This window comes from Mytilus californianus, unplaced genomic scaffold, assembly GCF_021869535.1.
Source record: "Mytilus californianus isolate M0D057914Y unplaced genomic scaffold, xbMytCali1.0.p SCAF_6, whole genome shotgun sequence".
Classification (NCBI taxonomy): Eukaryota; Metazoa; Mollusca; class Bivalvia; order Mytilida; family Mytilidae; genus Mytilus; species Mytilus californianus.
In genome coordinates, this window is record NW_026262712.1 from 15,241,229 (window position 1) to 15,385,407 (window position 144,179).

At 31.8% G+C, this 144,179-nt stretch overlaps 5 protein-coding genes across 5 annotated transcripts; 2 read left to right on the top strand and 3 right to left on the bottom strand.

The window, feature by feature from the left end:
- Positions 1 to 4,380: 4,380 nt before the first annotated feature.
- On the bottom strand, positions 4,381 to 78,285 carry LOC127706893 (lipoxygenase homology domain-containing protein 1-like). Its single transcript, XM_052211618.1, has 51 exons — positions 78,101 to 78,285; positions 76,175 to 76,319; positions 71,969 to 72,106; positions 69,805 to 69,962; positions 69,180 to 69,335; positions 66,488 to 66,661; positions 64,476 to 64,641; positions 62,864 to 63,108; positions 61,873 to 62,008; positions 60,741 to 60,876; positions 58,923 to 59,025; positions 46,920 to 47,052; positions 46,148 to 46,540; positions 45,292 to 45,539; positions 44,067 to 44,202; positions 41,958 to 42,115; positions 38,583 to 38,740; positions 37,375 to 37,448; positions 36,615 to 36,808; positions 35,824 to 36,016; positions 34,538 to 34,552; positions 31,938 to 32,098; positions 31,483 to 31,569; positions 30,405 to 30,756; positions 30,011 to 30,165; positions 27,338 to 27,471; positions 26,459 to 26,607; positions 25,770 to 25,874; positions 25,460 to 25,568; positions 24,462 to 24,649; positions 23,877 to 24,052; positions 23,424 to 23,540; positions 22,490 to 22,504; positions 21,718 to 21,753; positions 20,188 to 20,350; positions 18,734 to 18,888; positions 17,795 to 18,007; positions 17,266 to 17,428; positions 16,888 to 16,920; positions 14,305 to 14,501; positions 13,185 to 13,374; positions 12,329 to 12,489; positions 11,759 to 11,845; positions 10,977 to 11,100; positions 9,330 to 9,560; positions 8,366 to 8,545; positions 8,010 to 8,145; positions 6,907 to 7,074; positions 5,887 to 6,002; positions 5,412 to 5,603; positions 4,381 to 4,849 (listed from the first exon to the last, which is right to left on the bottom strand). Exons 2-51 carry the CDS (start codon positions 76,311 to 76,313, stop codon positions 4,668 to 4,670), a joined length of 7,728 nt encoding a protein of 2,575 aa, XP_052067578.1. The 5' UTR covers positions 76,314 to 76,319; positions 78,101 to 78,285; the 3' UTR covers positions 4,381 to 4,667.
- On the top strand, positions 49,464 to 56,536 carry LOC127706894 (paramyosin-like). Its single transcript, XM_052211619.1, has 2 exons — positions 49,464 to 52,043; positions 55,398 to 56,536. Exons 1-2 carry the CDS (start codon positions 49,904 to 49,906, stop codon positions 55,496 to 55,498), a joined length of 2,241 nt encoding a protein of 746 aa, XP_052067579.1. The 5' UTR covers positions 49,464 to 49,903; the 3' UTR covers positions 55,499 to 56,536.
- Positions 78,286 to 85,013: 6,728 nt separating the features above from the next.
- Positions 85,014 to 105,755, bottom strand: LOC127704520 (uncharacterized). Its single transcript, XM_052208612.1, has 8 exons — positions 105,713 to 105,755; positions 101,292 to 102,685; positions 100,242 to 100,393; positions 99,516 to 99,683; positions 95,903 to 96,038; positions 94,074 to 94,190; positions 91,683 to 91,835; positions 85,014 to 89,496 (listed from the first exon to the last, which is right to left on the bottom strand). Exons 2-8 carry the CDS (start codon positions 102,655 to 102,657, stop codon positions 88,694 to 88,696), a joined length of 2,895 nt encoding a protein of 964 aa, XP_052064572.1. The 5' UTR covers positions 102,658 to 102,685; positions 105,713 to 105,755; the 3' UTR covers positions 85,014 to 88,693.
- Positions 105,756 to 105,907: 152 nt separating this feature from the next.
- On the top strand, positions 105,908 to 112,771 carry LOC127705040 (uncharacterized). The gene is made up of 3 exons (XM_052209289.1): positions 105,908 to 105,966; positions 108,835 to 109,038; positions 111,080 to 112,771. The coding sequence occupies exons 2-3, from the start codon at positions 108,886 to 108,888 to the stop codon at positions 111,884 to 111,886; spliced, it is 960 nt and encodes a 319-aa protein (XP_052065249.1). The 5' UTR covers positions 105,908 to 105,966; positions 108,835 to 108,885; the 3' UTR covers positions 111,887 to 112,771.
- Positions 112,772 to 115,886: 3,115 nt separating this feature from the next.
- LOC127705322 (uncharacterized) lies at positions 115,887 to 118,992 on the bottom strand. The gene is made up of 2 exons (XM_052209638.1): positions 118,904 to 118,992; positions 115,887 to 117,587 (listed from the first exon to the last, which is right to left on the bottom strand). Exons 1-2 carry the CDS (start codon positions 118,955 to 118,957, stop codon positions 115,902 to 115,904), a joined length of 1,740 nt encoding a protein of 579 aa, XP_052065598.1. The 5' UTR covers positions 118,958 to 118,992; the 3' UTR covers positions 115,887 to 115,901.
- Positions 118,993 to 144,179: the final 25,187 nt, after the last annotated feature.

The window sequence follows — 144,179 nt, forward strand, 5'->3', positions numbered from 1 at the left end:
AAATGCAGTACCTTCTCAACTAAAACATTGAATTTCAATTATTGTGTCATGAGTTTTCCATTTTATGAAAATTAAAAAAAAAAAAATTGCTATGCAAAAAGCACAATAATTTTAAAATCAAGCACTTATTTGATAATTATTACTGGATGATCTTTTAACATGACGTGTCAATGAAACAATGAGTTGACTTAGGTCATAAAAAAGCTAATAGGTTGTTCTTCAGACTTTTTTACAAAACAACTCAGATTTCCCACTTTTTTTTTTAAATATGTATCAAAATTTGGAACTTTCATGCAAAAAAACTAAATGCCCACTGCATAAAAAGCTCCAAAAATTAGTAAAAACTATATCTCCTCAATGTTGTGAATCATTTGTTTTGTAGGAAAGTATCTGAAGAACAATAAATTGATTTGGTAGGCCTTTTTTCTTGTATATACCACTTCAGTCATTTCTATAATCCAGACTCCAGAGAAATAAGATTAATTATTACCTATGACTAGATTAATATATATGATTTTTTTAAATTATTCTCCTCTGTCTGAAAATGTACAATAAATACAAAAAATATAAATAATATATTACAGAGATTAAAATTATATACAATTGTTATATACAAGTATTTAAAAACTGGACAAATAACATTTTTGCTGCCCTAATTTTCTTCTGTTTGAAATCTTGCTCATTATTAATTTTCAATTTACATTTTTCTAATCAGCCATGGTAATATACAAAGCATGCACTAAGATATTCTACTAAAACTATTTTCCTTCTGGGCAATCTTGCTAAAGCAATAAAATTTGTGTCCGCTATGTGTCATGGCTTTTATATAGCTACTGACTCAAAACAGTAGCCTCGTTCAAGATTGATTATAGTTAAAGTAGTGAAAAAATTGATCTTTGACTTCTCAAAATAAGTTGTCAAGTCTAAAACTTGTGCACAAATTGTGTTTGAAGAAGAAACAGATAAAATACTGTCCAACGGAAGTCACTTTCTGAACAGTATCATAAATTTAAACCAACTAATTTTTACCAACGCTGTATTTTTGCGAGTAGAAAAAATGTTAATATAAATCGTAAAAAATTCTAAACTTTACGTCTTCTTCACGTAAATACAAGAAGAAAGTTTCAAAATCGTGAAATAAATTGCTGATATAAATACATGAAGAATGTTAAAATAACAGAAAATAAATTGCTGCAAAGTCATCTGGAAAGGGCCAAGCGTGAAATAAAGTATCCCCCAAAATAAATTGGTTTACAGTTTAAAGATATTGTAACAAATACAGACCAATACAAAACCATCTTCTAGGCAAAATCTTTTTGTTTGGGTAATTTACAGGGCATTCCATTAGTTATACATAGCGGTAAGTACATTAAGTTAGGATTTTCCAAGCATATACAGAAAACCGGATGATTGAAAGGCAATAAATAAACAATATAATACATATATAATCTTTACCGTTCTACACCATAAAGCAACATTAACAAAGTGATTGTACATATATTTAAGATATCACAATTTCTTGTAGATTAAAATCATTAGTAAAAATGTAAATATAAAGTGTCAAAAAGATAAAATCCCTCAAAATAGAAAGGCTTTGATAAAACTTGAGACAGGCACAATAAAACTGAAATATTACAATACACCGAAGTGTTTGCTTTTATGAATAAAAGAATGAGTTCAGATCACAAACTAAAACATTCTTTGTTTAGATATCATGCAAAATAAAAAAAAATTTTTTTAAATCTAAACATTTGAGTTTAGATGTACTGTAGGAAATTTATTCATGTCAAATATACAATGAGCATTTTAACTGTAATAAAATGCTCCGCAGGGCGCAGCTTGATACGACCGCAGAGGTCGAACCCTGAACAGTTGGGGGAAGTATGGACACAACATTCAAGCTTGATACAGCTTTGGATTTGGATTGTGATTAAATATTTGACACAGCATAGGTTTCTAACACAGATTGAATGTGGTCTAAGAACTTAAAAATTTTAAATTGGACATTCACCTATTATGGTCCAATATCCAAAATCTAAATACATGGTTAGATTCAGCATATCAAAGAACCCCAAGAATTCAATTTTTGATGAAATCAAACAAAGTTTAATTTTGGACCCTTTTGACCTCAATGTGGACAAAGTTGATAACAGGGCCCAAAAATCAAAAATCTAAATACATGGTTAGATTCAGCATATCAAAGAACCCCATATATTCAATTTTTGTTGAAATCAAACAAAGTTTAATTTTGGACCCCGATTTGGACCAACTTGAAAACTGGGCCCATAATCAAAAATCTAAATACATGTTTAGATTCAGCATATCAAAGAACCCTAAGAATTCAATTTTTGTTAAAATCAAACTAAGTTTAATTTTGGACCCTTTGGACCTTAATGTAGACCAATTTGAAAACAGAACCAAAAATTAAGAATCTAAATACATGGTTAGACTGGCATATCAAAGAACCCCAATAATTCAATTTTTGATGAAATCAAACAAAGTTTAATTTTGGACCCTTTTGACCTCAATGTGGACAAAGTTGATAACGGGGCCCAAAAATCAAAAATCTAAATACATGGTTAGATTCAGCATATCAAAGAACCCCATATATTCAATTTTTGTTGAAATCAAACAAAGTTTAATTTTGGACCCCGATTTGGACCAACTTGAAAACTGGGCCCATAATCAAAACTCTAAATACATGTTTAGATTCAGCATATCAAAGAACCCTAAGAATTCAATTTTTGTTAAAATCAAACTAAGTTTAATTTTGGACCCTTTGGACCTTAATGTAGACCAATTTGAAAACGGAACCAAAATTTAAGGATCTAAATACACAGTTAGATTCGGCATATCAAAGAACCCCAATAATTCAATTTTTGATGAAATCAAACAAAGTTTAATTTTGGACCCTTTGGACCTCAATGTGGACCAATTTAAAAACGGGACCCAAAATCCAAAAACTAAATACACGGTTAGATTCAGCATATTAAAGAACCCCATGAAATCAAGAATAAAACCCCATTGAAATTGGTCAAGAAATAAGCAATTTATAGGAAGTATCTTCTTTTGCACAATCCTGTGCTATTAAATATTTCTTGCTATTGCGCAATACTGTACAATTGACAATTTCTTGCTATTGCGCAATATTGTGCTATTGGATATTTCTTGCTATTGCGCAATACTGTGCAATTGAAGATTTCTTGCTATTGCGCAATACTGTGCAATTGAAGATTTCTTGCTATTGTGCAATACTGTGCAATTGAAAATTTCTTGCTATTGCACAATACTTATTATATAATAATTTACACATCCTGTTTGGTGTGTATCTCCTACCATATCATTATTATTTGATTTTAAATATAAATCAGAAATAACCAACTTAAAATGGAAAATTTTAAAAGAAACAAAAAAGTAAAAATAGAAAAAAAATGAAAAAAAAATAAATCCCCCCCCAAAATTTTTTGAACCCCCATTATGATTCATCACCCCCAAACTCAATCCCAGCCTTCCCTTTGTGGTATGGTACCTTGCAGTACAATTTCAGAGAGATCCATACACTTGAACACAAGTTATTGTCTGGAAACTAGAAAAAAATGTGTTTTTTGGCCCCTTTTTGGCCCCAAATTCCTAAACGTTTAGGGCATTTACCCCCAAACTCAAACCCAGCTTTCCCTTTATGATATGGAACCTTGTAGTACAATTTCAGAAAGATCCATACACTTACACACAAGTTATTGTCATGAAACTAGAAAAATGCTTGTTTTTTGCCCCTTTTTTGGCCCCTAATTCCTAAAATTTGGAGGCAATTACCCCCAAAATCAATCCCAGCATTCCTTTAGTGATATGGAACCTTGTGGTACAATGTCAGAGAGATCCATACACTAACACACAAGTTATGTCTGGAAGTTACAAAAATGCTTATTTTTGGCCCCTAATTCTTTTACTTTTTATTACCATAACCCCCAAAATCAATCCCAACCTTCCTTTTGTGGTATTGAACCTTGTGGTAAAATTTCATAAAGATCCATTCACTTAAACTAAAGTTAGAGTGCGAAAACCAATGTGTCTTCGGACGACGACGACGACGCCGGACGACGATGACGCCAACGTCATACCAATATACGACCGTATAATAAAAATGTGTAAATTCACGTCACCTTTCACGTAAACAGCAATGTAAATCATTTTTGTTTGTATGTTTGTTATTATTCATAAAAGCAAAACTTTACTGCAGACCATTGGAACAACAATATATATATGTCAATAAGTGACAACTTTTATCGAATAAAATCATTATCACATTATTAATAGTACAAAACTGGACAACATTGTCGACAATATTCGTCTTTATCGCAAGAGCAACAAAAATTGAATTCTCAAATTTGTCCCTGAGTAAAAAGCTAAAATCATGTTGTTATGTCAATTGTAAATTATTTCTAAGTTTTAAAGCTTTAAAAATGGTCCACACACAAAATTTGAATAACAGTCATAAAGAAACTCATTTCAAGAATAAATGTACATTTATTTTTCATCTGTGAAATGCCAATGTAAATTTGTTTATAAACTAAATCTGTATGAATTAAGTCAACTAAATATAAGTAGAGATGTTTTTCCAAAAACTGCATTTAGGAAATTCAATAAAAAATTAGTTCTAAATAAATCTATCAACTAGCCACTAATATATCTCTAACAATTTGTCCATCGTCTTTGTCTTTGTCAAACCATCGATGACATTGGAATTCAGACATAGCACTTGTGCCCTGGTTAACTACTTCTACCTTCTCAAGGAACCAGCCAGGACGGAAACCAGAATTATCATGCTCAACTCTTACTTTTATTAATTCACCTGTAAAAACAAATGTAAAGAATAGAGTTAGCAGCATATATCATGTATATTATTGTTGTCAGAGCCTATTTAGTTTCTGGGGTATTTTTGGGTGAATTTGTTTATATAGCATATAATGTTGTGCCAATAATTACTCTTAACTTTGCTGAATATTTTTATCCAGAATAAACAAGCGATTTCTTTGGGCTATATTTTAGCTGAATTCAATTTTCCTATTTTGATGTTTTATGGTCTTCCAAGTAACAAGGGAAACAAGAAGTAGATTATTGAAGAAACTGAAAATATATCATATGAGATAAAACTTGATGCCATAAACCAAGAAGCTATGACATGTATTTGTCACAAAATCACAACAATAAATATTTATCTGTATTTGCTGAGAAAAATGGTACTTATGTGTAAGAGACAGATAGATGGAGGGACAGAAGTAAACCTTTAAACCCCAGGCCTTTGTATTGGGGGTATAATAATCAATTCACACCTCAAAAAATGTTTCATTTTGTTTAAAAATTCCTAACAAACATTGCAGCTAGAATTAAAAGCAAAAAAATTATTCACTTACCCAGATCTAGACATTCCAATGTGAATTTATCAACCTGGTTTTTCTCAAACAGATTACGGAAGCTTTGTTTGAGGGGACGTTTGCCACTGTCTCCATGCTCTCCAAACAATGTAATAAAGACATTGGCATTAGTTCCAGCTCCTGACACGTCACCAGTGTAAACTATAACTTCATACTTGATAGCAGCCAAGTCTGCAGAAAAATATTATTGAGTTAATAATCTAAATCAAAACTCATTCATCTGGATAATAATAAGCAAATTTCACCATTTCCAAAAATTATGAGAGAACGGAGATTAAAAAATTTTTCCTTTGCTATTTATTTATACAAATTTTGTTTGAAATCTTTTTTTGAAACTGAAGATGACATAATTTTTCTATAAATTTCTGTTTTATTTAGGAAACTCTTTTATATGAATGTAATTAAAATATCCTACATTGAAAGGGAAAAAATATATAAACTATTGTTAACTTACTTCTAACAACAGCTATGTGACCTTTCTCTACATCTTTCACCTTGACCTTCTTTCCATCTGCAAGGTCATAGGCCTCTTCAGATATTGGTAACCATTTATTAACTGAGAAAACATACCTTTAAAATATAATAATAAAACATGCAATACAAGTTAAAGATAGCAAACACAAAAGTTTTCCCTGTCTTCTCCTGTATGAACAACAAAAGGCAATAACTCTACAAAACAATCACAACCCACACAAATTGTATATATACACATGTTATGAAGTACCTCTTTTATACTCATCCCATTACAATGTACACTAACGGAGATTTTGCACTGAAAATTTTCTCAATATGTAAAAAAAATAATTTTTCTAATTTTTGAATTTTACAATTTTACTTCTGAACAGTAACACTTTGAAATGCCACAAATGTAATTTGTCCTGTAAGATCTATTCAATATTGTACCTGAAATAGTTATTCATTCACCATAATATAAACTGTTATTTGGCAGAATGAATGATTTATTTTACAAATAAATTGTTTGATTTTGAATTTCTTGACAAAAATATAAACTCAACATCGAATTTCAAAAACAGTTTCTTCTTCCTGTAATCTATTGAAAAAAAAATGTTGTTTGTCACAAGAAAATATACTCCCAAAAAAAGCTGAATGGAAAGGAGTATCATCTTTAGTTAACTATATCTCCATATACTGTTTCCATGTCTAGACTATGGGTTAACCACATTCTTCCATGTCTAGCCTATGGGTTAACCACATTCTTCCATGTCTAGACTATGGGTTAACCACATTCTTCCATGTCTAGCCTATGGGTTAACCACATTCTTCCATGTCTAGCCTATGGGTTAACCACATTCTTCCATGTCTAGCCTATGGGTTAACCACATTCTTCCATGTCTAGACTATGGGTTAACCACATTCTTACATGTCTAGCCTATGGGTTAAACACATTCTTACATGTACCAAAATAATGTTCTACTACATAGCCAGCCAACAAAAAAATGTACAACCAACTTACTTGTCTCCAGATACTGTATCAGTGATGCTCAATTTCTTACACAGCCACTGAGCTTCTTTGCCATTGGCATTACCTACAGGTATGTCCTCTCTCTCACAGGCACCAACTGTTACAGACTTCAGTTTACCCAGGGGTTTACAAGAGAAGGTGAATGTATTGGTTGTACCTCTGAAATAATACGTCACATTAAATAAATTTTTAATATTGCTTTTTTTACAATGTAATATGAACCAGATATTGTTTAAAATGGAACCTTAGCAGTAAGTGTAATTCTATAGCAAAGTTGCTCATAAAATCAAGATATAAGAACCATGATGGACTGTTAGAAGCACATAATAACATTTAAGTGCCCATATGAAATAATAAGAAAAATTAAAAAAAAACCACTATGGCAGCATTTATGAGAATGTTACATTTTGAATGCATGATCTATAAGAGTTTTCAATATTTTTTGATGGACTATTAAAAGCACCTAATAACTTCAAACATCTAAGCGCCAATATGACATAATAAGAACAATGGTGGCATTCATGAGAATTTTACTTTTTGATAAGCATGATCTATAAGAGTTTTGGATAACTTTTTCTTTACATCCATGATGCTGAATAACCTCTATACGTTCATGAAAGTATATATAAAAAAGAAGATGTGGTATGATTGCCAATGAGACAACTCTCCACAAGAGACCAAATGACACAGAAATTAACAACTATAGGTCACCGTTTGTTTTATTGGTTACAAAAATTTGCAACTATTGAAATTATGTCTATCCAATTTCCTGTATGTTTATACGTGATAATGTCTTGTGTACATCTACCCTATATTACATCTACTGTACATACAATAAGATGGTATGATTGCCAGTGAGACAACTATGATCAACTATCCACCAAAATATTAAAGGGCAAGGAGCTAAACTACTACAGGTCAATGTACAACCTTCAACAAGGGTATGGGAACATAAAAGAATGTACAATAAAAACTGGTTAGGAAAAAATATATATATCTCTGTAACATGTGTATCACAGATAAAAATAAAACAATACTTTAATATGTACTTTATACTGCTAAAGAAGTTGTAGAAAATAATGTCTCAAACTCACCTGCGTAATTTTTTGTCAACTTTGCTGTTGTGCATTTTGTATTTCTTTGTTCCTTTTTCGCCATCAATGACAATCCACCCATGATGCATTGTTCCAGCCTCGTCAACACCAGAGGTCTCCACCTCTAATTCATAATCTGAAAATTGGTAAACAAAAATAATGCCCTGAATTCCTTTGCATAAAGTTCATAAATGATATTTGATATTTTACAGATTTTAAAATTGACCAGTTTTTGAGGATTTTCAAAGATTTCTTTCAAGAATTTACATATTTCTTTCCCATTTTACCTTGTAGCGTTCTTTCTACCTACTCCCAACCCCTTAAAATAGTGAGTTATAAACCATATCATTACTTACTGATGACCTCTTTATTTCCAGGTGAGCGTGGTGTTGATGATGTACCACAGGTTAGCTCCCTTACAATCTGCTTATCATCTTCCTTCGTAGACAGCCATTTATCACAGTGAAATTTATAAACCTTCTTTGTCTTCAGATCTTCTACCTCTATATTGGCTAAATGCCAGGCTGCACCAAGTCCTGGAGTAAATCATTATATATTTCATCAAAACATATAGAAAGTAAAATTATTATTAACAAATAATATATTTTTATGAAAGCTGAGGTACACACACATTTTCTATGGTCAACAAATAATATTATCAAACAAATTGTTCATCATTGATTTAAATACTGTAAACCTACTTATTCGAGGATACTTTATTTCGCTATTAGCCCTTTCTAGCCCATTTTGCAGCAATTTATTTTCGCGATTCTCAAATTTACTTGATGTAGTTAAATATTGAAAAATCCAAGTTTTACATATTCGCCACAATTTATATTCACGTTATTTTTCTACTCGCGAAAGTCGCGAAAATAAGTCACTCGCTAAAATTAGTTGGTTTACAGTATAACAAATTTGGAAAATATGAGATTTTAATCTTTTTTTAATTAGCAAAAATACATTTATAAATGTGCAGCAGATATCCAATGTTTCTAACTATACTTACAAAAATAATGCATTTAGTAAAACATACACAATTGAAGTTTGAAAATGCATCTTTATAGGGCCATTTATTGGGGTTACTGGCTCTACTCCTTTATATCACATTTGAGATATCATATCCTATTTCAAATTGAATGATCTGTGAAAGGTTTTAGTATCACAGTAAATTATTCAAATGTCTTTTTTAGTTGGATATTAAGTTTTAAACTTTTTTATAGTACATTTTTTATTCCCCTTAAATAATGAAGCAGTTAAGTGAAAATAATGCCAAGATGCTGGTTAAATATGTTTGAAAACAACTTGTTCACAATATCTCACCTTTGTTATCATGCCAGACTCTGCACTTTGACATTTCTCCAACACTAAGCATGTCTTTAAAAGTGAACACATCAATCTGGTCATTCTCAAATGGATCTTTATACGTCTCTGATTTGTCCAGATGTAACTGACCAGTATCACCATTTGCCCCAAACAAAATGACATAAACATTGGCATCCGTTCCTGCCCCTCGGACATTGGAAGTCTTCACACTTATCTTATATGAGGTTTCTGAAATTATTAAAATAGTAAATTGTATCAAATTTAACAGTAGGTATTTGACATATGTTTAACACAATAGAAGTATTATTGTAGTAAATAAATGATTTTTCAGATGTTTATTGACTTTACACTACAATAATGTAAAGTATATAAAAAATATGAAGATGTGGTATGATTGCCAATGAGACAACTTTCCACCAGAGACTAAATGACATAAAGGTCACAGTACTACTTTAAACAATGCACAAAACTCATACCACAAAACAAGCTATAAAAGGCCTTAACATGATAAATGTAAAGAATATAAATGAGAAAACCAACAGCCTGATTTGTTTACAAAACAATAAACGAAGAACCAATATGATAAGCTTCCTTTTTGACTTATTTCAGAGTTCTCGAAGTCTTTTTTTCCCTGGTGGTCCTTGAAGAAAATCTGCTGGTCCTGGCTACAATTTCTATTGCAAAATACCAACATTGTGTTGGTCATTTTCAAACTTTTGGTGGACAAAACCTTCTGACCACAACTTTTCCAGAACTCTGTTATTTACACCAAAACAGTACCAGTAAACAGAAACATGGCATTTCCATTGGATAATCAGTCTTTGGGATTTTCAATAGACAAAAAGGAATCAACGAAATTTTTCTTATTTTCAATGAAGTACATGCTGAATAATTAAGCAGGATAACTAGTTTATTTCTTTTTTCTTGGTTTACAAAACTCCTTATTTCATTATAGACCAAACCAAATTAAAAAAAAAGTGCTCATTAGATTTTTCTAAAACAGGTTAAATTCTCAATTTCCCTGGATTCCACACTCAAAATGATAAATTCCATTTGCTGTTTTTCACCTATAATTAATGAATTCATAACTAATTACATCAAAACAGCATCAGTTTTGCACAAATAAGAATCCCAATCATAATTATGTACAACTTATATCAGGAGAAAAATGTATCTGCTCTTTATTTTTGTTTTCCTAATGTGTGAACATGTTTAACCACGCCACATTCTTTGTGTGCCTGTCCCAAGTCAGAGCCTGTAGTTCAGTGGTTGTCGTTGGTTCATATCTGTCATATTTGTTTTTTGTAAACTGTTTTGTTATAAATTAGGCCGTTAGTTTTCTCAATTGAATTGTTTCATATCGGAGCCTTTTATAGCTGACCATACAGTATGGGTTTTTCTCATTGTTGAAGGCCGTGCGGTTGCCTATAATTGCTTAAATCCACTTCATTTGAACTTTGGTGGATAGTAGTCTCATTGGCAATCCTATACCACATCTCCTTATTTCTATAGTTATCCTTGTAACAGAGGATGTTCATATTTATGGCATTAATACAATTGCTGTACTAAGCACTAGTAGTCATGTATTTGCCATAGAAAAAGACATCCTGACCCTCACATTATCTTTATGTCTATTGTACTTACTGTCGAGAGCCTCTTTTCCCCTTATCTTAGCAGGAATATCTTTGGAATAACCCTTCTCTTTATTGAGCCAATCATCATGAATAAAATTTGTCTTTTCTCCAGTTTTCATGTTAAACAATGCAACCTGTTAATAGAAAAGATAGAATTTGATTCAAAGTAAAGCAGTTGTTTTACAAAAAATTACACAAGTTTTGTCCCTGCTGTGTCTGATCTACTCTTGCTTGCTATTACTAAATTCTATATTGTATACTATTTTGATTATAAGGAAAGTTAGTTCAATATTTTCTACGGTGCAACAATTTGAATGACTTTATTTATATTCATGATCCTTATGTCTCTTCCTCACAATATTTGTCTTTGGTGGTTAGGGCTTAACCTTTTACAAAATATAATTTATGAACAATATCTAGCATTTTATGCCAAAACAGATATAATGCATATTTTCATTCAGAATGTATGTAGAAACTAAGGGAACTATGAACTATTCAATATTAATCAGCCATTTAGGTAAGGTATTTAAACATCTCAGCTCCATCAAAATATTACTAAAAATAGTTTTGCTCTTCTTTAACTAGAAATGTCCTTTTTTGAAAAAAAAAAGAGGAATTTTAGTTCTTAAAAAAAGTGATGTTTTGCCTTAGCTTCATTATATTCTCTAGGATAAATAACACTTGGTATAAAAATATTGACAAATATAATGCCTATCCATGTTAAAATGAGCATAGAGCACTGCATGAAAGAATTATTTCTTAATTACTGTTAAAGGTACAAACATTACTGACCTTTTCTAAGTACCAGGATGCTCTACTTCCTTTGCCACTGGTCTCTACTCTCAATTTCTTCAATGGACCAACATCTTCTATATCAAGCTGTAAAACAAAATGTTTTATTTGTATTAATGATCAAATCAGCATGTAACATTGGTGAATCTTTATAAATATGAAAATGATTTACTAGGCACAAGTTTACATCACATAAGGGAGGAGGGGTACAAAGGAAATTTGTTTGTTTGTGTTCACCATAAACCAATCAATTTTATTTCTTTTTGGGGAAATTTTTGTCACAAAAAGAAATGACAATAAAAAGATAAAAGTTGTTCAGTGTTGAAATCTTTTTACTTTGTTACCTTCTTGTGGGACTTAGATAAAGCCCAATAGTCTTTTAGATTATTTACAAGCTTAATAAAATGTTTTGTCTGAACAGTGTGTGGTTTATGTGTGTATGTGTGCAAAGGGTGGAGGGGTGTAATATCCTCCTTACCTGTAGTTCCAGTACCTATTTTTCAGAATTAATCTTTAGCTTGCAACGGAATTTCACATTCCTTAAACTTTCTATAAATGTTAGAAACAAACCTTTATCAAATCCTCACTGCCTCTCTCAAATCTGTTTCCAGTCTTCTCAAGAATTGTGGGAGAGGAAGTTCCACTGGTACCAAATAAAGTTAATGTTATCTGCATGTCAGTACCAGCTTTTTCACGATCACCAGTTATTACTGTACATTCATAAGGTATCACTGCAAGAAGTTCAGCAAAACATTTATAATAAATTTTACAAAGGTCAACAGATAATTATGAATAAATCAATTCCAACATATGATATCTTTTGCTAATTTTAATGTAATAGTCCAATTTTTTTCATATTAATAGTATTTTTCCCCTAAGAATACAAACTTTACAAACAATAAGCCCGAAGTGAACCTCAGCAGTCAATCATGACTATGGAATTTAAACTGCATAAAGTTTAGAAAATGTTTAACTCCAGCTGAAGCAGCATTTTTAGAGCTATTTTACAGTTGCTCGTAGATCAAAACACTGCTTGACTTGACTTGATTGTTATGTTTGTTTGGATGTTTGTTCAAACATTGTAATAAAGATTGACACTTGAAAATAAAAAAATAGACATAGTTTTAGTCTATGTACAGTATACCAAGACTTTTGGCCGACAAGCATTTGTAGAGAAAAGCTTTAAAGGACATGACTTAATTATTTTCGCACAATGTAAAAAAATTAACTGTATGTGTTATAGACATGTATTCTGCATGTATAACATTATGTAAGTTAAACCAGCTGAAGACCAACGACTACATTCAGCAAAATTTAACTAAAAATTGTTCCAAAACTCCAAATTCAGCCTTTTTTTTTTACCTAAGTGGCTAATTTCATTATACCATGTCACAAAGATATACTATCTGTAATGGAGTTGACTTACTTGGCTTATATGAGGTAACTGTACTGACTCCGTCATCCAGAGCAAATGTTCTCTCTGTCTTGCCATCACTCTTGTCTCTAGCTAGCCAGGTTCCACAGTTGAACAGGAAATGTTTGCCTTTGGATGGTATATCTATTACTACTGATTTAACAAACCATCCTGTACCAGGAGCTGTTCCATCATGTCCAACCTGTCAATATCAACAACAATCAGACAGGTAAAATTACTGTAAATTCAGAAATTATTGCGAGGTTTTTATCAATGTGAATAATGCGACTACTTGAGTATCGCAATAATAAGAACTTGCATTCTGATATCAAATACATATATCTGTAATCTGTATGTAGTTTTTCCTAAAATAGCAATTATTAAACTTTCATTTTTGTTTATTCTTCAAAAATCGCAATAATAAATGCACACAATAATTTCTGAATTTACAGTACATCAGAATGACCTGTCAATTCAAGTAACAACCACAATTAAATAGGAAAAATTGCATTATATCTGACCTGTCAATAACAATCACAACGATCACTTTCCACTTAAGTTATTACACAATAATTATATTACATGTATGTTTCACGAGAATCCGTTAGTTTGATTGTCTAACAACAATCGCATGTCATTCACTACTTATAGTGATTAAGATGTTGACTGCTGTGCCCCAATTTTTTACTTTTTTACCTATTATGTCTGTTTGTTTTGCTCACACATTGTTGTCAATATAATGGAATTCTACATGACTGTCATACAAGTGAGAGGTTTAGCTAGCTATAAAACCAGGTTTAATCCACCATTTTCTACATAAGGAAATGCCTGTAGTAAGTCGGAATATGACAGTTGTTTTCCAATTGTTTTATATGTTTGAGCTTTTGATTTTGCCATTTGATAAAGGACTTTCCATTTTGAATTTTCCTTGGAGATCAGTATTTTTGTTTTTTTACTTTTTTCTATAGGCTAGTATGGAGAAATATTGGCAAAACCATGAAACAAATATACATGAAAATACAATTTATCCTCAATCCACGAAAACCTGTTACCCAGGAAAAAAAAGAAATGAATCCACAGTATTCAAATTATATCGGCCCGAATGCCACGTGTGGTGCCCTCCTCCTATTACCTTTATTTTTCTGACATCTTCCACATCTAATGCGTCCACAGTGACAGAATCAGTACAGCCTGGTTCAAACTTCTCCTTGTCCAGGAACAGTTTACCAGTATGTTTATTTTTAGGTCCACAGATGTCAACGTAGACATTGCTGACGGTACCGTTGTCATCTCCATCACCCGTGGCGACACTAATCTTATAGCTAACAGCTGTAATATATAACATGAAAAAGATATTTATATTGATAATTTAAGTGATTTATTAAAATTATTTAGTTGAACCGATAACAATATTAATAAGTAACATTAGTTGCTCCTCTTTAAAGTTTTTTTTTTTATTTTAGCCATATATCTGTTCCTTATTTAATTTATAATTTTGTTAATTCCACATAAAATTGACATATGTATAAAAATATTTGTGATTGCATCGTCATTGAAACATATAAAATGCCATCATGATTTTAATGGCTCACAAGAGTGCACACACTGAAATGTGTCGCCTGTTTTACTGACCATTGATTTTATGTTGAGAGTCTTCTAGATAAAAATTTTACTAAAAGCATTACAGAAACTTAACATTTTAAAAGATCTATGACAATGAGGTCAAGGTCAGATAAATTGTGTCAGACAGACATATACACCTTACAATTTTTTTATACACCAAATATAGTTGACCTATAGCGTAAGCTAATTGAAAAAAAAAAACAGACCAAAACACAAAAACTTAACACTGACCAATGAACCATGAAAGTGAGGTCAAGGTCATATGATACCTGCCAGACAGACTTGTACACCTTACAATCATTCCATACACCAAATATAGTTGACCTTCTGCTTAAAGTATTGGAGAAACAGCCTAATCAGGTTACTTTAACTTTGTTCACTGATCCATGAAATGAGGTCGAGGTCAGGTGAACTCTGTCTAAATTCACATGACAAAAAAACTCAATTTTTTTTTCAAGCAGTCAATGAACCATGAAAATGAGGTCAAGGACAATGGACATATGATTGACGGAAACTTCGTAACATAAGGTATCTGCATACAAGATATGAAGCATCCAGGTCTTCTACCTTCTGAAATATAAAGCTTTATACAAATAGTTTACGCCGCTGCCAGTCGAATAGTAATAGCTATGTCTCGCTTACTGCTACTTTACTGTCGCAGGCAAGACAAAAATGGTATATTTCTCTCACATCTCTAACGTTTCTTTCGATTTTGAAGACAAAATTAAACCAGAAGTTTCACGACAATACTAAAGTTCAAGTGATTCTGGATTCATTTTCGGGATTTGTTCTGTTTATCAAATTGAGGGAAATCACCAGATTTTAATTTTATTACCTTTAAAAGTGTTTGAATATAACAGATAATAGTTGCGCTCGTTAAATTTAGCCTGCAGTCATTTTGCATTTTACGATTAACTGTCTTATCTGATGAAGACAGTTTCATGCATGCATATTACAAAGTAAATGAAGCATACCTTTGACTCGTGAAACATTACTTTTTTCTATATAAATTAAATCAAGTTTTAATTTTAAATCAGAATTGACGATTGTCTTTGCTGAAAAGTAATTAAATAATGAAGAAAGTTGTCATGGAATTTTAATTTCTTTATAATGTTAGTTCTCAGCTTGTGATCACTGTCAGGAGTGAATTAAAAACACAGGTAAAAAGTGATTAGCGATCATTAGCCAAAATTTCCCGGAGGCATTAATATGGTTATTAGGAGGGCCCTTAGGATTATCATACTATACTGGAGTGGCAGTTTTATTACAGGAAAGGGATTACAAAACAAAAACAAGTGCAAAATGTCAATTAAGAAACCGGATCCCGATGAAATGACCGAAATTATTTCTGTTAAAAAAAAAAATTTGTCCTAAAACCCAATCTGCTGTTTAGGACAAATAGCTTTCAGTTTAGGTCATGACTGGCATATATAATATCAGTGAATATCATCCCACATGCAATGTCATATTCAAGTGGGGATGAAATTTATCAAAACTATTGCAATAAATCAATGTTTGAAAGCAGGGAACAAATATACTAACATTGATTTGCTATCAATATACAAGCTTAAGCAGGAAGAATATACCAGCAACATGTATGGATACAGGGGGATAACTACATTCTACTTAGGATTATTTTTCCAAGAATTCTTCCCTATATTTTTGGTTAATGTAGTGATACACAGTAATTAAAAAATTCTCCAAAAATTCAAATTCTAATTTGCCTTGATAGAGCAAAAAAACCCAAACCATTAAATAAACTTTCTTTAAAATGCAACTTCTTGTCAAACAATTTGAACTGGTGGTTTTAAAGCCACAACATAAATAATCTACTAAAGCCAAGACCAAGGGATTCAAGGAAAGATTAAAACTCTCTTTTTTTAGGACAAGAAGGTAGGCCAGCAGGAAAATGTTTTCTGAATTAATACATCCATCATAATATACTTCAAGTATCTAGGTTTTTATTTCGGCTACCAAGATAACATAAAAAATTTAATGAGATCCACACTTTATTCTAAACATTCAAAATAAGAAGTCTTGTGCAAGAATAATGTAAATGTTATATATATAATCCATTGATGTGCCCAATTACCTCCACATTCTTTCAACATTTTTTTCCAACTTCCTACATATAGCATTAACATCAAATAAAGTAATGGTAAAATAAGTTATATTTTCATGCATCTTCACAAAATAAAATAAACAAATTATTTGAAGTAGCTGTGAGATAAAATTCAGTGCTGGTAGCAAAACCATCATAAATGAATTGTTTTAATAACGTTTATAATGAATTGGTGAAGAAATGAAATATAAAAATTTGGCTTGTCAATCTTTAAAACCAGATATTTGGAAAATTAACAACCTACATAAAATTATACACAAATATAATGTGCATGGTGCCAAGAGAGTCCACACTTTTTAAAAAGAATTTTAAAAAAACCAAGGGTATTAAAAATTTAGCGCCACCTACGTTGTTCTCCCTCAGGTATTCCTACTATACTGGAGGCCATTGACATCTGTTTCCTACTCATCCGTGGACTCTTTGAACTCTTCATGGAGTCCAGACTCAAACTGGAACCATACTTCATGGTATTGATAGACCCTGTACTGGACCCCATTTCACCAGTATAACCCTGTGTACAATAATATAGTAAAGATACATGAAACTCATTTTATGTTATACAGGCAGTATATTAAGGTGTCGCATTGTGCCAAAACTGCTATTTCTACTGAAACATCATTTGATAGTCAATAAATTTACAATTTCAGAAAAAATGAATTCTTATCTTAACTTTAAACTTTTGAACTCAACTTGGAGGAAGGTTGAAGTTCATCAACTCTAACAAAATTACCAATGATTTTCCATAACTCAGAATTTAGCTACCATTGACTTATATGACTTCTAACTTTCCTAATCCTGACTTAAAAGTTATCCTCCATTAAACTGAAGCAAAATGACCTAAAACTATTTATTAAAATAACCTCATAACTTTACTCACCTTGACATAAAGTGACCTTTCAATTTTTCCATCATCTTTATTCTTTGCCAGCCATCTCTCACAGTAGAACACATATACCTCATTGTCTGTGGGATCTTTTATTTCTATCTTGCCTAAGTACCAGGCTGATTTGAAGAAACTTGAATTGTCATGGCGAACCTTGACCTTGTATAATTTTCCAAGGTCAACAGCTTCAATTTTGAAAACATCACACTGCAAACAATAAAAAACTGTAACTTGAAACATTGGTATGGTATTCTCTGCTTTTAGCTATAAAACTGTACCTCTGATCCCCATAATATATTTGATAAAAAGAGAAAAGATCCTTAAGAAAAATTTTGTTCACTACTTACATGTGGAATATTCTTTATTCTTATAAAAACCAGATGCGGATCAAGGACTTTGAAAAAAGGCACCCACCAAGGCAATGTTAGTAGTGGATAAGCCATAATTCGCCTCTGTATACTCCATAAAATTCAATAAAGTATACAGAAACCATTCTCTTTTAACATCGATAGGAACCAAAAACACAAGTTGTCAAGTCCTAGACTTATACATATTCTATAAATAACATTGTCAAGTCATAGACTTAAGTTATATTTAACTATGAAAAACAGATACATTTCTATATTTTTAAAAACTATAAATATGCTTTTTGTCAATGTATACAACAACATTATCCAATAATACAGTTTCAAACATAGAAATATGGTGATAGGAACCAAAAACACAAGGTTGGCAAGTCCTTATAACCAGGTAGTTGGTGATAGGAACCAAAAACACAAGTTATCAAGTCCTTATAACCAGGTAGTTGGTGATAGGAACCAAAAACACAAGTTATCAAGTCCTTATAACCAAGAAGTTGATCTTACATCAGATTAAGGACTTTCAATGATATATCTAAACATGGTGTAGTTATAAATGTCTGCAGTATCTTACATGATTTCTCTCAAATTTGTCCATGTGAGTCTCAGATTTGTGAAGTTTTCTCTCTCCAGCATCACCATTTTCACCAACAATATTGAGGAAGACATTGGCATCTGTACCAGCACTGCTCTCATCACCAGTAAATACACTCACTTCATATATCTTCTCTGTAACAATATATTCAACATTTGATTTTAGTGAATTTTCTATGTACAGTGTAAAAGTTTTTTTTCTTTTGAAATGAATATATAAAGGAGACTTTTTAAATTTTAAAGCTAGATTCTTCTTTTGTCTTTATGAAATTATTTACTTGTAATAAAATGGATGTAACGAAAATTAACCCCAGAAATTTTTTATCTTCAAAGCCAAAAAAAAATAATTACAAAATACACTTTATATCCACTGAAGGTAAAGGTATAAATGTTTATATAACATCATTTAATTAATTTTTGGTGTTTTAACGCCACTTTTAAGCACCTCTTTTGGGCTTGTTTATAAAACATGATTTTAAATATGTTTCAAAGCAAGAGCATAACCAAACAAGAGGCTCTCAAGAGCCTGAATCGCTCACCTGTATTTCAGAGGAGAAGATTTTTAAATGTTAGCAAACTTGATGAACAAATTGTGTAAAATTGTCTTTAAAGGGCAATAACTCCTTAAGGGGTCAATTGACAATTATGGTCATATTAACTTTTTTGTAGATCTTACTTTGCTGAACATTATTGCTGCTTACAGTTTATATATATCTATAATAATATTCAAAATGATAACAAAAAACTGCAAAATTTTGTTAAAACTACCAATTCAGTGGCAGCAACCCAACAATGGGTTGTTCGATTCGTCTGAAAATTTCAGAGCTAATAAATCCTGACCAATTGAACAATTTTACCCCATGTTAGATTTGCTCTAAAAGCTTTAGTTTTTGAGATATAAGCCAAAAACTGCATTTGACCCCTATGTTCTATTTTTAGCCATGGCGGCCATGTTTGACGATGGATCAAAACTTCGGATACAATTTATAAACTAGATACCCTAAGGAACATTTGTTTAAAGTTTGAAGGTATTTGGCCCAGTAGTTTCAGAGGAGAAGATTTTTGAAATAGTTTACGACGACAGACGACGGACGCCAAGTGATGGCATAAGCTCACATGGGGCCCGAAGCGGTGAGCTAATAAAGGGAAACAATTTGATCTATTTCTGGTTTTGTCTTTGTAAATTCATATCAACTTTACACAAGTTAATATAAGTGGTGCATTGCAAAAACCTCAGACTACTTGGGAAAATATTTGATTACATGTTGTTAAAATTGTTGCATCTGATATCCCTCCAAATCTACTCATAATATAATACTCATAATTTTCCCTTACATCATTAGAGACACTGTTCAAATTAAAAATTAAACTACCTCTTCAAAGCTTGAAAGCTTCAAAAGAAACATTTACCAAGACAAAAATTATCTGACTTACTTTTGAGTTTGTCCCTAAGTTTGACCTCTTTGACCTTTGACTGTCCTGATGATGTCATAATCTCTTGTAATTTCTGATCAGGAATCAACTCTCTTGAGGTACTGTAGTCATCTTCGTCTCTAGCTAACCATCGACCACATTGGAAGACATAGGTGTCAGATCCCTAAAATCAAATTATTATTTAAAGTTGTATTTCAAAACACATGTAGTCAATCATCTTTTTACATTCTTTCTTCATAAAATGTTTTTTTTTCTTCAAATTTTGGACAAAAAAGTCAAATCACAGAACATATCTAAAACACATGTACGACTATGAATGATTTTATTCAAAATGAACAAAAATGAACTTACTACAGCATTATAAGGGGATTCATATTGTTTGCAATACTATCAGCTGATATTGAAAAACTTTTGAAGTAATTTTCTTTTTTTTGTTTTATGATGTCCGTCTTGGACGTATGGTTTTAAGACATTAACATGACAAGAGCAAAAGCTTAATAAATTATTTATTTTTTTTACTTTCTATTCTTGGTTTAATATTTAGAAAATTTCATTATATATATACATATAGATTCTTCAAAATTTGTAGCTCAACAACACATGTAAAATAATTTTCAAGATTACACATTAAATCCTATGACTATTCTATCATTTAAAGATTGGCAGACACAAAACATATCTTCTACTAAAGACAAAGGTAATGCATCCACTTCTATATTTCTTTCTAAATGGCACACTATCAATTTATACTTATTTGTATAATTTTTTTTTTAGAAATTTGAAACATAAAATTTAATTTCAGGTTGAAATCTGTCAACTCATTAGTTTAAAAATTAATAAAATAATAATTTACAAAAGTAAATGAATTCGCAGTCATATTATTGGGGAAAGGAAAATGGTATAGGACACTGCATACACAAAATCAGCAACACACTGACAACAAAGCAACATTTAAAAGACTAAATAAACAGACTTTTCAGTCACAGAGGTTTTTCAAAACAGGTATGCATATACTCTACTTTGTCTAATACTTAACCACAAAATTCCTTTTTAAAAATAAAAAAATGATAATTGAAAGAAAAAATCCTAAAAAAATCAGCCAGCCTTGGTGGATTTTTGTCTTATTTGGACATTTACATTTTTTTTTATTTATTCAGTATTAAATACAGAGATTTCAGTCTAGCAAATTATTACAAAATTTTTGCTGTTCACCAACAGGAATTATGAAAATGAATGTTTGTGTCTCTTCCCTTGCAAATTATTTGCCTTAAGTTTACTCCAAAACTTTAAAATATCGTGACCCATGCTGCATACAGGAGTACTAATATATTACATTCTTTGAAAACATTTTGAACAATATTTAACAAACAGCAAACAGTAATACAAAATAACTGCATTCACATAGCTAGCAAATAATATATAAAACAACTCTAGTAAGCTGTTTGACAAATGAGCATTCAATTTTAGCTAGCAACCACAACAGTTAAAGATCATTCAAATTAGCTAGCAACTACAAAACCAGAAACCTACGTCCACACTGGGTTTCCTCTGGAATTTTGCATCTAACTGAAGATTAAAATATAAGCATTTAAACTCAATTGCTTCAAATGATTGTGAAATATATAATAAATAATGATACATATGATACAACATTCAGTATTGAAGTAAATATGGAGATTATTATAATTATTAGTTGCAATTAAAAATAAAAGAAAGAAGGCTCATTCAGAAACCATATTTAAAGAGTGTGTTAATCTAATTTTCCAGAAAAACTCTATTACTATATGCAGATTTTTTACATCTTTTCTGAGTTTTATGGGCAAACTGGATCCCTGCATTTATGTACTGACAAGGTCATTGTGACTTCTTGAAATTGTACAAACACCTCTATTTTTTATGTACATTATTGAACCCTACCTAGAGGAATATGTTAATTTCAAATATATCCCATTAATCTTAGAAGAGATATTATATAATTATATAATTATTTAAATGATGAAGTTCATCCTTTTGCTCAACTAACTGTGATAGATTTCATGCCCAACATATGCACTAATGATGTAAAATTGTGTCATCATAACCCGATTGTTTGACGGAATGATAAGGTTTGGAATCAAACAATTATCTTTCAAAATACAAAACCATTAATATATTACTATAAGCTCTTATAAGATAAAACCTGATGAGAAACACAGTCTACAGCTACATATAAGATTTAATGGATTCTGAATCAGCCTTACTTAATTAGAACTAACTGTTACTATGACAACTAATGTTACTATGGTAACAACAATATACAAACCTGATGTGCTGATCCCTGTAAGAGACATAATATATGGAAAAAAGTTGAAGTGAGAAGATTGAATGACAGGAAAAAATCTCCGAGTTAAATCTTAGTATAAGATATAGTACATGTATTGACAGCAAAGTTTGTCTTCAGGGAAACATTAAAAATGTAACGACTGTATTATGGAAAGAACGACTAATGTTAGAAACAGTAGTGTAAGATTTCCCATCTCTTATGACAGGACAGTCCTGTCTATGACAAGAATGTGTAATAGTGCATTAGTATCATAAATACTGTTTCACTACAGAAGTAAACTAGATTCTAGTGAAAATAAGTTTGTTATTGTGAGTTTTATTTAAAGATTTTTGGTTTCCTATTTGTACTTGTTGACTTACCTTTTGTTTCTAAAATAAAACAGGAGGGTATATTATACTATATAGTCATTTGGAATTGGTTTTTCTATTGGATTTTAAGCATAAAATGGGATTTGCATTATAAGCTTAATATTTTGAGTCTAGCATTACAACAAGGGAGATTATTTGGCTTCCTGTAGGTTACAGATAAAATATAAAGCACTGAGGTTAAATTGCCTATTAATTAAGATTAGTTTAAAAGCAGTCAAGTCAAATCTAATTCTGATAAACTTGGAAACAAGCAATGAAAAATTGATGGTAATTTTGAGTGACTGGTAGAAATCTTTTTTTCTATAAAACCATTAAAACGGACTTTTTCCCTTTTAATAAAAAAATAACTTTTAATTTTTTACATTAATCTTTTATATTAATAAAAGAAGACGGATGGACGGAGGGTCAAGGGTTATACTTAATGCCCCCATTGCCTACAGCAGGGGCATAAAAATGGGGACAGAGCTCTTACGGCAGTAGGAGCAGTTGTAAGATTAAATGAGGTAAAATCAATGTCATAAAGCATCCTAACCAATGTTACTTACTTTGTTAGAATCATGAAGTTTTCTGACTTCTATTTTGTCTAACTTCCAGCCTGCAGTCATACCTTCATTGTCATGCCATATACGTAACTTCTCAATTGAATCTCCAACATCCTCCATCTAAATACAAAACATTATTAATTAGTACCAACGTTTTGGAAGCTTTCACAATTTCAATAACCATTAAAAATTCAAAAATTAATAACAAAATTGTTTCACATATTATAATGAGATTCCTAAAGCAAAAAAAATAAAACAGCATGTTCAAATTATTGTAATGCTCAATTTGTCAAATTATTGGAATGCTCAATTTGTCAAATTATTTGAATGCTCAATTTGTCAAATCATTTTCTGCATTTTTTATTATATAGGAATATTTTTGAGTCAATGAACTCCTAAAACTAGTTGTGACAATAAAAATCTTTCTCTACATATCTTTCTCTTTTTTGCACTTACCTCCACCGTAAAGAGATCCATTTTGCCTCTCTTGAATTTACCATCTCTTTCACGCTTAGAACACAATGGTTTCTCCTCAGTGATTACCTCCTTTCCATACAGACATATAAATACATTGGCAGAGGTACCAGCTCCTCGTTCATCTGCTGTAAATGTTTTGATCTCATATGGAACACCTGAAACAGTCATTCAAAATTCAAAAAACAAAGAATATGTTTACATAGGACACCGTCCCCCACTCACACATAACATTTCCATGTTCAGTAAAGTTTGAAATCTGGGTCAAATCACCTGATTGTAAAAAATGTGCCAGTATTGATCTGTACATGAATTAGATATGGCATTTCAGATTTTGAATCAGTATGCAGCATTTCTTTGTAATTGCAGTAATCTATCTGACAATTTTGTCTGTTGATCAACGATAGAAAAAAAAATGCAATTTTAAATTTCAAAAGCCCTTGTTTTTGAAAGTTGTGTGACTTGGATTATGATACCCAGTTTGTAATTAAACTGGGTAATGTTTTCTTTTGGTTTATACTTGACTAGGAATCAACTAATAGATCCTGTGGGAAAATTCTTACTTACAAGGATTATACTCCACAGTTTCCAATTCCTGTGGGAATAGTTCTCTCTCTAACTGACAATCATCTTTATTGTCTGCCAACCATTTGTTACAAGGGAACGTCCAGCTACAGCCAAGAGATGGGGCATCTATGATTACTTTATCTAGGAACCATGCCGCTCCAAGTAAACCAGAGTTGTCATGTCCAATTCTGAAATTGAAGCAATCAAAATTATGGTTTCCAGGATATATTACATAGAAAATATTTATATTATATCTAAACAAGTCAAGTACTCTATATTTGTAGAACAAATATTCCCCCCCCCCCCACCCCCTCAAAAAAAAAAAGGAAAAAAAAAAAAAAAAAACCTTAATATTGGCAAGAATAATGGAAATATATAAATTTCAAACCATTGAAACCTTCTTACAATTATCCAATTAAAATTAAAAAAGGGAAAAAGGTGCAAAGTTTCCTATCATCCCCATGCCATCCTACAATCCTTTAAGCCAAAATAAACCTGCGAGGGACCTCTTCATAAGGAATAAAGTAATTCATATGGACTAAGTTGTTTAATTGGCAATCATACCACATCTCCTTGTTTCTGTATAAGAACCAAAAATTTTTCTTTAAATAAGTTAACAATAGATATCTTTGTCATCAAATTACACTAGTTTTTATCTGTTAAGACCATTGCAACCCACTATCACCATGATAAATTTGTATTCAAATTTAATATCAAAATGATTGATTGATTGATTGATTGGTGTTTAACTCCACTTTCAGCACTATTGTGCGGTCAGTTTTTATTGGTTGAGGAAGCTAGAGTGCTGGCAGATAACCACAACCTTCGACAGGATAACTGACAATCCTAGTCAATTAAGATTGGTGTCCAACACACCTGCCACATGCAGGGTTCAAACTCACAACCTCAGTGTTAACAGGCTAGTGATACAGTAGTTGAACCATTTAGACCACTCGGCAACCAAGCCGCTAAATATAACAATGTGTAAGTGTACTAACTTGATCTTATGTAGTTTACCAATGTTGACAGCTTCCAGTATAAACTCATCAGTGTGACCAGATTCAAATTTATTCTTATAGGTCATGGAGGACTTCAAAAACATTTTATCTGTAAAATATAACATTTGTATTCTCATAAAAGGTATCGCTAAGAATTTTTGCACAGAAAATTACTGAAATAATACCATGTTAACAATTTCTTAAATAGGTGGAAAACGATATATGATATTTATTTCAGTCTTTTTATCCCGTTTGACAATTGCTTAGAAAACAAAGAATAATCTTATTCTTAATAATAAAACAAAAATACCTGTATGATCCTGTTCTCCATACAATATCATATAAACATTAGCATCAGTCCCGGCACCTGATACAGTTCCTGTCACTACCTTGGTGTAGTATGTTGTCATGGCAGCTGAAATGAATAAATAAACCAAATACAGCCACATTTTTTCCATTTGTAAAGATTACTATCACCTAATTATCTTCATCTAATTTTGCAAAATTGTGCAAATCAAGCTGATAATTAAAATCATTTGATGATAAGTGTTCTCCATTGCTACTGCATACCATTTAAAAAATAATTACAAGCTGAAATTGGGAAATCTGTTCAGAATTTCTAGCTGACACTAAGTCTTGGGGAAAAAGATCCCCTTTAATCTAATGAATCTTAACATTTAACTGGAAATATTTTTTCTTCATTTCAACATTAAAAAAATAAAATGTATTCATAAGAGATAAGACCACAGCAAAATCAGAGTCAAATCCCTAATTTGGCATTCATTATAAAGAGTTTACATCACAATGGTTAAAGCACTATGTTTTAAGATTATGGGACTATTACTTATTGGTTAACTATCTTAAACCAAAACTTTAACCTGATAATTTGGGATTAGGTTGAATTTTCTCTCAGATTAATGATATTTTTTTCACATTTTACTTAAAAAGTCCTAGAACTTGGTAAAACTAAAGGAATTTCTAAATTCTGCACATATTTACCTTTAATTTCTAATGCCACATCTTGTCTAGCACCATCTTTCTTTCCTATTGATTTCTCCAGAACAGATTTGTCGACAGGAATTAATTCCCTTGAAATCTGACCATCATCTTTACCAACAGCCAACCACTTCTGGCACAGGAAGTAATACCTATAAAAGGTGGAAAAATATACGATCAGTATTTAAAATTGTTAGCATTCATTAATAGTTTGATCTTGTAATGTTTTCATGTCACTGTGTTTTTGTCTTGAATACCAATGTTATTGTTAAAATGCTTTTTCTAAATTAATTTTTATTGCACACCACTGATGATCATATCTTGACCTCTAAATTTCTAATTTTGGTCAGCTTGTTTTTCTGTTCACTGACCCCAGCATTGACTTAATATAAGATAGTTTTACTGTGTTCGATTTCATTTTATAAACGAAAGTCACATGATAATATCAGAAATCTATTCAGTCTTGGGATCAATATAACGTCCTGTGCATGAAAACATCAACATATGGGTGATGCCACCTTACGATAGGTTTTCGTCATGGTTAGGGGTCAAACTAGAAAAGTGTGGTGTACTTTTTAAAGTGGAAATCAATTTAATTCATTACATTTGCTTAATTCGCTTGTCTAAAACCTAGGCGGCTGCATAGAAAAAAATATCATGTGATGGAACTTTTTCAATCTTCTCATTGAAACTGCAACTATCCAAGAACTCTCCTATTATTTCTGTTAACTGACACATCAAATAAAATATTAGTTTCTGTTATTAAAGACACATGCCACATTTTGTGTTCTTTGTTTCTGAAATTCCTATCATTAAAGCACACTAAAATTTCTGAATTTATAGTATCATTATTTGTTATCTTAATCATTTCAAAGTATTTACGTTTTCTTCCTCCTGTTATCCAGCACCTCAATCTTATCCAGGAACCAAGCTGCTCCTATACCTTTGTTGTCATGACGAACTTTTAGTTTGACAAGTTTTCCTAAGTCAATGGCCATTAGTTTAAAGGTATCTACCTGCAAAAGAGACAAAACATTTTTATTGTAGTAAAATTAATCAAAAGATAATTCCTGACCAACAGAAAACCTTACCAAAGATAGGAAGATGAAGACTGCCCTTAGATAGTTTCAAAACAACTGAAAATTCAGAAATTAATGCGAATCCTTGACCACAGAAAATCACTACTGAATGTGATTTTTTATTATTGAGAACCTGATACTATCACATTTTTCGCATTAATAAAAACATCGCAATAATTTCTGAGTTATTTTTGCTTATTTGGTAATCACCAAAAATTTGAGAAAAAAATCCCCTGCGCAGAGTTTGTTCAAATATACAATATTGCTGTAAAGGGCACACTTATTGATTAATCTGCGAAAAATTTACCCAGTGTGACAAGTTTATGCATTAAAATTGTGAAATTATTTATGTTTCAAACTACTGTGAATTAATTTAAAGAACCTTAGTGAGCGCGCTCACATACCCCACGTCCCCACATTGTCATTGGAGAAATAAAATAAGTGTAAGAAAAAAAAATTGTATCAGAAAAAAAAATTGAATCATAATTTCCTGTCAATATGCACATCTACATAGTATGTCCTTATTATCTACACAGTTTCATGAAATTCTGTTGTGTGGTTTGAGAGGAGTTGCGATGACAAAAGGTTGCAGTAGTATATTGGGCAAATAAGTTCAAAGGGGCATAACTCCTGGAAAAAAAATTGAATCGTAATTTCCTGTTGATATACACATCTACGTAGTATGTCCTTATGATCTGAAAAGGTTTCATGAAATTCTGTTGTGTGGTTTGAGAGGAGTTGCGATGACAAAAGGTTGCAGTAGTATATTTGGCAAATAAGTTCAAAGGGGCGTAACTCCTGGAAAAACAAGAGTGCACACGCTGAAATGTCTCGCCTTCTTTACTAATCATTGATATTATGTTGATAGTCCTAAATATAAAGCTTTATTACAACTGTCACATAAACTTAACATTAACCAAGTAAACTAAACATTGACCAATGAACCATGCTAGGCAGGCATGTACAGCTAACAATTCTTCCATACAACAAATATAGTTGACCTATTGCTTATAGTTTAAGTAAAACAGACCAAAACACAAAAACTTAACACTGAGCAATGAACCTTGAAAATGAGGTCAAGGTCAAATAAAACCTGCGTGACTGACATAGAGATCATAAAATATTTCCATACACCAAATATAGTTGAACTATTGCATATAGTATTAGAAAAAAAGACCAAAACTCAAAAACTTAACTTTGACCACTGAACCATGAAAATGAGGTCAAGGTCAGATGACACCTGCCAGCTAGACATGTTCACCTTTCAATTATTCCATACACCAAATGTAGTAGACCTATTGCATACAGTATAAGAAAAACAGACCAAACCACAAAAACTTAACTATAACCACTGAACCATGAAAATGAGGTCAAGGTCAGATGACACCTGCCAGTTGGACATGTACACCTTACAGTCCTTTCATACACCTAATATACAAGACCTATTGCTTATAGTATCTGAGATATGGACTTGACCACCAAAACTTAACCTTGTTCACTGATCCATGAAATGAGGTCGAGGTCAAGTGAAAACTGTCTGACGGGCATGAGGACCTTGCAAGGTACGCACATACCAAATATACTTATCCTATTACTTATAATAAGAGAGAATTTAACATTACAAAAAATCTTAACTTTTTTTTCAAGTAGTCACTGAACCATGAAAATGAGGTCAAGGACATTGGACATGTGACTGACGGAAACTTCGTAACATGAGGCATCCATATACAAAGTATGAAGCATCCAGATCTTCCACCCTCTAAAATATAAAGCTTTTAAGAAGTTAGCTAACGCCGCCGCCGCCTCACTATCCCTATGTCGAGCTTTCTGCGACAAAAGTCGCAGGCTCGACAAAAATTGAATCATAATTTCCTGTCGATATGAACAGCTACCTTTTATGTCCTTATCATCTGAAAAGGTTTCATGAAATTCTGTTGTGTGGTTTGAGAGGAGTTGCGATGACCAAAGGTTGCAGTAGTATATTTGGCAAATAAGTTCAAAGGGGCGTAACTCCTGGAAAAAAAATTGATTCGTAATTTCCTGTAGATATCCACATCTACGTTGTATGTCCTTATTATCTGAAAAGGTTTCATGAAATTCTGTTGTGTGGTTTGAGAGGAGTTGCGATGACAAAAGGTTGCAGTAGTACATTAAAGTAAATAAGTTCAAAGGGGCGTAACTCCTAGAAAACAAATTGAATCGTAATTTCCTGTCGATATGCACAACTACATAGTATGTCCTTATTATTTAAAAAGGTTTCGTGAAATTCTGTTGTGTGGTTTGAGAGGAGTTGCGATGACAAGAAATAGGACTGACGGACTGATGGACTGACGGACTGACAGACGGACAGACGGGTCAAAAACATTATACCCTCCGCAACTCGTTGCGTGGGGTATAATAAAGAATTTGAATAATAAATACTTTAAGGTTTATTGGGAGAAACAGAAAGAAATAAAGAAGATAAACACAGACTTACTTTTCCTGTTTCAAATTTGTTCATGTTGTCAGCTGATTCTTTGAGGGGTCTTTCTCCAGAATCATGTTTTTCACCATACAAGTTGATAAAAACATTAGCATCAGTTCCTGCCCCACTTGTTTTACCAGTGTAAACTTTAACTGTGTACTCAACCTCTGTAAAGGAGATTAATGATTGATCCTTTACAATAAAACATTAGTTTCTCACCTATATATAAGCTCAGGGCAGTTGAATTTTTATATATACTAATATTTGTCGATAGTCATAATGGGTGGTTAAATTGAGATGTTGATGACACTGAATTTATTTTACTAAAAATTTTATCAGGGGAAGTTTTGTAAGCAAAATAAAAGCTTTTTTAAATTCTTTAACAATTTCTTCAAGCAGAACATACCCTCTAAACCATGAAGGGGTTTTCCCTGCTCATCAGTTGGTAATAACTCTCTCTCGATAGCTTTGTCATCTTCTGACGTATCAAACCATCTGTCAACGAAGAACCAATAATCTTCAGTTTCTTCTCCGTCATAAACATCAACAACATCCTCTTCTTCAATCTTTTTCAAGCTCGGTTTTCTACTTTTTCGTGATGTGCTTCTGCGTCTTCGTGGAGTGCTTGAGGAGCTTGAATCTGATTCTGAATCATCATGAACTTCAGCTAGAATTTCTTTCCGTCTTTCCTGTTCTGTTGGACCCTTCTTTTTTCGTCTTTTCTTAGTTCCAGCTCTTGGTCTTCTTCTTATAAGTACCTGACATAAAAATAAGAAGGTTGGTATGACTTGCTTCAGGAATCTCAGATTATAATAAATACAAACAAGCTTTTGGATTTCAAAACCTGACAATTCTTGTATCAGGATATTATAATAATTGTATGTTTTTTTTACACAAATGCAGATTTTATTCTGTTTTTTTTTTAATTTGATCTTTTTTCTTTTTTGCAATAATTTTATACTTTGTTTACAAAAACACAGATTCTATTTCATTTTATTTGAATATTTTTAATTTAATTCTTTCTTGTTTACATTTGCAATACCTCAGTTATAAACTGCATACATTTGCCTTTTTTGTAATACACATGAACACATGTTACGTCCTATTGCATGAGTTGTTTTAATTTCCACTTGATAATAACTGTGTTTATAATTATTGCTGACCTGTGTTTAATGGAATATTCATATTGTTTGGAAAGGACCTTTGTATATTGTGATAAAATGTGTCCTATTCCTTTTCATTGACCAATACAATATGTTAAATGAAATATAGATTTCATCAGTAAAAAGTGATTGACCTAGTCTGGAGAATATTTCAATCTTCAAGAAAAGGGTACTTCCAAGAGTTGAGGATATTATGTATTGACTTAAACTTTTGAGAACTGCATTTTTCTTTTGTCAAGAACAAATTCAGTACTATCCAAAACAAATATAACAAAATTAATTTAAATGTCTACACTTCTTGTCCTATATAATGACCCTCACCTTATGTAAATGCCAACCAGATGCCAATTTCTTGGCATCATGTCCTATTCTGATCTTTGAAATCTGACCAACATCTAATGCTTCAATCTGTAAAAAACATAAATTTTCAAAAGATTACATTTCTAATACAGTGATACATGGATATATACAGTACAGTGATACATGTATATCAACTAGAGATAATTTAGAGGAGCTCCTAAAATACTGGAGATATATTTATGTTCATTTAGATTTAATTCAAACTGGAACATAAAAATGTCACTCAACGGTGTTGTAATACATACTGTAAACCAACCTAATTTAATGGATATATTTTTCACGCCTAATCCTTTCAATTTGTAACAATTTAGTCACTGTGACCTACATTTTACACTTTAGCAACCTTGGTTAATATCAGCATTTGTTCCATTTCTCAGAAGTCCATTGAGATATGTAACTATGTCAGTAAAACAAACCTTGAATATATCTTTCTGTCCCCTTTCAAAGTTATCACTCCTGTTGCGTAGTTGTGTTTTTTCTGTCTTTCCATCCACACCATACAGCTGAAGGAAGACATTAGCATCTGTTCCTGCTCCACGTTTGTCTGTTGTCCAGATTGTAACCTCGTATGGTATTCCTGCAAAAATTAATATAATGGTATAAAACAGTATTTCAAAACCATATATTTATTAAAGGATGGATTTAAATTGTTGACATTCCATATGCCATAAAATATTCCGACACTTAATTGGATTATCCAGAGCTCATTTAGCAAGGTTCTTTTTTCATAAAAAAAATCCAGATATACAACCATGTTCATAAATTAAAAAAAATTTGATACAGGCCTACACGTTACTTTATGTATTGGAAATTGAATATTTGGTTAAAGATTTTAAATCAGTGTGAAACATACAGAAATATTTTTGCACAAGTTTATATTATCCTTGATTAAAGGACAGATGTTCTGAAACCAATATCTAATTTTTCTGCCATTGAAGGAAATAATACTTTTCAATTAATACATTATGGCTCTACGGGCATCCCACTTCTCTCAACTCAAATTTAACCAAAGGCATTCATGGCTATATCATGACATCCAGTTTTGATTGGTGGAGGAAGCCCTAGTGCCCAGACAAAACCTACAACCTTTGGTAGGAAAACTGGCAATCATATTTAATTAAGTAAGATGGGAGTCAAACGAACCTGCCACGTGTGAGGTTCAACCTGACTACCTCCGTGTTGACAGTCTAGTGATTCTGTAGATGAATTACTCTACAACTAGGCCACCAAGAACCCCCAGAAATTTCATGTCCATCTAGGTACTTTAAAGAAATTTTTTCCGCTTCGTGCCCACTTCCACTATTGACAGGCGGAAATGACAAAATCCACATACTGCAATATATTTGAGCACCTTTCATGACAGGTGCAACATGAGGAGAAGGACCTGCTTACCCTTTCTGTAGCACCTGAGATCATTCCCAGTTTTTGGTGGGGTTTGTGTTGCTGAGACTTTAGTTTTCTATGTTGTGTTTTGTATACTGTTGTTTGTCTCTTTGTCTTTTTTTTCGTTTTTTACCTTGGCTGTGTGTTTGTTTTCGACTTATGAGTTTGATTATTCTAATGGTATCTTTTACCTATCTTTCAGAAAACATGTGATGTCACAGACCAAAAGTGATTATTTTGCAAACATCAGTATGTCAGCCAGCCCAAATTAATGATTGAATATTTGCACAGACAATCCATATAATAACAGCTAACTGCTGAGAATTATAAAGGACAAGGAGGACATCATTAAGTAGCTCCCCTTACTCCCATATCCAAGTTTTACTTTCCTTGACTACCGTTTCAATTCCCCTTACTCCCATATCCAAGTTTTACTTTCCTTGACTACCGTTTCAATTCCCCTTACTCCCATATCCAAGTTTTACTTTCCTTGACTACCGTTTCAATTCCTCTTACTCCCATATCCAAGTTTTACTTTCCTTGACTACCGTTTCAATTCCTATTACTCCCATATCCAAGTTTTACTTTCCTTGACTAATGTTTCAATTCCCCTTACTCCCATATCCAAGTTTTACTTTCCTTGACTAATGTTTCAATTCCCCTTACTCCCATATCCAAGTTTTACTTTCCTTGACTACCGTTTCAATTCCTCTTACTCCCATATCCAAGTTTTACTTTCCTTCACTACCAATCTTTCGCATAAATCATGATTCAGACTTCCAAATGCTCTCATTTCCAAGATTACATCTCCAGTATTTTTTTTTTTACAAAAATCTTTAGAAAAAAATTACTAATGAATCTTGCGTAATCCAATGTAATTTGCAATCAATATTAGATATAAGATTTTTGATAAAAGAGCATAAAGTTCTTGTTTCCAAAACTTCAAATTCAATTACCATAATTCTATCTTTTCCCTTTTTTTTTTATTTCGGATATATTGATATTATACTAAATGACAGCTTATCAAATAGTAAAACTTTTAAATACTAACTTATTATCGTGAATATAAAAACATCACGACAAAGTGAGCTCAAATAATACCACACTGTAATCATTCCAACTTATGTTATTTTCTTGTGAAATTATATTGTAAATAAAACATAAAGGGAAGTAACTCCCTTACAATAGGTTGTTACAAACACAAGGTTAAGCACATATAAAGGGATTAATCAACAACATTGACAATTTCTTACAAAAACTGAACTTATAAAATTTTAAGAATCTTATCATGAATTCACAAATTTGTAATCATAACTTTACAAAAACTGATCAAGATAAAATGATACTTTAAGAAATATTGAAAGTTTTATTCCAAAAAGATTTCAACAATAGACATTTGAAGCTGGTCTTGATATACAACTAGATTATTCTGTTCTTAAACATTTAAAATATTTAACATATACCCGGTAATGTTTATAAGCTTTAAAATGCCAGACTTGATTGAGATTAAAAAATATAAACCAAAAAAGCAAAAATTAACTTTCTATGAAATGAAAAATACAACTTAGCCAGAAATTACAAAAAAATCTGAGCTATTAACACATACAGCACAAAACACAAATTAGTATCTTACCAATTCTGCCTGCTCCTATGGTTAAATACAATATGATATTTTATATTTGTTAGTGTAATACTAACAATATTTCAATTTTGGTCAAAAGTATGTGGTACATATCAACAATCCATTCAGTCCTTGCATGTTTTCATTATTTGTTCATATTATCAGAATGGGACAATTTTCAGAATTTCAGATGTAACTTGTACACCTATTTATAGAACTAATTAGACAGTCAATTTTTCTAACCATTCAGAGGTCATATCCTATATATTTGGATTTTTTTTTGTAAATTCTGAGCTGTTAACAAATATAGCACATAACACAAATTAGTATCTTAGCATTTTTCCCTGCTCCTATTATTAAAAACATTACAAAATTTAAAATGTGTTGATGTTATACTAACAATATATCAATTTTGGTCAAAAGTACAACAACTGGGTTTTATTCTGATCTTTTCTAACTTTTCAGATATCATATCCTACATATTGGGAGACTTTATTGTAACTCTGATCTTTTCTAACTATTCAGATATCATATCCTACATATTGGGAGACTTTATTGTAACTCTGATCTTTCATAACTATTCAGATATCATATCCTACATATTGGGAGACTTTATTGTAACTCTGATTTTTACTAACTATTCTGATATCATATCCTACATATTGGGAGACTTTATTGTAACTCTGATCTTTTTTAACTATTCAGATATCATATCCTACATATTGGGAGACTTTATTGTAACTCTGATCTTTTTTAACTATTCAGATATCATATCCTACATATTGGGAGACTTTATTGTAACTCTGATTTTTACTAACTATTCAGATATCATATCCTACATATTGGGAGACTTTATTGTAACTCTGATTTCATTTTATTTACGTTAGGCATTATTAAAAAATTTACCAACAAAACCATTTCAGCCTCCATTCATATGCATTGTGCAAATCCTGCCAATTATATTTCAATTCATTCAGCTTATGAAAATGTAATTTTTTAAATACTTTCGATATTTCAAATTTTCTTATTCCAAGGATGTGGTTGATTTCTGCAAACTTTGCTATAAGAAAGATAAACTTATCACCTCAAATAAATACATTACAGAGAGTAATACACAAAAAGAAAATTTTCATTTGACAACAAAACATATTTGCCTCTGATGATTTGTATGAATTAGAAAGCAATTGGACAATTGTGCAAGCAATCAGTCATTCAACAAAATTGTGTCACAATATATATCGTGCAAAACCCTCATCACAGTCACACAAATTCGTCTAAACTGTCTAGTTAAAACCTACGTTTTTCTCTATCCTCTTTGAATGATGGTTCAATCTCAATTTCTGATAATTTATCCTCACTGTCTTTTCCGAGCCACCTATGACAAGCAAACAAGTACTGTTCACCTCTTGATGGGATATCTATTCGTACCTCATCCAGTAACCAGCTTGCAAAAGGTTTAGAATCATCATGTCCAATCCTGATTTTCTTTATCTGAAAAAAAGATCGATTGCTGAGGTTAAACTCTAAGTTTGGTAGTGAATTTTATTAATGAAAAAACACTCTGTGTTTTCACAGATGAAAATTTCAATGCTTTTTGATATACAGAGTATCATGAAACAACTCTGTTTCACTTCGCAAATTAATCTATTTATAGTTATTGCTATAACTGATGGCAAAGCATCATAAATAATTTGAAATTCAACAAATCATGCAAGTGAAGAAAAAGAATAGAAAATAATTGAAAACTGTTATATATATTAAAACATGGGTGCCATCAAACTGTTCAGTTCAGAGTTAGGATGCTACCTTTGTTTTATGTTATTTGGTACTTCTAAAATTTGTCTTAGCCACTGTATCTTGTTTTAGTTGGAATGTCCTTTGAAGACACACACAATGGCTAAGCTGTCTTATTAAGTTACCTGTTACAGCCGTACAGTTTTTACAGTAAACCTATGAATCACATTTAAGGTATTGCATTTTATTAGCAATTCATGGATGACCAACAAACTGGTGTCTTTTGTTTGTGTTGTTGGGTTGTTGTGTCATTGACACATTAGCCACATCTCCATTTATTCATTTGATATAGTACCTTGCCAATATCTGAGGCCTCCAGTTTAAAGTGGTCAGTTCTTCCTCTCTCAAACTTATTACTTGTATTTTCAGTAGTGCGGAGTTTAAGCTCTCCAGTGTCGTTTTTAGAACCAAATATTTTGACATGGACGTTAGCATCAGTTCCTGCTCCACTAACGTCTCCTGTCTTCACATAAACATTGTATGTCGTTGCTGTAAATAAAGATATCAACATTGTATGTTGTTGCCGTACACAAACACATAAACATTGTATGTCGTTGCTGTAAATAAAGATATCAACATTGTATGTTGTTGCCGTACACAAACACATAAACATTGTATGTCGTTGCTGTAAATAAAGATAGCAATATTGTATGTTGTTGCCGTACACAAACACATAAACATTGAATGTCGTTGCAGTAAACAAGATATATTTTTATTTACTGTACACTGTAACCAGAATAGGAATCAGAATATTGATCAATTAAAATTCTAATGAAGAATCTATCTTAAGGCTACTGTTGTATGATTTAATATTGTTTTTTTTTTTTTTTTTAATTTATTACTCTAAGCAAAGTTTCATAATCCTGAGAAAATACACGTTGACAAATTAAAGCTATCTGAAGATATCTATAGGCAAAGTATAAAGTTTAAAATATTTAAGGAACACCAGTTTTAATGTTTTCAAAACACCCACTAACAAAACACAAATTCAACAACTGCAGAAAAAAAATATTAGAAATATTGAAATGTTTGTTTTAATATTTGAATTTTCTTACTACTTAACAACTGGACACCAGTTGCTGTTATTTCTCTGACAATTTGACCATCATCTTCATCTGCATCTAACCATCTGAAATATAAAAAACATATCTAAGTTCTATACTTCATACATACTCAAGAATTACTTCATTGAAACGGTTCAATTTTACCCAACTGGAGAAGAGTAAATAAGTTGTAAAATAGAACAAAATAAAATGACTACTCATGTTTTAAATCTATTAATTTGAATGTTATTTGACAGTTGTTTACTTGATTTTTGCAGCTAATATTTCATACATAGTCTGGATGAAACTTAAATAGATAAATAATCTGCAGTCAGACATTAATTAGTTATGATGGTATGATACTAAAGCCCTAACGGGAAGGATTGTGCCTGATATTCATATGATGAAGACATAATCTTTCAATCAGTTTAATTGAAGTCTGGAGCTGGCATGTCAGTTAACTGCTAGTAGTCTGTTGTTATTTATGTATTATTGTCATTTTGTTTATTTTCTTTGGTTACATCTTCTGACATCAGACTCGGACTTCTCTTGAACTGAATTTTAATGTGCGTATTGTTATGCGTTTACTTTTCTACATTGGCTAGAGGTATAGGGGGAGGGTTGAGATCTCATAAACATGTTTAACCCCGCCGCATTTTTGCGCCTGTCCCAAGTCAGGAGCCTCTAGCCTTTGTTAGTCTTGTATTATTTTTAATTTTAGTTTCTTGTGTACAATTTGGAGTTTAGTATGGCATTCATTATCACTGAACTAGTATATATATTTGTTTAGGGGCCAGCTGAAGGACGCCTCCGGGTGCGGGAATTTCTCGCTGCATTGAAGACCTGTTGGTGGCCTTCTGCTGTTGTCTGTTCTGTGGTCGGTTTGTTGTCTCTTTGACACATTCCCCATTTCCATTCTCAATTTTATTAATAATTGTAATCTATTGGGAAGTATTTCCATATCATTTGATTGATGGATTTTTGGTATTTTAAAGCCATTTTCGGCACTGTATTGTATTGGCTATTTCGTGGCCGTCAGTTTTATTGGTATTGCGGAGCAAGCTGGAGTGCTCGCAGAGAATCATGACCTTTGGTAGAAAAACTGACAATCCTTGTCAATCAAGATTGATCAAGTTGAATACACATGCCACATGCAGGGTTTCCACATAAAATTCATGAAAGGAAAATATGCCTTTGTATAAAGATAAAGAATATCTTACCTTTCACATGTAAACGTTGTGTCATATTTGCTATTGCCTTCCTGTTTGACAATGACCTTGTCCAAGAACCAACCAGATCCAGGGTTTTTGGCATCGTGACCAATCACAATTTTCTTTAGGCCCATCAAAGTCACAGCCTCAACTTTAAATACATCTTTCTGCAAAACATAATTTTGATAAATAAATATGCTATGCAAAATAACTTTTTGAGTACGTCAAGAGAAGCTTGAAATCTTGATGGTTTATGTAACAAGCAATATTTGATGAATAAAATTATTATGTTGTTAAAAAAGAAAAAAAAACAACTTTTCTGTCTGTCAATGTTATTACACAATGTATCTATAAACTACCAATCTACAAATTTAAATATTAGTATCACTATAAGAATTGTGATTATTCAACTACTTTCTAACAAATTAAGTTTGAATTCTAATAGAAGGAGACATAATAAGTTTTCAACATTAAGATATTTATAACAAAAACATGTGATCTTTTTCGAGAGTAACAATGGAAGATAACCAAAGAAATTTCATTTATTTAAATATAATTTCAAATGTGATAAAGTTATAAATTCCTGTTTTTAAATTATATTAATCTGACCAATAAAAAACACAGTCTCTTCTGTTGTGAATATATAGACTATACTAGCAAGGGAGAAAATTCATCAATATCTATCAAGAATTATAAAGGTAAATTGTAAATGGCAAAATTGCCAAAAAAAACATGCTTTTTCCTGGAAATAAAGCACATATCAAGGATTAAGAAGTAAGCATTCTAGCAAGTCAAATGACTCAAAAGCAAATCTAACATATAACATTATTTTTTTATCATGAGACTTCAACAATTCAAGAGATACTAAAGCAAATCTAGCATGAACTACTAAATATCTAACCCTAAAAAGTATACAAAAAATGTCTTCATAAAATTTCATTTTTTCCACAATTTAAGTTGATTGTCATACAAATACTGTAAATTCAGAAATATATGCATGCATCTTTTATTGTGATTGCTTGAACACTGGCAAAAATGTAAAATCTAATTTAAATGTGATTGCAAAATTTTAGAAAGGAAAATCACAGATGTTATTGTAAATGTGATTTTTTAATATTGAGAACCTGATACAGTCACATTTTTAGCATTAAGAATCACATTAATTTCTGAATTTACAGCAAGACACCTCAGAATCCCTTCCCTGCACTAAAAATATAACATGGGATTAAGAATGGGAATAAGAATGGCAATTGATTATGTTATTTAAACAATTTAAGTCTTTCTTTGATTTAGTCTTGACCATGCCAAAGTCTAAGGTTAGTTCCTTAGGTCAATCAAAAAAAAAATTAAAAAAAAAAATGGATCATTACAAAAGACTTAAAATGTTTTATTATAGATAGGTAAGCTTAAGTGAATAGGATTCAATATGAATTTATTTACACCTAAACTGACAAAAAATGTTATTGGAAACAGGGTCAATATGATTTTTTTATATTTTTTTAATCAAACAAATAATATCAGAATCAACAGACTGTCATGAGAAAGGATTCAAATCTATAGAATCATGTATCTTTAATCATAAAGTAATCATCATTATAAATAGCAATGCTCTCAAAAAAACATTTTAGCAAAGACCTAGATAAATATAAGATAACAATCTAAAACTAAACATAAATACAATACTGAAAAAAAAAATTTCCAGGTTAATCTCCTAATTTCGACACTTGTGCTCTTCATCATTTTAACATTAGTAATTTCCATGCTATCAAAAATTACTAACTATAGTATTCTTTCAAATATTAAATCACCTAAAAGGCAATCCTGCATAAAAATTTACAAACCTACATTACACATAATCTAACATCTACTATCATGCATATTTTTTATTAATAAATAACAAGGACCTCTACCATGACATTTCAAACAAGCTCTATTGCACACATATATATATATATCTTAGGAGTATTATAAAAAAAAAAGCTTGTCACATACGAGGATTTTATTTATATAATGTGATTTGTGAATCTCAGTTTGAGCTGTAATAATCGAAATGATTTAAACAAAAAATTCAACTTTACCAAATAATTGTTTCATCTTTATAAATTTCAAACTTAAAATTATATGATTTAGTGAACAACATATTTAGGTTACATGCATGCAAGCTTTCTATGAGCCCATTCATCCAAGGGAGACAACCATTCATACAGGGGAGGTAACAATCTACCACCAAATTGAAAAAAAATAATAATGTGATTACACTGGATGTTTCAAAACATGCTCCAACCTTCTCTGGTGGCTGTGTGGGAATGGCAAAATATAAATGTAGCAAAGATTATATCTTTCAGATAATCAATTGTAAGTCTATGTCATATAAAAATTGTATTCATTGCGGCATTTATGCAAAAAAATAAATCAATCCATTTATTTATTTTCCTATATAATTTGTTTTTCCTATACATTATAAAAAAGATCTTATTTTCCCTGGTGAAAGGCCATCTTAGAAATCAAAACTTTATTTGATAAATTCATATCAATGGATGCGAAACTTTGAAAAAAGGCAGTCATTTCATACTATTTAAAATTAAATACAAATGTTCAGTATCTCTTAAAAGCATTCTAATTTTTATAAAATAACTTAATAATGATAAATTATAATATTTTGTTTATATCATAATAAAGAAAAAATATTAATCGAGTATAAGTTTTATGTTATAAAATTCCCGACTAGAAAATGAAAATGCCAACAGGTTTTTTTTTTTTGGCAAAAGTGAGCTTTATATTTCTTTTATTCATATAAATATACCTTTATTAAATTCCTAAGACTGTACAACACTTGAAGCAAATTCCAATATCCTCATTTTTTATTTTTTCTACTACAATATTCAACATCACAGCAAATCTTATAACTTAAAAGTCTTATAACTCTGGAATTCTTTCAACAAATGAAAGATGGAGTCAAATTTTACCTTCTCATTGAATATGAATTTTTTTAAATGATGTCAAACTCAAATTTATGGTACAATATTAGATATATTTCTTTTTTGTCATGAATCAAGTCCCACAAATTTGAAACAATATTGAAAGTAAGAACAAGTGTAAATATGGTAAGGGATTATCCAATGCATTTTTGTTTTAAAGGTGGGTCATTCCATGTTTGAAGCAAGTAGAATTAATAAAATACAATTGAAGTACATATTAATATTTTTGTTAAAAGTAATTTGTTCCCCATTTCTTATGGTCTCTTGTGCAAATGTTGTTTTATAAACATCTACAAAGACACTAATTGTCATTTTATTTTTACTACACTATTCAACACCACAGCAAATCCTAGCCCAATGTAATTTTTCTACCATGTCTAGACAAGAAAATAATTGATTTCCATACCTGTCCTTTTTCAAATTTATTGATATTTGAGGACACTGGATTATGTAGCCATCTTTGTCCTGTATCACCAAGTTCGCCAAATATGTTGATGAAGACATTGGCATCTGTACCAGCATACTTTACACTTCCTGTGTAGATCTCAACCATATAAAACACCACTGAAAACAGAATAACAGTTAAAAAGAAAATGTTCTGGCATCTGTTTTATATAACTAAGTTTATTTTTTGCTGCATTACAGAATGACGGAATTGATGGACAATGGTAAAACTATATGGCCCCAACCATAAGTGGTCAGGGTCGGGGCCATATAAAGAAATATATAATTTAACTCCTCAGAACATGATTTTTTCTTTTGATTTCTTAAGCATTTTGTCATGTTGGTGCCTTTTATAGCTTACTAAACGGTATGGTTTTTGCTCATGGTTGAAGGCCGTATGTTGAACTATAATTGTTTACAGTCTTGCCCTTTGGTCTCTGGTGGATAGTTCTCACATATGGAATTAAACACATCTCCTTATTTATATTATCAATTTGTACAATTTACTGTATTTTTGAATCGGGATCACAGAAATATTCTGACTGAAGTAGAATTTTGAATCAAGCATGTTGGAGACAATGTGAATCAACTGTATTTGATTATCCAAACTTTATGGTCTCAAGTGTGCCTAATAAAGACAATTACTGAATCTTGTGTTATGAAATTGGTGTCATTCGTTTGTGTTGGAATTTAAAATTAATTGATCTTAAACATGTCTAACAGTCAGCCAACAAAAGCTTGTTTTTCAATTATTATACACCAACATTTGAATATTTAAATTCTATGTGAAAAGGGAGATAACTCATGGTTTTTAGTAATTCAGATATAAATCACTCTTGGTGGTATTGATTGACAGTAAAACAGAGTGAGTGCTGGTGATTGAAGGTGATAATGCTCTGATTTACAACCTTTCATAGAATATACCGAATTCAGGCTTGTATGGTCTACGGTTTTATTCTCCAAAATTAAAGCTGCCAGGCAGGGTGTGGATTATAGAGTACCAGAAGCAAGAAAAAAGAGAAAAACTCAATTTCGCGAGGTTTGTTTACGTTCCGCCATCTTTGTTATTGAAATTGTAGAGGGCGCTCTTATCATTTCAAAACAAATATTTTACCTAACACATATTACTTTGCAATTTTAATTCAAAATCCATTATAAAGTGATTAATTTCAAAATTAAATGCTTCTTTACAAACTTCTCGTTTCTTTTCACAGCATTGCATATCATTGTAAACCAGAAACTGCTTGTAATATACGGAACAAAAATGTGTATAAGTCAGCCGGGAACCAGCTTATGCATATCGATGTATAAACTCCAAAATGTAATCGATTATTCGTTCCGTTTTGGTGATTTATACTGATGCATGTGTTTTGTTTTAGCTTGAGATCCTTCGAACATTAATATGATGGATATGTTTAACAATATTTTACTAAAGGATGGTACTGTTTTACTTTCAAAGTCCCATTCTAGTGTTATTTATTAAGTACTGATTTCCTGCACACTATCACCGTATTTGTTTTCAATTTACACATGCTATTCTTACTTCCGGTTACAACTTTCTCAATTGTTTTTTTGTGATTTTGACTTATTTTAACACTCTTGAAGTGTTCTAGAATCATTTACAAGCATCTATAACTTCTTCTTGATGATGGAAAACGGGTTTTTCTCGTTTTCCACTGAATTCTCGTGGCGAGAAGGGGGGTGTGGACTATGTAACAGTGCAAACTATACAAGTCCTATTACGGTACAACTAGATCAGAGGAAATCACTTCAAATCACCAGCATTTCCTGTGAAAAATTTCAGCGTTTTTTTTCCGTCTAGATCACCTTGTGTCTACTTTTAGCATTCAATTGAGAATTCAAAAATAATTGTGATGTTTTTATTATCAACACAGAATGTGTTTTGAAAAAATCAAAAAAATCTTGTTCTTTAAATAGCATTAACTGTTTGCAGCATTTCCTTTTTAATTCGCAACAACTAATCTTTCATTCATGTCCATTGTTAAAAAATTGAAGTAAAATATTCACGCAAAAATTTCTGAATTTACAGTAATCTACATTTTGACCTTACATGGAAGTGGCTTATCTATGTTTGGTCCTGTAGCTGGACATTCTCTCACAACTTCATGGTCATCCTCATCGTCTGCCAACCAACGACCACAATTGTAATTATAACGCTCTTTAGTAAGCATCTCCTCCATCTCAACCTGTAATAGTACAAAGATGACAGTTAATTGAAATCAAGGTCATTTTAATGTGAATCAAGGTCATTTGAATGTGAATCAAGGTCATTTTAATGTGAATCAAGATAATTTTAATGTGAATTAAGGTAATTTTAATATAAATCAATGTCATTTAAATGTAAATTAAGGTCATTTTAATGTGAATCAACTTCTTACAATTTGAGGTCAATGTCAGAAAAATATCAACTATCTTTAAGAGGCTTAGAAACTGTTGAAGAACAAGGTTTACCAAGCTCTTAACTTTTTTGTGCCGAACATTTTTCTGACATTGACCAAATATAGTTTTTATACTATAGCCAAAGATGGCGACAATAATAGTGATAAAAATGTTAACACAAAAATAAAATATATTTTCCATCCCTAAACGAACCCCAAATTATGAGGAAAAGCATTGTGCCAGAAATCGCCATTGTAAGAAACATCATTTTTTTACTATATTTGGCAGATAAAGACAACAGGCAGTGTTCTAGCTGCAGTATAAATCAGCTTCATTTCTCTATAATAATTCATTATTAAAGCATGACATTGTTATCAATAAAACATTTTTTCTTTGTATTGAAAACAATAACTTTAGGATGCAAAAGAGTTGACAAAAGTGAAAAATTAACCTTGGTAAAATAAAATTCTTAATAAAATAAATTGTTCTAAATATCAAATTACACAATGCTTTTGTTTAAATTCCCAATTCAAATTCCTCAGAAATGAAAAACCTTAATTATAATGTCAAGAAAAAGGTCTGGCTGCCTTTCCTTCTTTAGAAACTACTTTAAATATACAACAAGTTACAGTGGTTGTCAGTTGTTCATGTGGTTCATAAGTGTTTCTCGTTTTTTACATAGATTAAACCGTTGGTTTTCCTGTTTGAATTGTTTAACACTAGTCTTTCTGGGGCCCTTTATAGCTCGCTGTTCGCTGTGAGCCAAGGCTCCAAGTTGAAGGCCGTACTTTGACCTATAATTGTTTACTTTTTACACAATGTGACTTGGATGGAGAGTTGTCTCATTGGCGCTCATACCACATCTTCTTATTTATATATAAAACTATATTCTATACCTTATCCAAATGCCATCCAGAGAACATGCCAGATTTATCATGCCAGACTCTTATCTTGTATGGTTTTCCAATGTCTGTAAAGTTCCTTTTGAAGTAATCAACTTTCCCTTGTTCAAAGTTATCTGTTTTGTTTTCCAACAAAATTTCATCAGATTTTCCTTTTTCACCATATACACAGATGTACACATTTGCATCGGTTCCGGCTAATTTCAGGTCACTAGTGTAAATCCAAATATTCCAAGGCATTTCTAAAATAAAAACAATATATTTATTTTTGAAAGGTCTTTAACAATAAACTTTATAACCGAATATGACTTATCATGTTGCTTAGTCTTTAGTTTTCTCTATAGTGTTATATAACTGTTGTTCTGTTGTTTGTCTTTTTGTCAATTTTTTTTTGTGCCAATTATCGTTGGTTTCTGATTTTTGATTTTTCCTTTGTTATCTTATGCCTTTTTTTTCTGCCCATGAGAATAGAAACATCTAGCAGATAATTCAGAACTGCAACTATAACAAACTGCAGTGAGTTGTGAGCTTTACAATGATATATCATTATTGGTAGAATAGTACTAATATGAAAATCCACATACAATTAAAATATCTGACTTACTACCAAATGATTTTTAAAACAAGTGACTATTATAGTTTCCTTCATAAAGTTTCCATTAAAACCCACTTTAAATGTAACCCCCTTCACCCTCCAATAAAAAAAAATCAAAATTATAACTCAAAGATGTATTAGCAAAGCTGACTTAACTTCTATCTTGTGACTTTTTGAAAAAATAAAAAATAATCTTATGAAATGGCCAAATTCTTTTAAGTTTAACAAAAAACCCACAATATTTTTCATACTAACTTTTCTCTCTCTGTTTCCGTACAGCTTTCTGTTCAAAAAGTGTCCTCTGTATCAACCCATCTTCCTGATCTGTAGCCAGCCATTTGTTACAAAGAAACACTTGTTCTAATCCCGTAGCATAACATAACACGACAATTTTGTCCACAAACCAGCCAGCAGCCACTCCCTTATTGTCGTGGCCGATTTCTATTTTTGTCAACGGACTTAACAATGTAGCCACATCAATATCAAATATATCAGTTTTGTTTCTCTCAAAGCTGCCACCATCCAGCCATATTTTACCACTGTTTTTCTCCTTGCTTTCTTTCCCAGCATGCAATATAATGAAAACACGAGCATCAGTTCCTGCATTTCTCTCATCACCAGTAGACACAGTAATTCTATAAGGAATACCTATATAATATACAATTAATATAGTTAACTAGGATCTGAAAAGATGTTTTCTTGCCTTTTTGTGTTGCTGGTTTGCTGTTTCATTGATGTTTAACCCACATTTTCTTTTGTTAGTACCAAATTATAGTGTGGGAAGTTTTATCCCTTTGCAAAAATGCTTTTTATGTGGTACATCCTCTTCAAGTTCTGCAAGTTTGAGACACATCAAAATGAAAGTGACTTAATTTTCGTTGATTCTAACACTTTTAAAAGAATCAGAATTATAAATTTTCAAATTTCTTTCAATAGTAAATACAAAGATAAATTTTCATTCATTTAAAGACAAGACCACAAGTAAACATTGTTTGACAAGGGAAGCAATTCTTTGACAATAACCTACCTGGGGCAGATGTGGTTGCTCCCTTTCCCACCAACAGATCTCTTGATATCTGTCCATCATCTTCATCAGTGGCAAACCAACGGTTACATGGAAACTCATACACAATATTGTTCTGACAGTCATCTACAATCACCTATTAATAGAAAATAAAATTTGTTAATAGTTTTAAGTTCAAGATTACTTTTCGTCTACATGGATAATGAAAAAATATCAAACAATTGTAATCAAGTTCTGGCAAAAATAAAGCCTGATACATCATTGTTTTTTAACAATATTTCAGGCATCTATTTTCCCAAGTTGGAGAGCCATCAAACCATTAATCCAAACCTTTATTTTGTGTTATTATATAATGTGCTAAAATTTTGGACTGGATGCCTAAAACAATTGTTTTACCATATTGTCTACAGGCTAAAGACCCTTCATGTATCCACATAATTTTGTCATCAATTGAAAATGTGACCATACATCATAATGAATGCATCTTACAACAATCTTCCAGGACTGTTCAGATAAAATCAAACCTGAATGCAAATGAATAGGTCATGGTGACCTACTTTTGCCACATGATACTTCTTATACATTTTGTATGTTGAGTGACTCACCAGGTGGGTCAAATGTCTTTTCTTTTTGGGTAAGAATGTAGTATAATTAAGAAATAATTATTTTCATCTTTTTTATATGCTAACTTTCTATGCTTGTTCCTTCAAATCTGGAAGGAGACCCTGTCCAAAAGCCACCCTTTTCTTTAATATCATCCTCCCCAATGAGATAATTATAAGAAACATAAATTAATAAATCATTTGATTTGATTTGATTTTTGGTGTTTTAACGCCACTTTTAAGCACCGCTTTTGGGCTATTTCGTGGCGCCAGTTTTTATTGGTGGAGGAAGCCTGAGTGCCCGGAGAAAACCACTGACCTTCGATAGGAAAACTGACAATCCTAGTCAATTAAGATTGGAGTCAAGTGCACCCGCACAAGCGGGGTTCGAACTCACAACCTCAGTGTTGACTGGCTAGTGATTGCAGTAGTAACTACTTAGACCACTCTGCCAACGAGGCCCCACATGCTCAATGTTATAAATAATATATACGACAGATTACATGTATTGTAGAAAAGATAAGAATGTTAATTTAAAATATTATTTTATTATTATTATATATCAACTATCAAATGATTTATTTTTCTTACATAAAACCAACTACTAATACAAAACTGATGATTTCATTGAAATGAAATTTTGTTTCACATGATTGACATAATTTGCCTTCAATCATGTTAATTTCGTCTTCTTTGTAGTGAATATCATACATATTATCTATCAAATTTTGTATAACAAAGTTATTCATACAAAATTTCCCCGCAGTACAATTAGACTTTGATTATCTCCTTCTCAGAACCTCTTGAAGGTTAACAGGTAGACTTGCTTTTTTCCAATTTAGATTTTTTAAGTATAAATTTAAAATTTTACAAGCTCCATGTAATAAATTGGTATACTGACAGATAATATGTATTGTAGAAAAGATAAGAATGTCTAATCCATTTTCCTCTGAGCAAATAAAACATAACAAGACACAGCTTTTATAAAAACATAAAAACAGAAATATTTGGGTGTCAAATTATTATATTTTCTCATCTGAAAACAGTTTATTTTCACAGCTACAATAAAAGAAATATCACAGAAAACTGACCCTTCCCAAAATAAACAACATGCTTGTCTAATGATCGGGAAGATAAACATTTGAACATATCATTAGTTGATACAATAAGATAAGACTGGTCTAAAGACTTCATTGGACACCCTTGTATTCTGATAAACCCTCCCAGGTTCACTGCCATTCAATTAACTACTAATTAGTGCAGCCCACTCAACAATAATTGTTAATAATTTGAAAAATTACTTCCTATAGTGAAAACTAGATTTTGTAGAAGTTTGGTCAATGTTTCTTGTAACTGACATTCTTATGTTTATAGATTGGTCTTTTGGCATTAAATATTAAAATGTTCTATTTTATAGAATTTCAATTTAATCATAAAATAAATGTACATGTTTAAGAATTTCAATTTAATCATAAAATAAATGTACATGTTTAAGAATTTCACTTAACTTCTTAATGACATAAAGAAAGAACATTTGAAAAAAAGTAAATAATAGAAAACCTTTTCACTGTATTGATGTATTGATGAGACTTTAACGTAAATATATTTCACTATAGGAGATGACTCTAAACAAAATCTTTAAAAACAAATTCCTGCAAAGTCATGGAAATTAAAAAAAAAAAACACATGATAACTAGATGTATTAAATAAAGTATTCAAACCTCTCTAAAAAAATATTTTATTTTTAGAAAGTACATCTGTTTTCATTTAAAAAAAAACTGAAAGTGCCACTTTTTAAGGATTATAAACAATACAATTAAAACACACCATTAACCTCGTATTGTATTCCTTTTTTCCTACTCTTGGAAAGGTGACAAAGCTATTAGCTTGAGAGAAGATCATAGGGAGCACCTCCCCATGTCTTAATAGCTTCTGGCAATAGATTACACACTGTAGACAAAGACTTCCCTCTAATATAAACATGTGTAAACAAGATCTTAACTTGATGAAAACCAAATCATATAGGTATAAGTGATGACAGGATTTCAGTAGAACATTTAAAGATAGCTGATAATCGGAAGTGAAATGAACAAGCAGAAATGAACATTAAGTTGAAATCTACACTCCTGTTTAGATGACAGTGATATGAAACAATTCTCAGAACTTTATTATAAGAGATATGTAGTCTAATCTAATTGAAAGTTGGTTTCTTGATGAATTATGTAATGTTTGTAATTGAGCAATCTTGTGACTGAGGAAGAAATTAATGAAAATTTTCTGGAGATATAAATAGAGATTACAAGTATGACCAGCTATTATTCCTGAAGGATTTTTTACTTAACAGCTACATTTCTAAACTTATACAATTGTTATATTAAGAACAAAATGGAATTAGAAGTTTTTTCATGCAATGGAATTTATAAAATTATTTTCCTGATGTCATGGATTATATTTGTGAATGGAGCACCTCAGTTAGAGACAAATGTCCAGGAGTCGTGTGTTCTAAGTTTAACTATTCCTAAGGACAGCATAAAAAGTAGTTGTAATATGAATGATCAAGTTGTACGAAAGATGCATTCCATGGAATCTCAGTTTAATCATTTTCGGACTAAACTAGGTGCTTTGGAGATTCGACTACCAGAAATTGTGTTAAATTCAAATCGTTATGGAGACAAAGTTGAACAGCTTGAGTTAGTTATTGCTAAAGAGTCAACCTATTATAAACACATGGACGAGAGAATAAAAGCTTTAGAGGAAAGGGTGGTCAAGGACAGGGAAAGCAATTCTGAAAAACACATTACTGAACCAGACACCCTACTTGACCCAATACGACCTTTAGTTATGGCTGAACTTCAACAAATGAAGGAAGACTTGAGGAGAGATCTAACTGAGGAAATAAGAAAAGAAAAAGAAAAAGAAGAACAAATTTCCAAAGAAACACTTATTTCTTCTATCAAACCTATGCTTTTGGCCGAGATGCAGTATGTTAAGGAAGAAATACTTAAAAGTATGAAAAACATGATGTCAATCAAAATTTTGGATCAAACCGAGGAAATTGGTTCCTCAGATGAAATTGAAAATCACATTGTTGAAGATGTAGTACAACCTGAAAATCACCTTAATATGGTGTCTGACCAAAGTGTTACTAAAGATGATGAGCCTTTACTTAAGGATATGGCTCGGACCTTGCACAACCTTGATGAGGGCAATGTTACCATTTTATCTAATAAAAAAGATATCGAACAGTTGGAAAATCTTACCAAAGATATTGAATTTGTTGCTAAAACCAATGATAACTTTTCTGAGAAGTCAGAAATTCTGACAGAAACCTTACAGAAAACTATTGAAATTTTACAAAATGTTGCAAAAAACAATTTGGCAAAAGACCTTGATGAAAAAATTGACAAATTGAGTACTGAAATGGAAATCAAACTGAAATCTATTACCAATAAATGCAATGAAATATGTTTGGCCAAAGAGGTCAGATCAAGTGAGTTGGAGGACAGAATTGATGAAATATCACAAAACTTTACAGTACAAAATGAGAAAGTTGAAGAATATGTCAAAAAGTTGAACTTATCTGATGATTTACGTAAGATAAACACATCACTATCCAATGCTAAACTTGAAATGCAATCAATGGACAGACGAATTGACAGTTATACAAATGATATATACCTGGATACTAAAATTCAAACCAAAGTGGAAACTATTAAATCCAGTTTACAGTTATCTCTCATGGGTATTCAGTCAAACCTTGCTTCATATGAAAACAAACTGTCACATCTAGAAAGACAGAATAACCTATCCTCGACATTACTCAATCACTTCAAGAAAACACTGATACATAATCATAATCAAACTGATGTCAACTTTGAAAACGTCAAATCTGAAATAACAGAAATAGAGAATCGTCTAAAGGAAGAAATGACGCAGAAAATAAACACGGAAAATTTGGAGTCTCGGCTAGAAGGACTTGAGACAGAATTCATGTTCTTTAAAAGCAGAGTGACCACCTTGCAGAAAAATTCAACAATTGGTGACAATAAACTTGATATCAAACTTGCTGAACTTAACTCAAAAACACAGAGCATTGATTGGCAGCTTACTTCACTACATGATCATGCACAGCGAATTCTGGAAATTGAACGAAATCAAACTTTGATGAAAAATAACTATGACCTTATGCGAGAGGTGATGAAACTTATTCACTTGGAGCAAAAACTCAGACACAATCGTTGGATTGAGTTTAATTTCACTCACCATTCATTGAAAAATGCTTGCCACAAAAAACAATATGTGAAACGCAATCCAATATCCAAGAATGGACTTGGAGCTTATGTTGGAGTCCAACTGTGCACACCAACAAGATACAAATTATTTTTGGGAAATTCCCTGGATGAAGAATTTCTGGACATTGGTGACCAATATGGCCATGGACAGGATCATTGCCAATTCATTGGAGGAGAATCTGAGAATGGTGTGACCGTTGATACAGAATTCCCATCAGCTATGGGAATGAAAGGTAAATAAACCATTTTTGTGGTGTTGGTTTGCTGTCTCAATGACATTTACCTCCAACTCTTTTTATTCATATTTTAAGCAATGGAAATAACAGTCATACATTTTCATTAGCTTATTAGTACTGGGTACAACTTAATTTTTAAAGTATTTTCTTAAATATGTATTTATATTTATCATGTCCATATTTTTCATTCATTTCTTTTTTATCATATCTATATCTGTTCTGCTTTGAATGTGTTTCTAAACTCTTTTTCTTGGTCGTTTTGTTTAATGACATTTTCCATGGAAAAAATACTTCCTTTTTTTTTTATTTTCATTTCATTAGAACAATCCATCTCCTTTTCTGGTTTTTAATCATTGCTAGAATTTAGATCAAGCTCTTATAACTGCTAATCTAGACTTGATACATGTCCCTTCCTAGTTCCCTTTTGTCAATTTTACCCCTTTAACAATTTTACTGCTATAACAAAGAGATTGCCATTATCTCCAAGGGCAATCAGTATACTGGGGCATTCAGTATCATGGCAGATTTCAGTAAACATATAAATTAGTAAGAAAGAAATAAAAGAAAGAGAATTGTAGAAAGTCTACTACTAATCCCTTACTTATTAATTTTCAATTCTCCCAAAACCACAACACAGAGATTGATAATTTTTGCACCTAAGAAATAAAGACCTTGACAGAAAACAGAACCAGGTCTTGTTATTAATTTATAATATGTAAAACATAGATAAACATAGATATAACAGTAATTAGGGAACATATTAAATCTCTTCGCCTGCTCTCTGTGGTTGACCTTGGATTGACCTTAATGCATGTAATCAGTGTTGCTATCAAATTCTATAATATGATATTACTTAAGTACCTATCAGCTCCCAATAGGTTCTTCATGGCAGATAAATAGAATCAATTATTAGATATTATCAAGAATTTCTGTGGCATATAACAACCTTGCACATGTTGTCATAATTAAAATACTTAACCTTGGATGTTTTTTTTTAATTTTTCATGCTTTAATATATGTTTTTTTTTCAAAGGAAGATTCACTTAACATGAAGTGTTTGATATTTTAGGTCCATAATAATACATGTTTTCAATATTTAGTTCTTTCTACCTGTACATTTCAATTAATTTACTTTTTTACATAGAATTCAAATCAGGTAAGATTGTTTACCCTTTAAAAAACAAGTTTAGAAAGGTAGTTTATTTTTTTACTTAGACAGTCACATTTTCCCAATGTTTCCCTTTCTTAACCATTTATATTCTTAATGAATTTTTCCACTATTTTGGGTGTGAGGTACTAATATAAATAGTAAGATTTAACAGTAAGAACTCAGGAGTAACATGAGTATCTATAATACAAGATGTTCCAAAGGTAAGGGTTGAAATTACCAATATTGCGTAAAAGTTGTTTTTCATCTGTTTCTTACATTATACTGTATGTTATCAGTAGTCCTGACATACAATTTAACAAAAACATACATAGATCTCAATACATGTATTTCAAAAGAAAAAGAGAGAGATGCTAATACATTTTGCATGGTCCCTTAAATTGCACTTCGTTCAGTCACAAAATTATTTTGCATGAATAAGCACTATTACTTTTAGTCAGAGGAAGATAAAATGAAAACAACTTCTTTTCATGACGCCTTGATATGGATCTAACCAAGTCAACCTCATAAAGGTCAACCTCATAAAGGTTAACCTCATTAAGGTTATGAATTGTGAGAAGAGGTATTATCAGAGTTTTCTACATCGATCCTGGAATTGAAATGTTGGTATAGACACAAGAAGGAGCAACACAACTTATCATTCTACTAAACTAACAAATAATATTGAAACCAGGAAGTAATATACAACTGTTAATCAATGTATTACAAAAGAGATTCTAACCTTATAATATACAATACAGGAATTATGATCTTTATACTGACTTTACAAGATGAACAATCAAATACTTTATACTTCACAAACTTTCTGGTGATGGAAAACAATGATACTACATATAATTATATAATTGATAAATTGTCTCTAAAACTGAAACTTGTCTAAGGTTCTATACTTTTCATCTGCTGTTTGTCCAAGTGTCCTCAAAAAGTGAATTTTTAAAAAAATGTATGCAGTTGTATTTTTGACTGACTGTTTAATGGCTACTTAATAAAAAGTGAATTTTGATAAAAAGTATATTTTCAACATATGAGAACCATGTACCGTTTGTGCTAAGCCATTTAGATAAACAGAAAGCATCATATAATAAAGGATTATTTTCATCACTGGATATTCTTGCTAAGTATTTCAGTGATTGTATTTGAATAAAAACATCTATGGGATACTGGGCTAGTTCTGCTGGCAGCTTAATAAAAAGTATGCTGATGCATTTTTGATTGACTGTTTAATGGCTGCTTAATAAAAAGTGAATTTTCATAAAAAGTATGCCGAGTTTAATGGCTGCTTAATAAAAAGTGTGAATTTTCATAAAAAGTATGCTGAGTTTAATGGCTGCTTAATAAAAAGTGAATTTTCATAAAAAGTATGCAGATGCATTTTTGATTGACAGTTTAATGACTGCTTAATAAAAAGTGAATTTTTATAAAAAGTATGCAGAGTTTAATGGCTGCTTAATAAAAAGTGAATTTTCATAAAAAAGTATGCAGATGCATTTTTGACTGACTGTTTAATGGCTGCTTAATAAAAAGTGAATTTTCATAAAAAGTATGCTGAGTTTAATGGCTGCTTAATAAAAAGTGAATTTTCATAAAAAGTATGCTGAGTTTAATGGCTGCTTAATAAAAAGTGAATTTTCATAAAAAGTATGCTGAGTTTAATGGCTGCTTAATAAAAAGTGAATTTTCATAAAAAGTATGCTGAGTTTAATGGCTGCTTAATAAAAAGTATGCAGATACATTTTTGATTGACTGTTTAATGACTGCTTAATAAAAAAATAATTTTCATAAAAAGTATGCAGATGCATTTTTGATTGTCTGTTTAATGGCTGCTTAATAAAAAAATAATTTTCATAAAAAGTATGCAGATGCATTTTTGATTGTCTGTTTAATGGCTGCTTAATGTATTGCAGCAATTCAGATCCATTTACAATTAAAAATTAGAAATATAAATCAAATAAGCAAACCTGAATTTATTTTTTAATCAAAAGCTTAATAAAACAAAAGTCACCAGCTGAGAAAGAAAATCATTTTTGAAATGTACTGCAGATAGTTTTATGGTATGAAATTGGATAATTATTTAAGACTTTAAAAATTTGTAAGGTACTAGTATATAACAATTTTTGTTCTGATGAAAGATCAGTTTGGTTAACGACAACAAGACATTTACTTTTACAACTATCTTTTTTCAGCATTCATGAGAAGACAATGGGACGAGAAGCCACATTTAGGATTCCTTTCCTTCATGACACCGACACCGAGCTGGTATGAATGTGGTATGTCTTTACCATAGTAGTGTGTATCTGTAGGATTTGGACAAAAATTCCAGAGATCAAAACTTTTGGAAAGTGCTTAAATACAGTGAAACATGTCAAGTGAACAAAGTTTGATGGAATAAAACTATGTGACTTTATGGAATTGTGTAAAACACGATAATTACATTCTGAGTGCTAAAGTTTACGACAAATTATAAAACACTGGCTGTACTTTTATCATTATTTGACTTTGAATGAAATAATATTGAAAATGAGTTAAATGTTGTACTTTATACTTATTGTATCTTTTTGTGAAGAGGGAGGGGCATGAAACTTCAATCTGTTTTATCCTATGGAAAATGTTAATAGCAATATATATTACATTACATATCAAATTTGTCATTTACTGAATATTGGGGTTTTAGAAAATCAAAAAAACTGTTAAAATTTATTCACATAATCACAAGAACAAATGATGACAACTTCTTGGTCACATTAATCCAATTTTTTTATTTCATTATAAGTTTATGTATATATTGCTGCAATTTGGCCCAAACATCTGGGGTCAACCTAGCTCGAATTTCAGTTACACATTATTTAAGGTTTAGTATATATGCAAGGACACCAATGACCGAATTGTTTCATCTGATTTAATAAAATACAATAATCGTTGGGTATGTTTGGTGTGAGGTAGAAGATAACAGAATAAATTGGTCAAACTGTCATGCAATGTTAGGGGTCTACAAATTGCACAATTCAATTAGGAATAATTTTAAGATAAGAAAAATTTAACTGGTAATAAATGTCTGCTTTCAGTGCATTGTAATTTCTTGAAAATATAAATAGTTCAATGCACTTTACTGAAATGTTACATCTGTTTCAATGTTGATGGATAAAGGAAAGATGAATGATGAACTACCAGTGATGATGGATAAAGAAAGGATTATTTGTAAATAAGATTGATAGTCTGACAACACTGCTTGTATGCTACCTGTTTTGTTTTATAAAAGATATAAATTGTTATATTATAATTAGAATTGATGTATATAATTATAAAACAATCTTTTTTAAATTGATATTTTGTTTCACTTCCTGGTGTTGGCATTTAATTCTACTGTCTGTTACAGCCCACACTTTATATATATATCTACACAAAAAAGTGCAAAACAATTAATCTTTAGAATCATCATTCTGAACTGATTGTCACTGAACCATATTTCATCTTCAAAATTTTCAAAGAGCAAACCTAGCTATCAAGAATTTTTATTTAAAATCCTGCATTACATTTTGCAACAAGAAAAAATTGCAATTGAAATCATTTCTTATTACTTCTACTGCAGTATATTCTTTAAATAAATCAATTACTTTCAAAAGCAAATAATTACTTTAACCAGGTTTTTTCCCAACCCAGGATAAAGGGGGGGGGGGGGGGGGGGGGGGGGGGGGGGGGGGTGTTCCAACTATATGTCCCCATTCAAATGCATTGATCGTCAAAAAAAAAGAGGAAAAAAAAGGGGGGTTCCAACCCCCCAGAACCCCTTCCCCTGGATCCGCCACTGAATCTTCAGACATACAAGCAGATGTCATCCACATTATTCAAACTCAGTTTTTTCAGATATCCCAATATTCTCCATCTACTGTGGATTCATTATTATTCATTGGGTACCAATTATCATGAATTTCTTGGATAGGGGCAAACCACAAATTTAAATGTTCAACAAAGTTTGAATTTCATATAGGCTTGAATGGAAACGTTGGCAAAACCATGAAAATACAAATTTCTTCAATCCATGAAAATTGGAAAGAACGAAAATAAATGAATCTACAGTACTATAGAACTGACTATCACTAGGTAGTTAACTTAAATTTAAGGAGAAATGCAATAACTCTAAAAATACAGTGCCTGCTACATATGGTTTCAAAATCATCTTAATATTTCATACAAAAAATTTGTCACAGTAGATTCCTCCTTTGGATCCATCACCTCTATGATGAAAAAGATGCTGTGTAATTATCAACGAGACAGTAAGCTAACTTCTGTCAGTCCAGAGTTATGCCCCTTTAATTTCACCAGTTCATTATAATGAACATCTAGAGGTCCTAATAATGTAATATCAATGGACAAGCACCCATCTCATATGTGGTATTGCCTTGAGTCAGGACAAACTGAATTTATTCCTCAGAACACCAAAATTCTGATCATGCTGATAGCAGTTGAAAAATATTATTAGAAATCATATCAAAACAACAAATCAGACAAAACAAACACAACCTTTAATAGAGTGCACTGAAAAAACATTTTTCAAAACAGATTAGTTCTTTGTTCCTTCTACAAGGAGCAAAACCCATACATACTGTATAGTATAAAATATGATCATGTGGTATGATTTCTAATTTTCCACAAATAATAAAGGTGTTGATGGTTTTTGTGGTAACTCTGTTGCACTAACAAATATTTTTGGTAATTCCTAGTATCCTTGTTATGTATCATGCTTTTAAGCAACTCAAATAGTTCATCCAGATGCAATAATGGGCAATCCTTGAATCATGAAAAGTACTAGTTACTATTTCTTATCATAGCTTAGTACTAACCTTGTCTGAATACCATCCTGCCTTGAATCCAGTATTGTCATGTCCTATAGATAACTGAGTACAAACCTTGTCTAAATACCATCCAGCCTTAAATCCAGTATTGTCATGTCCAACCTATAGATGACTGAGTACAAACCTTGTCTAAATACCATCCAGCCTTAAATCCAGTTGTGTCATGTCCTATAGATGATTGAGTACTAACCTTGTCTAAATACCATCCAGCCTTAAATCCAGTATTGTCATGTCCTATAGATGACTGAGTACAAACCTTGTCTAAATACCATCCAGCCTTAAATCCAGTATTGTCATGTCCTATAGATGATTGAGTACTAACCTTGTCTAATTGTCTAAATACCATCCTGCCTTGAATCTAGTATTGTCATGTCCTATAAATAACTGAGTACAAACCTTGTCTAAATACCATCCTGCCTTAAATCCAGTATTGTCATGTCCTATAGATGATTGAGTACAAAACTTGTCTAAATACCATCCAGCCTTAAATCCAGTATTGTCATGTCCTATAGATGATTGAGTACAAACTTTGTCTAAATACCATCCTGCCTTAAACCCAGTATTGTCATGTCCTATAGATGACTGAGTACATACCTTGTCTAAATACCATCCTGCCTTGAATCTAGTATTGTCATGTCCTATAAATAACTGAGTACAAACCTTGTCTAAATACCATCCTGCCTTAAATCCAGTATTGTCATGTCCTATAGATGATTGAGTACAAAACTTGTCTAAATACCATCCAGCCTTAAATCCAGTATTGTCATGTCCTATAGATGATTGAGTACAAACTTTGTCTAAATACCATCCTGCCTTAAACCCAGTATTGTCATGTCCTATAGATGACTGAGTACATACCTTGTCTAAATACCATCCAGCCTTAAATCCAGTATTGTCATGTCCAATTCGGAGTCTTTCTATTCTTCCTAAACATGGAGTTTTCAAAACAAATTCATTTTTACTGGAAAATAAGAAAACAAATTATAATGATACACAGAACACATAATTGAATCAAAATAAAAAAGGTATTAGAAATAATTAGAGATTTCTCATCCCCTTGAAATTGATTATATTTCATTTAAATATACAGTTAACTCTCGTTGTCTCGAACTCGGTTGACTCGAAATTTCGGATGAGTCGAAGTTTTCCCTTGGCTCTGAACTTTGTTCCATATAAATGTATGTAGTTCGACTCCTGATGATTCGAAATTGGATGAGTCGAAATTTCAGTTGACTCGAACTAAATTTACGGTCCCATGGTTAACAAAAGCATTCAAAATTCATTATTTATCTCAAACTAATACACATATGTCAAAGCATGACCTCGGGGATTAAAATGGATTGAAGAGTTAATCTGATAATACACGTGTAATTACATTTCCGGTCACTGACCACTGTGAAAAGGATTGAAATAAAAGAAAACGAAAAGAAATGTAAATTTTCTAAATTTCTTGTATACGAGAATGAACAATTTTGTCAACTTTAAATAACGCTTATATCGATTTGAAATTACTCTCTCAGCTAAAAAATCACCGGACAAAATTGTAACTGTACATAGAAATAAATAAATAAGATATGAAAAATGTTATAATAAAAGACCATAACATACAGATACATCGATTTGAGACCATAATATCGATCTCCTACCCATATTCATTCAGAATTATTTTAGCTTTACCAAGCTAAGCACGAGTTGTGTCCCTTGGTCTGTCAAACTTCCGGTTTTCGTTTGAGTCGAACTACGGTTATCTCGAAATATTCCTCTGGTCCGGTGGACTTCGAGATAATGAGAGTCACCTGTATTTGTTATCTATTTTTCAAAACAAAAATATGAAAAAATAATTTTCTTCGTTTTTGGAAATATGACTGTTTAGTGGATATCTAAATTATGGTTCTATACTTTGCACAAAACAAATCAATTGATAACTGCATGATTATTCAATTATCCACAAGATCTACAAAAATAAGTACCATACACATACAAATAAATTTACAATAATTTCAAATTGTTTTATCTCTGAATGCCTATTATTAGGTGCTAAAGCACATTTGAGGTACTGTTGATTCATTTATGTACCAATTTTTGTGGATTGCAGAAAAATGGTATTTCAGGGATAATTGATTAGGTGGTTTTGCAAAATAGTTTGTATACAAGCCTAGTCATTTTATAATTTGTTGAACATTTAAATTAGTGGTTTCCCATAAACCACGAAATCAACTAAAAATTGATTCCCCACAAATAATACTGAATCCACAGTATTCAATATCAATAATTTTGGCACACAAATCAAAACTTATGCAGAATGTTATTTTGAACTTTGATTTTGGGAACTTTTATAGCTATATCATAACTGTAATGTTTGAATAATAATACATAAAGCAGCAGATTTTGTGTGTTTAATTCCTAGGATATTATATTGACTTTTTGATTATACAAGGAACATCTGCAAACGTTTTATGATGGCAAGATTTACAGGTTGTAAGTCTGGGAATTTTAAATAAAAGAATAATACTTAACATTTTTTTAACTTACTATCATGATGTTTGGAAGATGTACCACTTGTATATCTTATAATTTAAAGCTAAGAATGTTGAGAAAAATCCACAAATAGAATAGTTTCAACAGTCTTACAGGACACTATAAAAAGGGAGATAACTCTATTTAACATAAACAAACCTATTTCTTTTGAAGGCTTTCTTCAGAAAATTTTCTCCTGAGTCTCCCATTTCGCCAAACAATGTAACATATACATTAGCATCTGTGCCAGCTCCTGGCTTGTCACCAGTAAATAATGTAACATTGTACTTATAATCTGTCAAAAAACAAACAGTGGTAAATATAGTAACAGTATGAATATGATAAACTGGTGACAACAAATTGTGAATTAAATTGTTTTTTTTCAGTCCAAGGCCTTTTTTAAATTTTATGTCAGTTTTTGACATCTGCAAACCTGCCAACTATCCCGATTTATGGAGGATATCCCCCATGAGAGGTGTTGACCTGAATTTTGAAATTCTTTATAACATAAACTGAACACCTCAAAACAGGCATTCAAATGAGCCAAAAGGGTATTTAACCACATATATATTCATTTAAACAATATAGTAGTAGATTAAAAACAATTATGACAACATAAGAGGAGCATTAGGTCCTCTTGCGTTTAAAACCCCCCATGGAGATTTTGAAAAGTTAGCAGGTAACTTTAAATTTTCAGCTCTGATTGTTACTGATATAGCTTAATCAAGAAACAAACCATATACATTCATTTATTCATTAATGCAGACATAGATGATTTGGTCATACTGTGGATTCATTTATTTTTGTGGGTACCAATTTTTGTGGATTGAGAGAAAATTGTATTTTTATGGTTTTGCCAAAGTATGCATACGTTGAACATCTTAATTCATGGTTAATCTTTACCAATAATATCCACAAAAACTGGTATCCCACAAATATTGATGAATCCAGTAGCATTATATATATACCAACAGTTATTTGCATATTCATAGAAGAGCATTAACAGTATAAACATTACAATAAACAATAGAAAAAAATCATGCATACTGTGGATTCATTATTATTCGTGGAATACTAATACTCTTCAATTTCATGGGTATAGGTAAACCACGAATTTAAATGTCTAACTAAGTTCAAATTTCCCATGGGCTTGTATGCGGACCTCAGCAAAACCATGAAATCTAATATCAATGAAATTGCAATTTTTATTTAATCCACAAAAATTGTTACTCACGAAAATAAATGAATCCACAGTATTACAAGAAAAAAATGATCTTAATTCACTACTTACCCTTGCGAAGTGCAAATTCGTCTTTACTACCGACCAAATCTCGACTGATTTTGCCATCCCCTTCTGTTCTTGATAACCATTGACCACATGGGAAAAAATATCTCCAGTGAGGATTCTTTATATCTGTGACAACAACCTACAACATATATTTTAACATTTTCAATCAATACCTATATTTTTCAATAATTCCATCAATAAATGTCTGTTTTTCTGTGTTAACATATATTTCAAAATCAATGAAGAAAAACATTGAAATGAAGTAATGACTTCTGCATCTGGTGCAGAAAAATTGGTACCGTTTAGTTTACTTTTCTTTGGGATCTAAGTGCTATTATAAATTACTACAACACAGTTACAATTCAGCATTCAAGTTTTACCCAGAAATACCAGAAGCTTGTGAAGATTAAAGAGAAATACTCATGAAATTGAGCTAGAACTTAAAACTTTTTACCAGTGCATATTTTTCTATTTGTATTTTTGTATTAACTTTTCATCTGAATAACAAATTAAAATAAATAGGGGTGTGGTTTTGACAATAGCAGTAATCAGAAATAAAATCAATAATAAAAATTTTGGATAAAATCTAAATGAGAAATCACTCCAATAGACGTGTCAAACCCAGAAAAAGTCTTGAGGTTACCATACAGCCTTGACGGATATTAAGTATTCACATATTTTTTGTTTCCTTTATGTCATGTAACTCCATATGGAAATGCAATACAAAAAAATCATACCAAACCTTATATCTATTAGTATTTTTAAAAGCATACATCAGATATGTATGTTTATTGCTACAGATAAACTGGAATTTTAGTTTGTGGATTTAACATGAACATAGATCTATCTTAATCATTTCACAAGAAGAAAACCCATCAACTTTATCCTTCATTTGAATTTTGTTAGTGACCAACCTCTGCAATGAGCAGGCCCTCACAACAGACAGAAGGATCTAAACACCTAAAATACAAATAAATAACTTAGAAGTACTCACCCTTTCAACATACCATCCTGGCATAATTCCAATATTGTCATGTTCCAAACGTATCTTCCTCATAGGTCCAACACAATTTGATTTGACTTTAAAAATTGTACTACTGTTTTGTTTGAATTCACTTTTTCCTCCTTTTTTCAATGAGATTTTCTGTGTGATTCCAGATTTTCCATATATAGTTATAAAACAATTGGCATTTGTTCCTGCTCCTGCTTTGTCCCCAGTAACAATGAGTATTTCATAGGCTGTGAAAATAAAAAAAAAGTTAAATTAAACATCACCAGAATACAAAGTTTTGTAATACATGTCGTTAGTTAGTGTTTTCATTTGTTCCATCATAAGATATGTTTCAGTGTTTTCTTTTGTTCCATCATAAGATATGTCAGTGTTTTCATTTGTTCCATCATAAGATATGTCAGTGTTTTCATTTGTTCCATCATAAGATATGTCAGTGTTTTTATTTGTTCCATCATAAGATATGTTTCAGTGTTTTCATTTGTTCCATCATAAGATGTTTCAGTGGTTTAATTTGTTCCATCATAAGATATGTCAGTGTTTTCATTTGTTCCATCATAAGATATGTTTCAGTGTTTTCATTTGTTCCATCATAAGATATGTTTCAGTGTTTTCATTTGTTCCATCATAAGATGTTTCAGTGGTTTAATTTGTTCCATCATAAGATATGTCAGTGTTTTCATTTGTTCCATCATAAGATATGTCAGTGTTTTCATTTGTTCCATCATAAGATATGTTTCAGTGTTTTCATTTGTTCCATCATAAGATGTTTCAGTGGTTTAATTTGTTCCATCATAAGATATGTCAGTGTTTTCATTTGTTCCATCATAAGATATGTTTCAGTGTTTTCATTTGTTCCATCATAAGATGTTTCAGTGGTTTAATTTGTTCCATCATAAGATATGTCAGTGTTTTCATTTGTTCCATCATAAGATGTGTCAGTGTTTTCTTTTGTTCCATCATAAGATATGTTTCAGTGTTTTCATTTGTTCCATCATAAGATGTTTCAGTGGTTTAATTTGTTCCATCATAAGATATGTCAGTGTTTTCTTTTGTTCCATCATAAGATATGTTTCAGTGGTTTAATTTGTTCCATCATAAGATATGTTTCAGTGTTTTCATTTGTTCCATCATAAGATATGTTTCAGTGTTTTCATTTGTTCCATCATAAGATATGTTTCAGTGTTTTCATTTGTTCCATCATAAGATGTTTCAGTGGTTTAATTTGTTCCATCATAAGATATGTCAGTGTTTTCATTTGTTCCATCATAAGATATGTCAGTGTTTTCATTTGTTCCATCATAAGATATGTTACTTTTTTCAAATTTCTGCCAGTTATTTCAGGACTTAAAATACACATACATATGAAGAGCAAGAGGACCTTTTTGGGGACTACAGGACTGGGTCTGTATCTTTGAGGGAATTCGGGACTCTGAATTAATGAAAACATTTTCAGGATACTGGAAAGAATGCTTTTATTTTCAAGAATTCTGGATTCAGTGTTTATTTTTTTCAAGAATTTGGGATGACACTCCCTCCAACCCCCAATCACGTGCTATTTGCCATTATTCACATATAATGCACCTAAAATACATACTAGTATTAGAAGAAATCATAGGATAGAGTTCTCTGGAAAGTTGCTGGTCTGAGTGGAATAATGAAAACCATTTATTTACAATAAACACCCATCTCTTTTTCTTTTTCACATGTTCTATTTCTAACTCCTGTAGAAACCAAGCTTCCTCTTTCGTTTTGGCATTGGTCTAAAAAATTTACAAATTTGTTGTTATTCTTAAGTTCAGAAAGAAAATACAAATTGTAGTTGTCTGGTAATAATACAAACTAATTTTATTAAATTTATTTGTTCAGTGTGTGTTCACTGGTGTTAATATGTCTTTTGAGTTAAGCCATTTCAATTGATATTTTATAGTGTGTCTTTCTATGTTGTGATGTTACACTATTGTTTCAGATAAGGGTGAAGGTTTGGTACCATTAAAACGTTTAAACCCGCTGCAATTGTTTGCACCTGTCCTAAATCAGAAATCTGATGTTCAGTAGTTGTCGTTTGTTGATGTGGTTCATAAGTGTTTCTCGTTTTTTATATAGATTAGACCGTTGGTTTTCCCGTTTGAATGGTTTTACACTAATAATTTGGATGAGTTGTCTCATTGGCACTCATACCACATCTTCTTATATCTAAGTAAAGAAAGATCAAAGAATTTCCTATGTCTAAAATCTTTTATTTTCTTTTTAAAGCCGTTGCTTATGACATAGTAATTGATTATTACAAAATTTATACAATAGAATTAATATATGGGAGACAACTCATATTTAACCAAATAAACATTCATGATTTTGCTCAATCTAAATTAAAATATGGGAGTCAACTCATATTTTACAAAATAAACATCCATAAATTAGCTCAATCTAAATTAATATATGGGAGACAACTCATATTTTACAAAATAAACATCCATAAATTGGCTCAATCTAAATTAATATATGGGAGACAACTCATATTTTACAAAATTTGGCTCATTTTAAATTAATATATGGGAGACAACTCATATTTTACCATATAAACATCCATAATATGGCTCATTTTAAATCGATATATCGGAGACAAATCATATCTTACAAAATAAACATCCACAATTTGGCTCATTTTAGATTAATGTATGGGAGACAACTCAAGAGTTCCAAATGGTGAAGTTGAAGTCATCCCTTCGTAAATTTTACGGACGCCATCACGAGTTGGTTGACCGTTATGGAATAACTGTTTCACAGATGATATTGGATATGTTCCTTATGTCGCAACTACAATACCCTCCCTTTTCACGAATGTGACTTACCGAATTAAACTATTTACCGGATTTGTAATAACATAAGTAACACGACGGGTGCAACATGTGGAGCAGGATCTGCTTACCCTTCCGGAGCACCTGAGATCACCCCCAGTTTTTGGTGGGGTTCGTGTTGCTTAGTCTTTGGTTTTCTATGTTGTGTCATCTGTACTATTATTTGTCTGTTTGTCTTTTTATTTTTGGCCATGGCGTTGTCAGTTTGTTTTTGATCTATGAGTTTGACTGTCCCTCTGGTATCTTTTATCCCTCTTTTACCAAATAAAAGTCCATAATTTGGCTCACTTAAAATTAATATATGGGAGACAACTCATATGTTACCAAATAAACATCCATGATTTGACTGATTTTAAATTAATATATGGAAGACAACTCATATTTTTACAAGATTAACATCCATGATTTTGGCTCATTCTAAATTATTATATATAGGAGACAACACATATTTTAATAAAAGTCCATGATTTGGTTCATTCTAAACTAATATGGAGAAAACTCATATTTTACCAAATAAATTTCCATGAATTGGTTCATTTTAAACTAACATATGGGTGACAACTCATATTTTACCAACTAAACATCCATGATTTGGTTCATTTAAATGAAATTTAATACTTCTTCCTTACCAAATTAAAGACAATTTACGCTGGGAAACCTAATGTCAATATTTTTATGATGGCAAATGTTTTAAACATATTCAATTACTACCTGATTAGTAAATGAAAAGTGAGTGTAAATATATACAAACCTCAATATTAATGGACTTTAAATCCCCAATTTCTGGTCCTCTAACTTTAAAGATATGAGTACTTCCTTTAGCAAATCTGTAAGCTACATCTTTATTTGACTTGACAGAACCTGCTTTCTTTGTTAATCTGTGTTTCTTCACTTTTCCTTTTGTTCCTTTCAATGTTATAAACACCTTCAAGAAAATAAAATAAAATGCAAAACCAAAAATCCTTGGCTTTTTAAATATGGAAAACAATTAATAATTTTCACTCTCTAATTCATTTGTGAAACAGGAAAAGAACAAGAAAAACTTACTGACATTAAACAGACAGGTGCAATGTCAGTTTCCCTAAACCATTGATAAACTACAGAACCTTAAGAAGTTGAAGAATTTATTGTTTTTTCTCAAGTTTTTTTCATGACCAGATTGCATGGAATTGTCCAAACACAGAATTTCAGATCTGCATACATGCAACTTTAGGCAATATATTCCATAAATTGTACAAATTATTAGGTTTTTATAGATTCAACATTATGTGGTTACCAAGGATCCGGAAATTTTCCCAAGTCATTTCGGTCATTTTTTTTGGTGATGTAATAATATAGTGATGCACAATAATGCATTTTTCTAAGGGTGACAAGTCTTGCACATGGACAAGTAAAGTCCTTTTTTGTGAAGTATTGGGTCAAACAAGTGTAACTGTACCTTGATCTAACAGTAACAGTGATGTCTCTGAGTTAGAAACTACACGAGGAGACGTTTTGTTGTTTTGTATTGCATCACTGAGGTCGTATGCATAACCCTTTAAATTTGCATAAATTAAAAGAGGAATAAAATACGGCATGTTTCATCATTTTGAAATAAAGTTATGTAAACCAATTAATAAACTGTGTTGAGCTTCTTATTGCATGTACAAGATATCGTTTGTATTGTTCAAATTGCTGCTGTTTGGATGAGTGTAAGTGATTACCTAATACACATCAAGATAATGTGTATTCACCTGGTTTACGATATGAGGATCAAAAAGGGGAAACCATGAATTCTGTTGGTCTTTACAGAGAGAATGTATGGCTTCACTTGGGTAAAAATCGGAAGTTTAGCCAGGAAAACAAAAGAAAGGATAACGCCCATTACATTCTGTGAGTAAGATGGTTTCAAAAAATCGGAAGTGCAAAAAAAACAAAAAAAAATCGAGATTGTTCATTCGCTGAGTATATTTCTTAAATAGGCTGTATGGCTTCAAATCTAAATTACGTTATTTAGTTTTAATTCCTTTTTTAAACATTTTTTTTAATTCTGCATTCCTATAAATTATATGCTTTACCACTTTTGCAAATCTATTAATATCTTTATCTGCCATTTCCTACCGAAAAGTTAACAGTAAAATCGATCTTTCAAATAAGATTATCAATTAACCCATGTTGATCCCCATTTTCCATGCGCAAACTCAGTAAACATAAATCTATATTTAACAAACGTTGACCAAATCAGCTGATCGATTATAAATGGATTATATGTTATATTTGGATAAAAATAGACAGATTCTCGGGTCAACAGTGTTATTTGTCTTCTTTAATGAATAAAATAATATCTGTTTGGGAATATCTAGGTCAGAATGGTTAAAACGTTAAATTTGATGCACAGCAAATCGCCATATTGTTTTTATTGCTTAACAGGTGTTTACAGGTGAGATTTGTGTACATGGCCTTTATGGCTTTAATCAAGACAATAACGACACCCAAGCCGAATTCAAACTTCCTGGACATTGATTACTATCCTTACTATGTAAACAAACCTAGTGGCTTGAACCCAGACTTACCCCACGCTGTGACTCGACAGAGTCCTGTACATTGTTTTTACTTACATTATAGAATAAACAACAGACTAATGATAAATATTATTAAATCACTAACACAAATCAATAAAATTTTTATTTTGTCTCAAACAAATCTATTTTTCTTGATGACCTGAAAACAAAAATAAGTTCAAAATGGCGACCGATAAAAACCCTGATCTCAATGAAATGACCGAAATTATTTCTGTAAAAAAAAACAAAAAGACGTAAATCCCAATAAATCATTTCGGTCTTTTCAGTTTCCAAATCGGTCATGTCTGGCATATATGACCGTTTCCGGACCCTTGGTGGTTACTCAAAATTTATCTTTGTAAATCTGGCAACAAACTAACTTTAAAATATTAATAAAATTTTTCCTACTCCTAGCTGCATTGAAAGAAACAAAATCCATAAGCGCAAACCTGAGGTAGTGTATGACACAGAAATATTTGCTGTTTTTTATGATTAAAGTCCCAGAACTCTGGAGTGACAAATTGGAAGATCTTAAACATTATAAAGTGTTTTATTTCTGTACAGTGAGAAAAGCATACTCGAGTTATTGTACCACATGGAAAATCCTAATACCGTAAAAGGATGAACATAATGATAACTATATCTAAAGTAATTAGGCATGTAACACCAATTTCAATTGGATGACGTCTTCCATCAATTCTAGTTGACAGTCGGAGTCATTGGCAAAGACGTTGTGCAATCACAGTCAATGTTTACATGATATTTGAAATGTTTAATTTTGAAAATTTTAAGAGTATGGCATTAGAATAGGAATAACAGTATTGTATTTGAAGAGTTGCTACCATCAATTTGGAATTTGACGGTAGCCAACTATCCTCCATTTCTGTACAGATGATTATCTACCTTTGAGTCAGTACCACATCCCTTTTTATCTCCTGTCGTCACAGCCACTTTATATAGAACAGATTTATCCCCTCCGTCATCTTGTCCTTTTATCCTCCTCCGTGAAGATGATCGTAAACTAGGTGAGGCACTTGATGGTCTGTTCCACATATTTCTCTATAGATTAAACAATAAGTGAATTGAATTAAAAAGATAAGACATATAAACCTGAAATAAATTTTCTCTTATTGGGCCAGTCAATAAGAAAATATATCAGACTTATGAAAAAACAGATGTCTAGCACATAAGATCTGATTCCCACAGAGCATAATTTCTCCGTGGGAATCAGATCCAGATTTTACTTAACCACCATTACAAACTTTTCATTAATTGCACCTTGGGATTTGGATCCCTCTGCGGTTTCAAATTTGGATACCCGATGTGCCTTAGAAAACTCAAAACCAATGTTTATTTTTTATCTATTACAAATCCTAACTCTAGTTATTAATTTGTAGTCTACGTATACATATGATTATAATTCTTTCGTTATAATTATCTTAATATGAAAACTGCTTCGAAATTTTTTCATTGAACAATAAAACAGGCTTAACAATCATCTTGGACAATTAACTGGCAGTGTTCTTACCTCAGATGTTCTTTGAACGCTAACAAATCTTCTTTCAAAGTATTCCAACAGATGTGGATCATTCATGGGATCATAAGATGGAAGTGGGATAGTACAGCGACTGTCTGATGGGGTGTTGTTAAATAATGTAGAATTCATATAGGAGTAATTTCTTCTTGCTGTAAATATAAATGTATACATATTAGGGTACTGTAAATACACACAAGTATAACCATGGACATGAAGTCAAACAAAACAGTAAAAAACAAGATGTACTGTGAGCTTACACTGAGCTATTGTTCACTAATTATACCCCTGCAAGATATGTTTTTGGCAAACAGGAGGTAGAACATAGAAGGTACTAAAAACGTATCACACTGAATGACATAACCAGAAGAAGCTTGGTGGGAAATTGTTCCATTCAGATTAAGGGCTGGACAAACAGAGGTAAACCACTAAACCCCTTTCATTGGAGCAGGGGAATAAATATGTAAATTTTACAATTGTGACTGTTAATGCATTGAAGTCAAATATATAGTTTCACAATCAAATAGGAGAAAGGTCTGCATGTAGGTTTTTTTCCCCATATCCATCATCATAAAATAGTCCCTGCTTCTGGTTAAAATGAAGCTGAAAAGCTTTTCTTTTATCACTTTCATTTCATTGCTAAAAACTGTCAGTATAATAGCCATATTAAGTCTTTTTATTACAAAATATATAAATCTTTCAAGTTTTTATCTGATCAAAACATCATTCTTTGGAAAAAGTAGTTTACTAAGGTAGAAATAAACAGTCAAAATTATAGGTGTGTGGTTTGCAGACACCTTGACAAAATAAATCATGTGAAAATTATTATGCAATCAATTTCATTGTACAATAACTTAAAAATTATATAGCTTTCAATATGGGTTTATACGAAAATTGTTTAATATGTTTTAAGAAAAATTCTGTGTGATACAGACTGTAGTTTCATATACATCCCTAACAAGGGTCAGAAAAAAATGTTAATTTCTGCATATATTAAAATCCAGAACATGTAGTGCAATTCTACAGACAAAAATAGACAAAAGTATCTAAACTTTATTTGATGTTTTTGTAGATGAATGCCAATACTTTCAGAAAGGGTATCACTCAAAAGGATTGAAGTTCTACTTTGGAGCAATTTAATTTCCATTCCAAGAAAAGAAAATGGTTAAGAAATATAAGAGACAATTTCATTTCCTAACTATTTATACTTTTTTGAAGCTACATATATATGTATACTAATATTAAAGATTTAAAAATGAAATTGAGAGAGAGAGAGAGAGAGAGAGAAGGATAAACAGAGGGAGAGGTTGTTATTTTAGCAACCATTCATTTATACATTGAATTAGAATTCATGTCCTGAATTTTCATTTATACACAATGTATCAGTAACAGTACCTTTACTTATGCAATGTTATCTAATTAGAGACCAAGTAAGACATGAAACCATTTTATAATGTCTTGAGACTTTAGATTAAGTAATAAGTACATGTAAATGATGATGATCAAGAAGATACTCAACTAGACGGTCATTATAACATTTGGCTGTTATAGTTTTAGCTGAATTAATCTAGTAACTAGCTACTGCCACCAAATGATATAGTTTTAACGGGATTAATCTAGTAACTAGCTACTGCCACCAAATGTTATAGTTTTAACGGGATTAATCTAGTAACTAGCTACTGCCACCAAATGTTATAGTTTTAACGGGATTAATCTAGTAACTAGCTACTGCCACCAAATGTTATAGTTTTAGCGGGATTAATCTAGTAACTAGCTACTGCCACCAAATGTTATAGTTTTAACGGGATTAATCTAGTAACTAGCTACTGCCACCAAATGTTATAGTTTTAACGGGATTAATCTAGTACCTAGCTACTGCCACCAAATGTTATAGTTTTAACGGGATTAATCTAGTAACTAGCTACTGCCACCAAATGTTATAGTTTTAACGGGATTAATCTAGTAACTAGCTACTGCCACCAAATGTTATAGTTTTAACGGGATTAATCTAGTAACTAGCTACTGCCACCCAATGTTATAGTTTTAATGGGATTAATCTAGTAACTAGCTACTGCCACCAAATGTTATAGTTTTAGCGGGATTAATCTAGTAACTAGCTGCTGCCACCAAATGTTACACTCTCATGTTAGATACCAACCTGCATAAGGAGCATTTGGTGCAGCATTTTCTGCTAGCCTTGTCATGTAGTGCTGAGGTGTTGGGATGTGAGGTTGTTTGTACACTGGTGACCTCCACGGCTCTCCATAATTTCCTGCTGTTACTCTTCTTGATGGTGCTGAAAATATATAAATGTGTATAATAGTAAACAAGTGACATTCCAAGGTATCAATGTTATGTCCTCAATTACTAACACTGTAAAATAGGTCTTATCTGATAAATTGTGAAATTATACAGGCTGAACTTTTTTTTTGTTACAAATGTATTGCTATTTTGATAACGCCACTTTAGATTATATAAAGTTGACTGAGTATTTTTAATTTGTTAACAGTTTTACAAACTTTTGATATGAGCATTCCTGTAAAAAAAAAAACAGAATGCAGAAAGAAACATGTATTGGTCTCATTTTAATTGCCCCTCATGCTGAATGTACTGATAATGCTTAAAAAGCATATACCATACATGTATAAATATATAGGACAAAACAAGAGTATTAGATTTATAGGTTCATTACGGTAGGACATTACCCATATTCAGAGGCTGATGTAAGGGGGGGCATCCTTATGAGCTATATTTATTGTGAATTCAGACTTTTCACATATTCCACTCCAAACTTTGTCTAGAAAATTAGACTTTCCATGTTTAGCTTTCAGATGAAATTAATAGGCCATACAAATATTTGCATTACTCTCTGTCCTTGTGATTATCCTTGTGAGCCCAACTTTTAATGCAGAACATTTGCTATCAATAAAAACTTCTACATGTTCTATTTTATATAATTAATAATTTCAATTCTCAATTCAGATCATCGATATCTGAAAAATTTGTTTCATAAAATGAAATATACATTTTTATTGGACCATTGATAATTCTACTTTGCATATTTTTTCCTGTTGCTAGTCTAAGGAATTCAATAGCAGTTTCCATGAACAGATCCAAACAAATAAACATGTCAAGGAATTGTGGGTTTTTTTTTCCCATTTAAAAGCATAATATCTATTTTAAGATTGTAGGAGTAGTTTATGTTTATAAGCATTAAATTCTTCAATATTACTGATGAGTGACCTTTAAGTATAAATAAGTCAATTCCTTTAAACCAACCAGGTATAATGATTTACTTTCATTGTGTGTCTCTTCATTGAAATTCAGTATTAAACATCAAACATGACATGGACAATAACGAAGTCATTTAAATTTTCTATGCAGCCTGTATTGGTTAATAAAATCAAACAGGTATCAGTAGACTGCTTTAGTTCAATCATCAGTTTTTCAATTATGACATAAAAATGCAGTGTATGCAATAATTGTTACGGATTGATGGCTATCATTATGTATATATACAACCTGCTTAAATATGGCTTTTAATATTATCTCTCTTTAATAAAGTCTGAAGTTATAAATAAAATGCTTTTTACATTCTTGTCAGTTTCATATACAAAGGTTTCTCACTAGGGCGAGTCCATGAGTCCTCAGGGCGAGACTCGTGAAAATCTGTCTGGACTCATTGTTTTCAATACTGGTGGGTCCAAAGATGAATCAAAATTGTAAAATGTTGTGTCTGGGACAACTGAGCACATTATAATATGACATTATATCACAATTTGATATCAAAAGTTTAAAAGTTATCTCAATTTGATGTCATTTCCATGCTCTTTTTTGTCATTGAGACTTGCAGATATAATAAATCATATAGCAATAATATTTCATCTTCACACTGTTGGACTCACCATGGTAAAAACAAAAAACATATCTCTGGACTCGGCTTCAAAAATTCTTATTAAGACCCCAGTTACAACCATTTACTTTTTTTATAATCTCTTCATTTCATCCAGCAAAATTTACATGTGCTATCTCCTATCTTGATAATTTCATACAATTTGTATAGCAGTTTTTGGCATTTGGATTTTTTCTATTAAACCTCTAGAGTTTGTGACATTTAAAATTTTTGTGTTATTTTATTACCTTTTGCTGCATTTTTTCACAGAACATGTGCAAAAGGACTAATTGATTGTTGTTTACAAAATGTCCAGTTGCAAATATTCTATGCATATTCAGGACTAGTACAAATAAACAATAGGTAGATTGTAAGCTCTGTAAATTGGACCAACTATGAAGTGGGCTGACTCTTGGACTGATACTGTTTAAAAAGGGTATGTTTGATTTGGGCATAAATTCTGTTTACAACAAGATATGCTTGGACAAAATATATTTGATACATATACAATACCTAAAATAAACTGGGTTATAAAATCATTAAAATACATGATTTTTCCATAGAAACTTCAAACATCGAAGTCTATAGCTGAATTCCACAAAATCAGGCTGTATTTTTATCTTATCAGCTTTAACAATTTTTGTCATGGTTTCAGAAATAATTTACACCAATCAAAAGTGTTGATGACTGATAATTAATATAAGATAATGACTATTACTAGACTAATGTGACACTACAGCTTGGATGGATTTGACTTTTTCTAAAAGTCTACTGTGGAAGTTGTCTTTCCGCCCCTCCTCCCCCCTGGCCCATACTATGGAGCTGTTTCTTTTGCCTGACTATAAGACTTACAAATACAATCCCATTGGTATAATTAGATAACAAATCTTATTTAACATATCTGCTTCATCATTTGAGTCAATATGAGCGTGAGCATTGACCACCACAGGGCACACATATTGGACAGGGATAAAAAGACAAAATCCACAGTGTACAATGACAAGTTTTACAGCAAGTCAAACACAATGAGCTGAGATAATAGAGATTCTTTCTATCAACTCCATCATAACTATGAACCAATTTTGTTAATTAGTTATGTCACATAGCTTTTGGTAATGTCTAATTACTTTGTATACCATGACAGTATGCTTATCAAGAGATATGTGTATCAGTTAAAAAGATCAAAGGCCAAATGTTCAAGTATCAGATAACAAAAATCAACAATTACAGTTATAACTCAATTTTGAACATGGCCTATTTAACATTACTAGAAATACACTGTTGAAATTACAATACAGAAGCCTTAACAGAACTATTGCAATGCAAAAGCAATTCATCATTAGATTCAGCAACATGAAATTTACATGATCAATTAAATGACATATCCATTTCAGCAAATTAATGTTTTACTGCAATGTCATTATGACAGGTAAAATTACAGGTAAAAAAGAAAGTAACGTCCGTCCTGTCGTGTTACTTAGTGATTTTTCAGACTTTTCTTCATTCTATATACAAATCAATAACTAATGTAGCTTTATAGCACAAAGTATCAACAAATGACATTGATTTTCTGTATTTACATTAGAAACAAGAGGATAAATAATTAAGGAGATTTATTTCCTCGTTAAGCATCTTCTTGGATGTTTTATCACATTTGCCAGTATTATAACAATACTATCTATTTTATAATCAAACTATGTTTATAGAACAGGTTACAATAACCCAAATGTAAGAGTGTAACAGGCTACAGTGACCCAAATGCAAGAGTGCATTAAAGAAAAAAAAATATTACTTTTTTGAGGGTTTTGTTTTATTGTTTAGTAGCTGTCTTAGTGACATGTACATGTACATGAAGTGTAAATTCTGTAATACTTATTTCTTTGATAAATAACGAATGAAGGTAAATCTGAGAATAAAATTTGGGAAAAAGGTACATTGTGTGTGTACCATTAAAAGTATTGATTTTAACCAAAATTCCTATAATAAATTATTGCAAAAGTATGGAAATTTTATGCCATTGAAGAAACTTATTTTTTATTAGGTTAAAAACATTATGTTACATTCATCTTCAACCACGATACATCTTAAATAATGAACAACTGGAACCAAGTTATTAATTGTATTCATGGACACTGCCTTGATAAATTCACATGAATCTATCCATTTGATTTATTAGCAAAGAATAGTCCGAGATTGTTTTTAAATCCTACATCCTTTTTGGGGGCCTTGCTAGGGCAAAAGGCCTGGTCTTACAGCCTAAAAGAAAGCATTACATTTTGGCTTTTAATTGTAAAAGAAGTGAAACAAAGGCTGTACATGAACGTCAGAAGAAATTGCTAAAATGGTTAGAAATGACTTTATATTTAAAGGACCAATTCCCTTTATTGCTTCAAGTATGATCAACATGGCCACTAGTTTTCACTTTTATCAGACTTCAAAATTTCTCATTAGTTCTATGTGTCATACACTTACCTGAATAAGGTCTGCTCCTGAAATTTTTGCTAGTTCCAAATGGAGGTTTAGGTTCATAACTAGGTACACCAGGGATTGGATGATCTGGTATAGTCAGACATCTTTTAACTGCCTCAGAGTTGGTAAATGGCTGTTGCATTTTAAACTGTAATAAAAGAATCTGATATACAGTTTTATATTATAAATATTTAGTATCTTTGTTAAGCAACTGTGCTTTAGGACTAAAAAGTCTGTATTTGAAAATAAATTCCATACCCCTTAATATCTTTACTTACTTTACTAAATATATCTTTACATTTTTACCAACAATTCTAAATTGGCATTGGCTGTGCTCATTGTTGAAGGTCGTATAGTGACCTATAGTTGTTAATTTCTGTGTCATTTGGTCTATTGTGGAGAGTTGTCTCATTGGCAATCATACCACATCTTCTTTTTATATTTATTATGGAAGAATTTCTACAGGAATGCATGTTCACTGTTTTGCAGTTTGATATATTAGGAACACAAACAGTGTGAGGATGGAAGGGACATGTTCATAATCTGTTTGAATTTGGATTTTTTTACATTTTTTGTACCCATATGATATTCAGTTTGGACTAGTATATTGGTCCTATGTGGTTTAAGGTAATGAATGCTCCTATAATGATGTCCTCAGTATAAAATAAGGAAATGTGATATGACTGCCAGTGAGGCAATTAACTGTTCAACAGACAAGGATGTAAGTAACTGAGGTCACCATTGGCCTCAGGTTTATTATTAAGCGTTAGTCTTTGTAAGAATCAGTCAATTTTGAAAAAAATCAAAGCATGGTCGAAAAAACACACCGACCTAACCATACTATTTTGAAGTTACCCTCATTCTGAGTTAGAAATGGTAGATCTTTCATTTCTGCGTGTCTGGTAACTCGAGAAATATCTAGATAATTTTGGTTAGAATGATAGCAAATTACAGAGTTAGCTCCCCTTATTTGTTAATTTCTAGTGCATTTCAACCAAATTATATCTTGAATTACCAGAACTGGAAAAGAAAACGAATGTAACATATTGGTGCACCATTATACATTTCGAACATAAATTAATGTCAACTTGAGTGGGTTTTTGTTTGTCATGTTTTCACTACTGCCTGGTTCTTAGGCAGATAGGCACTTAAGTGTTCAATATTTTTATTTCAACTGTTAATGTTATAATTTTGTTCTTCTTTGTTTGGTCATGAATTAACATTAATTGTTGACTTGAGTCTTAATTTTCCTTAGAAAAAAAATAAATGAATGAATTTTATGTAACAAATTGAATAACCAAAACCAAACCTGCATATTTTTGTGGGTTCGTATAACCATAAATTTTAATAGTTACAATGTATGTCTGTAATTCTATATGTTCAATTGATTTAATAAATATCTTGAATATGGTAACATGAAGAACTTTGAACATGTTGAATAAATCTACATTGAATGAATATAAAGGTAATGACTAACAAATTAACAAAAATATCATAATTTTTTTTTAAATAAAATTTCATATAATGCAAAAATAATTTGAATACATCTAGTACTATCATGGCAGTAATCCATTGATATACATATTAATTTATATGTATTTTAATATGATATCTCTTGTCGATTATTTTGGATATTTTCTTTTTGATGCTAGATTTCTATGTAGGAAATATTATAAGTGACATAAATAAAAATTAATAAAAGTAACAAAATTATAAAGAATTCTGTGGTTCAAATATTCAGGATAATCTTATTTTTTTTTTTTATTTGGTATAAATTATGTATAACATTTATTACAAGTGTTCCTGCTGTGGATATAGTAATTATACATTGTTAGCTCTAGTTTAACAGACTATATATGCAGCTGTCAGCATTCGGAAAAGATGAAAGCTATGCAAAATTTTAGGGTTGACAGTTAAAATAAAACTTACAATTTAGTTGCCCAAGTTTGACTTATTATTTTCTTAATCTCGGTTTATGACTCTCTCGGTATTCTTCCTCTCCATTTATGACAACATTAAAATTGTTCCTTTTTTCACGTGTTTTCCAATAAAATTAACTGAAAATACAGTTGAGTTGATACTTGTTTGTAAGCGTTGCCAAAGATTTTCCACGCATGTGCAGACAACGCGCACCTGCTTCCGGTTAAAACTTAAAGTTTTTTGGAAATAGTTCCCTTTTCCGTGAATGTCAACAAGCAGACACCTAACATTATTGTTTCCTATCTTTACTTTTCCAAAGACGAATGATCTTAAACCAAACTAGTTATCGCTAATGCAAAACTGAATTCCGTACATTCCTGGGATAGTTTTAATCAGAATTACTTCCCTTTACGCGGAAAATTTAAAGAATGTTACATATTTTGGACATACGGAGCCCGCATTAGTTTTTATTAAAAAAAGTGTATGTGTGTTACATGTCGTGTTTTCTTTCCAACTAAAAAATATGTTTCTTTCTCATTTATATTTAAAAATATAAAACTTAATTAATACACATTTTTGATGTTTTCTTTAAACTTTCTAGAAACAAGAGTGCACTCCCTGAAATGTCTCGTCTGCTTTACTGACCATTGATTTTATGTTGAAAGTCTTTTCTTTAAAAGATTTTACAAAAAGTATCACATAAACTTAACATCTTCAAATATCTATGACGATGAGATCAAGGTCAGATAAATCTTGTCAGACAGACATATATACACCTTACAATTTTTTTTAAAAACCAAATATAGTTGGAAACAAGACGTTTCGGTCGTTTCGGCCATGTACCACTTCGGCCATATAATAAAATTAGTTTCAACCATACTTTTATTTAATCTTAAAAGGGATTTTGTTATATAAACTATGATTTATTTACCTTTGATAACTTTAAAAATTAACTTTATTACACTTTCAGTCCTGATGTTTTATAAAAGAAAAACATTAGTGTGTACATCTATTAACTAGAATAGACCTCTTTGTAAGTAATATTTGAAAGTTAATAAGGATTTAATAACAGATAACACATACCATTATTTTTTATAAATGGTGTGAAAATAAGTACACAATATTTAACTTTGAAGTTGTAATCGGTCACATTTCAAAAAGAATAATGGTCATAAAGAGCGCTAAACAGTCCCAAGCTGAGCACAAGCTTATGCATTCATTCACTGTTTTGTAAAAAAATGCTAAAATGATATACTCAATTGACTGATTCCTTTGATATGCTGTCTATAGTACCTATTTCCATGAGTCCACTGCGAGGCATTTGGAACTTGTTGAACTGCATGTGAAGTTAAAAAAGTGAACTATGAAAAAAATATTTGGTCTCTGGTAGAGAGTTGTCTCATTGGCAATCATATCACATCTTCAATTTTTTAATATATTATAGACAAAAAGAATCGATGAAATACATAATCATTGAATTTCAATTTCTCTAAATTAAGTCTACAGAATTCCACAAATTCGTTTTCTTTTTGTTTCTTTTTTTCACTCTGTTTTTCTTTAAAAACAAAACAATAAGGCGACAGTCTTGTTTTCAAATGATCAAATTAAATTACAAGTTGATTGGTTTATTATGAGACACACGCCTTTGTCAATCACTGAGACACTAGTTTTATCACTTTTTAAAGCAAAACAATTTTTTTTTTATCGATCATTTGGCATATATATAATAGATATGGGGGTATATATTGGGGCCGGATCGACATGAACGCTATATTTTGATTTTCTCTGTGACATTTTTCGTACTTTGCATCGATTCATACTTTTCTTTATTAAGAAAGTCTATATCGCATATAAAGAAATATTTACCTACATCTTATTTTTTTATTCAAAACATTGATAGGCACGGACTTTAAAAAAAAAAAACTGTATAATGGACCAAAACGACCAAGGCCGAAATGATGTATGGCCAAAACGTCTCGAAAGCAACTATATGGTTTGACCTAATGCTTACGGCATGGACATATATTAGTTATGTTATATGTTAGCTATACGTCCTTGCTTATGGTAATTGAAAAACAGCCCAAAACACAAAAAACTTAACATTCACCAATGAACCATAAAAATGAGGTCAAACCGTCAAGGTCAGATGATACCTGCCAAACAGACATATACACATTACAATCTTTCCATACACCAAATATAGTTGACCTATTGCTTATAGAACTTGAAAAACAGACCAAAACACAAAAACTTAACATTGACCAATGAACCATGAAAATGAGGTAAAGGTCAGATGAAACCTGCCAGACTGACATGTACCTATTACAATCATTCCATTCACCACATACAGTTGACCTACTGCTAATAGTATTTGAGAAACAGACCTTATCGCGTAACCCATGAAATGAGGTCAAAGTCAGGTGGACCCTGTCTGACGGATATGTGGAGGTTGCAAGGAACCCATATACAAAATATCGTTATCCTATTACTCATTATAAGTGAGAAATTCACCTGATAAAAAAAAGATAATTTTTTTTTCAAGCAGTCGCTGAACCATGAAAATGAGGTCAAACTTAATTTTTTTTTTTGAGGTAGAATTATCAAAATATTCTTAAATAAGCTGAGGACAACCCCTGGTTTGCAAATTTCAGGGGGGAAAAAATAAAGAATAGAGAAAAATATATATATTAATTAAGAATAATGGGGTGCTAAATTATAGAGAATAGAGAATAAAGGACAAACCAAATAAAGAATAGAGATAATGGTCTGTAAAATAAATAAAAAATAAACAAATTGCTTACATCCACTTTATTTTAACTTTGCTGGATAGTTGTCTCATTGGCAATCATACTACTGACATCTCCTTATTTTTATATAAATGAATAAAAAAAAGAAATAATAAAAAAAAAAGAAATAATAAAAAAAAGAAATGTATGAACCCCATCCAGACCCTCTCATATGTTAAGATCTCTTATCCCAGAATATAGACAAGATAAATTGTGACTAAATTTTAAGAGTGTTTGACATAATGTGGTACAGACATTTGTTAAAAATTGAATATTAGACCTCTAGAAGGCATATACCAGTAACATCTCACTATATAAGTTTTTCTTATAACAAAGAAAACTGCTTAGTGATGAAAAGTCTCACAAGTCCTCTGAAGTGAAGTTTCTTTCAATTATTGGTTTCAACATAGTTTTTACACACATATTGTCTTACTAATAAACAACTAAGTCCTTCTCTGTGTGGTTGTATTGGTTGGCTAAAAAAACCTAAAGCACTGTGACTAAATTGTTACTAATGAAGTTAACTATTCAGGGGGTGCCTAGCATGATCTTATCCTGACATATTTTGGATTTAGTTTATTTTCAACAATATTTTCTAGTTCATACAAATAATGAATCCAGTAACTCCACTTCTTTGTGAATCATGACCCTAGACCTGTTAGACCTATTCCATTTAAACATAATTTCTACCATCAAAGACGGACAGTTCCTTGATGAATCAGCGATAATAAATTTCTATAGACTTCTTTTTATTTTATTCATCTTTCTGTTGATTATCCTATTGTTGACAAAAGTTTTACAAATAAATTGTGCTGCGATTGTTTCTCGTTGGAAAATTACAGGTAGGTACAGAATTAACAAAGAAAATGAACTCCTAATTCACTCAATAGAAATGAATGTAAAAATAAATGGAGAATATGTCAATGAGCCACAGATGATGCCCCCGCTTGCGTATGACGTTATAAAGGGACATAACTAAAGAACTGTAAGTGACGCCACCCAAAAACGAACTTGATCTGTGTTTTATGGGGATAAGCATTGTGTATTAGTTTCTTAACATTTGGTTGAGGCTAACTAAAGTTAAGAGAATGGAAATGAAAAATTCAGCATTTTTTCCATTTATGAAGGGCACAACTCCAGAACAGTAAAATTGATGCCACCAAAATTTGAACTTGATATGAGTTTAGCGGTAATGAGCATTGTGTATAAGTTTCATAACATTTGGTTGAGGCAAACTCAAGTTAGAGAACGGAAACCAATTTCAGGATGTACGTACAGACAGACGTAGGGACAAGCGTAAACCTTAATGCCCCCCTCCCCTACGGTGGGGGCATAAGATGTGGTATTATTTCCAATATCCAACTATCCACCGGAGTTCAAATGATGTAAATGTAATCAATTATAGGGTACCATACAACCTTCAACAATGAACAAAACACATACTGTATAGTCAGCTATAAATGGCCCAGACATGACAAAATCTGAAACTTTTCAAAAGAGACAACTAAAGGCCTAATTCATAACAAAACAATTTACAAAGACCTGAACCAATGACAACCAATGAATTACATGTTCCTGTCTAGGCACATAAAAGAATGTTGCAGAGTAAAACATTGTTTTGAGCACTCAACCCTCCCCTAACCTGGGACAGTGGTTTAACAGCACAACATAAGAACAAACTGTAAAAATTAGTTGTAAATGAATAACTCAATAGATTGGTACAAAGCATGAAAAACAACAATTATTAAAACAATAGATCCAAAACACCTATATAAGATTATTCAGTTACTGGAAGCTATTTCAAAGCCAATTACAACTAATTAACAAATCAGGTTCTTCCAAGGTGTATCTTATCAATCAATACACATCCAATTGATTTAGTGTAAAGAATCATAAACAGTCTGATTAATAAATGACCTTGTGCAGCCAGTAAAGTCGACAGAGAAATGAAGTTCAGGACCTTAATATTCTTCTTATATCCAGAGAGTCAGCATTCTAAATAGAATTAAGTAACCACCTTTAGCCAAGGGGAGACAAATTAAATTTTCCACTTTTGATCTCTCTAAACAATTTGATAAGGGTAGAAGCTTTCTCATTCTACATATTTTGTTCTTAATAATTCCCTTTCTTTTGTTATTTGCCATGGCATCGTCAGATTTCCTTGGACTAATAAGATATGAATGTCCCCTTGGTATTATCTGTTTTGTATTTACACACCCTAATGATTAACGAACAACTGTATTTGAAAAGGTGCCCCTATTGATTTAGAATTTGAGTCACAAAAGTAGCTTTTGCTGAATAGAGCTATTTTATGCTTCAGATTTTGAAATCTCAGTAAAACTGTGTTTATCAGACATTCAGATTGTAATAAATGAACAATAATTTACATATGTAGTTAAAGATAGTTGTTCATTAGAAGTGAAACCCTATCCTAGCCATGTGGCAATCATAGATTTGATGGCAAACAGTAACAAATAATTTACATAAAAGTTGTCTTCAAATTTTCATTTTAACCCAGTCGATGACAACACCTAAAAAGATTTTCAACAAAAACCTTATATGGGAGGTTGTGACTGCCCATTTTATACCAGGTATTTTCTACTTCACTGCTAAACTGTCTAAAACACATACTAAAATTAAACAGTAAATAATCCCATTGGGTAATAAAATTACTGAGCTAGTTAAGAAGGTAAGTCAGCTGGAAGGCATGTCACCCTACCCAAACACTTTATTCTGACTCCAAGCCAACCAGCCTTTGCTCTTACTCCTAAATGATGTATGCTTAGCGGAGAAGCAGCAAATACCAATTTTCACATCTTTGGTTTAACCCTGCCATAGTTCAAACTGACAACCTCCATCATTTGAGGCCACCATGCTACCTAAGACAACATAGGACTGACATATGATGCTTTATTTAAATACTTTACACCCTTGCCAGGTTAGCATCCCTTTGTCTCACTCTCTTCAACAACTTGTTGCAGACGAGACAAAAATGATAAAACAACAGACATAAAAAAATAACACTACACACAATCATCAATTGGTGCTCCATTAGGGATATCATTTAAAAGATATTTAAAGGATTTTTCACATAATTTTACTAAAACTTAAGGTTCCAACATCCTTACTTTTACATCCAAGACGATTCTGGTTATCGTCTTTGTTTCATTTTATGCTTAAAATGTATTTTGTGTGTGAGGCTCGTTAAAACCTTTTATCCATGAAAAATCCTGATGTGCTGTAACACCATTGTCCTAGGTTAGGGGAGGTTTGAGCGCTCACAAACATGTTTAACCCCGCCACATTCTTTACGTGCCTGTCCCCAAGTCAGGAGCCTATAGTTCAGTGGTTGTCGTTGGTTCATGTCTGTCATATTTGTTTTTCGTAAATTGTTTTGTTATAAATTAGGCCATTAGTTTTTTCAATTGAATTGTTTCATATTTTTTATGAGTTTTTCTCATTGTTGAAGGCCATACAGTTGCCCATAATTGCTTACATCCACTTCATTTGAACTTTGGTGGATAGTTGTCTCTTTGGCAATCATACCACATCTCCTTATTTTTATATTAAGCCATAAAAGTGCTTCAATAAATGAGGGATCTGTAGTTTTATGACAATAACAGTAAAGCAAAAATACAATCACCCTCCTTATTTATTTAATAATTATATGTCTGGCAGATGTTCAGAAACTTTGATTTGAACAAGTACATATTAACTTGCATTAGAATTCTTTTTTTGCAAGATATCTCCGAGTCCTTGAAACAAAGCCGTATTACAAACCTAGCATAGAGTAGTTAGGATATTTCACTATTGAAATCATGGCAATTCATTTCTTCCTCCTTAATACTTGGCACAGTGGTAAACCAAGATGATTCTGTGAAGGCAGGTAAAATGTCATACTATGGTGAATATGTTTTCATCATCATTTGTTGGATACCAATGTTTTGGATTTTGTGTTTACAGGTGAACCACAAATTCAACTGTTCAAAAAATTACAAATTTTGTATAATGTTGTAAGCAGACTTAGGCAAAACCACCAAATCATATATCCATGAAAATGTAAGTTTTTCTCATTCCACAAAAAAATAAATGGATCCTCAGTAATTTCAGCCATATTTGTAATAAATTCAATAAAACAATATTATGTATATTTTATTGATTAACTGCTGCCAGATGAAGCAACATAACAACATAAAAATGAATTCACTAAAATATTATCTTGCTCTCATTAGAATATTCAAATCTAAGGTCAAAATTTCATACAAACAAATCTGCATGATGTGCCCATAAAAAGTCAGCCCTAATCCCATCCATTGTACTATAAAGGTCTGAACAGTCTATAAAGCTTGATAAACACCACAATAAAAAAGCTGTTTCTCGTCATTCCATGTAAAAGAAAGTATTTCATAAAAAAATCTAAGAGAGTTAATGCATTTCAAGAAAATTTTGTATTGGGGAAGTTGGAAGGCACTATAAAATTAATAATAAATGTATTGTGGAGTTTTAAATGAAATGGAATTTACGTTACCATATTTTCAGATTTCTAATAAAACTTACATGGATGGTCGATGTAAAAGTGTCCCAGAATAGCAACAGGGCATTTTACTTCTATGGGCATCTACAAAAGCAGTTTTTCATATTAACCAGTTTAATTATCACAGCAGCCATGTTTGATGTGCAATATCAGAAAAAACTTGTAATAATTTCTTATCATTATCTGATATCATTCTGAAGCTAAGACATATAATAGCAAACAACTGTAACAAACAATCAGAAACTTATAGATCTAAACAGCCAGTCTTTGTACAACATCTGTACAAAGCCAAAACAAAAAAATATTCTGGTATACAAAACAATGTATGTAGAAGGAAAACCAAAACAAATGAATAGAATAAAGACAGATCTAAATATCTTCAAGAGACTACAATGTATAACTTACTTGTCCATTAACTGACATACCGGTATATGTCTTACTACCTCAAATTGATTTCTTTTTAGCTTAGGTAACCATTTTAAAATTGGGTCTGATTGTAAAGTTAAATTCTTCAAAACTTTCTCCACACCAACTGACTGTATATTGAGAAATGAGAATGATTTTTGTAAATTTTAAACTTCATGAATTCTAATCAAAGTAATGAAAATATAGAAGCACTTCTTGCAAAAAACATGTTATCCTATTAGATTTAAACTTACAAAATCTTCAATTGAAATGTTCCCATTTACAGTCAATAGAAATATAGCATATATCTGAATAACAAAATATGATTAATTGTAAATAGGATTGATTTTATCTTGGTGGATTATCCTATTGTTTACCATGTATCTATGATGGCACATACTTCAAAATGGGAACCAGTTTTCATATGATGTGAAAATTTATAACAAAAATTATTCTAACCATTACAGATATTGTAATATGAGGACCAATTGTAAATATTAAAATGATATTATAAAGATGTTATAGCATATTTCATGTCAGAGAGTACAAAATTATTTTCTTACTTGATTAAACTAAAATTGTTTCCAAAATTTATTTTACAATAATAACATCTAAAATGATTACTACATGTATTTGATAATAAGATATACTAATTGTCTTGTTTGACATTACAGATTCAAATAACTGTATATAGTACAACCAAAGAAAATGAAAAAATCTATCATTCTACTTATAAGATTACAATAAAAAAGATGAATAGTTCATGTTTATTTTTAGATTTCTTTAATGAAAAGTGTATATATAAAACACAACTCATGAATATGGAATAACCTTCTGCATGAAACTTATCTAAATCACCAAATTATAAAGTAATACTATATATATTGATTTAAGTAGAAAATGAACATGAAACACAAGCAGTATAAATCTAACTTAAAAACACCATTTAAGCTGGTTGTACAATAGACTTACAAAAATTGTTAATCAAAAAGCATAGTACAGCTGTATTTAATTCATATGTTTTAAATATTACTAAATTCAGGAAATAATGACAAAGGTTATTGTTACATAGTGAAAAAATGCTGAAGCGTAATTCTTACCTTTCAATAATACACAATATGAATAGTGGTTTAAAGTTTTTTTAGAAATGGACAAAGCAGTTAAGGAAAGCAGTTATAAGAAGAATGATATAAAATAAAGTAGATTATCTCCCCCTTATTCACATATTGTATTATGGGCAGATACTTGGTATAAACTTGACAGCCTTTTTCATTTGCTATGTCAGTTCTGAAACATCTTTGCAGTGTCTTTAAATCAACCTTAGATACTCCCTCAAATAAAAAAACAAGAGTCATCAACTAAAATTAATAAACTACAAATGTAGTATATATATGATTTATTGACACAGTATGTGAGTAAAAAAAACCAACATCTAAATCAAATTTTTTTTTTCAATACATGAGGATCTACATGGAATGTAACTTCTGTTCATACGAATGTGATAAAAAGCCAATGTTGCTTATTTTCATACCCCTAATGGCCTATACTGGATTTCTTTTGTTATACACTTCTACTACATGTACATAACATATAATTGATGGCTGTTTCATAACCTTTAAATTACAATTTTTTTAATTCATTAAACATAATATGAAATGTTACCACTAATACAGATATAGAACAGAAACAATATCTTCATAAATATTACTCCATTAATTTGACCTGACCTAATAGGCTTATCATGCTTATTGGCTGATGACATTTATGAAAATTTGGCAAACAAAAAGTAAATAGCATTACTGATTTCTAATCATCTAATTCTCATAAATAAAGGAATGTTTCACAATGTGAGTATTACTTCAAAGATTTCCTTTTTTAAAAGCAGAATGTAACTAATTTTAGCCCTGCTCAATTAGGTTAAACTCATGGAGTAATACTTGAAACAGGCATGTTTGTCAGATCTGCTGTTACTTAATCACAGATAAATATAAAGTACATATATATCATTTGCATTTGATTTTTTTTACTTATAAACCAAGAAGTCTGATTTCATATATAATAAGGACGAATTAAATATATGGGAGGCACATTGCTTAGACCCCATCCCCCATAATAGGAATTTTTTTTATTTTACTTATTTCTACTACAAAATTCAAATAAAAACCTTCAATTATCTAATAAGTGTGTCCCCCCCCCCCCCCACATTACTAAATTTTGGAACAGCCAAAAATATATGTTATTGATTTTCTGAAATTATCATTCAGAATTTGAAAAAGTGTGACAAATATAAAACATTTAATGGAATAATAAGAATTTCATGATGACCATAATTATTAAAATGTTGTATTTATAGTCTCAGACCCTTTTGAATGTTGAAAATTTCTCACTGTACTTACATGTATACAAATATAAGTCTTAGATCCACATTTGTGTTTGTTTCTACTTCTAGTTTTCACATGTAACTATAAACAAGATTGACTTTACTGCTACACATTTTCTTTGGAATATTTCATGGTTAAAAGTAACTGAAAAATCAACGTTAATTTTTCTTAAACTTTTACAATGTTGAAGGCTTCAATATTGGGACTACATTTTGCATTTACAGATTTCAAATGAAAAATAAATAAATGTTGCTTTTAATAACATAAGCTTTGCAAAAAAAAATGAATTGAGCCTGAATACAACAAATAGACAGACTGATTCAGAAATCAATGTAATTAAATTTGTTTTTGAAATTTAACAAATAACTTACACTTAACAACTTGCTTTAAATTTTTTATTATTATCTTTTATATATCTTTATTCAAATGATATTGCTCTGACTTCAGACTTTCTAGTCCCTACAGATATTCATTTCTGAACCAGCCTTAAACAAAATCAGCTATTATCCAAAGGCAACATATTTTGTACTGAACTCCAGTTCAAAGCAGATAGATCAACCGGCAACACATCTGCATCATCCACCATGTTAGCATCAATGGGATACTCAGCTAGAAACTTTGATAGATTATATGAATTGTCATTGTTACTAATCTTAATTGGTGTTAGACCAATGAAATTCAAATCTAATTTTGGCGAAGAACTGGAAGATGATGATGGGGACTTTTTTGTCATCATTTGTGGGGAACCTCTCAAACATTCTAGGAAGCTATTATCCAAAATATTTTCATTTTTTAAAGGTGTAAGTCCTGAGAAAGGTGAAGGCATCTGAGGTAAGAATCCTGAGTTTTTAAGAGGAGTAGAGGTTATTGCACTTGATTCATCACATTCATCACATTTCTCAACATTTTCATCTAGTAATTTCCGCATCGGAGTTGGAAGTTCTTCTTCTAATCGTGACACAAACTTTGCATATTCAGTTTCTTCATCTGAACTATCTTGCATTAATTCACGTTCTTTGGGAACTAACTTCTGCTTGCGTCTAGATCTAGTTCGTCTAACAGGTTGAGAATCTTTGGAATATAGTTTTGGTTGAGGCAAGCCTGTTCTGGCTCTTTTGGCACATGTTTCATTGTCACTTTTAATACTTTCACCTTGACCTTCAGCCTCACTACTGCTCAGGGCCTGAGAATCAAGCCATGCCTGTTTCACTATGTTTGGTGGGGACAGAAGTAATGAAGGAGACAATTTTGGAGCAATCTTTCTGGTTTTATTGCCTTTCTTTGAATCTGATTGAGAATCTGAAACAGATTTAAAAAAAATTCTATGATAAACAATTTCCCTTTTCCTTTGGTTAAAAATAGCAAAACAATATGAGATTTACTTCATCCAAACAAAAAAGATGGCTAAGTATATTTGAAGATGAAAATTAAGGTCTGTTAAGAAGTAAATATGGATGCTTTAACAGTCAGGGACATTACTGAAACAAATTATGTTAATTTATCTACATATGGTTATAAGAAAAAAATAAGAACAATTTTTAAGAAGAGTTAACTTAAATTGCAATATAAGCCTGAACTACATGCATTTTTTTTATGAATTTTTTAAATTATCTTATGACATATAATTAAGAATTAACAAGTAGAACTGAGAGCTATTGCTCACCAATGATATCCCTGCTTTCTGAATGTGTACTTTATGTCATAAATTTGTTGGTGATGAATTTCATGTTTTGTTTGTATGTCAACATGATTCTATTGTTAATTATAGAAACCAATACTTACCTAGATACTATACTATTAATTCGCAATACATTAAAATGGAAGGATTATTGTCCATATGTAATATGGAAGTCTACAAACGACTTTCAATTTTTATTAAGAAAATTGCTTGTTTATTCTAAAATATTTGCAATTGTATTTCTATGTGTTTAAATAGTACTGCATGCTCATTTTGTCATTTAATTGTTTATGTATTATACTTTGACCTCATGTTACACACTTATGTGTCTGAGCGTTATCAATAAATCTTGTAAAATCTTGTAAATCTTGTATTCATTAAATAGAATTATTCAGAAAATGCATTTCCAAGGAAGAAAAAGACATGTGAGAAACACATCTTAACAAACACTTTTTTGTTCTTTAAAATAAGCATGGTTCCAACATATGTCCCACATGTATTCCTTCACAATTACACAATATCATAAAACAAATTAGAAAAAAATCGCAATACAAGAAGCTTTACAAAGAAAAACAAAGCTAACAAAGATTAAAAAAAAAAAAATGTAAATTCAAATTTCAGTAAATGTTTTTAAAAAGCTGTTACTCTGAGTTGCTTTAATTCAAGAGGTTATAATTTACATGAGTTTTAAGTTAAAAGGATCTAGTTAATCACAAATTTACTTTTTCATAAATATTCTGTAATCTTGTATTTAGAATTAAGTACAAAGCTAAATTGGCTCTGAAAAATGAGTTGTATTTGAAACTTTCCTAATTTACAGAAATAAAAGTTGATTCACTGTACTATGATAAAGCACTAAGGTTTCAGTTTATACTATATAGGCCAAACAAAAATATATGTCTGTTTAAGGTTACATACTTTAAAAAAATAGGTGTAGGTAGGTCGGTATTTTCATTTTATTTTATTTTTTGTGATATGATTTTGAGTCATGCAGTTTCGACTTGTCGTGGAACGAGTTGATCATGGGCCGAGTTTACCCGTATTTTTGATGATTGGATTATTTCCCTTGGAAAAAAATGGCGGCAAAGTGTTTATTTCATCATACGAGTTGCGAATTTCCTTAAAACAGCTGTCATATTCACGATTGTGAACATTGGGATGTATCAGGCAATTGATTTATATCATTTGCAATACTAACTTCGCTTTTGACACGAGTTTAGTTTATTTTTCACTTTACGACGGAAATAAAATGACTTAGGGTCAGCGCTCAAAAGTAGGGTAGGTCGGGTAACCGTAAACAGACATATATTTTTTTTTGGCCTTACCATTCTTTGGTAATACAGCCATAAATAGTCATAAACAAATAAGATGATGAATTTGTAAAACATTGTGACATTTGATGCACAGCTGCTAAGAAAAAACATATTATTCTGTACTAATTAAGCCAAAATATTCATGAAGTTTGCCTTTTTTTGTTGCTAAAATTAGGTAAATCGCCATTATTACATCACTTCAATGACATCGCAATCAAATTTCTTCATCAAGACAAAGCTATTAAAATCATTTTTCATAAAGGACTACATTTAGCAGGTTAAAATATACCCAATTATGATATCATCAAATCATTTTATTTTCAGTCAATTAACAGGGCCAAATAAGCCCCAAATTAAATATCTGTCATTTTTTTCTTCCTAATTATCAATTAAAATAAATGCATCAAGGGTACATTATTACGGTAGCCAGAAATTTTATTTGAACAACAAATCTTGTATCATATGGTCTAATATGACTAATAAATATTTTATACTTTCACTAGACGTAGACTCCTGAGAACTTGTCAGAGGAAGATTTTGATTCTGTGCTGTAGAATTAGGTACATTTTGTATTGGTATCAGGGCATAGGTCTGTAGAGGTCCATTACCAAGAGGTGACGGTCGAGGTAATATTGGTTGTGGTCCAGCTGTCAATACAAAAGAACAAGATCAATTTTAGGGAAAAGAAATCTTCAATTAAACATACTGTCTGCTGTAAAGCATTACTTATTAGTAGTGTTTTTGATTGTTTTATCTAATAATAAGAAACAAATATATAGTATTAACAATATATGGCAAAATAAACATCTAATCAACAATTAAATTGATGAGAAAAGATAACAAGAGCTTTTTAATCTGGATTATCTGAAATGGCAAGCTCTTCTCATTCAGAACTAGGTGTAAGGCATACACATTTTTAACCTGTAACTTGTATATTTTCCATAAATTAGCTGTTGAATTCCAGTCCATTAGTCAAGCACTGACAATGCCTGACATTAGAGCTCACTGACAGTTTTAGCAAAGTTCCTGTGTTTTGTTATTTCATACAGATGACAGAGTTCATGTTCCCTTTACTTATCAGTAATTTCATTACATTAATTAGAACAATATTTTGATACATACTCTCTAAATAATAGTAATTTCAATGCTAATATAATCATATGAAAAATTCAATTATCACTCAATTATCAATCTTGTATTTTTGTCCATTGTTTAACAATCACCTCCTTGTGGTCTCGTTGTAGCGTTTTTGCCTCAGTGCGGGAGGTCCTGGGTTCGAACCCCTACCGGGTTAAACCATGGACTTTAAAATTGGTTATTGCTGCTTTTCCGCTGAGCATGCAGCATTAAGGGCATACGATACAGTTACAGGGGAGGTAATGACGTCGCCAACGTAATATGTTATTTTTTGCGACGTCAAACTGTGACATATCGCAAAAAGATGCATTTTTCGACTGATTTTTATCATTCAGACTGAGTTAACTTGAAAACTAGTTCATGGACCCCTCCTTTTAAAAATGATGAAGATTATTTGTGCCAATTTTTACAAATTTGTGAACAAATCACGAATGAAATTTTTTAAAATTAGATAAATATACAGACAAAAATGCCGTTTTATTTTTACTAAAATCATGAAAATAATATGATAAAAATGAATTATTTCCAAAGAATTGTTACACAAACTCAAAACCTACATATGTAGAGAAGATATTCCAGCTGTTTTTACAAAACTCCTCTTTCGTTTTATCTTTTGAAACAAAAAAGTTAAGTATGTCTTTCCATTGGATAGAAATGTGCAAGAAACCGAAATGTCCAGTAAATGTCTAAGATTTCTACCCCATTTATCTCTAAAAATAGCACATGAAGGTATATTCTTTATTACATATTTCAATTGACTAGGTGAAAAATAGCTCGTATGCAATCCTTCGTCAAAAATTCACCGTGGGATCAAAACTGTATCATATGCCCTTAAGGAGTAAGAGCAAAGACAGGTCGGCTCGAAGTCAGAATAATGTGTCTGGGTAAGGTGACATGTCTTCCTGCAGACTGTTACCTTGTGAACTAGCACGTTAAAAATCTGGCTCAGCGTGTTGGTCTAGTACAAAGCAGGGTTAATATTCATATTACATTAACATGTTCTCGTCCTGAATATGCATATTAAGGTAGATGGGGTGTCTAAATTATAATCCATAGAATTTTTTAATAATTTGCCAAAATGTAGTTTATACCAAGCTTTTTAAAAAAAATAATAAAAAGAATGGGTCACGGGGCTTATTTTCACGCTACAGGTTGTACAAAATTGACAGATTTTGTATAGATTATGCATGGAAAACCCAATTTTCTGCCATAAAACGAAAACTACACCATAGAATTTTGAGATAAAATATGAGAAGATAGCTCTATTTTTATGCTTACAGATAAGAAAAAGAAAAAATGGGGTCACGGGACCCGTTTTCTTGCTACATAATAAAATAGGTAAATTCCTAACACATTCTATTGTAAAAGTAACTTTATCTGAATTATCTGCCCTTACATTTGAGTTGCCTCCCCTTATGTGGCAAAGTTGGAAAAAATTGAATCAAACAAAAGTATTCTGTTTTTTGTAAAATACAACCATAAATATGATAAAACATGTCATTTTCTATATTGAAATGAAAATTCTTACACATGAATTAACTACTATTCTCAAAATTTTCACATTTTCTTAAAGATCTAGACCGATTGTTTTCTGGTATTTCAAAATCCAAGATGGAGGAAGACACCCTATCTACCTAAATTTGCCACTGGACGTTCAGCAGCCATCCATCATCATCCTCTAGTGTTCAACAACCTAAATAATAATGCATACACAAAATTTTTCAGAATTTACAGTACAACTTCCATACCTCGTTTTCTAGCCTGAGTTCCTGTACAAGTTGTGGAAGCAGTAGACTGTGGTATATATGATGGAATCACCGGTATCATTCCATTAAAGGGAAGGGGAGAATCTGATTTGACCTCATCTACAAGAAATATCATACAAAAATTAAGAGATAAATTACAAATCTTATAATTTGAAACACTTCTTACTGTGAAGATTATATAATTCATATAAATTTCAAGATTTTACTATTTTATTTCATAAAGACTTCTTAATGTATTATTTTTTTTCCCTACACAGAATCATTCTCTTTGGTTTTTATTGGACATGTTTTTCTTTGGTTATTTGTGACGTTGTGTTGCTGTCTTATTGAGTCATTGATGCATACACAACATCTCCTTTGATCCATATTTAGGTCAGTTGCCACTATTGACCTTTTTTTCATATAGTTTTACAAATGTCAAATCATTCTAGCCTTCCAGAATAAAAAGTTATTTGCAAATTTTTGTCATATCTGTCTAATTTTGAGCTCAGATTTGGTAAGTATTTGTATATCTTTCACTCAAATGAAGAAACCCTTTAAAAAACACCACTAAGGCTCATAAAAAGGATAATAACAGCTTATGTTAGGCTTTTTAATTATACCAAGTGCTTTCAATAGAACGTAGCTGGCAATTTTCACCCTCTATACTGTAGATCCCTGATGCCTACTTTGGATAAAAACGAATACATAAATGTCCTATATTTTTTTATTTTAATTTGGTAAAAGGAGTTCTGGATCATGTCATTGGTCGCTGATTAGTTTATTTTTATTGTTGCATTTAATTTCCTGGAAAGTAGCAGTAGATAAATTGTTGAGCTCCAACACAGCTGAAACAGGCACACAATAAATGCAAGAAAATGGGATGCATGTTAAATCCTTCCAAGATAAATTTAGTTCACCACTTTTGACTGGTTCAGAGATAATGATATGAACCAACTTCTAATTTTAAGCATGACTAAACGAAAAACATGGGCATTAGGGGAATCCCACCCTCTGGGTGAAATAAAAAGCAACACAAGGTGATCAATTGGAAATAAATGTTTAATATTCAACAATTTTTTCTATTGATAATGACTAACTTAGTGACAATGGAATGCTGCAGAATTGTCTAAATTCAAATGACCCACGGCAACATGATGGCTTTGGCCCACTACCACAGGCCACGATGACATCTGTTCAGAGCAATAACACATGAAAAATGACTTCTTTTTGTGTTGTTCGGTGTAGTGTCTAGTTTAGCATTCCTTTAACTTGGTCATCCGCAGTATGATGTTTTAAGTGTTTCTATATGTAATTGTCTATAACATAGCTACTTCATTTTGAAAATTTGTACTCTGATTAGCACAAAGCCTGGGTACTAAAAACTACTCCTGTTACAAGTCACCCTACAGTATATACATGTATGTCGACCTAAAAATCTTTTTTTAAGTGCAGGTAGAATTTAGGATTGTTTTGTCAGGTTTCAAACAATTGCAGCTTGTCAGTTGTTGTCTGCACATTTTCTTAAACAGCTTAATATAAAAAAAATATATGTGGAATCTTTTAGTTCACAAAAAGGGTCTTCAAAACTTGAAAATGAGTGCCAGGATATGCCCAGATTGCAGGATATACCCCAGAGTTTCTGGTGCCCCAGACCACCAGCTATCATATCACCTGGCTATGCAAAGTGCAAGTTGACACAGTTATCCACCTCCATTTTTAAATTCTCAATCTTCTCATAAAAAATTTTGACAGCAGTGTATACAAAGTATTTAAATGTATCCATGGTGACATAAATCAGCCAAACACAATAAATAACTGTTAGTTCAAACCTTTTTTGGTATCTCGTACAGGACAAGACTTTAATTTCTCTGGACAATCATCTCTTACAGTCCAGTATGAACCATGTTTCTTATTGGTTTCTCTTTCAAAAATACTATACAATGACAAATTATGTCTGATAGAATTCTGAAAAATGTATTATATAATTAGAGATAGTGTATTCACATGGACAATATATATTAACACAAGAAGGAAAAAAAGTGTTCTCCATTCATGACTAACCAACATGTGACCATGAACAATGTGTTAAACTTTCAACTACACAAAAACTTATTGTTTGATATAAATCAAAGACAACATAAATTCAATAATAAGACCACAAATTTTATAAATTATAGGTATTTTCCTTTCCAGCATCATTAATATGTTAAACAAAATATACCTAGTGTTTAATTTTCCCAGAAGTACAAACATGTGACAAACCAAGAGTCTAGAAATTTTTGCACCCAATTTGGGTTATTTTTTTCACATTAGAAAGCCGGAATCTTTTTTAATTTCAAACTGTTTAACCCCACCACATTCTATATGTGCCTGTCCCAGATCAGGAGCCTGATATTCAGTGGTCATTTTTCATGTTGTGCCTATTATAGCTTGCTATGCGGTATAGGTTTTGTTCATTGTGCTGTACAGAGACCTATGGCTGCTAACTTCTACATCATTTGATCACTGGTGAAAAGTGGTAGCATTGGCAATCAAACCAAATCTTCTTATTCTTATATTAAAGTAGAATAGATAGGGAAGACAAACTTTTTTCTTGTTTGGTCTTATGCAATGTTCTACATTTCTGTTAAATCAAAACTCTTTAATGACCTTGTAATTTTCAAACAGCCAACAGTTTAAATGTGCTCTCTAAAATAAATAGTCAAGTCTAAAATCCTGACTGGTGTAAAAAAAAAAATTTCATTTACTAATATTGGTATTATTTTAGTAGGTTTTTTCTGGATGAATTGGATTTTGAATTAACCTGTAGAAAAGTAATATTCACTGTGCTAAATATCATATACTTTTACATGTAAATTATGGCAAAATGTTTGTTTACAATGTAAATATTTGTCGTTATTGTTTTCTCTCTGATTATAGAATAAAACTATTACAGTCTTTTTTTCCGGTAAATTTGTGGTTTTAATAGACTTGTGAAAAATTGATATTTAATTAAGAATTGATTTCAATTGAATGCTTCTTTTTATAATTTTATTGGTATGTAAAAATGTTGACCGAAACACAACGTGTATGAACTGTGGAAAATACCATAATTGCATCAAAGCTTTTACAACCCTATAAAATTATAAAAAGAAGCAAACAATTCTTATAATTAAATTTCTATGTTACAACCATGAAATTATGAGTTATGTTAAGCTTTTGTTTGTTTTTCTATGCATTTTAACATTGTCACGAATAGCACTTGCAGTCATAGCTGTTGTATTTGATACGGAAATAAGTATAATTTTTAAATGCCTCCCGATTGTCGATAGTAAATCAAAATTACAGATTCTAATGAAACATACGATATAAGTAACTGTGAGTACTCTCAAATCATACGTTCTTGTTTATTTGACCTGTTGATACTAATTGTAATGCTTTTTTGTTATCTAATGTTATTCAGGGTTATATCTGGTCTATATACCAGCTTTGATAAGTGTTTGGTATTACTTTAAATTTTACTTCTTCGTACTATGAACATCAAAATTATTTATTTAGAAAAAAATATTTCCTTTCTCTATTTGAACTGTACACGTATACCTAACAACAAAATTATTTTCATTTACCTGTGTTTAAAGTAATTGCAAATGGCTGATATTTTTGTTCAAGCATATTGTTTTTCTTAAATTGTTTAACATTTCACAGCGGTATAACATGTTACTTTGATTATTCTTCCCTTAGTTTATCTATTTTGTATTATATCATAGATCAAATTTATTTGTTCAGTGTATGTTCACTGGTGTTAATATATCTTTTGAGTTAAGCCATTTCAATTGATATTTTATAGTGTGTCTTTCTATGTTGTGATGTTACACTATTGTTTCAGATAAGGGTGAATTTTTGGTACCATTAAGATGTTTAAACCCGCTGCAATTGTTTGCACCTGTCTTAAGTCAGGAATCTGTTGTCGTTTGTTGATGTGGTTCATAAGTGTTTCTCGTTTTTTATATAGATTAGGCCGTTGGTTTTCCCATTTGAATGGTTTTACACTAGTAATTTTTGGGGCCCTTTTTAGCTGCGGTTCGGTGTGAGCCAAGGCTCCGTGTTGAAGACCGTCTTGGAGAGTTGTCTCATTGGCACTCATACCACATCTTCTTATATCTATATAAGGTAATTATGCAATTGTATAATATTCTTGAATGACCACTTCAAGATTTCATACTTTAATATTTTCAACAAAGCTTAATTGTTTATCAACTGACAATTCCTTGAGATGAAGCTTTTAATTCTTTTTAATGTTGAAAGACTTAAATTTGAAGACCTACCCTCCAACCAGGTTTGGCAGTGTACTTGTAATATGGAAATGTACTTTCTATCCAAGCATATATTTCTATATACCGTAGAAAGGCTTGTATAGTCCGCGGTTTTATTCTCCAAAATTGGACCTTCCAGACGGGGTGCGGACTATAGAGTACAATAAGCAAGAAATAAGAGAAAAATTTCAATTTCGCGGGCGAGGTGGTTTGTTTACGTTCCGCCATCTTTGTTATTTAAATTGTAGAGGGCGCTCTTATCATTTTTCAAACTAATAATTTTAACTCATCCATATTAATAGGTTATTTCTATTCAATATCAAATTAATACTGATAAATATAAAAACTAAACCTTTCATTACAAATTTCTCGTTTCTTTTCAATGCATTGGTTGAAAAAAACTGGTATCTGCTTGATTGAAACGATACAAACATAGTGAAAAAGACAACCGTAAACCAGCTTAGAATTTGTAAACTACAAAACGTAATCGGTTATTGTTCGTTCCGTTTTGGTGTTTCATACTGACTAATATGGTTTGTATTAGCTTAAGACCCTTCAAACATTAATGTGATAGATATATTAAAGACTGTTTTACAAAAGGATGGAACTGTTTTACTTTCAAAGTCGTATTATAGTGATATCTGTTATGTACGGATTTCGACTCTCACCGGTTAGTTTCTTCTTTTACACGTGCTTTTTAAACTTCCTGTTTAAACATACACAAGTTTCTAAATTGTTTTTTAAGTGAATAAAACTTATTTTAACAATCATGAAGCGTTCTAGAATCATTTACAAGCAGTTTCAGCTTCTGTTTGATGATGGAAAACAGGTTTTCCCAAGAAAATACCGCAAACGACCGCACAGGATTTGAAATTACCGGAGTTTCACTAGACCTTTTCTAACAGTTACAAAAAGTTTTTTTACCTAAAATTTCGTGGGGAGAAGGGGGTGCGGACTATGTACCAGTGCGAACTATACAAGCCTTTCTACGGTAAGGTAATTATGCAATTGTATAATATTCTTGAATGACCACTTCAAGATTTCATACTTTAATATTTTCAACAAAGCTTAATTGTTTATCAACTGACAATTCCTTGAGATGAAGCTTTTAATTCTTTTTAATGTTGAAAGACTAAATTTGAAGACCTACCCTCCAACCAGGTTTGGCAGTGTACTTGTAATATGGAAATGTACTTTCTATCCAAGCACATATGTCTCTTAATCTCATTCTTTTGTCTTCTTTACTGTGCAGAGCCATTTGTATCAAGGTCATGTAAGAAAATGGTGGTCTTTTCTTTCTACCACATTCTGCAGCAATCTGTAAAGATATATTATGTATTATACATGTAAAACGAAATAATTAATTTTATTACTCATCTTTCAGAAGGATGTTGATAATTATTTTAATATTTGCACATATTTCATGGTGAAATAAAAATTCACAGGGAAATCTTTGAAATCACTGACAGGTTAATTTGCTTGAAATTTTAAAATAACATACAGTGGACTATTTTGCAGCTCTTTAATTTTCAAAAATGTTTAAAGCTTTGAAAATATATGTCTTTTTTTCATGTTTATTTGAGTGTTTTGGCTATAAAGGATGTGTTATTTGTTTTGGGCTTTATCATTTCTGACTTTTCCCTACAGCTAGGCCACCATTAACAAATTCTTTGTTTGATGTTGCCTACCCATGCCTTTTAGGGTTAGGTAAGTAGGTTGGGATTGTATTTTTTTAGGCCAACAACATTAGTTACATGTTTTAGACAAGAAAACGACATTAGAGCATGAAAAAACTTGATTTGTCATAAAAATTTTCGTAGGCAACTTCAAACAATGTCAATTTTATTTTTTGCCCTACTTAGCATTAATAAATTACCCGCAAAATATCATCAGTACTCATTCTTTTCCATTGAACAGGTGTAGTACTATGGACTGACTTCGATGGATCAGGCTTGTCTGCCTTAGTTGGATTCTTCAACTGTATACCACCCAACCACTGGATGTTAGTTAATGATGTATCTAATACCTCTACAAAAAATCCTGATCTTTATAAATGTACATGCAGTTAAATCAAAGATAATATCAAAAACTAAGTTGAACACCTTTTAAAAATAAAAATCAAAATATGTATTACACAACCGATTCATATTTCCGCATAAACATGATAGATTAGAATAAACTAAAAATGAAAAATTCATTACCAGCTACTTTTTTTTTATCTAGAACATAAATATGATTTCACAAAGTACTGTTTTCAAGTCTTTTGACAGTCTATAAAGAAGAACCAATGACAATTTATTATTTAATGTGTTACAAACTTTGATTGAACCATACACAATGTGTTTAGAGTTCCTCACTTCCTGTGTGTAATTTGATGATAACATGGTTATAGAGCTACAATATGATCATTGGCTGATCAATAATTTTTATGGGTTCAATAAAATTTCTATATCTGTGAAAATCGTAACTTTTCTTGTCTTCACTCAATTGAAAAGATATCTTTAAAATTTGATATGGCCCACTGTCTATCACATCTACCATGTCTACGGCTAACAAAAAAAAGTGCCTCAGCAACATTTTTTGTGACCAACCTTACTTTTTTCCAGAAAAAAATACATAAATAAAAAATAAGTAATTTTCACTGTGTGTAGAATTACTAGAATAAAAGCTTCCTCCAAGTTATCTCAAAATTGTCTGGGTCTAATTAGTGCTATTTGTAAAAAGTGTTTCAGTGACCATGTATGATAATAAACAAAAGGCTGGCTTATATAACTAGTGTGCTCGCAGTTCTGTTGATGAAATCTAACCAATGTTACCATAAACCTGATATACAAATATCCATGACAGTTTCACACTCAAAAGATAAGTATCTCTCAGAAGAGTCGCAAAATCCTCAAAATATAAAAATTACCGTAACTTGACAAACCTTTTTCCATAGGAACAGCAGCAGAATCATTAGATTCTTGAGAATTAGTAAAACCAAATGCTTCAGGGGATTTCACAAAACCACCGGAATCATGGGAATAAATGTCATCTGTTTCCTGTTTAATACATGGAGGCAACATTTCTGAAGATCTTGGGTTTATTGATTCTTGAGAGTCAGACATTGGAAGATGTCCAATGGTATAATTAGATGAGTCTCCTTGTTGTACCATTACAACAGTTTCTTTCTGTTTTACGTCACAATGAATGACAACTTCTCCAATTTTTGATGTCTGGGTTTTTGGTTTTTGCATTTCTTTAAGAACTTCATTAATACTCTGTTGGACTTCTGCTGCAGTTTTGTTGACATTTGGTAGTGAAAGATCTAATGGTTTTTTATTGGGTGCTTGTATGACTATACGATTTTCAACTTGCTCCCACTGGAATGGAGTTGATGACCGAGATGTGCTTTCTAATGAGATTGATGACAGTGGTCTGTTACTTTCATCATGTTCCAAACTTACAAATTTTTCCTGTGGATTTTCTGGTAAGGAAAAAGCATCTGCTCCAGTAAATTTCTTAGTAGAAAACACTGTAGGTGACTGTATTCTTGCAGAATTATGGAGGCCTGCTGCTAAAGAAGACATAGGTGAAATGTTAGAATATTGAGGTAAAACATTTCTTCCTTCTAAAGAAACTGAGGATGGAACCAGTATAATTTGCCTAGCTGCTGGATGTTGAAATCCCTGTTCTGGTGTTGGAAGAGGGCTTGGAGTGTTGAATTGTGAATATATACCACTACTGCCACCACTGAAGTAGCCTGAAGACCCTGATAAATTAAATTTTGAGGACAAAGGTGTTGAGAAGGAAGGAGGAATAACCATGTAACCTGCAATTGGTTCACTAGTCCTTGTACGGTGTATTTCTTCATAACCTTCATCAATTTCTTGTTTAACTGTACACTTATCAATTTCAATATCAATATCATCATCACTAAAAACTTTGACAGCTGTCTTAGAGCTGTCATATTCTTCAAATTCTAAGTTTGAAAAGTTGATTTTGACATCCTCAGTTGAGGTAGATTTAGATCTTGAAAGTTTCTGAAATGACGAGGAATCATTTTCCTGTTTAATATTCGTTTCATTTAGTATTCTGGAGGATGTTTTCAAAACACTGTTCCGATCAGAATTTGACAACCCAGATGAACTGTCTACTGTTTCATTGGTGTCAAACACAACAACATATGCATTTCTTCCTCGATCTTTAATCACTTTCTCTGCTAATTGCTGTGGTAATGGGTACACAGTTTTCTTAGCTGTAGCCTGTGGGAAATGAGGTCCTACAAGATGTCTTCCATGGTTGGATGACATCGTCCTGAAAAGTCCTCTGATGCATTACCTGAAAGCAAATTTAAAGTAACAATAATATATTTATATAAATGAATTTGCCAATGTTCCACACACATATGAATATATTGTAAATACTGATGAAAATGGAATATCATTTACAAATTAACATTTTTTACACAACATATTATTGTCCACCGAAAAATTTAATATCCTAACCAGTTTCTTAACTTGGATATAATCATGAATGGATATCATTCAACATTAATGTTGAACCCATCTTGTCCATTAGATAAGCGTCTACAAATTGTGACTTGTCTGAAATTTTTATTTGATCAGAAATGCCAAATATAGAAAATTTCAGCAAAGACAACAATATTTACATGTACTAATGTATAAGAAAACAGGGTTTTCCGTTCATTTTGGCCTGTTATTTTGGCCTAACAGGCCAAAATGATTAAGTAGGCGGTCACAGAAAATTTTGGGGGGGGGTTTGGGTGGGTTTACCCCCCTTGAAAAATTTTTGAAATCTAGACTCAAAATCGTGGCATCTGGTGAATTTATAAGACAAGATTTCATGCTTGTCAAATGGACATATTATTAGCAGTACTTCATCGTTGGAAATTTTCCGCATTTGTTTGAATTTTTTCAGGCCTTGGTGGGTCTATTCGAACCGTCATGCAAATCAATTATCATGCCATTGATTCATTCGCGAATTAAACTAAACACAACAGAACAAATTGAAAAACAAACAAACTCATGCATGCAAATGTTATCAATATATTATCGTAATAATGCACATCTTTGTGTCGCTTAGCGGAGAAAAAACTGTAGTTGAATGTTTCATCATTCATCACATGGCACGACTTTGTATATATACTCAACATCTCTCAGGATTTTACTAAGAAATCTTGTTCGATGGATTTTTTGAATAAATGGGGCACTTTAATTTGAACAATGAAGTCTGAGGACTTATTCTTGTACAATCAACATCTTTACCGTAAAGGAAAATTATAAAAGCCAACAGGGATAAAACTTAACGGTCGCCCAGTCGCCCATGGCGAGCATAATTTCACATGGGCGACTTCACATCACTTTCCAGATCGCCCAGGTAGCGATTGCAATATATTTATTTCATAACTCCAACTGACAAGTTTGTTCTATCGCTAGAAGTACTCGACGGTTATTTAATCATTCAAAACACATTATGGAAAAGCTTTCCGTAGAAAAAAAAACATCGCTGGTTTTGTTTTAAACGGAAGTCACATGTTTTCAAACGGGGAACCAGTTAACGAATGAATAGACCAAGTGAAATCGGTACGTCCTAGTCAATCCGGTTGAATTTCATTACATACACGCTTTTTTTTTCATTTCTGAAAAATACTGAAGCGAATTTGATACATATTTCAAACATTTCTACTCAAACAGCCAGTAACAAATCAATTTATTTATTCCTAAATATTAATATAACGGTAAGTACGTATCGTTGTCATGCCCATGTCTGTCAAAATTTAAAATTAGAAACAATTTGTAAACTTCCTGTTTCAAAATGTGGAAATATATAAGCTGCGCTAAGCCTCCACAGAAAAGAAAAAAATGAGGGATAAGGTTACATACTTTCGTGAATATGAGAAAACAAAAAGGGTGAAGCATTACTCAACTGATTTGGAAAAAGACAGGTCCTGGTTAAAAGACAGTGAGGAGGGAATGATTTGCCTAACATGTCAACATTTGACAACAATATGGTGATCCAAAGACAAACATTTTCAGCTCTTGATAAATATATTAAACTAAAAACTGTTTGATGTATATTTGTTTTTTCCCAAGAAAAAAACTGGGCCAAAAACAATTCTGTAGCCCAGCTGGCTCCTGTAAAAAAAAAAGTTAAGTTTTATCCCTGGCCAAGCTTTTGAAAAAATTACGAAATGTATATCCTGATTCTAGGGTCACTGATGAGTCTTTTGTAGTTGAAACATGTGTTTGGAGTACAAAATTTCAATCCTGATATCTATGATGAGCTTATTGTTATTCATTTGCAACCATCAGTTTGTTCTTTAAAAAAAACAGGGGCATTGTAAACTAGTTGTAGCACTTTAAAAATCTGACTCAGCTTGTCAGTCTAGTCAAAGCAGGATTCATATAAATTTGCATGTTCTTGTCCTGAAAAAAGCATTAAATTTGCTACTGGACCTTATACATGTACAGCCACCTATCATCATTTTTTTTTATGTTGTGCAGGAAGACTGTTTTCTCGATCAGATGCTCAAAGAGTTTAATACTAGATCTAAAGTACAAGTTGGTAAATAGTGTGGAGTTGGTTGAGTAGGAGTTGGCAAAGGTATTAGTTGTTGTGTATTGACATCTAAATTGATTTGAGTACTAAATTAATAACTAACCACAAGCAGTATGTTTAAATTAATAACTAACCACAAGCAGTATGTTATCTCAAAATTAAAGCTTTAAGAATAAGCAGACACATATATTAAGGCAATAAAAGAAAGTATTGGCCGAGGAATCATTAAAGAAAAAAGTCTTGAAAATTTCACCGAATGTGTACACAAGTTGTGCATTATCCCGAATAAATTTAAGATTAATTAGGTGAACAATGGAAAAACATGTTCAGAGACAAGTATACTTTTGAAATGTTTGTATTTTCATTCTTTTTTTCTATGATTATGTGGTTTTTTTTCTTCCCAGAAACAAATTTGGTTGGTCCAAAAATGAATTCAACAAAATTTTATTGTCTGCAATTATTTCAAATTTGAGAGGGAAATTGTATGAAAGTTAAGAGTTAAATACTGTATAAAATGTAGAAAATTATTGGAATATCTAATGTTAGTACTGACTGGGTGACCGTCTTAAACTTTAATGTTGCAACTGTAAGGAACTTTCTTTGTGCGAATATAAAAATGTCACCGCGCTCGTTCCATTCGAAGAAAAAAACCGAGGCATCATATTTGCTGTGCAGGGAAGTAGTTGGTTATACCTAAATTTTTTCAATTTTAAAGTTTTTTCGTGATACTTGAAGGTTTTGATCACATTTTGCTATTCAAACTGAAAAAAAGTTACTGGCGTTTACATTTCAAGTCCAGGCTTGACTGTCATCCATTTTTGAATTTTGGGGCACATTTAAAGATTGACCAATGAAATTTTGTCCACGAAGGATAACGTCATTAAACGAGACTTGAAATAAAATATCTTTTTGTAAAACTAAACTTTATTGGTTGATTTATTTATAGCAGCGAATCGGATGTTTCAAAACAAAAAGTATATTGTTTACATATGGCGACCAGACAAAACACAGACATGTGGATGTGCCTTGACTTGTTTTTGGTTTGTATTTGCAGTGCCAAGTACCAAGCATACTGTAAAATGTTTATATGAAGCAGATATTGCTTTTCACAGAGGACGAAGCCCATATAAACAGTTTCAAACACACACACAATGCTAAATATATATTAAAAATGTTGTTTTGTTGATTTTTTTAATAAATATAAAGTATAAACAATTTGTAAGATATCGCTAAGGACGTTCTGTTTTGGTACGTTCGCCTACATGACATTTTCGCCCCAGATCTATCTGCCCATAGATTCTGTTTGCCCCTATTGCATCTTAAAATTCATCTTGCATTTAATCATGTAAATGGTAGTTGGTTTCATATAACGTATTTATTTCTTTCCTATACTATAGTGATAGATGAATAAGGGGTCCATAGACTTACCCCCCAAAGCACAAAAAATACCCCCTCCCCCCAAAAAAAATAAAAAATACCTCAAAACACTAAAAAACAGTCATATTAATTGTGATTCTTTGGTACATGTGTGATATTTAATTTATGTATAATCCCTTCATAATCTTGCCATTCTTGGTCAGTGTTTAAAGGTTGTCTTCTGAAGAAAAATATGAGTGAGAGTCTTAAAAATGCAGATAGTAAATATTCACTTTCTAATGCAACTGTTTATTTATTACCACTAAAATATATAAAAAAGTTAGATGTGAGGAAACGAGTTTAGTTAAAGCATTACTTGCATTTGTAATTATAGACAGCTCATTTCCTTTTTAATGTTTTTAATTGTCATTTTTACTTTGGCCACAAAGTAAAATAAAGTGTTTTAATCCTGATTAATGAAACATAAAATGATCTAAACAAGTCTGTCATTTTCTGAATTAAACAAGTCCAAAATTGTTCACATTTTTATCATAATCCATATTTTGACTTCTGTATCAGAAACAAAAGAAGATTTGTTTATGTCTAAACTCTTTCTAAATTATTGATGTTCAATAAATATCTTAAGTGAATAAATAAGTTGTGGCAGTTACAGTTCTTGGTATTATTTTTCTATAGAAGTGGTAATGTTTCATGTAAAATAAACAAATAAGTTAAAAAAAAAACCAATCATTAAAAGTGTGTGTTTGATTTTTTTGGGTGTTTTGGGGTAAATCTTTGGACCAAAATATGTTAAATTTATGGTGAAAAAAAAATATATGTAGTCTACAACTTTTTGGCTGCATTTATAGATTGGTATTTAAAAATAATTACTCTTTTGATTGATACATGTATATAAGCAATGCATGTTAGGTATTATTTTTCAGTGTTTAATCTCTGTGATTGTTTAATAACTTGCTTTGTTTATTTTATTATGAAAATAAGAACTTTATAAAGTTAAGAAGTAAGTCTGGAATTGATAATCACATAGAGTGAATGTATAAATTTAAAAAAAAGAAGTTTTCTTGTAAAGTTTAGTATAGAGTTTCCTATGTGAAACTGAAATATGTAAACCTGGGAAAGGGTAGTTATTGCTGTGTATATTCAATTTATTTAATTCAAGTTCCTTTGAGTAAATTGCAGTAATATATTTAGGAAATTCTTGATAAATTAACTAAAAATTACCATCAAGGTAACAGGAGGTGTTGTTGACTTTATCAATTAATTGAAATGTAGACGGATCTTCATGAAGTTCAGCCATAAACTGTGATTCATAGCAATGCAGGAGCAAGTCTGCTATTATGAGACACATTTGGTACCCATAGTAATACCTATATCCATTCTATAAACTTTATTGTCGAAACATTCATATATGTTGGCATTTTGGCAAGTAGAAAATTTATAACTTTAATCATCTCATCACACTTCCAGCAGTCAGTGGTACTACTTGTACAAGTTATTTTTATTTACTTGTAGAAGTAAATATTTATAACCTTAGATAAATAAATTTGTAATATACTTATACAAGTGTATTTTATTAACTTGTATAGGTAAATTATTTTAATGGCTTAGTTATGTCCCTTAGACATTCAGATTTTTTTACTAATACAAGTAAAAAAGTCATACTATCTTCTTACTTATACAAGTAAAAATGTCATACTATCTTCTTTTCTTGAATTTCTCAGGACATCTTTGCTCTAATAGAATTTTTAATTGTCTGTCCTTTGCAGATGTCTTTACTTATCATGTAAGTGTAATTTCATGGACAATGAAAATCTCATTTGTCTGTTATCTTCAAAACACTGCTCATTTACAAGCCTCCAAGGGGCAATTTTTGAAGGCCTTGCTCAATTACTTAAGATCGTTGCGCAATTGGTTTCTTTGTTGAGTTAATGAGATGAAATGTTGAACTCTAATAAAAAATTATGAGCTTACCAGAGAAAAAATGTTTAAGCTTAAGGCATGTTTTTACATCCCAAAACTTGAGAATTTTAGGGATTGTAAAAAAAATTACTTATACAAGTAAATTTTTGGAAAAAAGGGGAGATTATTCAAACCTTATAAGAAAATATGAATATAACAAAGTTTACTTATATAAGTATTCTATTATTTACTTCTTTAAGTAAATAAAAATAACTTGTACAAGTAGTATCCCTGGCTGTCCATTTGGTATGTCAATCATATGTACCTTTTTGATTACAGAAGAAGGCTAAATATGCATGATATGAGTTGCAGCAAATAAATATGCAATCAAGGACCTTTTAATTATTTAATTAGGAAAACGTTTGTTTAATAAGATTATGTGGAAGTGCAGTGTAGAGAGTTGAAAAGTCATAACTGTCACCCGAATAATACAAAGCAGGGTATATCTATATAATCATAATATTTTAATGTGTCATGCTTGAACATGATGAAGTATTTTACATAAAGAACACTATCATCCAAAAATCAATCCATATAACTTAAACTTAATAGAAAGTTTGTTTTATTTTCAGAAGTTTAACAAACAAAAATAGATATGCAGTGACTGTGTCTTGCCTCCCAGTATGCCAAGGCGAAGAAAGTCATTACACAATAACAAGGCTCCCCTGATCTTCACAGAGAGTCCAGTAAACATACAGAGTAATGTCCCTTCACCAGTTTATTGTTCTAGACATCCACTCACAGCAAAATCAGTCCCTGTAGGGGATCTATCATGGGTAATGTATTGCAATAAGAACAAGCATCATACTATACTGGACCGTAACTGGGGTGTTTTATTACCAGAAAAGGATTACAAAACAAAAACAAGTGCAAAATGGCGATTAAGAAACCTGATCTCTATGAAATGACCGAAATTATACCTGTACAAAAAAAATTTAACCTTAATCCCAATCTGCCTTTTAGGACAAATAGCTTTCAGTTTTAGTCATGACTGACAAATATGACTGTCCGGATCCTTATTAAATTACTATTAATAGTTAGGCATTTATACTAAATTTGATGAGTACTACACAGTATTGGTTTGCTCATTGTTGAAAGCCATACAGTTAACTATAATGATCAAATCTTCCTCGTTTGATATCTTGGAGATAGTTGTCTCATTTGCAATCATACCACATTCTTATTTTTGTATATATGAATTATTAAAAGCAATGCTACAATGAATATGAAAAATGAAAATAATGTTTTATAAAGGAGCCTCAATAAATGGCCCTGTAAAGGTGTTTTTTTTAACATCAGTTATTAAAGTAAATCTAATGGGTAGGTATTGCTTAATGTAGGAAATTTAAAAGTATAATACAAAAATTGTATATCTGCTTCATACTTATAAATATATTAGCCTGAAATAGGAATAGATTTCATTTTCGTCTATTTTTCTAGAAATTTGTCAACTTTTTCCACCTTTTTTCATAATTTTGTATGTGGCGCCACCCCTCACACATTGAAATTTTTGTTGAAGAGTAAGGAATATGGTATAAAAAGAATATTTTAGCAAAAATATTTGTGGGCAAAGGGTGGCACCACCTAATTTTTCTGAAAACTGTCATAAATATTGCAGAATTCTGCAAAAAATCAGGTTTTATGAAATTCCCCTTCATTATGATGTCACTGATGACGCAATTGGTGAAAATATGTTTTAACTGAAACAGTTGGACATTTTAACATATGTTTTAATCAAATGTTCACTACATTATCAAAGTGAAAAATTTTCAGGTTTTTAAGGGCCAAAATTATGAGTTAGTGAACCAACTCCTTTGGTGAGTCCAAATAGCTTTTCTAGATTCTACTTCATTGGGAACGCTCAAACCCAAAAATTTGAAAGCAAAGAATGTTTAACTACATTTTGTACTGGAATACATTAGGAGTTATATGACGAAAAGGGACCTAAAAAGAATAGCATAAATACACCACAGGACTAAGGTCAAACTTATGAAGTTTAGTCAAGACCAAAAAATCCTATTTTCTATTCACTGAAAAAATATGATGTAGGGTAGATGCCCTTGAAATATTTTAAATATCAGACCATTGTGTCAAGAATAGGGTTAAAATATTTTTTTGAACTTTAAAAAAGGTGTTACCTAATATATACAATGCAAGTAATGATCTTACTCAATCTAACTTTAAATTAAAGGCAAATCCCTTGTCTTGCCTCAGTAACTGGTCATACAGCTTTAAAATACTACTGGTATCAACATCAAAAACAGATGAAGTATATCTTCTAGTACATTGTATCATATTTTGTACATTCACAAAATATTTTTCTTTTGTAATGGTCATTACTGGTAAATTAGTGTCCTTTATGAATCTTTTTTTATCTCTAAATGTCAATTTGAATCTTGGTGAAAGCCCTACACTGTATATAAAAATATGAAGATGTGGTATGATTGCAAATGAAATAACTCTCCACCAGAGACCAAATGATGTAGAAGTTTATAACTATAGGTCACTGTATGGCTTTCAACAATGAGCAAAACCTATACTGCATACACAGCTATAAAATTCCCCAAATGACCAATGTAAAACAATTCAAACACAGTTTTGATTATCTGAAACCATTTCTTTTTTGAAGTTGCAAATATATTCACTATGAATTAAAAAAAATTAGTAGTAAAAATTTGTAGGGAGTGGGGCCCCAGAGGGTGTATGAAAACACAATATTATTAAAATGAATGATAATAATAAGAAATAATATGTAATCCACATCTTTTACCTGCATTTTTTTAACTGACAATAACAGTAAATAAAACTACATTACAGGTATCTCCACAATTCAGTGAAAACCAAGAGTCAACTAGAAAGGTGAAAAAACAAAGAAAACGTAGGAGTACTTCAGGCCCAAAATGTACCTGTCATCATGGTTCCCACGGAAATCCTGCTGGAGGCGCAAACAACAAATATGAACCATTGAAATTCTTTGGTGAGAAGACACCTCCTGTAACAATTGTCGAGGATCTTTCATTTTCTGAAGAAGAGGAAAATGTAAATATTTCTCAGGAAACAAAATCCCCATGTTTAAATAGAGCTGAGACAGCCCAAAAGAGGAAAAGTAGAAGTAAAAGAAAGAGTTTAGTGTCAAAAAGAAAGCTTTTGAGTGAAAATGATCTTTTGAACAAACAGCCAGGGGATCATGATAATTCAGATGACAATTTTGACCTTGGTAACCATGGAAACACTTCCTTTCATACGCCTGTGACGATTATCATTCCAAGGGTCAAGGCTGTTATTGAAAATGACCTTACAGAGGTGGATGGGATTCAGCAAGAACATGATGACTTCACTGGAACACCTGTCAACAAAATCCAATCACCTGTCAAAAGATTGTTTACTTCTCTCAAAGAATCACCAGAAACAAATGTGTTTACATTGATAAAGAACAGAAAATCTTCGAAGGCAAACACTAATAAACCTAACAGGCTTTTGAAAAATTTAAACACTTCAGTGTATTCCCCGTCTGGTAGGAACAACAATGGTCATGTCTTAGTAGCAGACACACCGGAGGCAGACTATGGTATTCCTTATAGACTTAGAAGATTGAGAAAAATACTGACAAAATGTAATAACTAGGTGAAATAATTATGTAAAAGATTCTAATCATCCAATCCTTTCAACTTTCAAAGGTATAGTTGTCCTAACTTTATGAATTGCATTCATTGACTTTTACTGGAAAAAATAGAAAGTTTAATATTAAGTTTTTTAATTTAAAAGGAAAGATTTCATTTTAAAAATCTGAAAAATTTAATGACTTTCTTTTAAAATAATTTAATTTTGGATGTAACGTGTCTTCTGATTGGCTGACGTTGTTTTGTTTATCAGCTCATAGACATAGTTTTGTCATGTGACCGTGACGTCATCAACGTTTTTTCATGGTTTACTCCGGTTTAAAATGGAATTTAGAATTAAATTATAAGAAATGACTGTAATATTTTTTCTGTCTATTTGAAATAACATAAAAAATGTGGTGCACACTTTAAAATAACCCGCTACGCGTGTTATTCAGTGTGCACCACATTTTTGATGTTATTTCTTCATAGACAGAAAAAATATTACAGTCATTCCTTAAATAATCCACATGAGTTATTTCTATTTTTAATTTTTTCTTTCACATAGATAATAAAACAACAATCAAACATTTTTGAGGACGTCACATTCAGAACATCTTTTCATATAAATAATATAAAAGTTTAGACTTCAAATTTAAATCTAGATTACATTTTACTCAGCAAGCCACATGATATCAACATTGTTGAATATTCACTTTTCCATCGAATCTTTTATTTTTGATTAAAAATTCTTTAAACATAGAAATTCATTATAAAACATCAAATTGATTGAATGATTGGAATCTTACAAATTTCTAATAAACACAATATTTTTGATATACGTGTGACTGGTGCAATATTTTTATATGTTATCTTATATGCAAATAATAATTTATTTTGATACAAATACTGTTGATTGTTTATTTAGAATTTATTGATATAGTAGCTGTTTTATCAACCTTGTGCAGAATGCATACGGTACCTGCTAACTTTTCAAAATCTCCGTCGGGGGATTTTAAGCGCAAGAGGAGCTAATGTTTCTCTTATATTGTCATAAGTGTTTTTTATCTACCTCTATATTGTTTGGATGAGTATGTATGTGCTTAAATACCCTTTTAGCTCATTTGAATGTCTGTTTTGAGGTGTTCAGTTTATATATTAAAGAATTTCAAAATTCAGGTCAACACCTCTCATAGGGGATATCCCCCATAAATCAGGATAGTTGGCAGGTCTGAGAATGCATTCATGGTCCACTGGTTAGCTTTGATGTCCAGTGTTCTGTACTGGTTACCTGATGAGATTATAAAAGAGTACAGCTTAAGTAGACTCTATGGACCCTTTTGGTCATTGTTAATGATCTTTGTATTACAGTTAAGATGAAGAACAACAACAACAGTGCTGATCTGTATCTGTATTTCCTAGCATTACATGAATTTAAGGATATCTTTTTGTTCAAATTGTTCACCACTGTCAGAGAGTTTGTATGTTCCCTATCAAACAAAAATACAAACAACTAGCATAGGAATTTAAAACATTTTTTTACATGCAAGATATGTCTCCTCTGCTGTAACATTGTAATTATTGTCAACAAACTCTGATGAAACCTGTCCCATATACATGTATTTGTTATATGTTGTTGCAAGTGAGACAATAGAATTGAGAATGGAAACAGGGAATGTGTCAAAGAGACAACAACCCAACTAAAGAGCAGAAAACAGCTTAGGTCACCAAGGGGTCTTCAAAACAGCTAGAAAATCCTGCACTCTCAGTTGGCCCCTAAACAATAATGTATACTAGTTCAGCAAAATGGACGGCACACTTAACTCCGAAACATATAAATAAAACAAAATGAAAAATTACACACAAGACTTACATAGGCTGGAGGTTCCTGACTTGGGACAAGCACAAAAATACTGTGTTTACTATACATTTGTAATAAAAACTTCCTAAAGATTTAGGAGCAATTTGCTGTAAATTTTTATTGATTAATATTCTTGTAAAATGTTTAACTTAAATGATTTAGTCAATCACTTCAATAAGGTGATATCAAGGAAGCATTTAGTACAGTGTAGTCAAACCTCTATGAAATATTGGTGTCAAAGATGACCAGATGTATTCCATTTGTTGTAAGCACAAATTGGACAAGCCTATCCTACTTTCCTTGTTCATTATCCCCAGATTTTTACTTGTCATGAGAAGCAAGATGGGTACCACTAGTGGAACAGGAATTGCTTACCCTTTAAGAGCCCTGGAGATGACCACTGATTTAGAATTTGGATTTGTGTATATATATAACCTTTTTTGCCATTACAGATTCTAAAGGGTTGTTTGTTATTTCATTGTTCTTGCACAAAAATAAAAAAATAACATTGTCATTGATTGAATACCCATTATCAGTTGTTTAGAAACGTGTGTATCTAATCACGTTTATTTGTGCAGTTTTGAAAGTATTCAATATGAAAAGGAGAATGTCTAAAAATTTTAACTGACAACATTTTTTTGTGCAGATATAAAACAGCAAGTAGAATTGCACAAACACTCTTGTTTATAATAAACTATTTAGTTGTTGCAATTTGCTATGAACTAAATTTCAGTAACTAAGAGTTACTTGTCTATCTGACTTTGTCTCTTTTGTCTTTTTTTTATTTGGTTAGTTGATTTTTGTCTCTCCTAGACCAAAGTTGCAAAGGATAGACTTAGGCATGCATTTTCCGGTAAGGGCAGGATTGTAAAATTTGTTAGTTTGTGATGAGGTCAGTTTAAGGGGAACCACTAATGGTAAGTCAATGATATTTGGTATGTAGTTTTATTAGCATTAACACATCTCATTTCCATGGAGATTATTTGGCCCAGCACATTTTGTCATGATTCATTGACCTTAAATGGTTTGCATAGTTACATGTTAAAGTATTGCCATTTTAATTTCAACATTTGCATTTTACTATCAAAATTACATACAGGCGATACGTATATCTGTGTCAACAATTTATTGTCCCAAGTCCGGGGGATGGTTGAGTGCACAATATTTATTGTAATTACCCCCACTAATTTCAACACCCCCGAACAGTGAAATTTTGATGGCAAACAGTAAAATTTTATTACATAATCTGTTAGATGAAACCTTGAATTTTACAGGAAAATTACTCCAACTGCTGGGAAAAATCTGTTAAGAAAGTATCAGTTCATTAAGTAAAGCCTTTATTATAGCATTTTTTCAACAAATATAGAATTTACAGCTGAATGATTGCATCAAATGCATTACCTTGCTATTTAAAAGAAGAAAAAGGTTCATTTTTTCCAATTTTACTAATAATAAGATATAATCTAAACTGATATATTTAAAATTTTGGTAAAACTACAAAATCACAATTTGTGACAAAATTTCGAATTTGCTACTTAAATAAGTGATTTTTAAATCACTTATTTCAGTAAGTCCCCTGACTCAGTGATAAGGTATCTATCTTGCTTATAGTTGAAGGCTGTAACAGAGATCTATAGTTGCTTACCTCCAAGTCATTTGGTCTCTGGTGGATAGTTGTTTAATTAGCAATTAGACCATTTTTCCTCATTTTTATCTCGATAGAACATGTATTTTAGATATGGTATAAAATACTGTTAACCAACTTATTGTTGCGAGCAAGCAATATTTTTTTTGTGAATTTTGCAAGTAGAAAAATAACATTTATATTAATCTTTGCAATTATATCAAATTTGAATTCCTTTATACATTTACATGTATAATTAGAAAATTAGGAAATCATCAAAAAACAAATAACAGTGAAGTTGCTGAGATATGGCACAAAAGGAGTAACCCAAACTAAGTTGGTTCTACAGTAAATGTATAATCATGATAATACTGATTATCATCAGGTATTGCCAAGAAGTTAAAAAAAAGAGATTTTGTAGCTTCAAAACTTAAAAAAAAAAAAAACAAAAAAAAAAACTATTTATAACAGAAAAATGGATTAGGGTAACTTTGTGTGAGGTTAAACTAATATGTGAAAAAAGCAAGAACATTGTAAAGAATCTGCTATGAAAATTTATTCTTTTTCTACAATAAACAAAAAAGCTGATCCACTTGTGCAAGAAATGAGCAAACATTTTGTTTCTTTATCATAATCAACAGCTAGAGGGCTATCTAGAATGTCATCCCAGTCCAGAACTGATTTAAATCTTGCTTGACTAGGAGAGATCAAGATAACACTTGCAGTGTTCCTACAAGCAACAATAACATTGCCATGACAATTGATGGATATTCCTCCTGGAATTGTTTCCTCTAATTCGAATTTCCACTTAAATTCTCCTGCTGTATTAAAACAAAATACAGCTTTCATTTTGGCATCTGTGAAGTACAATTGATCATGCCATGATGTAACATATGATTCATCAGAACATTTAAATGTCACAACATTTGTAATTTTATTGTCATTTTGTAAGTCTAACTTTCGCAATCCTTTATTTAAAGCACAGAATATTAATTGCCCATTATTGAATGTTATTCCAAAGCAGCTGACATATGTTTTGAAGGTTCTTATGGCATCCTGTCTACAAAGGTCAACTATTGTAATACAAGAATCTATCGGTGATGTCACAGCTACTGTATCATTGCCAAGATGTGTCACATCAAAGGCACTCATTGTTTCCAGAGAAATTGTTTTTTCAATTAATCCATCCATACTGACCAATATAAGACGAGCTGGTGAATAATTACAAAAAAGCTTCTTTCCACTAGGTAATATTTTACATCCCGTCACCTGGCTACCAAAATTATTTATTTTCTGTATTAACTTTAGAGTTAAGTTGTCAACAGACACATCAACCATAATTTGTGCTTGTCTTTCCCTTTCGTTGATCAGTGAAATGTCACATTCCTTTTTACTAATGTTAATTTTACCAAAACTTAGTATTCTTGTACTAATTTTTTTAATTTTGTTGTTAATACTGCACGATATAGTAGTTTGTTCAAGAGTTCTATCTTTGAACAAACTCTGGATATATTGTTCACAAGGAACAACTGTCTTTTCTATTTGTTTCATGCTTAAGAACGCTTGAAGTTCTGATGCACATTTTTTTATATGATGAAAATTTGTCAAAAGTTCATCAATTTTTTTTTCTTTTTCCTTCAGTGACTCCGTGAAAGTTTCTATCTGATTCACAACCTTGTTTTCCTCTGTATTTAGCTTCAATATAAGCTTGTTCTGCACTTGATCTAGATGTTTGTTTATTTGAAGTCTAATAAGCTGAATTTCATTTTCAATATCTACTTTTGACTTCTGTATTGAAAACAAGTACCTTAATCTGTTTTCCTGGATATTCTTTATATTCTTCACCATTTCTTCCAACATTTTTTCGAGGTCTTCAAAAGCACTGGATGATTTGACATTTTGCACCATATCTTCCAATGGATGAATGTCCTTACAGTTCCAATGATCTTTTAGTAAACATTTCCTACAACAAGGACTTTCATGACTGTGACAGTACATTTGGTACTTGTCTTCATGTTCTTCACAAAATGGTTTGATATTTTTTATAAAGGGAGATAACTTGTTGTATTCCACATTTGTAATTGTTTTGTGGTCCTTTGTTGCTCTAGAAAATGTGTGATGATCCATACAAGATTTACAAAGATGTTCATCACATTCTGAACACCAGGCCACTGATGGTTTTAAAAGTTTGCGGAGATCACAGATTCCGCAAAATGATTTGTAACCATCTGTTTCCTCACTCTAAAAAAGAAATAAAGAGCATTTGTTATATGACGGTGCTGTCATTAGATTTTAGAAGTAAAGTATCTCATGGATAAAAGGATATGTAGGATAAACCTCAATCACACACACTACAATGACGAAAGTATATAAAAGTACATCCAGAGGGAAACATACAGTAGTCAACAATAGACAGGTGTCTATACAAATGGTCTAGCTCTTAATCCTCCCAACATGTGAATACAATAAAATCAATCTTGTTTGGTGATATATTTGATTGAACAATTGTTATTAATAATTAATAATAAAACAAATTATAATATATCAAATTTTTTTTTTTAATATCATTTTATAAGACCTTTCAAGTATACCGGTAAAATCATTTTTACTTTTTCTGGTAGCAATACAAAATTCTTGTCCATTTCCTGTCCATGCAATCTCTTTCATGTTTTAGGAGTTGATTTATTAGTCAACTTGCAGCCAGGCATCCTGGCCCAACTTTTACTCTGCATTGTTTAAGGTTGAGCTGAATAGGGAGCCTGTGTCTGGCTACTCAGTATTTTTAGGTTCTTACTGGCACTAGTTATTCAGGATTAGTCCACTGTTCTCATTTAAATGAAGATACAGCATGATGCGTCCATCAAGAGTAATCGATTAAGACAATTTTTGAGAATTGTTAGTTTAAGGTAGAATGGGGTATTAACAAAAAAGATAGATTTTTGCATACCTTACTACCCTTCTGGAGCTCCATCCAAGTCACAATGTGTAAAAGTAAACCATTATACTGAGGTCAAAGTACGTCCTTCAACACGGAGCATTGGCTCACACCGAACAGCAAGCTATAAATGGCCCCAAAAAGTGTAAAACCATTCAAACAGGAAAACCGACAAAATACATTGAAAAGACATTTTCTCCTGGATTTGAAAGAAATCTACAAATTGTATTGCTTCAATGGATCAATCTTATTATATTGGTAACCACATGTAATGGAATTTCAACAGACGCTATCTAGATAAAGCTATTATGACAAATATGCTACAGCATTGTGCGTCACTCCTATTGGCTTGGTTCTTACAATGTAACACATCATTGCCATCAGTGTGTGTCCACACTTTGATTTACTGTATAGTCTGCGTTTGTAGAAATCACTAATTCATTCATTGCAGAAGTAAATAATATTTCAGAAAAGAAGATGGACTTTACTTCCTAAATTCAAACAGTATTTGGGTCAAATAATCTTGAAATTGAATTATTAAGGCGTATCTTTTGTTTTTACATGGCAAATTCTTTTAAAATTATGATACTAGTATATGAATGAATGTATTATATATACTTACTTTGAATCTGAAATAAGACAGCAACGATTGCAACATTTTTGATATCCAATTCATCTAGGTCAAAGTTCATTGAAGAAAAGACACCTGTATTTATTAGTCATGTTAGTCACAACATAGAAAAATAACATGTATCAACTTGCTTGTAAATTCATAAATAAATATTCACGTAAACATTCACATTATTCAGTAAGCCTCGATCGATAACCAGCTGAAATTTAACAAAAAAATTACACCAAAGTCTTAACAAGCATTTAAATGATGGATTTGCTTCATAAATTAAAATACTAATACATGTATCTAAATTGAATTTCAGTCATGTTTGCATGGGAAAATCAATGTACCTTTCTAAAAAATACGAAGACGCTCAATGAAAATTACAATATATTTTGGAAAAATTGTCTCTTTAATGATGATAATTCAATAAATGGAAATACACTAAGAACCTACAGAAAATTTAAAGTAAAGAATGAAGTTGCCCCTGAAAAGTACCTTCTATTGAATTTAGATAAAAATGTTACAAAAATAATGCAAAAATAAAAATAAGTAATAGTATGCTAGCTATATATTGAACGTGGTCGATACAATAAGACAGCCTTAGACCCTCCAGCGACTGTCAAGATGAAGAACAGAAATAAAAGCCCTGTTCATTGATAACTTGTATTTTTTCTATGTATTGAGTGGTATTTTGTCCCATGCACATTTACTCCATATCCCTTTGTTTTCTTTTTTAGGGCCCGAACACGGCTTAATGCAAGGTTAGCTCTTCAATGCAAAAGGTCATATGGCAATACATTATTTACTTTTAAATGATTTGATTCCGGGATATTGGGTTGTCTCACTTTAATTTAACCCATGTCAGCTTTTTTGTTTTATTTACAGAAAAGGGAGCCAGTTTTGTATTCTTTAATATAAAGTTTAAATTTGCATGAAAAAACGACAAATTTGTCTATGTCCGATAGCATCGTATCTTCTCAAAACATTTTCACGAACAATATCTGGACATCGGTTTCATGCAACATTGCCAAACCACACACGACCGTTTAGTAGTCATCGTAGATCTTTTCCCAGGTCTTAAGTCTACGCAAAGCAGAGAATGAACGTTCACAACAAGGAATATCAGACAACTGAAGCCATAGTCATAAAGATCGATTGATCGATTGGTGTTCGCTTAACGCCGCCTCAGAACAAAACGACGAGAGCTACTTTCAAATATTTTTACTATTTAAAGTAGTTTTTTAAATTAGACAAAAGGTCCTTAAATATAATAAAACTCAAGTTTAAAACAAAATTACTTATTTACAAATGAAATTCAACACTAGGAGAATAGTCATAAAGAAGGGCAATCAATGAACAAAAGAAAACCCCGGGAACAGATAAGACACACAACGACACACAATTATAGACAATCAACACCGAAAACAAACTAAAAATAAATGAGAAACATGGATCCCGAAAAAAACAGGGGCGACGTCAGAGGGTGAACAGAACTTGCTTCTTGCAAGACACTCGCCGTGAAAAAAATTTGATATGAAAACAAGCTTTTGTTTCAACTTATTATTTTTTTTTTAAATTTCCAACATGCCTCATTTGCCTCAGTGTAGTTACGGTCCTGATTAGTCATAATGAATGCTTCAAAATGGAACAAAAACTTTCACCGCACTGCAAGTCCAAGACGGCTCCTAGCACCAGTTTGAGATGATCAAGACTAAATAAATCTAAATGGGAATTTAAAATACCATAATACATGTGTATGCTTTTTTTAAATTTTGGTTCATCTATATGTTTCGGAGTTCAGTGTGACGTCCATTTTCTCTGAACTAGTACACATTTTTGTTTAGGGACCAGCTGAAGCCCGCCTCCGGGTTCGGGATTTTTTCGCTGTGTTGAAGACCCATTGGTGGCCTTTTGCTGTTTTCTGCTCTTTGGTTGGGTTGTTGTCTCTTCGACACATTCCCCGTTTCCATTCTTAATTTTATTGCACGGAACACGTTGTAGACGAAAAGCTCGTCTGGTGTAAAAAAGATTAATCCTGGTATCTATAAGAAGTTTATCCAACTGGTTTCGTAAAATAGGTTTCACTGCAATTGATGTATTTCTAGAACTTTTTTAAATTGTCATTTTAATTGTCTTCAAAGAAGCTGTACTTCAGATATATTTTTGTAAATTATTTAGTTTAAATTAGTTTTTAGGATTTTGTTTTTATATTTTGAACTTTATTTCTAGGTGTCACCTTTTCTTTTGAAAACAATTATTTTACCTTAGTTTATTATATTCGTAATAAATGCATATAATTTAATAGCCCGAAAGAACATTTGTTGATTGCGTACCACACAATACAAGTAAATATTATATAAATAACACATAGCTGAGCAGGTGATAGAGCAGATTGTTACCCCGAGAAAACAATGTCAACTGAGGCGAAGCCAAGGTTGACAATGTCTTTTCGTGGGGTAAAAATCTGCTCTATCACCTTCTCAGATATGTGTTATTTAATTTATTATACTGAATGTTCTATTATTACTGTCTATTAAATTTTAATTTCAAAGTAATAAACTATGACGTCTTGTACATAACAATCATCCGTATTTATTAAAGCGCACACTTTAGCAGGCGTGTCCGTGAAGGGTAATAAATCTAGTATTTGCCATGGGATAGAGTAAATTGTCTCCCTCGTGTTAACCAATCAAAATCTGGCATTTTGACATGAAGTATAATAATATATAAATAACACATAGCTGAGAGGGCATGCCAAGAAATTGCTTCCGTTGAAATTCTGCAAACACCCCATAGAGCAAATTACATGGATGATTAATATTGACCATTTGGTATATGGCCGTGTTCTAAGCGACACGTACATGAAGGTCATAAATTAATTTGTTGAATGAAATCAAATCTTTAGCTACTAATGAGTGCCGTAGGAGGTAGACCGGAATTTTTAGCGAGGATTTCTTGGCATGTTACAGATAGAAAACTCAGGGTTAGAATTCATAGAACAGAAAAGGGGCAGTGGCAAATATTTCATCATGGTATATTTTGAACACAGAGAGAATTACTCCGTCATTCTTTGCAAAAAAAAACATTCTTTTTCTTATGTGTGCCTTTGGACTTCATGTTTTGAATTGTAGTTACACTTTCCATATTCGGTATTTATTCAAATGTAAGCTCTACGTGGTGAAAATCACGTGATGCAGGAATATAGTATCTTGGAGTTAGGCTATTTCTTTCTTTTCGGGCGGGGACTCCAAGCAAACAACATGCATGTGTATAACGGCACTGCAGATTTTCGTATTAAATAAAGAAAGTTGCCGGTCCGGTACATGAATAGATTGGTTAGAAAGCAAGGTTTTAATTTTAATTAGATTGGAAAGCTTAATTCGAGGGTTGAAAATAGAGAGTACAAAAAAAGGGGGAGGGGAGGTGTTCCACAGGGAATATTTTTATCTTATCAACTCAACATTTGAAATGTTTATTATTTTTTTTATTTAATTAAAAAAAGAGAAAAACAAATGTAAGACAAATTGTCAATGGTCTTTCTTCCTTTCTCCCGTTACAGATAGAAAACTCAGGGTTAGAATTCATAGAACAGAAAAGGGGCAGTGGCAAATATTTCATCATGGTATATTTTGAACACAGAGAGAATTACCCCGTCATTCTTTGCAAAAAAAAACATTCTTTTTCTTATGTGTGCCTTTGGACTTCATGTTTTGAATTGTAGTTACACTTTCCATATTCGGTATTTATTCAAATGTAAGCTCTACGTGGTGAAAATCACGTGATGCAGGAATATAGTATCTTGGAGTTAGGCTATTTCTTTCTTTTCGGGCGGGGACTCCAAGCAAACAACATGCATGTGTATAACGGCACTGCAGATTTTCGTATTAAATAAAGAAAGTTGCCGGTCCGGTACATGAATAGATTGGTTAGAAAGCAAGGTTTTAATTTTAATTAGATTGGAAAGCTTAATTCGAGGGTTGAAAATAGAGAGTACAAAAAAAGGGGGAGGGGAGGTGTTCCACAGGGAATATTTTTATCTTATCAACTCAACATTTGAAATGTTTATTATTTTTTTTATTTAATTAAAAAAAGAGAAAAACAAATGTAAGACAAATTGTCAATGGTCTTTCTTCCTTTCTCCCGTTACAGATAGAAAACTCAGGGTTAGAATTCATAGAACAGAAAAGGGGCAGTGGCAAATATTTCATCATGGTATATTTTGAACACAGAGAGAATTACCCCGTCATTCTTTGCAAAAAAAAACATTCTTTTTCTTATGTGTGCCTTTGGACTTCATGTTTTGAATTGTAGTTACACTTTCCATATTCGGTATTTATTCAAATGTAAGCTCTACGTGGTGAAAATCACGTGATGCAGGAATATAGTATCTTGGAGTTAGGCTATTTCTTTCTTTTCGGGCGGGGACTCCAAGCAAACAACATGCATGTGTATAACGGCACTGCAGATTTTCGTATTAAATAAAGAAAGTTGCCGGTCCGGTACATGAATAGATTGGTTAGAAAGCAAGGTTTTAATTTTAATTAGATTGGAAAGCTTAATTCGAGGGTTGAAAATAGAGAGTACAAAAAAAGGGGGAGGGGAGGTGTTCCACAGGGAATATTTTTATCTTATCAACTCAACATTTGAAATGTTTATTATTTTTTTTATTTAATTAAAAAAAGAGAAAAACAAATGTAAGACAAATTGTGAATGGTCTTTCTTCCTTTCTCCCGTTACAGATAGAAAACTCAGGGTTAGAATTCATAGAACAGAAAAGGGGCAGTGGCAAATATTTCATCATGGTATATTTTGAACACAGAGAGAATTACCCCGTCATTCTTTGCAAAAAAAAACATTCTTTTTCTTATGTGTGCCTTTGGACTTCATGTTTTGAATTGTAGTTACACTTTCCATATTCGGTATTTATTCAAATGTAAGCTCTATGTGGTGAAAATCACGTGATGCAGGAATATAGTATCTTGGAGTTAGGCTATTTCTTTCTTTTCGGGCGGGGACTCCAAGCAAACAACATGCATGTGTATAACGGCACTGCAGATTTTCGTATTAAATAAAGAAAGTTGCCGGTCCGGTACATGAATAGATTGGTTAGAAAGCAAGGTTTTAATTTTAATTAGATTGGAAAGCTTAATTCGAGGGTTGAAAATAGAGAGTACAAAAAAAGGTGAGGGGAGGTGTTCCACAGGGAATATTTTTATCTTATCAAATCAACATTTGAAATGTTTATTATTTTTTTTATTTAATTAAAAAAAGAGAAAAACAAATGTAAGACAAATTGTGAATGGTCTTTCTTCCTTTCTCCCGTTACAGATAGAAAACTCAGGGTTAGAATTCATAGAACAGAAAAGGGGCAGTGGCAAATATTTCATCATGGTATATTTTGAACACAGAGAGAATTACCCCGTCATTCTTTGCAAAAAAAAACATTCTTTTTCTTATGTGTGCCTTTGGACTTCATGTTTTGAATTGTAGTTACACTTTCCATATTCGGTATTTATTCAAATGTAAGCTCCACGTGGTGAAAATCACGTGATGCAGGAATATAGTATCTTGGAGTAAGGCTATTTCTTTCTTTTCGGGCGGGGACTCCAAGCAAACAACATGCATGTGTATAACGGCACTGCAGATTTTCGTATTAAATAAAGAAAGTTGCCGGTCCGGTACATGAATAGATTGGTTAGAAAGCAAGGTTTTAATTTTAATTAGATTGGAAAGCTTAATTCGAGGGTTGAAAATAGAGAGTACAAAAAAAGGGGGAGGGGAGGTGTTCCACAGGGAATATTTTTATCTTATCAACTCAACATTTGAAATGTTTATTATTTTTTTTATTTAATTAAAAAAAGAGAAAAACAAATGTAAGACAAATTGTGAATGGTCTTTCTTCCTTTCTCCCGTTACAGATAGAAAACTCAGGGTTAGAATTCATAGAACAGAAAAGGGGCAGTGGCAAATATTTCATCATGGTATATTTTGAACACAGAGAGAATTACCCCGTCATTCTTTGCAAAAAAAAACATTCTTTTTCTTATGTGTGCCTTTGGACTTCATGTTTTGAATTGTAGTTACACTTTCCATATTCGGTATTTATTCAAATGTAAGCTCTATGTGGTGAAAATCACGTGATGCAGGAATATAGTATCTTGGAGTTAGGCTATTTCTTTCTTTTCGGGCGGGGACTCCAAGCAAACAACATGCATGTGTATAACGGCACTGCAGATTTTCGTATTAAATAAAGAAAGTTGCCGGTCCGGTACATGAATAGATTGGTTAGAAAGCAAGGTTTTAATTTTAATTAGATTGGAAAGCGTAATTCGAGGGTTGAAAATAGAGAGTACAAAAAAGGGGAGGGGAGGTGTTCCACAGGGAATATTTTTATCTTATCAAATCAACATTTGAAATGTTTATTATTTTTTTTATTTAATTAAAAAAAGAGAAAAACAAATGTAAGACAAATTGTGAATGGCCTTTCTTCCTTTCTCCCGTTACAGATAGAAAACTCAGGGTTAGAATTCATAGAACAGAAAAGGGGCAGTGGCAAATATTTCATCATGGTATATTTTGAACACAGAGAGAATTACCCCGTCATTCTTTGCAAAAAAAAACATTCTTTTTCTTATGTGTGCCTTTGGACTTCATGTTTTGAATTGTAGTTACACTTTCCATATTCGGTATTTATTCAAATGTAAGCTCTACGTGGTGAAAATCACGTGATGCAGGAATATAGTATCTTGGAGTTAGGCTATTTCTTTCTTTTCGGGCGGGGACTCCAAGCAAACAACATGCATGTGTATAACGGCACTGCAGATTTTCGTATTAAATAAAGAAAGTTGCCGGTCCGGTACATGAATAGATTGGTTAGAAAGCAAGGTTTTAATTTTAATTAGATTGGAAAGCTTAATTCGAGGGTTGAAAATAGAGAGTACAAAAAAAGGGGGAGGGGAGGTGTTCCACAGGGAATATTTTTATCTTATCAACTCAACATTTGAAATGTTTATTATTTTTTTTATTTAATTAAAAAAAGAGAAAAACAAATGTAAGACAAATTGTCAATGGTCTTTCTTCCTTTCTCCCGTTACAGATAGAAAACTCAGGGTTAGAATTCATAGAACAGAAAAGGGGCAGTGGCAAATATTTCATCATGGTATATTTTGAACACAGAGAGAATTACCCCGTCATTCTTTGCAAAAAAAAACATTCTTTTTCTTATGTGTGCCTTTGGACTTCATGTTTTGAATTGTAGTTACACTTTCCATATTCGGTATTTATTCAAATGTAAGCTCTACGTGGTGAAAATCACGTGATGCAGGAATATAGTATCTTGGAGTTAGGCTATTTCTTTCTTTTCGGGCGGGGACTCCAAGCAAACAACATGCATGTGTATAACGGCACTGCAGATTTTCGTATTAAATAAAGAAAGTTGCCGGTCCGGTACATGAATAGATTGGTTAGAAAGCAAGGTTTTAATTTTAATTAGATTGGAAAGCTTAATTCGAGGGTTGAAAATAGAGAGTACAAAAAAAGGGGGAGGGGAGGTGTTCCACAGGGAATATTTTTATCTTATCAACTCAACATTTGAAATGTTTATTATTTTTTTTATTTAATTAAAAAAAGAGAAAAACAAATGTAAGACAAATTGTGAATGGTCTTTCTTCCTTTCTCCCGTTACAGATAGAAAACTCAGGGTTAGAATTCATAGAACAGAAAAGGGGCAGTGGCAAATATTTCATCATGGTATATTTTGAACACAGAGAGAATTACCCCGTCATTCTTTGCAAAAAAAAACATTCTTTTTCTTATGTGTGCCTTTGGACTTCATGTTTTGAATTGTAGTTACACTTTCCATATTCGGTATTTATTCAAATGTAAGCTCTATGTGGTGAAAATCACGTGATGCAGGAATATAGTATCTTGGAGTTAGGCTATTTCTTTCTTTTCGGGCGGGGACTCCAAGCAAACAACATGCATGTGTATAACGGCACTGCAGATTTTCGTATTAAATAAAGAAAGTTGCCGGTCCGGTACATGAATAGATTGGTTAGAAAGCAAGGTTTTAATTTTAATTAGATTGGAAAGCTTAATTCGAGGGTTGAAAATAGAGAGTACAAAAAAAGGTGAGGGGAGGTGTTCCACAGGGAATATTTTTATCTTATCAAATCAACATTTGAAATGTTTATTATTTTTTTTATTTAATTAAAAAAAGAGAAAAACAAATGTAAGACAAATTGTGAATGGTCTTTCTTCCTTTCTCCCGTTACAGATAGAAAACTCAGGGTTAGAATTCATAGAACAGAAAAGGGGCAGTGGCAAATATTTCATCATGGTATATTTTGAACACAGAGAGAATTACCCCGTCATTCTTTGCAAAAAAAAACATTCTTTTTCTTATGTGTGCCTTTGGACTTCATGTTTTGAATTGTAGTTACACTTTCCATATTCGGTATTTATTCAAATGTAAGCTCCACGTGGTGAAAATCACGTGATGCAGGAATATAGTATCTTGGAGTAAGGCTATTTCTTTCTTTTCGGGCGGGGACTCCAAGCAAACAACATGCATGTGTATAACGGCACTGCAGATTTTCGTATTAAATAAAGAAAGTTGCCGGTCCGGTACATGAATAGATTGGTTAGAAAGCAAGGTTTTAATTTTAATTAGATTGGAAAGCTTAATTCGAGGGTTGAAAATAGAGAGTACAAAAAAAGGGGGAGGGGAGGTGTTCCACAGGGAATATTTTTATCTTATCAACTCAACATTTGAAATGTTTATTATTTTTTTTATTTAATTAAAAAAAGAGAAAAACAAATGTAAGACAAATTGTGAATGGTCTTTCTTCCTTTCTCCCGTTACAGATAGAAAACTCAGGGTTAGAATTCATAGAACAGAAAAGGGGCAGTGGCAAATATTTCATCATGGTATATTTTGAACACAGAGAGAATTACCCCGTCATTCTTTGAAAAAAAAAACATTCTTTTTCTTATGTGTGCCTTTGGACTTCATGTTTTGAATTGTAGTTACACTTTCCATATTCGGTATTTATTCAAATGTAAGCTCTACGTGGTGAAAATCACGTGATGCAGGAATATAGTATCTTGGAGTTAGGCTATTTCTTTCTTTTCGGGCGGGGACTCCAAGCAAACAACATGCATGTGTATAACGGCACTGCAGATTTTCGTATTAAATAAAGAAAGTTGCCGGTCCGGTACATGAATAGATTGGTTAGAAAGCAAGGTTTTAATTTTAATTAGATTGGAAAGCTTAATTCGAGGGTTGAAAATAGAGAGTACAAAAAAAGGGGGAGGGGAGGTGTTCCACAGGGAATATTTTTATCTTATCAACTCAACATTTGAAATGTTTATTATTTTTTTTATTTAATTAAAAAAAGAGAAAAACAAATGTAAGACAAATTGTCAATGGTCTTTCTTCCTTTCTCCCGTTACAGATAGAAAACTCAGGGTTAGAATTCATAGAACAGAAAAGGGGCAGTGGCAAATATTTCATCATGGTATATTTTGAACACAGAGAGAATTACCCCGTCATTCTTTGCAAAAAAAAACATTCTTTTTCTTATGTGTGCCTTTGGACTTCATGTTTTGAATTGTAGTTACACTTTCCATATTCGGTATTTATTCAAATGTAAGCTCTACGTGGTGAAAATCACGTGATGCAGGAATATAGTATCTTGGAGTTAGGCTATTTCTTTCTTTTCGGGCGGGGACTCCAAGCAAACAACATGCATGTGTATAACGGCACTGCAGATTTTCGTATTAAATAAAGAAAGTTGCCGGTCCGGTACATGAATAGATTGGTTAGAAAGCAAGGTTTTAATTTTAATTAGATTGGAAAGCTTAATTCGAGGGTTGAAAATATAGAGTACAAAAAAAGGGGAGGGGAGGTGTTCCACAGGGAATATTTTTATCTTATCAAATCAACATTTGAAATGTTTATTATTTTTTTTATTTAATTAAAAAAAGAGAAAAACAAATGTAAGACAAATTGTGAATGGCCTTTCTTCCTTTCTCCCGTTACAGATAGAAAACTCAGGGTTAGAATTCATAGAACAGAAAAGGGGCAGTGGCAAATATTTCATCATGGTATATTTTGAACACAGAGAGAATTACCCCGTCATTCTTTGCAAAAAAAAACATTCTTTTTCTTATGTGTGCCTTTGGACTTCATGTTTTGAATTGTAGTTACACTTTCCATATTCGGTATTTATTCAAATGTAAGCTCCACGTGGTGAAAATCACGTGATGCAGGAATATAGTATCTTGGAGTAAGGCTATTTCTTTCTTTTCGGGCGGGGACTCCAAGCAAACAACATGCATGTGTATAACGGCACTGCAGATTTTCGTATTAAATAAAGAAAGTTGCCGGTCCGGTACATGAATAGATTGGTTAGAAAGCAAGGTTTTAATTTTAATTAGATTGGAAAGCTTAATTCGAGGGTTGAAAATAGAGAGTACAAAAAAAGGGGGAGGGGAGGTGTTCCACAGGGAATATTTTTATCTTATCAACTCAACATTTGAAATGTTTATTATTTTTTTTATTTAATTAAAAAAAGAGAAAAACAAATGTAAGACAAATTGTCAATGGTCTTTCTTCCTTTCTCCCGTTACAGATAGAAAACTCAGGGTTAGAATTCATAGAACAGAAAAGGGGCAGTGGCAAATATTTCATCATGGTATATTTTGAACACAGAGAGAATTACCCCGTCATTCTTTGCAAAAAAAAACATTCTTTTTCTTATGTGTGCCTTTGGACTTCATGTTTTGAATTGTAGTTACACTTTCCATATTCGGTATTTATTCAAATGTAAGCTCTACGTGGTGAAAATCACGTGATGCAGGAATATAGTATCTTGGAGTTAGGCTATTTCTTTCTTTTCGGGCGGGGACTCCAAGCAAACAACATGCATGTGTATAACGGCACTGCAGATTTTCGTATTAAATAAAGAAAGTTGCCGGTCCGGTACATGAATAGATTGGTTAGAAAGCAAGGTTTTAATTTTAATTAGATTGGAAAGCTTAATTCGAGGGTTGAAAATATAGAGTACAAAAAAAGGGGAGGGGAGGTGTTCCACAGGGAATATTTTTATCTTATCAAATCAACATTTGAAATGTTTATTATTTTTTTTATTTAATTAAAAAAAGAGAAAAACAAATGTAAGACAAATTGTCAATGGTCTTTCTTCCTTTCTCCCGTTACAGATAGAAAACTCAGGGTTAGAATTCATAGAACAGAAAAGGGGCAGTGGCAAATATTTCATCATGGTATATTTTGAACACAGAGAGAATTACCCCGTCATTCTTTGCAAAAAAAAACATTCTTTTTCTTATGTGTGCCTTTGGACTTCATGTTTTGAATTGTAGTTACAATTTCCATATTCGGTATTTATTCAAATGTAAGCTCTACGTGGTGAAAATCACGTGATGCAGGAATATAGTATCTTGGAGTTAGGCTATTTCTTTCTTTTCGGGCGGGGACTCCAAGCAAACAACATGCATGTGTATAACGGCACTGCAGATTTTCGTATTAAATAAAGAAAGTTGCCGGTCCGGTACATGAATAGATTGGTTAGATAGCAAGGTTTTAATTTTAATTAGATTGGAAAGCTTAATTCGAGGGTTGAAAATAGAGAGTACAAAAAAGGGGAGGGGAGGCGTTCCACAGGGAATATTTTTATCTTATCAAATCAACATTTGAAATGTTTATTATTTTTTTTATTTAATTAAAAAAAGAGAAAAACAAATGTAAGACAAGTTGTGAATGGTCTTTCTTCCTTTCTCCCGTTACAGATAGAAAACTCAGGGTTAGAATTCATAGAACAGAAAAGGGGCAGTGGCAAATATTTCATCATGGTATATTTTGAACACAGAGAGAATTACCCCGTCATTCTTTGCAAAAAAAAACATTCTTTTTCTTATGTGTGCCTTTGGACTTCATGTTTTGAATTGTAGTTACACTTTCCATATTCGGTATTTATTCAAATGTAAGCTCCACGTGGTGAAAATCACGTGATGCAGGAATATAGTATCTTGGAGTAAGGCTATTTCTTTCTTTTCGGGCGGGGACTCCAAGCAAACAACATGCATGTGTATAACGGCACTGCAGATTTTCGTATTAAATAAAGAAAGTTGCCGGTCCGGTACATGAATAGATTGGTTAGAAAGCAAGGTTTTAATTTTAATTAGATTGGAAAGCTTAATTCGAGGGTTGAAAATAGAGAGTACAAAAAAAGGGGGAGGGGAGGTGTTCCACAGGGAATATTTTTATCTTATCAACTCAACATTTGAAATGTTTATTATTTTTTTTATTTAATTAAAAAAAGAGAAAAACAAATGTAAGACAAATTGTGAATGGTCTTTCTTCCTTTCTCCCGTTACAGATAGAAAACTCAGGGTTAGAATTCATAGAACAGAAAAGGGGCAGTGGCAAATATTTCATCATGGTATATTTTGAACACAGAGAGAATTACCCCGTCATTCTTTGCAAAAAAAAACATTCTTTTTCTTATGTGTGCCTTTGGACTTCATGTTTTGAATTGTAGTTACACTTTCCATATTCGGTATTTATTCAAATGTAAGCTCTACGTGGTGAAAATCACGTGATGCAGGAATATAGTATCTTGGAGTTAGGCTATTTCTTTCTTTTCGGGCGGGGACTCCAAGCAAACAACATGCATGTGTATAACGGCACTGCAGATTTTCGTATTAAATAAAGAAAGTTGCCGGTCCGGTACATGAATAGATTGGTTAGAAAGCAAGGTTCTAATTTTAATTAGATTGGAAAGCTTAATTCGAGGGTTGAAAATAGAGAGTACAAAAAAGGGGAGGGGAGGTGTTCCACAGGGAATATTTTTATCTTATCAAATCAACATTTGAAATGTTTATTATTTTTTTTATTTAATTAAAAAAAGAGAAAAACAAATGTAAGACAAATTGTCAATGGTCTTTCTTCCTTTCTCCCGTTACAGATAGAAAACTCAGGGTTAGAATTCATAGAACAGAAAAGGGGCAGTGGCAAATATTTCATCATGGTATATTTTGAACACAGAGAGAATTACCCCGTCATTCTTTGCAAAAAAAAACATTCTTTTTCTTATGTGTGCCTTTGGACTTCATGTTTTGAATTGTAGTTACACTTTCCATATTCGGTATTTATTCAAATGTAAGCTCCACGTGGTGAAAATCACGTGATGCAGGAATATAGTATCTTGGAGTTAGGCTATTTCTTTCTTTTCGGGCGGGGACTCCAAGCAAACAACATGCATGTGTATAACGGCACTGCAGATTTTCGTATTAAATAAAGAAAGTTGCCGGTCCGGTACATGAATAGATTGGTAAGAAAGCAAGGTTTTAATTTTAATTAGATTGGAAAGCTTAATTCGAGGGTTGAAAATAGAGAGTACAAAAAAGGGGAGGGGAGGTGTTCCACAGGGAATATTTTTATCTTATCAAATCAACATTTGAAATGTTTATTATTTTTTTTATTTAATTAAAAAAAGAGAAAAACAAATGTAAGACAAATTGTGAATGGTCTTTCTTCCTTTCTCCCGTTACAGATAGAAAACTCAGGGTTAGAATTCATAGAACAGAAAAGGGGCAGTGGCAAATATTTCATCATGGTATATTTTGAACACAGAGAGAATTACCCCGTCATTCTTTGCAAAAAAAAACATTCTTTTTCTTATGTGTGCCTTTGGACTTCATGTTTTGAATTGTAGTTACAATTTCCATATTCGGTATTTATTCAAATGTAAGCTCCACGTGGTGAAAATCACGTGATGCAGGAATATAGTATCTTGGAGTAAGGCTATTTCTTTCTTTTCGGGCGGGGACTCCAAGCAAACAACATGCATGTGTATAACGGCACTGCAGATTTTCGTATTAAATAAAGAAAGTTGCCGGTCCGGTACATGAATAGATTGGTTAGAAAGCAAGGTTTTAATTTTAATTAGATTGGAAAGCTTAATTCGAGGGTTGAAAATAGAGAGTACAAAAAAAAAAGGGGGAGGGGAGGTGTTCCACAGGGAATATTTTTATCTTATCAACTCAACATTTGAAATGTTTATTATTTTTTTTATTTAATTAAAAAAAGAGAAAAACAAATGTAAGACAAATTGTCAATGGTCTTTCTTCCTTTCTCCCGTTACAGATAGAAAACTCAGGGTTAGAATTCATAGAACAGAAAAGGGGCAGTGGCAAATATTTCATCATGGTATATTTTGAACACAGAGAGAATTACCCCGTCATTCTTTGCAAAAAAAAACATTCTTTTTCTTATATGTGTGCCTTTGGACTTCATGTTTTGAATTGTAGTTACACTTTCCATATTCGGTATTTATTCAAATGTAAGCTCTACGTGGTGAAAATCACGTGATGCAGGAATAAAGTATCTTGGAGTTAGGCTATTTCTTTCTTTTCGGGCGGGGACTCCAAGCAAACAACATGCATGTGTATAACGGCACTGCAGATTTTCGTATTAAATAAAGAAAGTTGCCGGTCCGGTACATGAATAGATTGGTTAGATAGCAAGGTTTTAATTTTAATTAGATTGGAAAGCTTAATTCGAGGGTTGAAAATAGAGAGTACAAAAAAGGGGAGGGGAGGCGTTCCACAGGGAATATTTTTATCTTATCAAATCAACATTTGAAATGTTTATTATTTTTTTTATTTAATTAAAAAAAGAGAAAAACAAATGTAAGACAAATTGTGAATGGACTTTCTTCCTTTCTCCCGTTACAGATAGAAAACTCAGGGTTAGAATTCATAGAACAGAAAAGGGGCAGTGGCAAATATTTCATCATGGTATATTTTGAACACAGAGAGAATTACCCCGTCATTCTTTGCAAAAAAAAACATTCTTTTTCTTATGTGTGCCTTTGGACTTCATGTTTTGAATTGTAGTTACACTTTCCATATTCGGTATTTATTCAAATGTAAGCTCCACGTGGTGAAAATCACGTGATGCAGGAATATAGTATCTTGGAGTAAGGCTATTTCTTTCTTTTCGGGCGGGGACTCCAAGCAAACAACATGCATGTGTATAACGGCACTGCAGATTTTCGTATTAAATAAAGAAAGTTGCCGGTCCGGTACATGAATAGATTGGTTAGAAAGCAAGGTTTTAATTTTAATTAGATTGGAAAGCTTAATTCGAGGGTTGAAAATAGAGAGTACAAAAAAAGGGGGAGGGGAGGTGTTCCACAGGGAATATTTTTATCTTATCAACTCAACATTTGAAATGTTTATTATTTTTTTTATTTAATTAAAAAAAGAGAAAAACAAATGTAAGACAAATTGTCAATGGTCTTTCTTCCTTTCTCCCGTTACAGATAGAAAACTCAGGGTTAGAATTCATAGAACAGAAAAGGGGCAGTGGCAAATATTTCATCATGGTATATTTTGAACACAGAGAGAATTACCCCGTCATTCTTTGCAAAAAAAAACATTCTTTTTCTTATGTGTGCCTTTGGACTTCATGTTTTGAATTGTAGTTACACTTTCCATATTCGGTATTTATTCAAATGTAAGCTCTACGTGGTGAAAATCACGTGATGCAGGAATATAGTATCTTGGAGTTAGGCTATTTCTTTCTTTTCGGGCGGGGACTCCAAGCAAACAACATGCATGTGTATAACGGCACTGCAGATTTTCGTATTAAATAAAGAAAGTTGCCGGTCCGGTACACGAATAGATTGGTTAGAAAGCAAGGTTTTAATTTTAATTAGATTGGAAAGCTTAATTCGAGGTTTGAAAATAGAGAGTACAAAAAAAGGGGGAGGGGAGGTGTTCCACAGGGAATATTTTTATCTTATCAACTCAACATTTGAAATGTTTATTATTTTTTTTATTTAATTAAAAAAAGAGAAAAACAAATGTAAGACAAATTGTGAATGGTCTTTCTTCCTTTCTCCCGTTACAGATAGAAAACTCAGGGTTAGAATTCATAGAACAGAAAAGGGGCAGTGGCAAATATTTCATCATGGTATATTTTGAACACAGAGAGAATTACCCCGTCATTTTTTGCAAAAAAAAAAACATTCTTTTTCTTATGTGTGCCTTTGGACTTCATGTTTTGAATTGTAGTTACACTTTCCATATTCGGTATTTATTCAAATGTAAGCTCTACGTGGTGAAAATCACGTGATGCAGGAATATAGTATCTTGGAGTTAGGCTATTTCTTTCTTTTCGGGCGGGCACTCCAAGCAAACAACATGCATGTGTATAACGGCACTGCAGATTTTCGTATTAAATAAAGAAAGTTGCCGGTCCGGTACATGAATAGATTGGTTAGAAAGCAAGGTTTTAATTTTAATTAGATTGGAAAGCTTAATTCGAGGGTTGAAAATAGAGAGTACAAAAAAAGGGGGAGGGGAGGTGTTCCACAGGGAATATTTTTATCTTATCAAATCAACATTTAAAATGTTTATTATTTTTTTTATTTAATTAAAAAAAGAGAAAAACAAATGTAAGACAAATTGTGAATGGTCTTTCTTCCTTTCTCCCGTTACAGATAGAAAACTCAGGGTTAGAATTCATAGAACAGAAAAGGGGCAGTGGCAAATATTTCATCATGGTATATTTTGAACACAGAGAGAATTACCCCGTCATTCTTTGCAAAAAAAAACATTCTTTTTCTTATGTGTGCCTTTGGACTTCATGTTTTGAATTGTAGTTACACTTTCCATATTCGGATTTATTCAAATGTAAGCTCTACGTGGTGAAAATCACGTGATGCAGGAATATAGTATCTTGGAGTTAGGCTATTTCTTTCTTTTCGGGCGGGGACTCCAAGCAAACAACATGCATGTGTATAACGGCACTGCAGATTTTCGTATTAAATAAAGAAAGTTGCCGGTCCGGTACATGAATAGATTGGTTAGAAAGCAAGGTTTTAATTTTAATTAGATTGGAAAGCTTAATTCGAGGGTTGAAAATAGAGAGTACAAAAAAAGGGGGAGGGGAGGTGTTCCACAGGGAATATTTTTATCTTATCAAATCAACATTTGAAATGTTTATTATTTTTTTTATTTACTTAAAAAAAGAGAAAAACAAATGTAAGACAAATTGTGAATGGTCTTTCTTCCTTTCTCCCGTTACAGATAGAAAACTCAGGGTTAGAATTCATAGAACAGAAAAGGAGCAGTGGCAAATATTTCATCATGGTATATTTTGAACACAGAGAGAATTACCCCGTCATTCTTTGCAAAAAAAAACATTCTTTTTCTTATGTGTGCCTTTGGACTTCATGTTTTGAATTGTAGTTACACTTTCCATATTCGGTATTTATTCAAATGTAAGCTCTACGTGGTGAAAATCACGTGATGCAGGAATATAGTATCTTGGAGTTAGGCTATTTCTTTCTTTTCGGGCGGGGACTCCAAGCAAACAACATGCATGTGTATAACGGCACTGCAGATTTTCGTATTAAATAAAGAAAGTTGCCGGTCCGGTACATGAATAGATTGGTTAGAAAGCAAGGTTTTAATTTTAATTAGATTGGAAAGCTTAATTCGAGGGTTGAAAATAGAGAGTACAAAAAAAGGGGAGGGGAGGTGTTCCACAGGGAATATTTTTATCTTATCAAATCAACATTTGAAATGTTTATTATTTTTTTTATTTAATTAAAAAAAGAGAAAAACAAATGTAAGACAAATTGTGAATGGTCTTTCTTCCTTTCTCCCGTTACAGATAGAAAACTCAGGGTTAGAATTCATAGAACAGAAAAGGGGCAGTGGCAAATATTTCATCATGGTATATTTTGAACACAGAGAGAATTACCCCGTCATTCTTTGCAAAAAAAAACATTCTTTTTCTTATGTGTGCCTTTGGACTTCATGTTTTGAATTGTAGTTACACTTTCCATATTCGGTATTTATTCAAATGTAAGCTCTACGTGGTGAAAATCACGTGATGCAGGAATATAGTATCTTGGAGTTAGGCTATTTCTTTCTTTTCGGGCGGGGACTCCAAGCAAACAACATGCATGTGTATAACGGCACTGCAGATTTTCGTATTAAATAAAGAAAGTTGCCGGTCCGGTACATGAATAGATTGGTTAGAAAGCAAGGTTTTAATTTTAATTAGATTGGAAAGCTTAATTCGAGGGTTGAAAATAGAGAGTACAAAAAAAGGGGGAGGGGAGGTGTTCCACAGGGAATATTTTTATCTTATCAAATCAACATTTGAAATGTTTATTATTTTTTTTATTTAATCAAAAAAAGAGAAAAACAAATGTAAGACAAATTGTGAATGGTCTTTCTTCCTTTCTCCCGTTACAGATAGAAAACTCAGGGTTAGAATTCATAGAACAGAAAAGGGGCAGTGGCAAATATTTCATCATGGTATATTTTGAACACAGAGAGAATTACCCCGTCATTCTTTGCAAAAAAAAACATTCTTTTTCTTATGTGTGCCTTTGGACTTCATGTTTTGAATTGTAGTTACACTTTCCATATTCGGTATTTATTCAAATGTAAGCTCCACGTGGTGAAAATCACGTGATGCAGGAATATAGTATCTTGGAGTAAGGCTATTTCTTTCTTTTCGGGCGGGGACTCCAAGCAAACAACATGCATGTGTATAACGGCACTGCAGATTTTCGTATTAAATAAAGAAAGTTGCCGGTCCGGTACATGAATAGATTGGTTAGAAAGCAAGGTTTTAATTTTAATTAGATTGGAAAGCTTAAATCGAGGGTTGAAAATAGAGAGTACAAAAAAAGGGGGAGGGGAGGTGTTCCACAGGGAATATTTTTATCTTATCAACTCAACATTTGAAATGTTTATTATTTTTTTTATTTAATTAAAAAAAGAGAAAAACAAATGTAAGACAAATTGTGAATGGTCTTTCTTCCTTTCTCCCGTTACAGATAGAAAACTCAGGGTTAGAATTCATAGAACAGAAAAGGGGCAGTGGCAAATATTTCATCATGGTATATTTTGAACACAGAGAGAATTACCCCGTCATTCTTTGCAAAAAAAACATTCTTTTTCTTATGTGTGCCTTTGGACTTCATGTTTTGAATTGTAGTTACACTTTCCATATTCGGTATTTATTCAAATGTAAGCTCTACGTGGTGAAAATCACGTGATGCAGGAATATAGTATCTTGGAGTTAGGCTATTTCTTTCTTTTCGGGCGGGGACTCCAAGCAAACAACATGCATGTGTATAACGGCACTGCAGATTTTCGTATTAAATAAAGAAAGTTGCCGGTCCGGTACACGAATAGATTGGTTAGAAAGCAAGGTTTTAATTTTAATTAGATTGGAAAGCTTAATTCGAGGTTTGAAAATAGAGAGTACAAAAAAAGGGGGAGGGGAGGTGTTCCACAGGGAATATTTTTATCTTATCAACTCAACATTTGAAATGTTTATTATTTTTTTTATTTAATTAAAAAAAGAGAAAAACAAATGTAAGACAAATTGTGAATGGTCTTTCTTCCTTTCTCCCGTTACAGATAGAAAACTCAGGGTTAGAATTCATAGAACAGAAAAGGGGCAGTGGCAAATATTTCATCATGGTATATTTTGAACACAGAGAGAATTACCCCGTCATTCTTTGCAAAAAAAAACATTCTTTTTCTTATGTGTGCCTTTGGACTTCATGTTTTGAATTGTAGTTACACTTTCCATATTCGGTATTTATTCAAATGTAAGCTCTACGTGGTGAAAATCACGTGATGCAGGAATATAGTATCTTGGAGTTAGGCTATTTCTTTCTTTTCGGGCGGGGACTCCAAGCAAACAACATGCATGTGTATAACGGCACTGCAGATTTTCGTATTAAATAAAGAAAGTTGCCGGTCCGGTACATGAATAGATTGGTTAGAAAGCAAGGTTTTAATTTTAATTAGATTGGAAAGCTTAATTCGAGGGTTGAAAATAGAGAGTACAAAAAAAGGGGGAGGGGAGGTGTTCCACAGGGAATATTTTTATCTTATCAACTCAACATTTGAAATGTTTATTATTTTTTTTATTTAATTAAAAAAAGAGAAAAACAAATGTAAGACAAATTGTGAATGGTCTTTCTTCCTTTCTCCCGTTACAGATAGAAAACTCAGGGTTAGAATTCATAGAACAGAAAAGGGGCAGTGGCAAATATTTCATCATGGTATATTTTGAACACAGAGAGAATTACCCCGTCATTCTTTGCAAAAAAAAACATTCTTTTTCTTATGTGTGCCTTTGGACTTCATGTTTTGAATTGTAGTTACACTTTCCATATTCGGTATTTATTCAAATGTAAGCTCTACGTGGTGAAAATCACGTGATGCAGGAATATAGTATCTTGGAGTTAGGCTATTTCTTTCTTTTCGGGCGGGGACTCCAAGCAAACAACATGCATGTGTATAACGGCACTGCAGATTTTCGTATTAAATAAAGAAAGTTGCCGGTCCGGTACATGAATAGATTGGTTAGAAAGCAAGGTTTTAATTTTAATTAGATTGGAAAGCTTAATTCGAGGGTTGAAAATAGAGAGTACAAAAAAAGGGGAGGGGAGGTGTTCCACAGGGAATATTTTTATCTTATCAAATCAACATTTGAAATGTTTATTATTTTTTTTATTTAATTAAAAAAAGAGAAAAACAAATGTAAGACAAATTGTGAATGGTCTTTCTTCCTTTCTCCCGTTACAGATAGAAAACTCAGGGTTAGAATTCATAGAACAGAAAAGGGGCATTGGCAAATATTTCATCATGGTATATTTTGAACACAGAGAGAATTACCCCGTCATTCTTTGCAAAAAAAAACATTCTTTTTCTTATGTGTGCCTTTGGACTTCATGTTTTGAATTGTAGTTACACTTTCCATATTCGGTATTTATTCAAATGTAAGCTCTACGTGGTGAAAATCACGTGATGCAGGAATATAGTATCTTGGAGTTAGGCTATTTCTTTCTTTTCGGGCGGGGACTCCAAGCAAACAACATGCATGTGTATAACGGCACTGCAGATTTTCGTATTAAATAAAGAAAGTTGCCGGTCCGGTACATGAATAGATTGGTTAGAAAGCAAGGTTTTAATTTTAATTAGATTGGAAAGCTTAATTCGAGGGTTGAAAATAGAGAGTACAAAAAAAGGGGGAGGGGAGGTGTTCCACAGGGAATATTTTTATCTTATCAACTCAACATTTGAAATGTTTATTATTTTTTTTATTTAATTAAAAAAAGAGAAAAACAAATGTAAGACAAATTGTGAATGGTCTTTCTTCCTTTCTCCCGTTACAGATAGAAAACTCAGGGTTAGAATTCATAGAACAGAAAAGGGGCAGTGGCAAATATTTCATCATGGTATATTTTGAACACAGAGAGAATTACCCCGTCATTCTTTGCAAAAAAAAACATTCTTTTTCTTATGTGTGCCTTTGGACTTCATGTTTTGAATTGTAGTTACACTTTCCATATTCGGTATTTATTCAAATGTAAGCTCTACGTGGTGAAAATCACGTGATGCAGGAATATAGTATCTTGGAGTTAGGCTATTTCTTTCTTTTCGGGCGGGGACTCCAAGCAAACAACATGCATGTGTATAACGGCACTGCAGATTTTCGTATTAAATAAAGAAAGTTGCCGGTCCGGTACATGAATAGATTGGTTAGAAAGCAAGGTTTTAATTTTAATTAGATTGGAAAGCTTAATTCGAGGGTTGAAAATAGAGAGTACAAAAAAGGGGAGGGGAGGTGTTCCACAGGGAATATTTTTATCTTATCAAATCAACATTTGAAATGTTTATTATTTTTTTTATTTAATTAAAAAAAGAGAAAAACAAATGTAAGACAAATTGTCAATGGTCTTTCTTCCTTTCTCCCGTTACAGATAGAAAACTCAGGGTTAGAATTCATAGAACAGAAAAGGGGCAGTGGCAAATATTTCATCATGGTATATTTTGAACACAGAGAGAATTACCCCGTCATTCTTTGCAAAAAAAAACATTCTTTTTCTTATGTGTGCCTTTGGACTTCATGTTTTGAATTGTAGTTACACTTTCCATATTCGGTATTTATTCAAATGTAAGCTCTACGTGGTGAAAATCACGTGATGCAGGAATATAGTATCTTGGAGTTAGGCTATTTCTTTCTTTTCGGGCGGGGACTCCAAGCAAACAACATGCATGTGTATAACGGCACTGCAGATTTTCGTATTAAATAAAGAAAGTTGCCGGTCCGGTACATGAATAGATTGGTTAGAAAGCAAGGTTTTAATTTTAATTAGATTGGAAAGCTTAATTCGAGGGTTGAAAAAAGAGAGTACAAAAAAAGGGGAGGGGAGGTGTTCCACAGGGAATATTTTTATCTTATCAACTCAACATTTGAAATGTTTATTATTTTTTTTATTTAATTAAAAAAAGAGAAAAACAAATGTAAGACAAATTGTGAATGGTCTTTCTTCCTTTCTCCCGTTACAGATAGAAAACTCAGGGTTAGAATTCATAGAACAGAAAAGGGGCAGTGGCAAATATTTCATCATGGTATATTTTGAACACAGAGAGAATTACCCCGTCATTCTTTGCAAAAAAAAACATTCTTTTTCTTATGTGTGCCTTTGGACTTCATGTTTTGAATTGTAGTTACACTTTCCATATTCGGTATTTATTCAAATGTAAGCTCTACGTGGTGAAAATCACGTGATGCAGGAATATAGTATCTTGGAGTTAGGCTATTTCTTTCTTTTCGGGCGGGGACTCCAAGCAAACAACATGCATGTGTATAACGGCACTGCAGATTTTCGTATTAAATAAAGAAAGTTGCCGGTCCGGTACATGAATAGATTGGTTAGAAAGCAAGGTTTTAATTTTAATTAGATTGGAAAGCTTAATTCGAGGGTTGAAAATAGAGAGTACAAAAAAAGGGGGAGGGGAGGTGTTCCACAGGGAATATTTTTATCTTATCAACTCAACATTTGAAATGTTTATTATTTTTTTTATTTAATTAAAAAAAGAGAAAAACAAATGTAAGACAAATTGTGAATGGTCTTTCTTCCTTTCTCCCGTTACAGATAGAAAACTCAGGGTTAGAATTCATAGAACAGAAAAGGGGCAGTGGCAAATATTTCATCATGGTATATTTTGAACACAGAGAGAATTACCCCGTCATTCTTTGCAAAAAAAAACATTCTTTTTCTTATGTGTGCCTTTGGACTTCATGTTTTGAATTGTAGTTACACTTTCCATATTCGGTATTTATTCAAATGTAAGCTCTACGTGGTGAAAATCACGTGATGCAGGAATATAGTATCTTGGAGTTAGGCTATTTCTTTCTTTTCGGGCGGGGACTCCAAGCAAACAACATGCATGTGTATAACGGCACTGCAGATTTTCGTATTAAATAAAGAAAGTTGCCGGTCCGGTACATGAATAGATTGGTTAGAAAGCAAGGTTTTAATTTTAATTAGATTGGAAAGCTTAATTCGAGGGTTGAAAATAGAGAGTACAAAAAAAGGGGAGGGGAGGTGTTCCACAGGGAATATTTTTATCTTATCAAATCAACATTTGAAATGTTTATTATTTTTTTTATTTAATTAAAAAAAGAGAAAAACAAATGTAAGACAAATTGTCAATGGTCTTTCTTCCTTTCTCCCGTTACAGATAGAAAACTCAGGGTTAGAATTCATAGAACAGAAAAGGGGCAGTGGCAAATATTTCATCATGGTATATTTTGAACACAGAGAGAATTACCCCGTCATTCTTTGCAAAAAAAAACATTCTTTTTCTTATGTGTGCCTTTGGACTTCATGTTTTGAATTGTAGTTACACTTTCCATATTCGGTATTTATTCAAATGTAAGCTCTACGTGGTGAAAATCACGTGATGCAGGAATATAGTATCTTGGAGTTAGGCTATTTCTTTCTTTTCGGGCGGGGACTCCAAGCAAACAACATGCATGTGTATAACGGCACTGCAGATTTTCGTATTAAATAAAGAAAGTTGCCGGTCCGGTACATGAATAGATTGGTTAGAAAGCAAGGTTTTAATTTTAATTAGATTGGAAAGCTTAATTCGAGGGTTGAAAATAGAGAGTACAAAAAAAGGGGAGGGGAGGTGTTCCACAGGGAATATTTTTATCTTATCAAATCAACATTTGAAATGTTTATTATTTTTTTTATTTAATTAAAAAAAGAGAAAAACAAATGTAAGACAAATTGTCAATGGTCTTTCTTCCTTTCTCCCGTTACAGATAGAAAACTCAGGGTTAGAATTCATAGAACAGAAAAGGGGCAGTGGCAAATATTTCATCATGGTATATTTTGAACACAGAGAGAATTACCCCGTCATTCTTTGCAAAAAAAAACATTCTTTTTCTTATGTGTGCCTTTGGACTTCATGTTTTGAATTGTAGTTACACTTTCCATATTCGGTATTTATTCAAATGTAAGCTCTACGTGGTGAAAATCACGTGATGCAGGAATATAGTATCTTGGAGTTAGGCTATTTCTTTCTTTTCGGGCGGGGACTCCAAGCAAACAACATGCATGTGTATAACGGCACTGCAGATTTTCGTATTAAATAAAGAAAGTTGCCGGTCCGGTACATGAATAGATTGGTTAGAAAGCAAGGTTTTAATTTTAATTAGATTGGAAAGCTTAATTCGAGGGTTGAAAATAGAGAGTACAAAAAAAGGGGGAGGGGAGGTGTTCCACAGGGAATATTTTTATCTTATCAACTCAACATTTGAAATGTTTATTATTTTTTTTATTTAATTAAAAAAAGAGAAAAACAAATGTAAGACAAATTGTGAATGGTCTTTCTTCCTTTCTCCCGTTACAGATAGAAAACTCAGGGTTAGAATTCATAGAACAGAAAAGGGGCAGTGGCAAATATTTCATCATGGTATATTTTGAACACAGAGAGAATTACCCCGTCATTCTTTGCAAAAAAAAAACATTCTTTTTCTTATGTGTGCCTTTGGACTTCATGTTTTGAATTGTAGTTACACTTTCCATATTCGGTATTTATTCAAATGTAAGCTCTACGTGGTGAAAATCACGTGATGCAGGAATATAGTATCTTGGAGTTAGGCTATTTCTTTCTTTTCGGGCGGGGACTCCAAGCAAACAACATGCATGTGTATAACGGCACTGCAGATTTTCGTATTAAATAAAGAAAGTTGCCGGTCCGGTACATGAATAGATTGGTTAGAAAGCAAGGTTTTAATTTTAATTAGATTGGAAAGCTTAATTCGAGGGTTGAAAATAGAGAGTACAAAAAAGGGGAGGGGAGGTGTTCCACAGGGAATATTTTTATCTTATCAAATCAACATTTGAAA

Coding starts and splice junctions, on each gene's coding strand:
- LOC127706894 (XM_052211619.1), top strand. CDS start 49,904: ATGGAATTAGAAGTTTTTTCATGCAATGGAATTTATAAAATTATTTTC. Junction 52,044..55,397: donor ATCAGCTATGGGAATGAAAG/GTAAATAAACCA, acceptor ATCTTTTTTCAG/CATTCATGAGAAGACAATGG.
- LOC127706893 (XM_052211618.1), bottom strand. CDS start 76,313: ATGCAACAGCCATTTACCAACTCTGAGGCAGTTAAAAGATGTCTGACT. Junction 17,429..17,794: donor AAAGGTCACTTTATGTCAAG/GTGAGTAAAGTT, acceptor TATTGTACACAG/GGTTATACTGGTGAAATGGG. Junction 5,604..5,886: donor TCACATAGCTGTTGTTAGAA/GTAAGTTAACAA, acceptor ATTTTTCTGCAG/ACTTGGCTGCTATCAAGTAT.
- LOC127704520 (XM_052208612.1), bottom strand. CDS start 102,657: ATGTCATCCAACCATGGAAGACATCTTGTAGGACCTCATTTCCCACAG. Junction 100,394..101,291: donor TGCTGTTCCTATGGAAAAAG/GTTTGTCAAGTT, acceptor GATTTTTTGTAG/AGGTATTAGATACATCATTA. Junction 91,836..94,073: donor AACTCAGGCTAGAAAACGAG/GTATGGAAGTTG, acceptor TTGTATTGACAG/CTGGACCACAACCAATATTA.
- LOC127705040 (XM_052209289.1), top strand. CDS start 108,886: ATGCCAAGGCGAAGAAAGTCATTACACAATAACAAGGCTCCCCTGATC. Junction 109,039..111,079: donor CTGTAGGGGATCTATCATGG/GTAATGTATTGC, acceptor ACTACATTACAG/GTATCTCCACAATTCAGTGA.
- LOC127705322 (XM_052209638.1), bottom strand. CDS start 118,957: ATGAATTGGATATCAAAAATGTTGCAATCGTTGCTGTCTTATTTCAGA. Junction 117,588..118,903: donor TGTCTTATTTCAGATTCAAA/GTAAGTATATAT, acceptor TTTCTTTTTTAG/AGTGAGGAAACAGATGGTTA.